General features: G+C 44.4%; 3 protein-coding genes across 3 annotated transcripts; all 3 read left to right on the top strand.

Annotated features, from left to right (window-relative positions):
- Positions 1-29,138: 29,138 nt before the first annotated feature.
- On the top strand, positions 29,139-72,546 carry ERCC6 (ERCC excision repair 6, chromatin remodeling factor). The gene is made up of 21 exons (XM_074154351.1): positions 29,139-29,199; positions 30,236-30,669; positions 32,910-33,030; positions 34,826-34,934; positions 37,606-38,332; positions 44,706-44,831; positions 48,796-48,954; positions 52,249-52,384; positions 56,020-56,190; positions 56,657-56,833; positions 58,189-58,305; positions 59,817-59,912; positions 62,164-62,382; positions 63,062-63,172; positions 63,634-63,753; positions 64,772-64,866; positions 66,942-67,087; positions 67,180-67,803; positions 68,423-68,624; positions 68,968-69,046; positions 70,077-72,546. Exons 2-21 carry the CDS (start codon positions 30,239-30,241, stop codon positions 70,503-70,505), a joined length of 4,395 nt encoding a protein of 1,464 aa, XP_074010452.1. The 5' UTR covers positions 29,139-29,199; positions 30,236-30,238; the 3' UTR covers positions 70,506-72,546.
- Positions 72,547-77,776: 5,230 nt separating this feature from the next.
- On the top strand, positions 77,777-82,475 carry LOC141469541 (bone morphogenetic protein 7-like). The gene is made up of 5 exons (XM_074155084.1): positions 77,777-78,062; positions 78,329-78,468; positions 79,204-79,320; positions 80,142-80,343; positions 82,027-82,475. The coding sequence occupies exons 1-5, from the start codon at positions 77,777-77,779 to the stop codon at positions 82,473-82,475; spliced, it is 1,194 nt and encodes a 397-aa protein (XP_074011185.1).
- Positions 82,476-98,336: 15,861 nt separating this feature from the next.
- On the top strand, positions 98,337-114,924 carry DRGX (dorsal root ganglia homeobox). Its single transcript, XM_074155131.1, has 6 exons — positions 98,337-98,370; positions 100,937-101,034; positions 101,311-101,412; positions 104,076-104,248; positions 104,749-104,861; positions 114,659-114,924. Exons 1-6 carry the CDS (start codon positions 98,337-98,339, stop codon positions 114,922-114,924), a joined length of 786 nt encoding a protein of 261 aa, XP_074011232.1.
- Positions 114,925-120,657: the final 5,733 nt, after the last annotated feature.

Consider the following 120,657-nt stretch of genomic DNA (forward strand, 5'->3'; position numbering starts at 1 on the left):
CCTAAATACCATAGGTTGGAAAGTTCATCTAGTACTCAAATGTTTATAGGGATCGTATTTTGCTCAAGAGGCTATAGAAAGAGAAACAGTGGAGGAGAAAATAAAACCCTGATGAAGAGAAATTAGGGCTGGTTAAAAACTCCCGACGAAGAAAAATTAGGGCTGGTTGAAAAATTTGTCAGAATTCTTTTTCTGGACAGAAGTCAGGTCCTTGAGTAAGTGAAATATTTAGAGTACATGAAAATGCGTGCTTTCTGTAGAAAATAGAGTCTTTGTCATAACCTTTTGACTGAAAAGAAAGTGATTCTGCCAGACGCTGTGGGCTAACCCTCTTTGGTTTGTAGGTGAAAAGTTGCCTTGTTTCCCAGGGAGATGGAGGAGGAAGAGGAAGGGTCAGGTAGGGAGGGGTCCAGTTGCAGTTCTACAAGAGAAGATTTTAAAATAAACTAGAGAATGCCCCACTACAAATGGGGCAGGAAGAAGGATCCTGAAAATGAGACGAGACAAGAAAGTGTAAAATTAAAGCCGAGGTTCAGATTTAACGAGGTGCATCAGAATGACAAAGTCTGTGCTCTTTTAATCTGGGAGTCAGAATAAGGTCTTTGGCCAAGACTAGGGCCTTTTCCAAACATCCACTGCCTTCTTTAATGACTAGATCACAATCCAGTTTTCCTACAGTGCTGTTCACTGCACATACCTTGTTATTATGCTCAGGCATATCAAACTACAACATGCACATGACACGTAAAAGGTGCAAGCCCAGCTAGCACAGATGGCTAGGTGATAGTCACGATGGGAAAAGGACAGTATTTTCCCTTAAACAAAGAGCCTTCAGGACATAAACACTGAAGTGTGACACGAGATTAAGCCGCAGCTCATCAGATTGGGTGCAGCTTTCCCTTAGACTCACTGAAATCCAATGTTCTGCTGCCGACTCCACCTCAGCCTCCGTTTGTTTCTTCAAATGAAGGCTGTGGATGCCACGGCTCCAAAGAAGGCATCATCTCTTCACCTGCTCTTTCCCTGCATGACAAGATGGGGAGGTGGCTGTATTTCTGACATTTCCCATTTAAAGCTAAAATACTTCTCCTGATGCTGCCAGGACCTATAAAGACCAAATCACGTTAGCTCTACTGATGCCAATACAGCGGGGCAAATTGACACCAATGGAACTCGTGACCCAACCGGACTCAGACCTCAGCAACTTTTTCTATGAGATAGACCCCAGAAATGCCAGTTTTATCTCCCAAGCTCAACAAAAGCAGCTTAAAGGCTTTCCCATCACACTCAAAGTGAGAGCTGATAAGGCTCAAAATCCAGAAATTGCTTACTTTACAACTCTAAGTCCCTTTCAAGCTGACCTTCTGCCCTGAAAGCCTAAAACCCCTCACCAACAACTATATTTAGGCAACAAAAGAACTGGAACATCTGGGAATAATAACAGCAGTCTCACTTGGAAATGGCATTTATATACCATTGCCTAGAAAGCATCATCATGCCGCAAAAGCTTTGCAAAATCCACTTTGTAGACTGGAAAATTACCTGCTAGACAATTTGTGGGTCACCAGAGGTGATGAGTGACAATCACATGTAGGATTAATCCACTTATTAAAAAAAAAAAAATCTTAAAACAAGTCTCAGAATGATTTGGGGCGAAAAAAGAAAAAACTGCCCTTTAAAAAGTGTCCAAAACTTTCTTCAACCAGAATGTTTTTCACAATCTTTTGAAGGTGTATTTCAACATTGCTCTTTCCAGCACTGAGAATGCAAAGCCGTCAACGATTGGCCGATGCCTGAGAAAGAGGAAATCAAACCGATGGGTATTTTCACCTCCCAAGCTGAGCAGCATGTGAAAAAACAAACAAGCGGCCTTCAGGATCCCACAGCACTTTCTTTTGATTGCTTCCTTTTCAAGGGGGCTGCAAAGCTAAATGGAGCTCTGGGTCAATATTAGCAGCATTAGTTGTTTGTCCAGCCTGCTCTTCATCACCGCTTGCCTAGGGCTGTGCATGTTTAACACATCAGTAAGCAAAATAACCGACCTCAGCTAAAAGTTCTTTGTAGATGTCCAGATTTCTGTTGGTCCACCCTCTGATTCCTTGAGAATCCCCAAATGCTTTGGTAGTGTTGAAAAATAACAACTAATGAGCCCACCTCATACAGCCAGGGGAGCAGGAGCAAATGTGGGATCTAGCTTGACCTAACCCTGGATGCTCAGGACCGTAAGATGGGGGCAAACACTGGCTGTTGGACCTCTAGATGTCCTCGGTAAAGATCTCTTTGCTGGACTGTCCTGTCCCAGCAGTAGGTGATAATCTGCTGAAGGCAGTGGCTGAGCTTGCAGTGAAGTGCAAAAATCGCAGGTTACAGTTACAGAGGATATCATCAGCTCTCTGATGTAACGAGATACTTCCCCAGGTGGGAGCTAATACCCGTAGGATGTAGGATATCAGCCCAAGAAGATCCACCTCACTCCCGCTCCCCCTACTCCCCACTTCCTCTTCCACCTCCCCATAAGTAGCAGTAAGTCTGCGAGGGGGGGTAGCAGACTTTTTTATGCAAGATTGCTTCCTCAAGCGGAACACTGAAAAAAACCTGAAACACATTTTTTCTGTGGAGCTTCAAAAACTACCAAAAAGCAGCAGCGTCTGGACAGCCCTGGTGGGAACTGCAAGGTCCCAAGCCTGCAGGGGAAGGGCAGCTCACGTACTACTTAGGTGATGGACCCGGGTCCGCTCAGGAGCCCTTGCTCCATCTGCGATGTCAATGTCCTCCTCAGCTCACCTTGGTGGCTGCGCATCGTCTACGGGCTCGTGACACGCTTGGCAAACGCTGAGGCCAAACTGAATTCCCACTCCCTCTCTGATTTCAGCTCTAAGCTCGCTTGGAAACCCAGGGCTGTATCATGTAGCACACGTTCTTTACTTTTAAAATGAACTTCTGTGGGGACAAAAGGTGAAATAAAGTGGGGAAGTAGGACAGGGAAAGGCAACGGAAATTGCTTTACTGGAACACATTTTATTAATTTTGGTACTGTCTCTTTTTCAGCTGGCCAAGGAATTGTCAAGGCTGTTTCAAATCCTGCAGAGGAGTTTGTGGAGACTGGAGTGATATGCACTTGTCATGACTCAGCCAGTCAACTTAAGGTTCCCAAGCATCAGCCTCTGAGCCAACAGAGGCTCATGACTCCACTAACAAAACCAATAATTAGAATTACAGAGAGCGACAGCTATGAAAAATAAACAGCAACAAAGATTAAAGACTCCAAAGTCACCCGACCAATGGGAGCTAAAGCTGCATATACTCAGTTTTAAAAAGGCCTCTTAGAGGTCCCCTGTGGTCTTTTGGCAATTTGATTTAATTTAGTCTATCTCTCCAACGAATAATTTTTAAATTAAAAGAAAAGAAAAGGGGAAAAAAAAAACCAACCCAAACACTGCTGTGCATTTGTCCAATGCTCAGAGTTGGTTGATTACAGCTTACTCGCTTCCAGGAAATCTTGGAAAGCTTTAAAAGCCAGATGACTGTTACTGGGTCCATGAATTCTTCTCTTTCGCAGATGGCTCTCCCTTTACTTACACCCCAACAGGGATACTAGGAAAAATTTTTACACTGAAAGGGTTATCAAGCATTGGAAGAAGCTGCCCAGGGAAGGGGTGGAGTCACCATCCCTGGAGGTATTTAAAAGACGGGTAGACGTGGTGCTTAGAGATATAGTTTAGTGCTGGTTTTTGTCAGTGTTAGCTTGATGGTTGGACTAGACCATCTGAAAGGTCCCTTCCAACCTGGGCAATTCTATGAGTCTATGATTCTATGACTTTGGTGTTTATATTGGCACCAAAGCAACTTCAGTAGCATAGTGACTGTAGAACTTTGCTGGGACGCTGATTTAATAAATAAAATATCTCAATAAACCAACACCATTTCCTGAAACACCTGCTCTTGTCTGCTTCCTATCCAAGGTTTGGCATGATTGACTCTTGCTTCACATTGAGATCTGATGAGATCATAGCCCAAAACAGTATGTTGAGAATTAAAGGGAGGAGTCAACCAACATCACCCGCAGCCCTAAGTTCTCATTCAGGTGAACACTGGTGGGCTGCATGCCCTTTGGAAGCAATTACTGTCTAGCTGTTGGCAAGGCACTTAAGAAATCGCCTTTTGTCCTTTAATTCTTTTTTATCAGGAAAATAACCAGACAAGGAACAAGTTTCAGTTGTTCCAAGTCACTTATCTTTTTCTAGATTAAAATGGAATAAAAAGTGAAAGAGGCATTTTTTCGCAGTACTTCGAAGGCTGCTCCGTGCAGCAAAAACCAATGCCAACATTTTGAGTCAATATTGCAACAATCAAGTCCCTCGCTGTCCTAATGACCTGCAAGCAAGTATCACTTTACATCCTCCTCCATATATTATCTCCCTTCCACCTAATCAATGCCATTGTGATCCCAATGCAATTTGTAGAATCCCTTATTATTTGTCGGTGGGAGGGGAGGGCCATAGTCTTTGGGGAGGGCTCCGTAAGCCATGAGAATATGCATCAATTGGTAACATTTAGGGACTATTGCAATCATTCTTTACAAATTCCACTCTAATTGCTGGGCTGCCATCCACCGTGGTGCGTGCCAGCGGTTCCCGGTAATAGGCTTCTTCACGTGGGGAGTGAAAGAGATCTGGCAGTAAGTGGTAGGTAGTGTCAGTGGCTTTCCTGAGTAATTTCCTGAGTTCCTACAGAAAATGAACCTGTAAGACAGCTGCCTGAAAGTTCAAGAGGCGTAATCAGACACAGATGTGAAGCGAGGGGCAGCTCTTCGGGCGCAGGGAGAGGAATACATCATTCTGAACCGCACTCCTCCATTGGCGGCTAATTAGTTCCAATAAAATTGGGTGTGCGCTGTTTGTCAGGGCTCTGAAAAGTCATTCGCTCCCAGGACGCAGATAACAAAACACTCTGCCTGACCCATTGAGGCGAAATTGCTCGTGTTGAGATTTTTTTTTTTAAAGGTGTCTTATCAAAACAACTATTTCATACTCTTTAGAAGTATTTCCACCAGCCTTTCTAACTACAGATATACACATATATGCTATACGCTGAGCATGACGTCTATGGTATGGAATATCTCATTGGCCATTCATTCCTTCTGTCTGTGCTTCTAGGGAAAGCTGAATAAAGTCCTTGAATAGTGTAAACATCACTTAGCAACAATAGGGGTATTATTGACATTCCTTTCACAGCAATCACTAGAAAGAAAATTAACTCTTTCCCAGCTGAAACCAGGAATTTACTAGAATATCCCAATCCTTGAATGACTACAGTGACTTTGTATTTGGAGAAGAGATGGATCTTACAAGTTTGCTCTTGTCCAGTGAGCACATTTTCCTGCAGCATTCCTCCTCCTCCTCCTCCTCCCCTTCACAAGGAAGCCTTTAAGTGCAGGCTGGGATTTTTTTTTTGCCAGGCTCTCCATTCACCAAGCCAAGGCTCCGGTCAAGCCCAGTACCCTGACAGTCTGATCTTCTCACTCTAGAGATAAATAAGAACAGAAGCTGCTGGCCTTCTCTTTAATCCATACCGCACTCCCCGAGGAGGCCAGAAGCCAGCCGGGATCAGAAGAGAGAAGCCGTGGTCATTGCAGGTCACGGCTTTATTTGCTTTCTGGCTTCCTTCCAAAGTAATACCTTTTCTTGGACCAGAGTTTATTTTGCATTCTGAAAATACTCTCAACAACACCATTTCCTTTTTCAAGTTATTTTTTGCCCAGCCCTTTGGGAAACACTGTACGGTGCCGGCCAGCGTGTGTGCGTGAGCCTGTGCACGCCTGGGTCTCGCCCCACCACCCAGGGCAGCCTCCGAGCTTTCCCAACGGCTTCTGACCTCTGCAGCCTCCGTTAAGTCTTGAGTGGTTGCCCAGAGCCTCGGCACCTGCAAACATAACTAGTGGCAACAGAAACAACCGCTGGTTTAGAAGACCTAGGCCTAAATGTTGTCTTGCCTTCTCACTCAAAACCATCTCTTTTTTTTTTTTTTTTTGTCAAACATCATATTGTGAAGTTAAACCATTCAGGAGACCCGTCCCAGTGGCGGAAAGGGAAGAAACCATACTACCAACACCCCACCACCATTTATGCCAGGCCTGCCAGGCCTTTCTGATGTTGTTCTATGTTCACACCTTAGCCAAGGTCCTCTCCCAGAGGTCAAACTGTAGACATCAAGAAGGCATTTGCAGAAAAGAGCTACGTTCCCATCCAGCACCCTCTGATCTAGGATCTCCAGTTCAGTTGTCTTAACTCTGCTCAAGCTTAACCCGAGAAGATCCAGTTTGCATCACATCCCTTTCACTCCCAGTTCCAACACCAGACTTAGTAAACATTTTCACATCTTCCAGATGACAATAACGTTGGGTCACAGCTGACCACTTCTCCGTGGAGGAAACGGAAGATTAAACACCGCTCTGGTTCCCCCAGCAACAAAAACACCAGGCATTTTCTTCAGCTTTAGTTTCCCAGAGGATATTTACCCACACGCTGCCAGAGCTAATGATGTACTGCAGGTTTGGGGACTTGTTGTGGACCAACTGTGGGATGAACTTGAGGAGCAGATTACAACCGCATGGTGTTTCTGAAGGTGAAGAATGGCTCAGCGAGTAGAAGCAAAGGGCGTTGATTAATCTTACTTAAAATTTACACGGCTTACTTGTCCCTACAGAGTATTGCTGCTGTACCAGAAAAACAGCAGTTTGAAACATATGAAACATCACATTCTGTACTTAAAAATGTCTCTCTACATTATTTCTTTCTCAGTCACAGTGGGGCTAGATCAGGCAACGCTTTCCGTGGGTGCTGCACTGAATATAGGTGGTCAGGGCTGGTGACGTAGCCACTGTCTCCTGAACAATGACCCGATTCCTTTTTAGAAAAGAAAAAGAAAAGCTGAGCTTGAGCCAAAAATTTCATAGTGATCCAACTCTGACTCTGGCTTTCAGGCCAAGGAGCAGGGTCAGCAGATCCACTGTGGTACCTATTCAGTATCCTACTGAATAAAGTTCTAGCAAGGCCATCCTTATCAGAATAGGCACGTCCCACCAACAGATTGAATTTCCTACGTCTGTGGGCAGCTTCTCAACAATATTACAAACTCTTTCCCAAAGAGTGGGTGGGCAAAGTGGGAAAAATATAATTTCAGGAAACAAATCTTCAGGACCGCTGCAGAATCTGTGATCCGTTAAGCTTTCTGAAAGGAACCACTTCTACAGCACGGATCATTCACCAGCCATTACCACACACTGCAGAAAAAGCGTCCCTCGCCACGCAGATTGTCCGTAGATTGCCGTGTCTGCTTTGCTTCCTACCTTCCCTGTCTCTGCATCCACAGAGATGTCCCTTGCTACACAGGGAGCAGGGGAAAGGGCCACTGCACAAGCAAAAAGATCACACTTCTACTCATGGCCTCACCTGGAGCAGCTGGGACTTCTCAGGATCTGAGGAACAATCAATTCCTCCTGCTTGATGCCTATTTCTTGAGCCACTGCTTTAACCAAGTGTAGAGTAGAAGGTGGCCTTACCATAAAAGTTGCTTTCCCACAGCACTACCTAGATTTATGTTCCTTCTGTTAAATAAACGTAATAGCCCGTACCTCTAATGACGACTAAGCCATGGTTGATTTGTGTTTCAGTAAAGGTTCAGCCCTTGACAAACGGAGATGGCCAGATTATTACGTATCTGAGGTGAACTGGAGAGTAATGCAACGCTAAACGGCTTAATGAGCTGGAAGAAAGCAAGCTCTGCTTCACCACTGGTCTTGCAGGCCTGCTAATATCTATAATTCACCCAAATAATTGGCAGATAGATGATCTATAGCAGCCACGTAATTCTGGCCATTCCCACCTGGATAGTAAAAAATCTTGATGATTAAACAAAATGCCTGAATCTGTTGGTGGCAATAAATCCTTGTGGGTTGACTCAGGATCTGAGCTGGCAGAGTCCGTGGAGACCAGGGATGATCTAGGCTGGCTAGATCTCACCAGGGCCAACTATAGTTGGGCTGGCAAGACAAGTAGCTACGACGTTACCCTTAATGAAGAGGAGATGGCAGAAAGCAAAATGCCGATCTTAAAGCATCTGCTGCTGTTGCTTATATTTATTTGCTACTTTCTGGAAGGTAGAGTTGTGTAGCCTCCTTGGCCTGACTGTGTGAGCCATCATGCAGAAGTTCTGTCAAGCCTGAGGTTTATGAAAAGATGGATGTGGCCCCATGCCTCACAACTATCTCCCAGTGAGAGGAGCTTTTAGACTCTGTTGAATAAGAGATGAGGAAGAAGCATGTCAGAGAAAAACAAAACCACCCTGCTTTTAGTGTAGCCTCTTTCTTATGGCTACCACCCACTCAGCCTCAGAGAAATAAACACTGCAAAGTGGATACACAGCCTCCAGGACTCAGATGCTGATGGGGTGTGCTCTGGGATGTATTAAGCTCTCTGACAAAGAACAGCAGCACCAGGGAACTTGTACGGTAACAGCAAAAATACACAGAGCTAAGCACTGGTCACATGTGCTGCGAAGACAACCAGAGCTGGGGTTCCCCTCCTGGCGCCGACCCGATACTTAGGAAAACGCTGCTGTTAGAGGCAACACCAAGTCAGCTGTCAACACCATCCAGCTTCTGGGTCTACGCGCGGTCGCTAACATCTGCCTCTGAGCAGATGATCTGTAAACTCTGTTGAATCTAGCGAATATCCTTGTGCCTCGGAGCAATCCGCAGCTACAGTCAACGGGACCATTAACGTGCGCTAAGAGCAGGGTTTGCCACCAGCAAGGCCCTGTGCTTGAGAGTCTTTCCGGACGTGTGACTGATGCTCCCTAACATGGAAATCATAATGCAAGCAAGACCTGACAGTGTAGACAATTCCCCTCTTCACCTCCATAAACTTGTATTCTTGGTCCTTGAATCATTCCAGTTACTTCTAGGACATCACCAGGGAATCAGGTGGATGCAAACCTTCTAGGCACGAAAACAAGTAGACAAGATCTTAGAGGAAAAAAAAACAACAACAAAAAAAAGCCAAGAGAAACATTTTGTTTTCATTTTAATCTATTACTTTTGCAGACAGATGGAAAGTAAGGTATAAATCCACGTGCCTCCTCTGAGTTTATCGGTTGACACAGGCCATAAGAACCAGAATCAATGTCTTGCAAAACCCAAGATAGTCTTGAGAACTTTCATCATTGGCCATTGAGGTAAAAAAAAATAATATAAAGCAACAATCTATTCTCATCTGGCACCTTCAAAATATCCACTAGAGAAGCCCGTTCCAGAGTTACGATGGTGCAACCCCACCATCTTCATTTGCTCCCACACATGCTGCTCAAAGCAGGGCTTTTCCCTGTTGTCAGCAGCAGGTAACTGCTTCCACGGTGGAAGGACAAAGCGCCATGGGTTCAGCCTGCACTCTCAACGTGTTATTATTCGTTTTGAAGAAAAATGTGCACAAGAAACCTCAAGCACTTCTTCAATAGACTGCAACTCTGTTCTCTCCGCATCTGCTTTACACTTGCTTTCATTCCAACTCATTTCAAGTTAAGCCTCCTGGTTATTAACCGGAACAAATTGCTCTCATGTTCCCTTCAGCTCGGTAATCAGGGGAAGATTTCATACCCATAAAAACGCATTAGATCGTTGTGATAACACTTTGGGGGGAAGGGGAGTTAATAAGAAACTCCTGCCAGCTTGAACACATTGGATGCTTTCTCTTGAGCTAACGAGGGAGGATGTGCTCCACACCTCCAACAGAGAGGCTCACACAAACCACCAACAAAGCATGAAGAGACATCCCGTCATACCTCCTAGCTTTGCATTAAACAGGTCCTGCTGACAAGGAAGAGCAAAGGAAGGAAGTTGCAGCTCACGTGCCCATGATTCTAAGTAAATCAAGAGACAGTTGGGAAGTTAATCTCAGCTGTAGCATTTATGGAGCATTGTCTTTGATGCAGCGCATCTCTCCCCGGTGATATACTGCCTCCCTGTAAGCAGCTGGAAGTCCTTTAGCATATTGCTTTCCTAAGGGTGACGTATGCAGGCAACAGGTAGCTATTTGAAGCACAGATTGGTACGCTGAACTCCAAGGAGGCACAAAACCTATGCCTGGGCCGTTCCGTATAACCACGTGCAAGAGCGGAGCCCGGAGGCTGCCCCTGCAGCATCCACATCAGGAGCAACTTTGCTGTCGACCTCAGCACAAGCCACATCAGGCTCCTGAAGGCTCCAGCTGCAGTTCCCTCAGCAAAATAAGCTGATCTCTGGGCTCACTGCTGCTGAAAGAAGGAAAGGGTCTTGCTGACCCTCTCCACTGATAATTTTCACCCACATCAGTGAACTGAATCAGGTCTCAGATGGACCCAAACAACAGCAGAGCTGGCGGAAGAAAGGGGATGGGTGACAGCCAGGAGCAAGAACAAGGAGACACACACGTTGCCTCTCAACAAAAGTGTGTTAACCAAAATTCTGTCAGAGAAGACTTCATAAAATGAGGTAAAACTGAGGAGCAGTTGCGTAAGAGCAGTGTAAGCCCGGGCTGCTGATGGAAAAAAAAAACCAGGAGAATACAGTAGCAAAAATACTCCTGTTTTCCTTAGGCCAGACAGCTGAGTGGCTGTGGGACAGACTGGACCGGCTTGATGATCTACCAAGTCTGCATTTACCTGATCCACCTCATCCAGCGGCCACAGTGGCCAAATACCCAGCGGCAGCAGAGAGGGGACACAACAGCCCCCTGTTGACCCACAGCACAGCTGCCAATTAGCTTAAATCAGCTGTGAACCTCCACCTCCAATACAGTGCCAGGAAGGACTGTTCTGCTCTGATTTACTTACCACCTGGTTGTATTCATTTGTCACAATCTGATTATTTAAGGCTTCAGGGAGTTTAAGAACATGCTCTGGTCCTACTTGATGGTATGTTTAAGAACATGCTCTGTTCCTATTTGGTACGAGGTCATTATTGTGCAACTTAAAGAGCCATAAGCTGTCCAGCTTCCAGCAGCACACTGTACATGGGGGACGACGGTTTTTGTTACTTAACCATTGTTTAGGTTAAAATAAAATCTTAATTGCAAATGGGAAAAAAAAAAAAAAAAAACCTCTGCCTAGTCAATTAGGCCAGGTCCACTCCGAAGAGAGTTTCATAATTGGGCAGTTCAACCCGGTCCAGAAAAAACTCACTGGAGTCAACAGTACAAAAGGGCTTCCTTCAAACTGTTACCAAACTCCCCCTCAAGACACAAAATCAGCCGGAGAGCACCATCTATTGGCCAGAAAAAATCACTGTATTGCTATTTTTTTCCTTTCTATAACTCAAACATACCACGGCTGAAGGCTGGACCTCCCACCGGCAGTTCCCCCAGCAATGCCCAGTAGGGCATGCCCAGTTGCCATACAGCCCTGCGGGGAGCGGGAGGACACCGGGACGACTCACTACACAACCAGAGACCCCACACAGGAGCAGCTCTTTTAGGGCAGAAATTTCTGGCTTGAACATACGTGATCCAAGAGCCAGCTCCTGAGGGGAGGACAGTCCAGGCGGTCCCAGTGCTTTATTTCAATGTCATTTTCCTCCCTGCCAACGACCTCTAGGTTTGGTGACTTCATGGCATAACCAAGCTACTGGTGTTTTCTGATCCCGAGTTTAGACAATCACCAACACCTCACCCTAAGGTCCATCCCGCAGAACAGCAGCATCCCAGGCCCGAGAAACCAATGTCAAACTGGCACCTGGCCATTGCGTCTGGATGGAGCTGAGAAAATGCATCAGCCTAAAGTTAAAGTACATCACACACAACAGCTTTTTCCCCTGTGTCTCGGTACAGAAGGGGCAGGAGAGGACCTGCCTACATCAGCACCCGTATTTTTGTGACACTCCATCAACAGCCCCACAGGTGGCTGGCTTGTCCAGAAACTGTGTATTTGACCGCAGAATTCTGTTTCTGAGGGTTCCTGCCCCAAGCTGCTCTTACCTTTAGGCTATCTCTATTTAGATGCCTAAATTTAGATTTCAAGGGTTGGCCTAAAAATCCTACTTTTAACTGCAAAACACAACTCCCTGGAGAAGACTTTTATTAGAGCTGGCTAATGCTTTTGGCCAGAGAAGCAGGAAAGAAATCTTAAGTAGCTTTTCACTACATTTTGCCTAATTGCAATTTACGTTCATTAGGAACACCATGGAGGCATAAAAATTAAGTTAACGCTGTCCTTGTCCCCAGGGAGGCTGGCCCAGGGCAGGTCCAACAACGCAGGTCACCACCATACTCCGTGGTTCTGGTGCTCTCCTGGAAGAGCTCCTTAGAAGTCAAATAGGTTGGAAGGTCTAGCTCGGTGTCCACCTCCAGCAAGGTCAGAAGGACCTGGCTGTGGTACAGAGCTAGGAGAGGAGCAGAGTCCTCCAGCAAAGGCACTGGGGCAGGTAACCTGAGTGACACCAGTGGTTCAGATCCTGCCTGGCCATCAGGAAGGCTCTGAACCGCCCCAGCGGTCACTCACAAGAGGGACCATCTCCATCACATGTGGGTCTCTGGAGCATTTACAGCTCCAGCAGTTTTCCAGAGACTTTATGCAGCAGCTGTACAGAGTAAAGTTGGATAAATAAAAGTTATCAGTGATAATTAAACTAAACTACCAGCGCTATCAGTGAATTAAACAGCCAGTATGGTCTGTGTTTCCTGAGAAACAGAAAAGCTGTTCCGGTCAAACAGGATACGTATTTTTTCTAGAAAGACATCTGTTAGTGGGGCTGGGGGTGGGTGGGAGGCAGTTCATAGCTAAATACTGAGTGGATACAAACATCAAACTTCAGAGCAACCAAAATCCCAATCCCAATCACAACATCTCCGCTCGAATCAAACACTGGCTGAGAAAGTAAACTTAAAAATGGCAACAACCGTAGCCCCAACATCTCTGGAAAGATCTGCCCACCATAGCAAATTTCCTGATCAAAAAGCGCAGGATGAAAGAATATAAATCTAACGACACTTCATGGGAGGGTCTTCTTTTGTCCCAGCTCTTCCCTTTCCATTCACACTGGCCCGGGACACAGCAACTGATGCGGCAGCACAGAAGTGGAAAGGAGGGCCCTGGTAAACGGCAACAAGTGCTCAAATAAATCAGCAGCGATAAGCTAAGCTCTACGGCAAAGTTCTGCTGCCGAGGAGAGAGGGGACAATTAAATCAGAAGCAAAGATTACGGCCGGCAAATAGCTTGATACAATGAGGAGAAAGATAAATCAGGCGGTGAGTGACTCCAGAAGAGGCAGGGGAGGGAAGCTCCAGCAGACAGCACCCTCTCTGAGCTGCCTAAGTGGAATTCCCTCGGGAGAAGGCCAGCAGGTCTGAGGTCTCACAGCCCCGGAGCACAAATTGGAAAATAATGAAGCTGGTCTGCTGTGATTGCCAGAGAGGTGACGGCGCTGGAAAACAAAGGGATTCTGGAGCCCGAAGGAGGGCGGTGGGAGAGATCAGCTTGCACATACGGCCAGGGGTTGGGTTTCATGTAATTGCTCCTGTGAAGAGTGGGTGGTTTGCAAGTGTTATGACAGCTGCAGAGCAGAGGATGACTCTGCCGTGAGACAATGCAAAGCTGGACCAGAAAGCAGGGAGGCACAAATCACCGAAGCTCTCTAACGCAGGGCGAGCGCTTTGTCCCAAGGCACTTGCTCTGTGCTGGGACTCCAGAAGCAGACAAGTTTATCGCCACTTAGGCTCATCCGTTCCTTCCCTCCCTGCATCCGAGGAGCACGCAGTGGCTCTACACAGACATAAAAGCTTTTTGTCTTTATGCCAAAGACATAAACTGCAGGACAGCTTAGCTGGAGGAGAGTGATTTTTCAAGCTAGGTCTGTCACCTTTATTGGGTTTTCATCCTCATCACTTGAAAGCAGAAAAAAGCTTTAATTGCACGTTCTTACCATGACAGATTGTCTTGCCACTGTAATCTGTATTCAGAAGTTCCTGGGACTGCACGGCTAATTACAACATGATTTTTAACCTTTAAATGACTGATACACAACCTCACCTTTAACTCCATCTTCACACCTTTTAGCCAGCAATGTATTTGGCCACCAGTCCCTCTTGTCTGCACTTTCTATTTAAGATACCTAATACAAAATCACCCAGCCCCGCTGCACCTCCCACCCATTCCCCGTCCCACAGAATCCCGTGGATGATGGCTTCTTCCCTGTTGGCATCAGCATCCACAGCCCTTTGGAAACACTTCACAACGGATGAGTTTGTGGCACAACCAGGGCACCTTTTCCCCTTCTGATCTTATTCTACTGAGTCCTATTTTGCCTGCGCAGCGGTTGATTTCCTAAACTGTATTCGGGTACCACTTGGTTTTCCTGTTCTGGGGAAACTGGAAAGTGAAAAAAGGACTTGAATAAAAGGGGAAAAAGTTGTCCTACAGAGCAGGACAGAATTTTTAACACAGAGAACAAGGCAAAATTCCAGCTTAACAGCTTCATTTCGACACTGTAGCAACAAATGCTTTTCCACAGGGCTTTCCGTACCAAGTCCTGCCATGGAAATGAAATGGGGACCTCAATTCATCCACCTTCCTGCCCTGGTGCCCAGGATTCCCACCAGTTGGCACCGGTGTGGCCCTTTCCTACAGGCCTCTTTGGCCAGTCTTTGTTCACCCCGCTCCTGAGCCCGGTGGTCATTTCCCCAAGGGTCTAAGTCCATTATAAACCTTAATTACAGAGCTCACTTTAGCTCAGCTTGGGCAGACCCAAGTGCTTTCAGCACAGGAGGTCTCTCGTTTCAGTCCTGGGGGAACCAGCTCAGACAACCAACATCACAAAACTGGTAGAGCCAGATTGTGCCTTGAAGGCTCTGGCCCTTGTGGGACCACCCCTGAGCTGCATGGCCTGGGCAGAGGCTGGAAATGTGATTCTCCAAGAGGAGGTGCAGTCCTTCCAACAACCAACACTCATCTCTGCTGTACTGAAAGCACTGCCCCCTTCCCTCGCTCATGGCGAGGGTGGCTTGTGCCTGACAGGTCCACCGAGCTTTGAAAGTAAGCACTGGGGAAGGGACCAGCAGGAAAAGAGCGCTAAACACATAAAGAGGGTTTGTGTCTGCCCCGCTTCAACGCACCCTTCTCTACAAAAGCAAGACCAGGTATCTCCAGTTCATGTCCTGAAAGAACAGCTCTTGGTTCTCCTGAGGTGCTTTCTCCTGGACCTGTCTTTGATGCAGAGCAAAACCATGCCCAATGCACCACAAACTTCAACCGTGCCAGGAAATCTAGGAGTAAAACTGAGAACAATGCTACAGAAACCCAGTAACTCTCCTTCCACACCTCCCTGTCCTCGCAGAAAGGGCAGACAGCCGGAAGACTGGTTTGCTGCAGAGGGAGGCAAAGCAGGACACACCAAGCCATCACTGCTGAGCGTGCAAGAGAGGAGAAGGCTGAGGTACTTAATGCCTTCTCTGCTTCAGTCTTTAGTAGTAGAATTGGTTGTTCCCTGGTGTGGCCAGTAGGACTAGAGAAGTGAGACTGGGCAGTGGTGAGGCCCCACCTCGAGAGCTGTGTCCAGTTTTGGGCCGCTCACAACAGGAAAGACATTGAGGTGCTGGAGCGTGTCCAGAGAAGGGCAACGGAGCTGGTGAGGGGTCTGGGGCACAAGTCTTGTGAGGAGCGGCTGAGGGAGCTGGGGGTGTTCAGCCTGGAGAAAAGGAGGCTGAGGGGAGACCTTCTCACTCTCTACAACTCCCTGAAAGGAGGGTGTAGCCAGGGGGGGTCAGTCTCTTCTCCCAAAGAACAGGCAATGGACAAGAGGAAACAGCCTCAAGTTGTGCCACGGAAGGTTTAGATTGGATATTAGGAAAAATTTTTACACTGAAAGGGTTATTAAGCCTTGGAATGGGCTGCCCAGGGAAGTGGTAGAGTCACCATCCCTGAAGGTATTTAAAAGCCAGGCAGACGTGGTGCTGAGGGACATGTTTTGGTGATGGTTTTTATCAGAGTTAGGTTGATGGTTGGACTGGGTGATCTGAAAGGTCCCTTCCAACCTGGGGCCACACCTGGACACTCTGGTGGGCCACTTCTTTCCTCCCTGTTCCCCATTATTCCATCGCTCTGTGGTAGCTCACCAAAATATAGGAAAAGCCTACTTGACCCTCACTGAGGAAATATTGCCCCAGTTAAATCAGATTTAACAGATCTGGCATTCTCAGCAGGGAGAATCAGGCTCTTTGGCCAGTTGTGACTCCCGCTTCGTTCTCTGAGAGTTTACCTGAGTAAAGTCTGAGGAATTCATCCCTTCCACAGCAACCCAGTATGCACAAACCCCGGGCAGAGCCACGGGAGCATTGTCACCGATTTTGCTCGGGCGACGATTCCACACTTGAGAGAAGAATTCACTATTGAGAGAAGAAAGAGAAGCCCCCCCTCTTTCTTCCCCTGCCCCCTTCTCACTAGTGCTTCCACGTTCCCCAAATCCATCGCACAATTTGCACAGCAGGTTCCCTGTTGTTTTTCCTTTCCTGTAGTAGCACAAATTTAACATGCAACAACCTTGGCCTTTTTGATGTCAGATATGACTCATGAGATAGACAATGGCTTTACTGATTAATCTTACTTATGCACATGTCTCATTTCTCCCCTCTGACTTGCCAAGAGCATTTATTTCTGCTACACTAGGAACAAAATCTCAGCGATGTCTCCGGAGCATTACATATTGCAGACTCCGTCTCTTTGGCCCTCTGCATTAATTTTCTTCAAATGACACCAAGGGGCCAATATGTTAAGTTTGCACTATTGGTCTGACAAAATTTTGGCTTCTATTTATAATCATTTGTGTAAAAAGCATTAGTTTGTGGAGGGAATTGCTCTCGCGCACACAGATCATTCCAAAATTGCTTTCACTTTCTGGACTTGCTGAGGTTTGTGTTTTTGACGCGGTGTAAATTGTACCGGGGGTCCTGACAACTCTCTGACGTGCAATCGGAGGTGTACACTGGAAGCCTCTATTAATGCTGCCTTTGGTCTCCTGTCCTTTTTAAGAGCTTTTCTTTATAGAATTAGGTTTTGATCCTACCCTAGTTACTGGAGTTGACTCACAGCTCATTCAGGACTCTACGGCCTGCTGGCATAAACCCTCTAAAATCAGACAAATATTACAAACAGCGATAAACAAGATGCTACAAGGGCAATACCAACCGCATACTAGGGACGGAGATTTCTGAGCCCCTCTGGGCCCCAATCTCTGACTATCCTTATGGTTCCTTTTCTTCATCATCCAGATACAAAAATCAAAGATTACTCCTCACGCAGTACTCTCCCAGGTTTGGTTATATGATAGTTGTACGTGTCCCATGCTACGGGGCTTCTGATGTTTCTTTGGGCTGCCTTAATTGTAATAAATGTAGCTATCATTAAGTTCTTTGATATTTAATCTGAACTTTGTTTTTAATGTTGTCATACTACTTCTGGGTATAAGTGAAAGCTGTCCCCAGCTTCTCTACAGGAAGAATGACCATGAAGCAGTGTATCTTCATCCAAAACATTCAGAGAACACAAAGCTTTTCATAACAGTGAGATGTCTAGGGTGGATCCCATGCAATCAGAGGAAAAACACCCTCTTCCCTACATGGCTATTCATGGATATGTTGAAAAAGTTCTTGCAAGCTTTTGATGCAGGAGCTCAGAGCTCAGCTGGATCAGCCTGCTCCTCTTGTGGACTTCTCTAGGACAATTCCTTAGGATCACTCCTTGGAGCAACTTGAAAGCAAACTGAACGCTGCCAAGTCACGTTGGTGTCAGCAGCCTGCCCCTGGACACCTTCTCCCCAGTCATTCCATCCAGTCCATCCAGCAGTTCTGGGAGCACTGTGTTCCCTACACATGCTGAACAGCAGTGATACTGAGGCACAGTAAACCAGGTAGTTCCAGGACTATCAACCAGGAAAAGCTGCACAATGCCACCATTCCCTTACGTAGAAAGGCTGCAAATAACCCATCAGATAAAAATATTGGGCTCTGTAAACCCATCCTGGAGCTACTTTATATTATTCTTGCAGCAAGATGTAGGAATGGGGAAGAGGTGTGCCAATGGACCGAGCAAACGGATATATTTTAATGCAGAACTTACTGGCTCACAGTTCCTACTATGTGCCCGGAAGGGAAACACCAGAAATACCTTTTATTTATACCTAAACAAAGGTGATGAGTAACTTGCCTAACCAAGTGGCAAAACACAAACCAGAGCTCTTACATCCTAGAATTATACACCGCGGACCCTACCATGTAGCAAGCATTAAACTGAGTAAAACAAGTTAAAAACATGGGATTATTCACTGAGGAATTTCGATCCGAAGTTTTGGCTTTTGATCACCTGGAATCATAGAATTGTCTCAGTTGGAAGGGACCTTTCAGATCATGGAGCTCAACAACTTCACAGGTAACTAAGAAAATAAACTAACGAAGTAACCGATTGACCCACATTTGGAAAAAAAATCTTGTGCTGCTGTATACACCCAGAGAATATAGCTATCCCAGAACTATCCCTCGCAAAACCAGACCAGAGCTGCAAACACCTCATCCCTTCCCCTTTCTAGCTACCTTGTCAGCGTATCTGACAGCTTCTGGAATTTAGGAAATGTAAGTTTTCACATGTGTGCTTACGAAAAGCCCAACAGATTTTTGCGACCTTAACGGCATCTCGCTGGAATGAAAAGCCTCTTAGCAGAGGCTCTACCCAGCCTGCGTCTGTTCCAGAGAAGCCTCTGGAAAGCTGCTTATGGATTCCAACCTTCGAGGCTCAAATCTAAAAAGATTCATTCGCACAAAGAGCCTCAGTGAAGCCAAATAACCGGGCTTAGCCTCGGCTGCCCCGAGATATTTTATTACAGATGAAACCAATTCCCTTTGAAGATAAGGGAATGCTTTGGTCGATGGACTCTGTTTCGCCTGGGGCTAGATCCGTGTAAATCTGGAGTCACGCCATGAGGTTCACAAGAACCTCGCCCCAGATTCACAGTGATGTCACCAGGAGCAGCAGACGAGCCCTGGCTGATTGGAAAAGAGGACCCAACGCTTTAATTGAAGCCGAGTCACAAAGTAACCAGTGGGAAGATATTTTCTCAATCACGCTTGTGATTATTTTTAATTCGCAGTTAATTATTAATGCAGCCATTAAAGTCTAAGAATTCACATAAATCAGTATAATTTATGTGAGGAATTGACCATACCTAATTAACTCCAATTATTGGTTATTAATTATTATTTTTTCTGGGTAACCAAGCCCCTAGTGCTGTAGGGTGAGCCAGAAAGTCTAGTCTGCTTTGAAAATGTATAGATATTTGGGATTTGTAGCATACTGAAAGGCCCACATTTTCTTCAGTATAACTTCCCCCAACTCAAACACATCCAAAATGAGGTCCAGGGAGAATTATGTTGTTTCTTAGGTAGATTCTCAATATTTTGCTTCCAAAATATTTGAATTTTTTGACCAAAATAAGCCAAAAACATACATGGAAACAGAAAACTTCAAGCATAAAACCTCCGTATTCTTCAAAAGTCTCTTCTTCTGAGAGAAAAGCATTTTTGAGACACCTTTTTTCCACACTATTCATAACACCGAAGCATTAACCCAACGGCAAATACATTAAGGTTATGCCATACTGTTAAACGCTATTTAATGTAACGTTAAGAAATCACTTGAGTTCCTGGCAAAGTCTACTCATTCCTTTATAAATGTTCAAGGCTCAGAGGGACCATTATTATAATCTAGTCTGATCTTCTGCAAAACAGACAGCCAAGCATTGAGAGGGAATATATTGTGGATATCGTTAGCAGTCCGGCTTTGTATATCCAGCCTGGACACGGAAGACTCCACGGTGCCATTTGGAAGTTGCACTGTTCTTCTGGTCTTAACCTACCAGGCTAAATGGGTGGAAATTCTCAAGGTAAATTTATTTATTCAACCATCTTAAGAAATCACATGATACAGAGCTGGGACTGTACAACAGAATAGCCACTTACCTCATCAATGATCTTCACCTTTTCACCCTACTCTAACTTGCATCCAATACTGCCTACCATTAGATCATGGCCTCCATCAAGTGTCTCTAGAGGCCATTACCTTTCCAACCTCCCAGCATGTGGAGTTAAACCCCTACGCTGAGTAAAGTCCCTCACTGAGGCTCACCTTGGGTCACTACGTCACCGAAAGCAGTCTGCGGGGCCAGTACTATTTCATCAATGATGTCAGTAGCCAGGACATTTATCCAGATCCCATTTCATCCTCCAACGGGCTCCTTGCCTCAGAAGATCTTACGGGGTCAGATCTGGGTGAAAGTCCAGAGCTGAGGAGAAGGAGAACTCCTGCCTCAGAATGGGTCACAGAGGGGTGGTGTCCAACACGTTGTGGCACAGAGAATAGCAAGAGGCTGTAAAGCAGCAAGATGGAAGATGTTTTCCTGTTGTTCCTAGATCTGATATTCTGGGCCTGATCTGTAATCTCAAATTTTACAACAGTCTGATCAGCCTCTTATAATAATCAATGCTTATAAATATCTAAAGGGCAGGTGTCATAAGGATGGGGCCAGGCTCTTCCCAGTGGTCCCTGGTGACAGGACAAGGGGCAACGGGCACAAGCTGGAACACGGGAAATTCTATCTGAACATGAGAAGGAACCTCGTCATTTTGAGGGTGGCAGAGCCCTGGACCAGGCTGCCCAGAGAGATGGTGAAGTATCCGTCTCTGGAGACATTCCAAACCCACCTGGGCATGTTCCTGTCCAGCCTGCTCTGGGTGACCCTGCTCTGGCAGGGGGTTGGACTAGATGATCTCCAGAGGTCCCTTCCAACCCCCTGTGATTCTTGACCTCATCTTTCTAACTCCCGCCTCGTGCCCTCTGGATCTATTTAAACAGTCAGGCTAAAATGATGTTCTTGGCCTGTTATTTGATCACGTCACATACATCAAACCTGAGCCAAAGGCAGATCCAGCTCAGGCTGCGGTTCAGGTTTGGGTTTAAATCAAAAGAACGCTTGTGCTTTGAGTAGATAGAACATTAACAAGTACCAACAATGTAATAGCCTGTAATAACAAGTTTACACTGCAAGAACACAGTCACAGATGAGTCAAAAGAAGAAACTAATCCCGTGGGTGATACGGGTTTAGAATTAATATAGAATGAACACAGTCAGATCCTCAGCCATACAAACCGATCCAAAATACAGCAGGGTTTGTTTGGCACCAGGCTTCCATCTTCAACTCCATCCTAATAAAAATCAACGTTTCATATATTTTTGTATCTTTCCCCTAACTTACATCAACCAATTTCAAGCAATTTAGAGAGCAAAACCTTCCCAAACTACCAAAGTTCAGGGGCCTCTATTTTTTGCAGCTCCAACATTTTTTTACTAAGACATCTCCTACTTTGTGACATTTTAATTATTCACAGCCCCAGCGCTCTGCAAGTGGAACATGCTGCGTATCCTCCGTTCACTCATTCATTAGTTTTAATTAAACCCTTTAATTTTATTTATGCTGTCATGGACTGATTAACAATTTGCAGCACAAACCAGGAAGTCTTAAACAGCACCTTGAGAAATCTTCCTTGCTCTAAACAGAGATCTGCCTCAATAACTACACATTCTGCAGGATTTTCTTCTGAAGGGCGAAAGGAACCACATCAGCAGCTTTCCCAATGCAATTTTCTTTTAGCTGTTAACAAAAGGCATCTCCAGGCCTTTGGTGGGAATCACAGATGATGAGGTGTCCAAGGGATACAACAGAATGAAGCCTCAGACAGACACTGTGGAAGTTGCTTTACGAGAAGCAGGATCCGGCTGAGCCAGAGCAGAATGATGCAACAGGAACAACGGACCAGGTCCCGCTTCAGCAGAGACTCAGAACATTTAAAGTGTTGCCAAAAGGACGAAAGGCACTGTCTGGAACTTGTTAAAGGATAAATTCAAGTGACTCTAAACAGGGTCTCGATAGGTGTAACTTACACATTTTATTATTCTTTTCAATCCCTGCCATCCATTTGAAGTGTCGGTAACTTGCACCTTCTGACAACAGACCTTCTGTCTCTCCAGACCTTCATCACAGTGATCTTAGAGCACCTGGGCCCATCACCACGTACGCTAGACCTCATTAAATCAAAGATTTAAGTCCACTCAAACCAGCCACCCGTACACCTCTGCACCGCTCTGCTCAGCAATTAATTCTGATTTCCCCAGATTTCATAACAGCCCTTCCCTCCCTCTTCACATCTGGTCTTTTCTCTACGATCCTCCTCTACACATTTCCCTCTGTCCCCATCCGCACACCTCAGCTCTGCTTCTCTTTCTCCTCCAGCAGTGTTCCATCCCTCCTCCCTGACTGGAAAAATAACTGCCTCAGAGAACTTTTTTCCTCCTTTCCCTGCTGTGCTCACCAGCTGAACCAAGGCAGACAGGTCTAGGAGAAGAATATCTCCACCGAACAGAGCTCCACCGAATATTGAAAGATTTGGGTAGGACACCCAGAGCTCCCAGGCTGTTTCTACAACCCACTCCCCTCCTCCATGAACCACCTCTACTTTATTGGGGAGGGACTCTGGATCAGGGAGGGGAGCCATAGGACGAGGGGGAACGGTTTTAAACTGAAAGAGGGGAGATTTAGATCAGATCTCAAGAAGAAATTTGCTGTGAGGGTGGTGAGACACTGGAACAGGCTGCCCAGAGAAGCTGTGGCTGCCCCATCCCTGGAGGGGTTCAAGGCCAGGCTGGATGGGGCTTGGAGCAACCTGGTCTGGCGGGAGGTGTCCCTGCCCAGGGCAGGGGGTGGGACTGGATTGTCTTTAAGGTCCCTTCCAACGCAAACCATTCTATGATTCTATACTCCTGACAAAAAAAAAGTGGGGGAAAGAAGAGGTAACTGTACTCGCTCTCCCACTTTGCTGGAATTAACTTGCAGGATTTTCAACTCCCTGGTCCCTGCTTTAGAAATGTCACTTCCAAGCCTCTGCTCAGTACAATATACGCCTTATACCACTCTGCTGCTCAACTGCTGGGGAGCCCTCAAATAACTATTCATATTTTTCTACGCTCTTTTTGTGCAGCCTAGAAAAATGCAGTTTACAGACATGGCATCAGTCCTCCCATGAACGAGGGAGCTGTGCATCATGTACCCCTGATACGGTACATGTAAGGATCTATATTGCGACAGGAGGAGCTAATGGGGTGAATGGGAAGAGAGGGAAAGCCTCCCCAGGGACCACAACCAGCCCTACAGAGCCACCATCATTAAGTCAATCCCTATTATTTCACCGATAGGCTCGCAATTAGGGAGAAATAAATACAGAGTGAGGCACTGATATTTCATCTTCCTGGCCTCTGCTTCGAGTACAAACTCAGGCCAAACAGGGAAATCTGAGTGTGTCAGTCTTAAAAGAGAACTAAAACAGCACAACTCTTTATCCTTTGGCCCAGCCTTCAGAATCTGCTCACAGAAGAATTCAGCAATGATCTATTTATAGCGGCTGAACCACCTCCAGGCCCTCTGCAGAAGGTTGTCCCAGGAGAGCCCCGCTAAGACAAAGCGGAGCAGCGCGAGCAGAATCTGCCTGCCTCATCAGGAAGGTTGAATTTCACCCCGGCCAAGAGCATTCTGGGCAACAAATGAGGCCTCCCATAATGTATTCCAATAAAAACAGAGGCTTTAAAAAAGAAATCTGTGTTTTGTTCCCTTCCAAGACACATAAATCGTTTTAAATGGTGCGATTTTAGAAGCCTCTGTGATTTTTTTTAGGTGATGCCTCCCTCTAGTGTTAAAGCAGGCGCTACCAGCTCTGGCTCTGTTGGGTTTTGAGGAGGTGAAAGATTTTTAAGTGCTTGAATATTTATATATAGAATAATAGAATGGTTTGGGTTAGAAGGGACCTTAAAGATAATGGAGTTCCAAGCCCCTGCCCTGGGCAGGGACATCTCCCACCACACCAGGTTGCTCCAAGCCCCATCCAGCCTGGCCTTGAACCCCTCCAGGGATGGGGCAGCCACAGCTTCTCTGGGCAACCTGGGCCAGGCTCTCACCACCCTCACAGCAAAGAATTTCTCCATAATATCTCATCTAAATGTCCCCTCTTTCAGTTTAAAACATTCTCTTCCTGGCACTACCGTCCAAACACGGTCTTAGTATGTCTCTGCCAAGGAGCTTTATGAACCATCATACCCTGCGAGGAGACCCAGCAGAGGTCGTCAGCACGTGGGACACATCCTGTTACACGCTTATTCAATACTTAAAACTAATATCTATTTGTGTGCTTTTTATTTGGGGCCTTAAAAAGCGCTGCACACATACAGCTACAAGAGACAGAAAGCAAAGAGACGTGTGAAGCGATGATCTGGCTACAGGCTCAGGAAGAGTCCTCTACGAGCTGCAGCACATTTGGCCAGAAAGTGACTTTTTTTCTTCCCCTGGAGAAACGCGCAGCCCAAATAAGCACAAACACGGTGCTTCCCTAAAAAAAAAATGTATTGTCAAGAGCTTCCTTATGTGTGAGCCTCGGTCCGGCAATATTGGTTGGAAACACGAAAGGTGAGCAAAAGGTGATACAGAAATCTACCCACAGTCAAATAGTGGGAGAATCCTTCACTTCTGGAATTTTTTCCCATTTTTCCAACCTAATAGCACATTAGGAGAAGATTTTTGCATTTAATTTTCTAAATGCACCGCAGCAGGGAGAGAGAGGGAGGGAAAAAAAAAACCAGTTTTATTTCTCTGCGATATAAAAAGTAAGAAGTATTGCTCGCCGCCAACTACACAATTGTTGTCAAAGAGCTCAGCATCTCTCTTGAGTTGATAGATCAGCTTTGTTACACTGGCCTGGCTCTGAGAGCTACTTGCCACTCACCTCCCTGGTACAGAGATACAGACGCTTTATTGCTGTGGGTGGAATTCCCATTTCTGCCAACGCTGCCGGCAATTCTGTGCCCTCCTGAGAAGGAACGCAGCCCCCTAAATCAGCCCTTATCTATTTTCATCCCGGCTTCACAGTTTTAGCGTTTTAACAGCCTCAGCGTGCCTCGGGGTACAGCATTTTCACCACCAGCACAGAAGCCTCCGAGGGGGTTGCCTCAGACCCAGAGCTGATAGTTCATCAGGAAAGGACAGAAAAATAGAGAAGTTAAACTGATCTGCACTAGAACCTGCCCCCACCATCTGGTTTTTAACAGAATAGTGCTGCCTGTGGGCACCAGGACACTCCACACCTCACTAAATGACTCCTTTAGCATAATCTTGGGATTTTCACATTCTAAAGTGGCCTCGGGCGGGAGAAGTGAACCCAGCTCATCAGCGCGGCCACAAAATCAGCGACTCCAGGAACAGCCATGGCAGAGGGAAGCGCACAACTCCTTTGGGAAGTTTGAGATGGAACCTGAGGTGTCCATCCCGCTGCAGACCTCTCAGCAGGTAAGGGAAAGTTTCTGCTCCTGAAATTCAGGCTCAAGATCTTACCAAGGTGGGTTTGAGGCTTCTTCCAAAATTCCATTGGAGTCTTTCCCTCCACCGTATTTAATAGGCCAGCCCCTTATTTAGGCACCTAGCATTTTTTTTTTTAAACTAGCGTGTTTCAGGCTACTTGAAACACGTTGTTTCATAGCATGGGGAATTCGTCCCTAGAACAATCTACGACGTCAGGTAGTGGATTTTCTACTGTTCAGTGTATTTAAATCAAAATGTGATGCCTTGCTAAGCCATCTGTGCTACCGCCGCTCCAAGGCACTGAGTAGGAGTTACTGAGTAAGAATCTTTGCTGTGCGTCACACGGGAGGTCAGGAAAAAAATGATCTAATGGTCCCGTCTGGCCTTAAGCTCTATGAATCTATGAATATATGAAAAATCTTAGGCCTGAGCACTTTGGGACAAGGAACGTCTTTAAATATTTAGCGAAGCACTGTGTCCACAGGGACTGTTCCATAAATAAGAGTAGCGGTCACACGCGTGAGGCTCAGCCATCTCAGGTCACCTTAATGCATGTAAATACTTGTATTTATGAGAGCTTGGAGAAGACGTCCAAATCCTGGCGTCACTTCACTCCGAAAATGTAGTGGTTCTCTGAAAATGTAGATCACTTTTTTCTTAGCTGGTCAGTCCGACCCTTTCTCTGTTGCCATCAGTCACAGTTCACGTAAAGGATTTCCTCCGAATGAGATCCATAAATATGCTCTGTCACAAAGTCCTTCCTTAGCCTCCAGTTTGGCAAAATACATACTAAAATCCGCGGAGGAAAAGCCTAATTGCAAAAGGAAGGCTGAAGATTTGGCCAACTGTCAGCAGGGCACACCCTTAACAGCACAACCAGGGCTGGAGAGGATCATCTCCTGCTAAGAAACAGGAAGACTTACACATGGCAGGTTATTCCTGGGTACACTGGGACATGTTTCTCAGAATTCCCAGCCGTGACTCTCAGGATCATTTTTTTAGAGTAGGATGGACTAAAAATTAAACCACTGCCCGCTTTCTCCCTCATCGCTGACAATAATTTACAGAACCTGCTTTTTCATTACCCAACTCGGAGACGCAGAAATAAACTGCTTCCTTTCCAAGCTGTTACTCCGTTTCAGCTTCCTTAGAAGCCCGTTTGGCGTTTCCTCACAGCCCTCCAGAACCGACAGTTAAGCTCGGAGCTGCTGCTTTCCACGCTCCGCCGGGATCCTTCTCAGTCATCCCACAAGGCTGGTTAGAAAGGGGAGATGCCCACCCAATTTAATTTCCCGGTCTTGCCAATTCAAGTAAAAAAGCATAATTACTGCTGTCAAAAGCTGCCAGGACCAGCTCCAGCAAGGATTTAGTGTCATCACTTGCATGTGAGGGGGTGAAGATTGTGGCTATGTTCCCAACATTAAAAAAAACACCAACCAAACCAGCAGAACTAGTCCTACCCAGGGAAACCACACGGATTCAGCAGAATAGCTGCACTGCAGCCAGCAGGCATCTACATGGAGAAAATAAAACCTGAAGAAAATTAAGGTAAATGCAATGAAATACAGCAATAAAATAGCGAGAAACATGGACTCATGGGACTCTGCCAGTGACTACACAAAAGGATCAGAAGCCACGTAGGAATGTAGCTGAGAGAGGACTTGAACTTTTGGTTCATCAGACGTTAATTTTCTCTGTGAAAATGACTGCCCTGAAAATAAATATAACTTCAAAGGCATTCTGGTTTTTAACATGGATTTTGCACTTTTACAGCCTTTTAATGGAGAGGGCCAGGCAATGGCTAAGGCTGCGAACAGATCGAAACCATAGATCATAGAATCACAGAATTGCCCAGGTTGGGAGGGACCTTTAAGATCATCGAGTCCAACCATCAACCCAACACTGATAAAAACCATCACTAAACCACATCACTAAGCACTATGTCAACCCGTCTTTTAAATACCTCCAGGGATGGTGCCTCGACCCCTTCCCTGGGCAGCCCATTCCAATGTGCAATAACCCTTACAGTGCAAAAATTTTTCCTAATATCCAATCTGAACCTCCCCTGGTGCAACTTGAGGCCGTTTCGTCTTGCCCCACTGCCTGTTCCTTGGGAGAAGAGACCACCCCCTGTCTCTCTACAACCTGCTTAAGCAAAACTGTCTTGAGGTAGACAAGGTGAAGAAGGGCATAGCATGGGAGATGCACCAAGGATGGGACCACCACGGAACTAGCTTTAAAGGCGCACAGAACCTATCCCTGCTGTGACTTTAATGAAGCCACATGGATTTTCAGCTGCTGGGAGAGGTGGTCTCAGCAGACTGTGGTCGAACTCCATCGACTCTCAGCAGACTGCGAGCCTCCATCCACCCCACCTGGGAGCCCGACCCAGTTTGCAAAACACCAGTTGCACAATAAACTGATTATTTATGCATCATTCCCAGCATATATGGTATTCCACAGACACTCCGCTAACACATAAGAAAATCTTCACTCATTTTCCTCTCGAGCTTGGAGAAAAAGCAGCCTTTCATTTGAAAACTCCTCTCCTAGCAAAGGATACAAAGTTCTTTTTTTTTCTTCCAGGACACCTTATCTTTTCCCCCTCATTAATCAGTTTCTGGATAACCGAGCTCACTGCTCACTTTAGTTTTGACAACACCTTGATGCTGCTTTGTCCTTAAATGCCCCCCGGTTGCTGCCTTTCTCACTCTGCCAAAAGGCTTTGCACTCCACATTTTCAATTGTTTCAGCAGTTACAGAGCATTGTACTCGGATTTAGAACACAAAGGTTAAAAATACGCCCCTCATTCCAGCCGGTAAATCCCAAGTAAAGGATATGTGAAGTAAGAGAATATTTCAAAGAAAAAGAAACAAGCATTTATCAACTAAGCACTGTTTTATTTTCCTGCTGACATTTTGGGTCCTGGCTTTACAGACCTTCGAGGATCAGTTCTGTGTTTTCTTGAGACTTCCAGACATTGGGGGCTGGAGGGAATAAGGGAGTAGAAGGAAGGGAATGGAACATCTTCAGTAAATGACCTTTAATTGTAGTTCAGAATAAAGGCAGGCCGCCAACAATTTTGAGTCATTCATTAATACTCACAGCAGCGGGTATTAAAGGAAATGGTATAGAAATGGAGAGCTGCCTGGCAGAAAAGGACCTGGGGGTGTTGGTCGACTGTCGGCTGAACATGAGCCAGCGGTGTGCCCAGGTTGCCAAGAAGGCCAACAGCACCTTGGCCTGTCTCAGGAACAGCGTGGGGAGTAGGACTCGGGAGGTGATCGTCCCCCTGTACTGAGCACCGGTAAGGCCCCACCTCGAGGGCTGTGTCCAGTTTTGGGCCTCTTACCATCCAAGCCTGAGGTGACCCCTGGGCCTCTGTGCAGGCAGCCCGAGGTGACCCGTGGGCCTGTGGGCAAGTGGCCCAAGCCGGGCCCATGCACTGCCAGGTAGCACCGCACTAAAGAGGCGGCCCGACGGTAAAAGCCAGCGGCCCCGGGGACACTGGCCACGGCAGCTCGCCCCAGGGCTACTCGCCACCTCACCGCAGCAGCCGGGAACCCGCCATTGACCCACCCGTCCCGCGCCCTCTCCCCGACGCACGACGCACGACGCGTGCGCGACTGTGACGCTCACGGACGCTAAGGAAGTGACGTAGCCGCGCACGGCGTGGGTGGGCGGAGCGTCAGGGCCGTGACGAGGAGAGGCCTCCCCGGCTCCCTGGCGGCCAGGTGAGTCCGGCTCCGGGTCCCGGGGGGCCGCCGGTGGCCCTTCCCGGCTCGGGCAGAGGCGGCTGCCCCCGGAGCCCCCTCACGTTTCCATCCCGGCCTTGGGGCGGCGGTCCATGTCCCGGCCTTGCTCGTTGAGAGCACGGGAAGGCGGGGAGCGGTGTAGGCGGGGGGCGGCCGGGGTCCCTGGAGGGGAGCCGGGCGGTGCGCGGCCTTGTCACGGTACCTGTTGCCTGATGCAGGGCCGGACCCGGTGCGTGCTCGGAGCTGATAGAAGAAAACCCTGAGCTGGGACTGGGATCCACGAGCTGCCATGGTGGGAGAGGCTGCTGAGGGAGCCCACCTGCCCTGTTAGTGTCTTCCGTCAAGTTTCTCCTCGAAGTTGATAAAAAAAATAGCTCCCTTCACAAGTCAGTCTCACCCTGAAGGCTCCAAACAGCACCAGCTCCAGCCTTGCCTTTGTAAGTCACTCCAGGGTTATTTTCGTAACAACTCAGCTGCTTTATGTTCTGCTTCAAAGCTGAATTGTCAAACTACACCCAGCTGTTCTCATCAGTACTTTCACTCGTGAGGTATAGCCTGTTTCAAAAACTTGTGGTTTTTGGTTTTGGATATGTTAAGTTGAACGTGTTTTTGTTATGTTATAGTCTTCTGGAGCATGACCATTTACGCACAGGACTGAGTGCACTGTCCTTGCCAGAGTGATTTTGAGAGGTGAAATTTGAAAGGAGGGTAATTCTTATAGGTTGATTTATTTGTCTCAATATCACTGTCTTCCAGGAGTATTCCATATAGTTGCCTTTAAGAAGTTTTGGCCACTTGTTCCTTTTGATTGTGGAAATTAGTGTGGAGAAGCCTTTGGGGAGAGGACTCGAGGAGTAGACTACTAGGTGTTTTGAATATGAGAAATGAAGAATTTCTCATAAAGAAACATGCTCGTAGATTTGCTTGCTTTTATTTGGGCTCAGTATCTATGAGGAACTCTGTGTTTGTGAATGTTTTTGTGGTGATGTGGTTCTTTTTTGTTGCCTTTGGGCAGAGGATGCCAACGGACAGCAGCCACCTGCCAGACAGTAGCCACGAACAAGACCCTGTTACTACTTCAAGCAATAATTCCCTGCATAATGCTGAGGAATCAGGAGCTGAACAAGAAAATGGCATTTGTGACAGTGACCTGGATAACAGTATTAGAGTTCCCGACTCTGCCAGCCAGTCATCGACTTCCATGGATGTTGCTTTGGAGGTGCCCAGAAGAGGACAACCCCTTTTACAGATCAACAGGCAGCAGATTCAGTCCATCTCAGACAGTGCACAGGCTGCTGAGCTCAAGGGTTTAGGAGTTGACGTCTATGACCAGGATGTGTTGGAGCAAGGAGTTCTCCAGCAAGTAGATAATGCAATTAATGAAGCTAATAAAGCAGCAAAAATAGCTGATGCAGAGAAGGAATATCAGTCAGTGCTGGATGACATCAGGTAAATTGTGTCCTTTCTTATTGTCCCTTTCTGTTACTGACTATCTAATGAGCCTTGGTATCTTGTGTTTTTAAAAGCCGGAAGATGAAAAGATGTTTTGGAAGCACTAGAGCACGCGGACTTTTCTGAGTCACCCACCTTTTTTAAAAGGACAAAATATTTTTCACATCAGAGCGATGCTTCATTGCTCTTATTTGACTAATGCAGTCATGCATCGAGGCAGTAGAGGAGAGCATATCTCCTTTCTCTGCTTTGTCTCCTGCCTTACCAAGCTGCGTGTCTGCTTTCTGGGCAGTGGAGAACGGCGTCATACTCTGTTGTTCAAAGTTATAGTCAGAAAAAGTGCTAGTTCTTCAATTCTGTGTGCTTCGTGGGGTTATCTGCTCCTGGTTACCTGCCTTCTGTAACTTGGGTGACTCCATATCACGAGCAGACTACAATCAGAAACCTTATCACACGTATGAAGTACTTAATGACACCTTAAAAGAATCAAATGCTTAATTAATGTGATATATGGACAGTAGAAGACTTTGAGGGATAGGAGCCACTGATCTCTTGAGTTTTGAGCTTGGATCTCCCTTTCTGTTTGTGGTCTCATTGCAGAGTTACTGTGTGAGCTGCTGCAGGTAAAAATTACTACCTGTGTGTCTTTCACTGCATTAATGTCGGTTTTTTTAGTGCTAAAGAGTTCTGTAGGCCTCCATCACCGATGTGAACTCTTGCATAGCTCTCTTCTTATGTGTGTTCTTCATTTTATGCACTTCATTAATTTTCCAGTTTGGGTGTGGAGATGTGAAACCGAGTAAGTTTGCAAAACTGGAACCTGATTTCAGATGTTATGTAGCAGAGGGACATAATAAGTAACATGGTCCTTGAGAGGAAGAACGGAGCAGCATAACCATCGCAATTAGATTCTGCGGTTAACGAGAGTGTGGTGCACGGCACTGGCAATTAGTTGATATTTTCCTCTTATTCTTTAAGAAGCCTCCTATGATTTTTCTTCCCACTCAATTTTCACCTTCTGCTTGAAGTTGTACCCCTCTCCCATAAATCTGATTTTACAGCTAGTTTCTGCAGACCTGCAGAACCCCTTCTGTATCAGGTGCGATGTACAAGTCTGAAAGTTGATTTTGGAGGAAAAATAGCAGAGATACAGCTGGCTTGTTGAGCAGAGGAATTAACACACGTAAAGATGTACGAGTAGAGCCTTGGTTAAAGTCCTGTAACACGGTGAATGCGTGTCTAGAGGTAAAGTCGGGCAAGAAGAGGGTTTTGAGTAGTTGGCACAGAGTTCGTGGTAGAAGCTCCTGGGAGAACATGGTAAAATTCAGATTAGAGCTGGAGAGAAACGTGCCCCAACAATTTCCTCCCTGACAATTGCAGAGACTTTAGTAGTGCTTTTCTTTGCACGTGAGGTGAATAACAGCCACTTCACAGGTGTTGTAAATAGTTTTCTTTGACATTTTTTCATCATGTCAGAGTGCAATTCGTGTATCCTTCTGACATTCTGCTGTTTGAATCAACAAAGCTGGATTTATTGCTTCTGGCAGTGGGGCAGTGCCTCCTTCCTTGCAAACAAATTCCGCAGCAGAAGCAGATGGTATTAGGTTATAGGATGTGGTTTAACCTGGATTTCATATTCTATCTGGATACAGGAAGAATGCTATCAGAGGAGGAAGGAGCGTTTAACGATGTGCTGTTAATTCTTGGAGCTAGTCTGTCTTCCTGAAACTGTATCTTTATTTTATAATCTGTTCTTTGTGTAAAAGAGACATTGTAAAGGGAAAAGAAATAGGCTTCCTTATAAACAGGCTTCCTTATATAATGGCATCAAACTATTAAGAGTTTTAGAAAATGAAAACATGGGATTTCCCATTTAGATTTTTGGTTTGCATTTTGTTTACCTTGAATAATAAAAGCAACCGCTATCACTTGCTTATCATCATCAGACTTGTAACTTTTGAGGACTAAATATTGCAGTGGTTTGTTCAGTTTCCTTGCCTCTGGAATTTTAGTATTAGCAAAATTTCGTTAAAAAATATTTCATGAAGTAGAACTTTTTAAAGTGTTTAGTATTTCCAGTGTTGTTTAAGTATGAGATTCTTACGTAGAAACTTACCTTTAGACCTTTTTCAATCTTACCTTAAATCTTCTGAGATTTCTAAATTGTCTGAGTCGAGATTTAGTATTTTTCTTTCTGGAGTTAACCAGCACATTGCAATCTTCTTGTTATTTTTCAGATCATGTACAACATCTCTGAAACAAATAGATAAAATTATTGAGCAACTTTCGCCTCAAGCTGCCGACAACAAAGATATAAACAGAAAACTCGATTCCGTAAAACGGCAAAAATATAACAAGGTGATGGGATTACATTCGTTTCCTGCTGACAATACTTAGCTTGTACTTTGGCTCAAGGTTTGGATTATGTGATATAATTCTTGCTTAATTATATACTTCAGAGTCGGTTTACGATTGATTTTCCTTCCCTTTTAAGTGGTTTAATTTTCTACCAAAAAATGTAAATAACCAAGTTAAAGATGAGAAAGTGAGAGCTGAATTATATTTTTATTTGTTTTTATTCAAAGTTCCAGGACCTGCTCCGAAGACTGATTTGCGTTACTTTAATTAAATCCTTCCCAGAAGTATTTTGAGAATTAACAAAGCATTGTGAGGGTATGATTCAATAGTGGACCTAAATCTCAGCTCCTGTGGTCTTCATTCCCTCCCTTCTTTTCCTTAACCCTCTTCTGTTGTCTGTATCTTTCTTGTACCGGTGCCCATCATTCTTTCCCGCGTAGCACTCGCTGTCCCTGATGGAAATTCACCTTAATATTTTCTCTAATGATAAACCTGACCAAAAAAACTTCTTGTCCTTTGCCCTCAGCTGCTTCTTCCTGGTCTCAGGCCCTTTGCCACGGACTCGTTCAGTTGTTTGGTTTTTAACCTTGATCATTTCAGCAACTTGGATAACGCTGTGCTTGTTGTTTGGCCAATTAAAAGGGTGAGGGGGGTGGCACTGACCAGTGGCATGGGACTAGGGACAAGGAGCTGGAAGTACTGGAACAAAATGCGTTAAATGGGACTTACCACCGAAGGGGCATCATTGAACACCGTATTTTTCCTGTTTTCGTATTACTTCAAGTTATTTACACAATTGTTACTTGCAGGGGAAGTTCCAACCTCGTTGCAAATTCATTGTTAGCTGTCTCTAACGGTCTTCAAAGTGTAAGAATAAATCCCTGTATGAAAAGTATAATCTGTAAAAGTGGTCCAAATAACCTCAAGAGCCTTCTGGAGGCTGTTTGGGGGCAGGCAGTGTATTTAAAGCTGGTCTTGAGCTACTTCTTGCTTGGAGAAGTGCCTTTTAGTACTCTTCTTTTTATAGTATTTAAAAAAAAAATGGTTGAAGACGGCTGAATTCTTCTGTCGCTGAGACAAATGGGAAGTTAATGAGTGGTACAAGACAGCTGTTTCCTTAGAGCTGTCACACAGGGAGTGTTTTATGATATAAAGTACTCCGGTAGTGAGGATAATAGTGCATACAGGGGAGATAATAGATTGTACCATACAATAATATACTTACCCCGTTCTTCACCAAAAAGAAAAAAAAATTAGTGTGATGGACTGATTTTACAATTTCAGTTCTTTTCTAACAAAACAGTCCAAAACTTCTGGGATGATAAATAAATCTTATTAAATCTTACAGCTGTTTTCAGTGGCTTATTAACCATTAACCCAGCCTTGCAAATCATGGACAAATCTTCTGGTGGTCTCTATGCATGTCACTAATCTGCTTGCTGGGCTTCCTTCGCTAGAATCAACACCTTTTGAGGTCATTTGATGAATGTGTATATAAAAATGCATTATTTGCTTGTGAAACTCGTGCGTATAAACAATCTGATCTTACTGTACACATATCGTAAGATGATTGTACACACAAAATTGTGTATCTCCTGTGGGTTGGAGCCCTACAGATTCTGTGGTGACCCTTTCCTGCACCTTTTTTTTTGTTTCAAATGTGATACTGTGAACGTTTGAATGTGAGATTCTGGTGGAAAATGCTGCAAATGTAGTCACTCAAGTCTTGTTTAAAAGGAGAGTGAGTTTATGAACCAATTTAAAAATTCAATTATGTATCTACTTGTCATTCAAGGAGCAACAGCTAAAGAAGATCAAAGCAAAACAAAAGCGTCTCCAAGCAATTCTTGGCGGAACAGAGATTCTTGATAAAGTAAATGAGATTGAATTTGGGGACGATGAAGGTACGGGAGAAAGCTGAAAGTTCTGTTTTACTTTGATATAATGCCTTATTTTTTGTTGGAAGCTACTTTGCAGGATCTTTGCCAATAAGGGAATAAATTTCCGTGGTTTGCTTTCAAAGCGAGAGTTAAGAACACTTATTCTCTGCACCTGCAGAATTGCAGATCTTGGCATATTCATGTGGGAAGTTTTAAAAAATGGCTGTTAATCCACGTTCAGCTCAGTAGGGATGGCTGAGGCACATTAGAGTATTGGGCTTAATAAATTGGAAATCCTAACATTTTTTTCCTAGCTAATTTGATAAAGATGACTAACATCATGATTGAATTACATTTTCTATGCTGGATGCTATCAATCAGCATTAACAAAATTGGTTTTTCTTACTGTGGGGAAGTATCAGTAGAAATGGAAGGGGGAAGTGCTGCTCTTTTTCAGGCTGTGCTGTGATTTTAAAAATAAAAATAAGATTTCTTCCAAAGGCAGGATATTTGTTCTCTCAGTGTTTCACTGGGTGTTCTTTCTCGCCGCTGTCTGCAAACTGAGCCTGGATTTTGTCACTCCAGCTTGGCCGTGCCTTTGCCACCACCTAATGAGGTTCAACAAGGGCAAGTGTAGGGTCCTGCACCTGGGGAGGAAGAACGCCAGGCACCAGTATAGGTTAGGGGTGGACCTGCTGGAAAGCACTTCTGAGGAGAAGGATATGGGGGTCCTGGTGGATAGTAAACTATCCATGAGCCAGCAATGTGCCCTTGTCGCCAAGAGGGCCAATGGGATCCTGGGCTGCCTAGGGAAGAGTGTGGCCAGTAGGTCGAGGGAGGTCATTCTCCCCCTCTACTCTGCACTGGTGGGACCACAACTGGAATACTGCGTCCAGTTCTGGGCTCCCCACTTCAAGAGAGACAGGGAACTACTGGAAAGAGTCCAGCGTAGGGCAACAAAGATGACTGAGGGATTGGAGCATCTCCCAGATGAGGAAAGGCTGAGAGAGCTGGGACCCTTTAGTCTGGAGAAGAGAAGGCTGAGGGGAGACTTTGTTATTGCTTACAAGTATCTAAAGGGTGGGTTGAAGGAGGATGGAGCCGGACTCTTTTCAGTGGCTCCCAGTGACAGGACGAGGGGCAACGGGCACAAGCTGGAACATAGGAAGTTCCATTCAAATATGAGGAAAAACTTCTTTCGGGTGAGGGTGGCAGAGCCCTGGAACAGGCTGCCCAGGGAGGGTGTGGAGTCCCCTTCTTTGGAGATTTTCAAGACCCGCCTGGATGCAGCCCTGAGTGATGTGCTCTGGGCAACCCTGCTTTAGCAGGGGAGTTGGACTAGATGATCTCTAGAGGCCCCTTCCAACTTTGATGATTCTGTGATTCCATGGTCACTAATTTGCAGTATTTAAGTTCGGAACCCGTTGACATCGACACATCGACACATCACCTTTGGGTTATATTGTTGTTTGTGGAGGTGTAAACTCTCGGTGCTATTGGTCCATTGTGGATGTGGCTGGAGTGGATTCCAGATCTCGCAGAGTTCAGGCTTCTCTCCTGATTCCCCAAATCTTACAGGAGTCAAAACCTCACTAAACTTTTCTTAGTTGAAAAGCAGCTTTAATCTTTTTTCTTTGAATGGGTTTATGCAGTAAAACTCCATCACCCAGCGTGATGAAATGTAACTGGGAAGCGAACAGAGCCCAAGACAGAGGAAATGGAGTTCAGCAGTTCCAGTAGTTTGAGAAGCTGAGAGGGTGGAGAGGGAGGAGTTTCATGCCATCGTTACTTGTTAAACATGTTTTGGTGATAAATACAGTGCTTTAAATGGGACCATAGACAGTAGCAGGCCCTGCTGGCAATTCTGCTACAGCTATTTTGAAATTTTGGACCCTAAAAATAGATTTCAGGCTGGAATTACCCTTCAGCTTCCTTAATTCAAGAGCTTTTCCACCTCTTTGGTTTCCAACATCAATTATACTGTGTGTTAATATGTGTATCTATGTGCAGTTGAACTGAAGTGCTCTTTTATGGCCGTGTGCTGTGCAGCCAATCTGACTTTCAAAGTCCTAATCCTAGTTAGTATTGTAGAGCATGAAGATGGGGATTGTTTTCTTTTTTTATTACTTTTTTTGAAGCATGTGGGAAGACAGTCTTTTGTGCATTTTGTCAGATTTATGTCTGTCCTGGATGGTAATGGAAATGTCGAATTTCAAGCTTATGAGTAGGACTCCAAAAATCAATAATAAAGTAGAAATGGACTATGTTACTTTCCAAAGCAGTGATTTCTCATGCTGAACGTGGTGGCCTGGGTCGAATTGAGTATATGGAGCACGTTACAGTCTCCCAGGGTGCATGAACTCCGATTTTTTGGTGGTTCTTGCTGCTGTGTGTTGTTTCAGAAATATTTGCGTTGTGATAGTACGTGTAATGTTTCCTATCTGAAGTTTGAGAAGTAAAAGTTTGAAGTAAAAGTTACCATCTGACTTTTTCAGTGTGTTGAGTTTTGCCTTTTTTGAGCTTCAAATATTATGGGTGACGATAATTTGGACTTCTAAGTTGTATATAAAAACTGACCTGAATGCATATAAAGCTGAGAGGGGACAGGGGGGAGGAACCAAACCACCTTTGCTCCTGTGTTTGAGTTGCTCAGAAGGTGTTAAAAACATGCTGGATGTCCTGATTTCTGTTGTAGAACCCGGTCCATCATGTCTTGGGAGCATGCTTATGCCTGTTCAGGAAACGGAGTGGGACGAGCTCATTCGTACTGGCCAGATGACCCCATTTGGAACTAAAATACCCCAGAAGCCAGAGAGGAAGCCACGACGATTGATGCTAAATGAAGCGTCTGATTTTGAGAAGTACTTAGCAGACCAAGATAAGCTGTTATCTGAAAGAAAGAAGTTAGCCCTTCACAAAGGAGCAAAAAAGAAAGCACAAGCCAAAAATGCTCAGTGCAGAGCTCTCCCCTCGGCTACGAAGGAAAAAAGGGGCAAAGCCCTGTCAAAAACAGATAAGCGCTTACGAAAACACCTGAGGAAACTTCAGAAGCATGCCCTCCAGATTCAGCCAAAAGCAGAGATTTCAAAACGGAAGAAATACCCCGAGGCCAAGAAGCTCAAGCGTGAAGAGGAGGATGGCAGCGGAGAGTCCGAGTACGTACCTGACGAGGAGCTCTTTGATCCAGAAGCAGCGGAAGAGGAGGAAGAGCAGGCGTCTTCTCCTGCTGAGAATGATTCCGATTATGAACTCAGGAACCTGTCAAGAAAAAGAAAATATTCGGCAAAGAGAGATTGTAAAGAAGATGCAGATGATGCTGACTTCTTCCCCAGCTCAGAGGAAGAAGAGTACACACTGGGGAAGCGCAAAGTGAAGAGGTGGAGAGATGATGGAGACGAAGATTATTATAAACAGAGACTAAGGTTAGTCCTAGACGTTTTTATTAGTAACATGAACAAATTCTGTTGAACATGCAAACGGCAAGGTGTGTAATACACCCCTGGGAACTGAAGTAAGGAAAATGAGACAGAATGATCATAACTTTCCAAAAGAAATCAGATGTACCTCGTAATTACAAGGACTTTACTGTTAGATTTTTCTGATTGTTATAGGTCCTTGAATAATATCAGGGGGTGTTTGTTGTTTTCAGAACTGGGAACGTGCCCAGGATGGAGTATCTATAACACAACATATTACTTGGCAGCTTTTATACTTAAGCACTGCCTTTGTCTCTAGATCATATAGCTACCTTTCAAGAAAAAAAAACCAAACAGATGGCACTTTTCCCCCAAGAGAGAAATCTTTGGTTTGGGATGGGCTGAGATGCTTAGTTTTTGGCTTTAAATAATTAACTGCCAGTCAAGAAGAAATCATTTGAATAAATTATAGTTACATACTATTTTTGTGGAGTTTGTTAAATCCGAGGCAATTACGTTTAGTTTCTATGGCTAACAGTTTTCTTTGAAAAGCATTATTAAAAGGATCTTTTGAATTTAAACTTGTAAAAAAATATACTGGAAATGACAATATCTATATTATTTGATTATTAGCACATGATATCTCTTGTGTAACTGATATTAGAGGACAGAAGTGATGAAGACTGGACATTCATACCGCTGTTGGTCAAGTCTAAAAAAAGCTGCTTTGTTTGACAGTGATTTTCCTCTCTTTGGTCTTGATGAGAGTGAGGGTAAAAACATCCTTGTCGTAAGAGAGAGTGACGGTGGTGGTGTTTTCTGTCGCTGTGATGACCTAAGGTTGTAAACTGAGGCAGGTTTCTCAGGAGAATCTAGTATGTGGCGGGGTGAAATACAGCCGAGAGCACAAGTTATTTTTGAAAACGGCAGCTGAAACACCTTGTGCTGATCTGTGATTTATGAAATTCAGTATCACCTGGGCGGTGCTGAGCTCTCCGTCGCTGCAGCGTGCTCCTGAGATGTTTTCTCTGCTGATGGCGTAGCTCTTGAGCAACTAAAAATAAGACTGAGCAATATTTCCATTTTCACAACTGCCTGGAAAACACTTTGAAGGGGCAAGGAAGTGCCATGTAATTTGTTAAGCTCTTAAAATGGGAACTAGACATGCCAATGAATTTAAGAGCCGTTTTTACGCATACTGGGAGTCAAAAGGTCAAGATCACTGAAATGGCTGTTTTGTTTTAGTTGTTCTCTAACCGCTGGCGTGTTGCCCCTTCAAGGGCTGAGCTTCATATAATGAACTTGAGCTTGTTGATAGCTCTGCTTGCTTCTAATTAATTCACCTTTAGTGAATGTCCTCCAGAAAACCATGGATTCCAACTTGAAAACGGCTGCTCCAGAGTGAAAGGAAGAATGTATATTAACTGTTGGTGAAGGGTGATTGATGTAGTGATAAGAAGACACTGGGAATTGCAAAGGAACTCAGTTAATGCTTGGGAGGCTCGAATTTGACACTTTTATAGAAATATAAAATCTTCCAGATTTAAATGAAGCTGTGTCAGAGAAGGGGGTCAAAAAGTCAAGGTGTAAACACCATCTTTCCCTGCGGTGAGAGGCTGGGTTGCTGTGGAGGAAGAGGGATCTCCTGAAAGCAGAGGGACTCCCAGTTGTAGAATGACTGGTACCAAAACCTCAGGTAGAAAGAGCCCAAATTCGCTTTCACATCCCAGGTCAGAAAGGCGGATCAGAAGCAATAGGTTTGCAATTCCAGGATGCTACTTCTCAAAGTTAAAGCATGGTTTATTGCTCTTGAATAGAAAATCTCAGTAAGAGGCTTAATCTGAGCGATGTCCAAAGGGTCATCAAGAAATATGTTTTTTTTTTTTTTATTGGCTGCATTAACAAAAATTAATTGTACTTAATTGGTAAAATATTTACTGTGCTACTGAATAAAACCATACTCTTCGCATTTAAATTAGACCAATATTAAATCATTTTTAATTCAGTGTTTTCATCAAGAGTAATTTATTTTGATTGAAAGTTTTAATATGACTTACAGTTTAAATTCGTTCAAACTCGTTTTTTAATAACGTTAAGATTGTGACAATTTATCCTTAGCAAAGTCATATCGTAGACTACATTTCTTTTTGGTTACTAAAGTTACAATAAAAGCCTAAATGAATTTTAGAAATATCAATAACTGTAATTGCTACCAAAACACTACATCTCTTAAAAATTTCATAGCTGCAGTTATTGTGGCTGTTAAGCTGCAGCTGTCCACGTTGACGGCTTTATGCTGACACCCCCAGGTAATCTTCATTATGGGAAACGCCATGAGAAAATAAAATGTAGCGAATTAAGGAACATATTAAGAATGCTATAGAAATGCTGTCATTTGCTTACATTTATGTCTTGTTTCGTGTCAGTTTTACTTTTGAATGCAAACGAATGGCTGAGATTATGGTGTATTTTACCCCTGAGAGAGGCAGGGGAAAATCCTTGCGGATTACTTTAGTCTTCTGAACATCTAGTCTTGTGCTTGGCGCCGAACGCAGTCCTACGCTCTTAAAGAGGGAAAATGAGTTTTCTTTACATTAAAACTTTTCAGAGATGGGACTTGAAGAGATTGGTCTGTGGCAAGGGGAAAAGACGACGATGTTGTTAAAGCACAATAATTAGCAGGACTGCAAAGCGTCTCGAGAAGAAGAGGCTGTTTTGCGAGGCGGGCGGGAGAGCACCCAGCTCTTTCCTTTCCTCCTAAAGTTTCCTCGCAGTGGTCGGTCTGGTCACTTGAGGCAAGGTGTCACCGGTGGAAGCTGAAAAGAGAATTCAGCTCCTGCTCTCAGTAATTTCACTTCTTTTCCCTTGCCTGGGTCTTGCCCCTTTCTCTAGTTACTGGAGCCACCTAAGCAGGGGAAAAATCTGTTCTGAAAAGGATTAAGGTCTAAGATGAATCATAACTCGCAGGAATATTGTAGAAAGGAACAGTGGGGTTATGGAGAGGAAGGTAAATAAGTGGGATACCATCAAGCAGCTGAAAGGTAAGGTTAAGATTCAGTGAAAAGTCGTGTATCATCATTCCCAACTGTCCCTCGCACTGATAATTACCAGCTGAACCCAGAGGATTGGGTAATTAGTCTCTAGGATGGTGCTGAAGGTCTCAGAGGCTTGATCCCCGTCACCAGGTACTCAACAGTGACCGTCTTGGTCCAGAAGTGTTCAGAATTGGGGCTGGTGGAATCTTAACCTCTTGCCTTCTGGAATGGTCAGGTCATGGCAGAGCCAGTTTCTTTGAAGACTATGGAATGAGTGAAAAAGCACCTGTTTTCAGCTTCTTTTACCTAGAAGCACAACATAAAAGTAACCTTGTGTGCAGATTAAATGCGCAGGAAATAAACCTTTTCCATGTTCTCGACAAGAAAACTGCTGAATGGTTTTCTTGTTTTATTCTCAAGACTTTGCAAATGTGGAAACTGCAACTTACAAGGATTTTTTTTTTTTTTTTTTTTGCATATTAATCAAAGTTTTCCTTTGCATGTATTAAAATGCAAAGCATAAGTATAACCAGGTAATTTTTGCTGCTTATAATATATGTAGTTAATGTTTTAGATTATTGACGTTGCTAATACGGTATCTGCATAAATTAAGAGCTTGAAGTCAAAACGAAACAAAAAATTAGTGGTTTTATGGTCATTATTCCCATTGCAGTTGTCAGTGTGTATTCCCCTGCTGCTTCAAGGAAGGAATTACACAGTGTTTTATGGGAGATAAGTGCCATATTGATGGTTTCTTGTATATTCTGTGTAGTTTATGGAGTACAGTTTGAATTCTTCCAGAGCTCAGAGGCCAGGCTGGGAAAGCTGCTTCTTTCCACGTGTCCCGAGTGGCACCCAAGCAGCTGAGGAGCTGGGAGTCGTGGCTATCGGTGCATAAAGCAGTTGATAGAGAGAATCAACCCCCCCCAAAATAAAATCTACTTAAAAATAAGTTGTTTTTCTCAGATCAGTTTTTGTGCGCTTGCTCTCTTGGAAGCATCTGAGTCACTGAATCCCTTGATGTTTCAGAGTTATAAATTAAAACAGGATTAAATATTACCTTTCCTGAAAGATACTTTCTTAGAGCATCCTAACTGCTCTTTAAAATGACAAAGCCGAGACACAAATGAAGATATATTTTGGCTCGCTCGCTGAGTACACCTTTCATTCTAAGCTCAAGTGTGTAATTGTCTCCATCAGTCTTAATTTACTTACGGAGAGTTGTGGTACTAACTGCGTGTATTTCATCTGTTAGGACGTACCAATTAAACCCACCCATATAGACCATAAAAAGTTAGATCCGAAAAGTGATGCTGAATGCTTCAATTTAGCAAATTAGAATAATCTGTAAGGGATTCTGAGCTGTCTAAAATAGAAAACGTATTGTGCTTCACAAACACAAACTATATTAAACACTCAGCTTGGTTCCTGATTGTGTTTTTTAACAAAAAAAAAAAAAAGTCAAATTGTGCTCATTACTGCTTGGGATGGAGAATTTCTTTCTAGGGGATTGCAGTAAGTGGGAAATGGGCTTAGTATCGGAATACATTCTTATATTCAGAAAGATTTAATTGCGTGATATATGGCTTTCATACTGCACTTTCCAGGATAGAATTGTATTTATGTCGGTGACCGTGGACAAGATAAAAGAGATTATTCAAAGGTCATGCTTTGATTTTCAAGAAACCTTGGTGATACAGTAAAACCTATATTTTCTGATTGTTGAGGTGCACTAATGATGTTTAGCTGAGGTGCAGAAGGAACGTATTGACCAAATGGTTAGTGAAGTCAAACATGAGCTGTTTCTCCCTCCAAAGTTTGATTTCTGGGGAAAGGTAAAGACCAGACTGAAGAACTGGCTCCTGCGGAGGAGCAAGTAGTGTTTGTCCTCCCATTGCTTCAGCCATTGAGATATTTACACTTTTTTTAATTAAAATAATGACGTTTTAGTGTAGAATATCTTAATGCAATGTCTTACATGAAATTCACAGCCTTTCAAAACCTGGATAGCTTCTTCAAACTTTGAAAGGTTTTAGGGGTAACAACAAATTGCTGCTTTTTCTTTAAACTGAGGGCAAAAGAGGGCAATTTCTTTAAATTGAGGGCAAAAAACCCTCCAGTCCTTTGGAAGAGATGTAGTACCAGAACCTTCAGGACTAGCGCTGGTGTAATGATGCACTTCAGTAAAGTAACAGATAGCGTGTGTGTAAAATAAAGTTTTCTTTAGGAAAATTAAGTATGGGATTTATTAGGTCAAATTCTAGACATAGGTGTTTTCTAGGCATCTAATAATTTCGAGAGAAATCCCAACATTAATCGTGCTTCTGGCAGGAAAACGTAGTAATTCTATGAAGAGGAAATGCCTGAATTCCTGGAGAGCTACAAATAATCGGAAATGTTTCTTCTTGGTTGTTTCTGGATCACTTTTTCTACTGTACACTAGAGGGCAATCTGCTTCTTCCCAGGGGGGACTGAAGCTCTGGTGTTGGTTCGTGGCGAGTTCTATTGGAATAGAGAATTGGAAGCAAAAGTCTTGTAGAGATTATTGCCCTGCTTTGAGTTTGATAGGGATGAGTTACCTGCTATTCCAGCAAACCCCAGACTGTCGGTGCAGTGCGATGGGTTAGTGCATCCCCGTACACTTTGCTGTTACACGTGGATGGTTTTGGGTCACTAAAACCCAAGTCCAGAGTTTCCTTGGGTGTTGAAAAATCCTTCTGTGCTTTTTCAAAAGAGGGGGAGAACCATGGGAGGGGAAAGGCAATTCTCTAACCTGCCTGGAATCCAAATAAGATCACAAATAAGACCACAAATCACTCTGTAATTTTAAAACCTCAGAAAACTCAATTGTCTTAATAACGACTGTTTAATAGATTTAGAGCACATCACCCCAAAGACGGTGACGTTTCCAGCGGAGTCCTCTGTGTAAGATCATACACCGCTGCACGTTCCTCTAGGTGAAGGAAGTTATTTAAGTATTTGGTTAAATTAATAAAATAGTTTTGGAATACCTAAGCTCTGTTGATTTTTTGTGGGGGTTTTTAATGGAGGTTTAGAATTGAACAGGTTTTTTTTTAGCCAGGTTTTTTTGATGATGTTGACTGTTGATTCCATTGAATTAGTTTTTCTGTCTACAGAAAATTGTAGCTAACTATACTATAGCTAATCTAATTAGCTATACTATTATTATGGTATTAGCTATACTAATGCCAAAGGATTACTACTTAAATCATGACATTAAAGAATGCATTTTTATTGGATTTTTACCTGGAAAATTCAGTGTAGTTTTCATACAGTATCTTTTCTATGCCATAATTGAATATTGACTCCTTGTGTTGCTCTAGGAGGTGGCGAAAAGAACGTTTGAAGGACAAAGAACATCAAGCAGCCGAGGAACTTTCTTCAGAAAGTGACACTGAATTTGAAGAGGGTTTCAAAGTACCAGGATTTCTCTTCAAAAAGCTTTTTAAGTATGTATTGTGTACTTCATTTTTATGTTATGATGCTCTATAATGTTAATAATAGTAGGAGAAGTCATGGTGATTTCTGGATGCCCTTTGCTGGAACTTATAATTCAGTGAACGATGCCTTAACTTCTATTTCAGTTGTTTCTGTAGGATTATTTCATTAAAAAAAGGCTCCAGGATCAAACCTCAAAGAAACTAATTTATTACAAGCACAAAATGTAGTTCCATGAAAATAACGATGAAACCTGGCTGATGCGAATATTGTGAATGTGTATTAGCTAAGCCACGAATGGAGCAGCTCTCCTTGTCTATTTTTATAACTGCTTTCTTTTATTGATAAATGCTTTCTTTTAATTCAAGCGTGGAGCAGTAGAATAACTTTGAAGACCAAGGTGTTGGCAAGTTGTGATAAATGAAAACAAGAAATGTAGGTGTTTCTGTGGGTGGAGTGAGGGAAATTATCTGCCAACAAAAAGTATAGACCACTCTTTCTTTAAATAACTACTCAAAGTCTACTCGAAGTAACTACTTACAAGTCATATTATAAAATAGTCTTGAACATTTTGCCCAGTAAAATTTTAAAATATGAAGAGTGTGTTCCTAATTCCTTTAGTAGGTGGAAAAGACTCTACAATTCATCCTTTAGTCACTGAATGCTGGGTTACAGATTTAGATGTCCCTGCTTTCTGTTTCGGTTTTTTGAGACCGTGGTGCCCAGTGACACTTTTAAATTAATCTCGAAAAGCTCTTTACAAAGGGCAGCCCAAACAAGCTGGCAGCTGATGAGTTCACTTCATCCATAATATCCCCCTTAACTTTCATCCATAATAGGCTAGAATTTGGTCTTGTTGGCAACATTTCGCACAGCAGGAAAAAAACACTTTCTCTTTCCAAAGCTAACTCTCTAAAATCTTGCAATTAGTGTAGTCAAAAGCCCTGGTTTATAACGGGTGTGTGTGGTATCCCTTCCAACAGAACCACTTAGTCTTAACCTCAAAGAAATTATCGCTGTTGTCCTGCAGTTGCTTGAGAAGGAAAGCGCAAGCTCTGAAATGGGATTGAATTAACGACTTGGTTGCCAATATGTGGTCTCCAGTTGTTTATGCAAAGGTACTGCCGAAGTAATCATCCTGAGAAGGGATGTGCGGGCTGAGCAACCCCAAGGGAATTGAAATAAAGCAAGACAACTAAAAATTAATCTTAAAGATATCAGCCTCGCTAATGAAGGGTATCCCTGCGAGCATGAGTCAGTTGGCAAAACTTCCTAAGTGGTTAGAAAGATCAATGGAGTTGAATGATTTGTCTGACTTAAATGCTGAAACCTCCGATGTAGGAAGGCCCAGAGTCAATAGGCATTAAACTTGGAGTTCTCAGCAAGCTGAGTACCGAACATGGAGGTCTATTGACCCAAGGAGGTATCCTCTAAGTGATCTTCCTCCATAGTTGAATTGAATTCCGAAAGAGTTAGCTTATACTAGAAATAGCAGAGCCTCCTTTGGTAAGCCTGGTAAAGTGGACTATCTGATTCTTATAGAATCATGGGATGGTTCAGGTTGGAAGGAACCTTAAAGATCATCAAGTTCCACTCCCCTGCCCTGAGCAGGGACACCTCCCACCAGACCAGGTTGCTCAAAGCCTCGTCCAGCCTGGTCTTCAACCTCTTGAAGGATGGGGCAGCCACAGCTTCTCTGGACAACCTGTTCCAGGGTCTCACCACCCTCACAGCAAAGAATTTCTTCCTGAGATCTCATCTAAATCTCCCCTCTTTCAGTTTAAAACCGTTCCCCCTCGTCCTATGGCTCCCCTCCCTGATCAAGAGTCCCTCCTCATATCTCCTGTGGGCCCCCTATATATTTCTTCCCTATATACTTGGTTTCTTCATCATTTGCTTTCAGTGTGTGATTTCCCTGATACCTCTGAAATGCAATTTTTGTCTTGGCAACGACGCAAGCTAAACTCTGCTAAAATTCCCTTCTGTGGTGAATGTTGAGGGATGCATCGCAGCACGATTGCTTGTGTGAAGTACAGCCCAAACACAACTATTTTGGAAGATCAGACAACATTTTTATCCTTTATTATTATACTTCTACAGTAGTTTTGGAGTAAAAGAACCCAAAATATTAAAATTGGTGCACTAAAAACATAATATGAAAGAGAATTTATTATCTCTTCACACAACCGTAAAAAATTATGGGGGGGGAGAGTTGACTTTAACTCTTGCACAGTTGCAATTATTACATGTTTATATGATTATGCAAAGAGAGCATCTCCATCTTTTCCATTTTTGAGATAACTTTGGAGTGGAATTTTTTACAAACTTAATTCTGTGAAACTTTCTCAGGAGGAAGGGGAGAGGGAGAAAGATGCTTGTAAATGCAGCTGGCTTTTGAGCACTGGATGTAATCCTGAGAAATAATACAAAATAGTATCAGGAAGCTCTTGGATGGTCTTCTGCTGAAGAGACGTGCTGGGCATTAGTCTGGGGGAGCAGCTTCTGACTGGAATTAGGGTTCTCTCCAATTCTTTAATATTTCCCTCGGAAAATGTTTTGTCTACATGAAATGTGGGAATGGTGGCGTCTTAACCCAATTATAGCTAATCCTGCCAGCCATTTCATAGTTGTTTTGAGATTGCTGCGTTTTTAAGGTAAATTAATTTCTAATTAAAGGGTCTTTTTTTTTTTTTTAAGGGCTTGCTGGTGTAATGCATTTGAGACACCAGCAGGTTGTGTGATGTCTGACCCATTAGATGTGTTCTTTGATCATCTTTTTCTAACTACTCTAGCCATTTGTTCGTCTCCGTTTCGCGTTCTTTAAATCCATACAGAACTCGTCATAAATTGATTTTTAATAGTACTTAGTAGGCACTAGTGTCATTAGCTGTCGGCAGTCCTAAATATTATTTGGTCAGAGAATGAAGGAGGATTTTGAAATGCACACAAGAAAATGACCTAAAATGAACAATCCCTATTTAAAAAATAAAGTGTTTTTCTCTTTGCTGTGCTCTGTGCTCCAGGAATCCGTGCCATCAAGAGAATCTTACCAGTAACCTTGTTCTTCTGCTTAAGTTACAAGACACACGAATGCTGAAACGTGTATTTTAATTGTAACTTAAATATCCTGTTTCTTAATTTCTTTCTGCCCTGTTTTCAATGTAACCCATACAGACAGTGCGTTATTCCTACTTGTCTCACTATTTCATATCGTTATAAAAATGCGTGTCCTAAAGTGATACTCAGCGTCTTAGTTCCACCTTTTTGGCTTCCCATTGTAAATCTTGCTTTCCAGTCTGTTTCTTTTAACTGGAATGTGTTTTATATTGTTGCTTATACAAGTCCCAGTGAGTGATTGGGACTGAAGCCGCCCTGGTGCTCTCACCTGATGATGCTCCGCTGCATCCCCTTCGCTGGAATAGTTTCTGTTGTTTTGCTTTCCAGAATATTTTGTCTTTCTGGCTTTTTTTGATTCGTTGGAAGAGACTAAATGTTGTTAAATGAATTTTGCTTAAAAAAAGCACGCTTTGGCAGGTGTGATGGGTTTTCCCAGTGGAGTACAAAGTCTCTACCCCTTACAAGTCAAGTTTTTCCTTCAGTTCAAGGTATATGTTCCAAATAAATAGAATTTGCTGCATCCTTATATGTCATCTTTTCTGAAAAGATAGTGCTTTGTTAGAGTAGTTGCTTTTAACACTTAAAATATACATGGAATAAAATACCCTCTAATTACCATGACTATCAGTTTAATTAGAAATGTTTCAGCGTTGCATAAAGAAGGAAAGTCGCGCGTCGTGTCTGAGCGCATCAAAAATGCATGACCTGGTAAATACAGCGCTGGTGTAAAACACACATCCAGCACGTTACTGTAACGAGTGTGAGAACCTAAAATGATTAATTGATGAGTACTTTCTGTTATGATTACCAAACATTTACCATCTTCTTTTTTTTTTTTTTGTTTTTTCCTCCTCATAGGTACCAGCAGACAGGTGTTAGGTGGCTCTGGGAATTGCACTGCCAGCAGGCGGGAGGAATCCTGGGAGATGAGATGGGATTGGGCAAAACCATCCAGATAATTGCCTTTTTGGCAGGTTTGAGCTACAGCAAGATCAGGACTCGCGGTTCAAATTACAGGCAAGTGCTTTCTCCGCAGACTGTCAGTCTGTGGAGCTCAATTAATATTTCATCAGCTGTATTGCTGGTGGAGGAGGGTCCTGTGAATTATTAATGACATTTCAATTACAATATTCCTTTAATTCTTTTAGTGGGGGACATCAAAGGAAAAATTTTACGAGACAATGGAGCTGTAGGGCAGGAAAAATTAAACATGTAACACTTTTAATGAATTCCAGGCATTGATGCTTCGTTCTGCAGATGAGCCGCGCTAGATATTTTGGGTCAATACAGTGTCTAAGGTTACCTTCCACAAATGGATTGTTTACAAACTCAATTACATTAATATCAATAGTTTACACAATATGGAATTTTAAATCAGATGTAATACCTTTAGTTCCATTTATTAAATTTTACATTAAAATAGTTGTCCTGGCGAGCCACCAGGTAAGTGCTTTACAGGAAGCAACGAGCTGATTTGCAATGAAAGTCAGAGTTTCTGATCAGCAGGGAATTATCCGTGCCAAAAAAAATAGTAGTAATAGTAAAAACACTAACTTCTACGGAGGAATTGCTATCTACTATGTTTTTTGTTGTTTTTCAAAACCCTGTTAGAGTGACTGGCCTTTCTTACAAGATCTCTTATGCTTTTTTGTTATGTGTGCTTTAAAATTTCTTTTTCATGGGTGAAATTACCAGAAAACATACTTGGTGGTGTCCTTGGATTTACAGATGCAGGCGTGAATAATACTTGATTTTTCTAGTTCTGTTGGCTTGTTTACCTGATGTAAATTGCTACGTGCAATTAAGCAAATATCGTAGTACTATACTAAACAAAAATAATTAACCTTATATAGAGCTATATTTAAATGACGTTCAGGATGTACGTGAATTGTAGAGTAATGCTTTAAAGAGGAAAGATTCCTGTCTTCTCTCCATTGCTTCCTACTGTAGCCTTTATGTAAGAAAAATCCATGTTCTCCATCACTCAGGCGAGTTGATTTCCTTTGGTATTACTTCTGGAAAAAGGAGATAATGCTGTCAGTTCCTGTGCAGAATTGCAAAGATGATCATGCCATCTTGCAGGCACTTGAGCATTAAGGCAACGGGGTTGCTTTTGTCGATACTCAAAATACTCAGCTTTGATTTTCTATCGGGGAAATTTTCTGCAAAAGTATTACAAATAAGGTGAGGAGACATCTCCTTTTGTAAACAGCTTCCGATTCCAGTGTCTTTCTGATTTCAAAGGAGCCCAAAGACTGGCTGAAGTAAGGAACTACTTGTTACATGGAGTATAACTATTACAGAAATGAAAATGTTGTCTCCCTTTTAGCAGTCATTGAGCTGTGTGGCTGGGTGAAGCCAAATGAAGTTTGCTTCTTCCCAAATATGTTATTTTGTTTAACAACCATGTTACCTTTCCCTACAGACTTATCATTTATATGGCAGAGTTTGTCATCGGATCTCTCAAAAAGTTTATACACTGATTATTTACTCATCTGCGCTCCTTGAGATACTGAGATATAATCATACACATGAAACATTAAGGCTCAGTCTGAGTGGCAGAGAGATTAATTTCAATGGTAATTACATGAATAAAAATCCATTGCCCAGAAAGCTTGTATTGCTCTTGCTGCCCTGTTCTTTTATTTTCACTAGGATTTAGCTGTCATTTCAGTTGCATGTTGTGCATGGCAGTGGAGTTTGGGTATAAAGCAACATGTTTTCCTCTGCTAATTTTTCAAGTACTTAAAGATTATAAATATAGTATGACTGCAGCTTCCTTTTTCTTGGTAGTAAGTTGCAGGAATAGATCTTCTTTGCAATTCTAATCACATCCAATTAAGTAAGAACTAATAAAGGATACTTGTTGTGAATCTGGATTTTATAAACCAAATGGAGAATGAAGGATGGCTGTCTCGAAGTGTAGTGTTTGGTTTTGTGCCTCAGCACAGATGGGAAGAAGTTAGGACAGCTCTTTTTATATAAATAAATAATAGCTTCCAAGAGAAGAGTAAAATGTTGGCCAGTGAGAATGAAGAATAAGAAACTCAGGTGTTCTGGGAAAGTTGACTTTTTTTGCTGTAGATATTCTTAAGAGCGGTTGGCTTTTTTGTATAGATATTTTTAAGAGCAGTAGCAGTGGTTATTTGGGGTCGTAGCATTAGTTTAAGCTATTTTTTGCATCTCCAACTTGTAACTTCAGCTTGAATTGGTGGGAGTTTTTTAATTCGACTATGTAAGGTTGGTTTTGTTTGTTTTTTTTTTTCATAATGAAAGAGAGAAGCAACGTCCAGGTTGTCATTCTGCGTATGTGTAAGCTTTTACTAAAGAACAGTATTTCTTAATGTCAGCAGTTTCTGAAGGCATTAACAGCTGTTTTTTAAAGCAGGGTATTGCTGGTGTCTGGCAAATCCTCCTTTATTGCTATATGTACGTGAATGTGAACGTATACTGTGATCTTTGGAACTGTTTATTTATTATCGCTTGCATAGTACGTAGTCGGCCACCCACAGATCAGTATGTGATAACTGTAGCCGTTGCCTTTGTTTGCAAAGGCATTTTGTGCTATTTTTTAAAGAGCAAATATGTTTGAAAAATAGCTCCTAGTAAGCACTCTGTAGGATATTTCCTCTAGGATTGTTGGTATTTGTGACGGAAATATTTCTTGTCTGGCTGTTGTGCGAGAGATTTTTCTCTTCTCAAGTTTAACACACGGCAAGACTTTGTTTCCAACATCTCAGTAATTCTCAGAAACAATCAGATGATTACGAATAAGAAATTTAGGAGTGTTTAAGCCCAGCTCAGACCTCAGCTTCCACCGATGATATATTCTGCTGCTTATCTGTGAATGATGCTGGTAATAGCACAGTACGTTACCAACGTGAAGCAGAACACCTGTGTGTAAGTCCATTTGTGACACTCCAGCTACACATTCTTTTTAATAGAAGCAATAAAATAGTTGTTTGTTACTGATTTCTTTTCTCTTATAGAAACAGCAGTCACCCAGACCTGATTTGTGTTACCACAGGAGGAAGTTCCCTCATGCCTTATTGTTTGGAGCTCTTCTATTTCTGTGTTTATCTTGATAGATGCATCCATTAACCGTTCAGTGGAGAAGTTCTTGCAGCAGGACCCCTTCCATCTCCCTTTAAAAAACAGCAAAACAAAGTGCCGATTAATTTCCATAGCTCTCATGTTCCACTTGAACTATAAAGTGTGTCATTTTAATATGTGTGTATTTTAAGGAGCCACTAAATATACAGTATTTATTTCAAGGTAAACGTGGGGTTTTTCTTGAATGCTTTATTTTAGGTACCAGGGATTGGGTCCAACGGTGATTGTTTGTCCAGCTACTGTGATGCATCAGTGGGTAAAAGAGCTCCACACTTGGTGGCCTCCATTTAGAGTCGCAATTCTCCATGAAACTGGTTCTTATACCGACAAAAAGGTAATTCCAGAAGCTTCTCTTGGATTTTCTTTCTTTTTTTTTTTTTTAACTTCGTGCTAACCAAAATAAAATAAACACTCCTGAACATTTCCGTGCAAGCTTGTGGGATTTCTCCAATTGTTTTAAAAGAAGAAAAAGTTCGCTGTGCTGTCTAGATTTGTTAGAAAACTGGACAAAAAGGGGATGACACGAAGTACATTTATATTACGATATAGACTAACTTCACCTGAATAAATTAAACGTAACAGGCTTCTCGCTTGAGAAGCCTTGCAGGAAGAAAACAAGGAAAACTTAGATTTTTGTTTTCCCATGGCCTCGTCTTTCAGATGCTCAAATGGATTATTTTTTTCAGAATTCAGCAAAGCGTTTTTAAATTTCTCGTGAAATATTTATTGAATTTCTTGTAATAACATTAAAATGATATGGTGCTTAATTGCACTTGATTAAACGTATTCTGAGGTAATTGATGCAGTTACAGTACATGGCCAAAAAAGAACAGCACACTCTAATGTGCTAATAGCTTCCTGTTCTTCAATTAACTTGGGATGTTTTCAAGCCCTAAAAATCCGTTGACCTCAATAACGTGCTCCCGTGTCTTCCTAAATTAAATTGCGTGCGCTTATTTGGGGGTGTTTGTTAATTAATCCATTTGACAGACTTGCTCAAATTTTTCCATCTGCAGGAATAGCCAGGTTTTTCAGGGCTTCACCTTCCTGTTGTCCTCCCACAAACGCTTACTCGAGAACGTAAAATTAGGGAATTTGTCTACAATATGATTGCTTTAGATTAGCTCGGATCTCTAATTCTGCCCTAACGCCCCATCGTCTGAGAGCTGCGACAGCGTGCGTTAAACAAGTGTCACTTCTTAATCAGAGAAGAGCAAGCTTATGACTAAAGTTAAGTTTAAAAAAACAAAACAAAACAAAACAAAAAAACCCAAATAAACAAACAAACCAACCAAAAAACCTCCATATCACATAAAATACAAGCCAGGTGATTTACTCCTGCCTAGAATTTCTTTCCAATATATGTTCTTTCTATGAATAAGTTAGTGCTGATCTGACCCTCGTGACAGTTACATCTTCTGATAGATGACCTGTGGCATTACAGGAGGCTGCTTTTGCATGTATCATCATCAGAGCCCATTCTTCCCTGATGCTCTGGCATAAGGCATAAACTTAAGTAAATTTAAGAAATAAGTAAGAAAATTGTGGCTAGACTGCATAAGAAGATAAATTTGTTCTTTGATAAAGATTAATTTTACATGGCCAAAAGCCGAGTTCTTATCTGCTTTGGAGTGAGAAAAGTCAGTTCATCCTCTGGGCTGACAGAGGTTAGAATGGTCTGGGCTGACAGAAGAACATAATTGTCCCTCAAATTAACTGGACATCGAACAGCGAAGATTTAATGGGTTTTGAGGAATGCGTCATCCTGTAGTAGTTGACCTGGAGGTGGTTCATGGTGAAACACAATATTGCAGTGTGTTCTGTGAAGGCCTGTGGAAGAGCCCTCGATCCCTCTGTCTATGTCACCAACAAAGATGTTGAACAGCACCGGTGCCAGTACTGATCCCTGAGGAACACCGCTCATCACTGGTTTCCACTTGGTCATTGAGATGTTGACCACAACCCTTTGGGTGCGACCATCCAGCCAGTTCCTGATCCCCCAACTGGTGCATCCGTCAAATCACTGTCTCTGCCATTTAGAGACTGGGGTGTTGTGTAGGACAGAGTCAAACGCTTTGCACAGTCCAGGTAGATGATGTCAGTTGAAATATTTAATGGAAGTGTTTTTTCTGAAGGGGGGGAGGAAACAATTAAACATGCCTGAATCTAATTGTGAATTAAAGAGTACACAATAAAATAGCATAAATTCTGCAATGCCACAGCCTCAAAACTGTTGTGTATCCAATATTAAATCTGTTATCATATTTTAAAATACTTACAATTATTCCAAAAGCTGCAACTAAAGCAAAGGCAACCTCTGCGAAAGCACCCAGTGCAGTAAAATGAGTTAATAAGAACGTTGTAACAGGAGTTGATAAAACTGTGGTGTTGTATTTCTTCATTGTCAGCACAAATCCTTGTTTATTAAAAATTTAGCTTGAAGGAAACTTTAATTAATTACAAGTTCAGTAAATCCTGACTAGGATTGTGCCGTGGTGTGTTTACAGGGAATGGCCTTCATGTGCCTGTGTTTCACTTCTGTTCTCTCCGCTACCTGACAACGTGATTTATGGCTCTTGTTTTCCACTAGTCCACTGGTTGCCCTCTAGGAGGGATTGGTCTCTTGAGCCTCCGTAATAACAGCAGCACTTTCACAAAACATCTTTTAATGACAACAGTGCAGCATTCTGTAAGTCGGGCTAATTGCAGACATACCCTATTAATTGCAAAAACTAGGAGAGGTTACATATTTTACAAGCTTTTAATTTGAAGTCGCCCGAGATGATTTGTCTTAAGTGTTTGGGTGGAGATAGCTACGATACTCCACGAGAGGCCGTTGCTGAGACTCTGGGACGCGGTTGCAGACCGAAGGCGATGTACCAGGTGGAATTCAGCTTTGGATGCCCTAAAAATCCTCCTCTGTCCCTAATCCAAATTAGGTTTGGGTATTCTCTTGAGTATCATGATGTCAACATTCAATAAAGTGTCGTGGCTTTATCGCGGGGTGATAATCGGAAAGTAGAAATTCTTGAATAGTTAAACACGGAATTGCTTTTTGAATCTTGGGCTAAGTCTGAGCGAGAAATTTAACAATAAGAGATTATGGATTTTTAACACCATCTGGTCTTTAAGATGGATTTCTCCCTTTTGATTTTTTGGTTTTGGTTTGATTTTTTTTTTTTTAATTTTTTTTTCTTAAAGGCATTTCTAGCAATAAGGGCTTTGTCTTTAGCAAATTCTGTGGTGGTTCCACTCTTCTTTTTCTGGGTGTGATGGTTTCATCCAGAATCGCCTCCCGGCCCATCAGCTTCTGTTCAAGTCGTCTAGATTTATATGTGGAGGATAAATGCAAGAAGGATGGGTCTTGGATACTGGGAATGCTGTGGAAGGTGATATAGACTGTCCTTACCCTACGTAATTACAGCTATAAAGGCCAGTAAAAACTTAGGGAAAGGATGTGTCTTAGAAGAGAGGCACAAAAATTGAAGATTAGTAACAAATATATTAATCCTATTGATGAGAAAGGTTGGAGAAGGATTTAGGATTAGCCAAGTAGATTGTTGTGGTGGTTTTTCACTTGTTTAATTTTCCTCTGATGTTCTAGGTCCCTCATGCAGCAGACAAAGCTGGGTCTGTGAGGTGAAGAGAGGAGAACTTGAGGAAGCCAGTTATTTAAATCAAATAACACGTTTGTGTTTTGGGCATTGCCTAAAAATTAAAAAAAATAATCAAATCAAGATCCAAATTCTGATGTGTTGTACCACGGTGCTTCATTTTCTCACAGATAAGCTAAGAATCATAGAATCAAAGTCTCGCCTATACTTATTTTCTTTATCTTCTTTGCAAAATAAATTATATATTTGCTTTTTCAAGACTTTGTGTCCGTGCCTCGCACAGCGAACCTGTAGTTCAGCGGCTCTGGGGTTTCTGTCTCGCTTTTACTGACAAAATGCCCCTTTTTGCTTCCAGGCGAAACTAATTCGTGACATCGCTTCGTGCCATGGAATTTTAATTACCTCGTATTCCTACATCCGGCTGATGCAGGACGTCATCCACAGCTACGACTGGCACTATGTCATCCTGGACGAGGGGCACAAAATCCGAAATCCAAACGCCGCTGTCACGCTTGCCTGCAAGCAGGTACTTCAGCAAAAACAAATAAAACATTTTTAGCATTGTTTGCAAGTTCCAAATCTAATAGTCTGTATTTATTCATGATAAAAATACACATTTGATCATTAATAAAGAAAAAAGTGTAAGTCACAATGGTCTACACTGGACTATTTAACTTACTTAACACTTTTAATGAATCTACATCAATAAATTTACAGAAATATGGTAGAGAAAAAAATCTGGAATGTTAAATTGTGTAGTAATTTACTGCTAGGGATAGAAATGAGATTCCTGGTGTTCATTGTGTTCATTTTCTGTTAACAGCTTATGGACAATATATGCAAAAAGCTCTTTATTTCAGGAATATGAGGCCAAATATTCTAAAATAAGAACTTATCCATGGTGAAACTGAATATCCCCTTGAGCCAGGAGACAGGTTACACCATGAATCAGGAGAATAACTTTCTTTTGGTGTTGTGTTTTTTATTAATAGTTCCGCACGCCCCATCGAATCATCCTGTCGGGGTCCCCCATGCAGAATAATCTGAAGGAGCTCTGGTCCCTCTTCGACTTCGTGTTCCCAGGGAAACTGGGGACGCTGCCCGTGTTCATGGAGCAATTTTCTGTTCCAATAACCATGGGAGGATATTCCAATGCTTCTCCTGTGCAGGTAAAGGCACCAAAAATATCACTTTGCTCGAAGGAAACTCTTCTGTTGTTTCAAAACTGACATTTAAATGTACTTTATGCTGTATGTTCTAGTCACTAACCCAAAAGAGAGTTGCACGCGTGTTTTACCACTGCAGGGGGGAAAAAACTGTGAGACTGTTTCATCTGTACAGGGCTATAGTTTATACACAAATAAAGTTAAATTATTAGAAGTATTATTTGATATAAACTAAAGATAAGGAGTTGGGGCGGGAGGTGACTGGTCTCATATTTTGATGTATTTAAATAGAACTTTCCTGTTTGATGTCAAGCTTTGGCAAATGACACAATAGAGGAATTCTTAAATCCAAACCGAAAACCATTTTAATTTTAAAAACACTAAAATAGGTATTAGAAGTCTGAAAGTAGATAAACTACTTAATTTTTAAAGCAAAAATTATTTGGAATGTTATTTTGAATAAGTCTATTAAAATCTGCAGTTGTGTTTCTCAGTATTTATGGCTTCTTTCACTTCAAATTAGCTGATAGATCAATTGTCTGCAAAATAATCTGCAGACTAAGTTTCATATAAACGCTAATAAACTTGTTTCCTTTTAAATATTGTCTGTAATGTTTTGCACGTACACATCTCTATGAAGTTTTATTTTCTTTTAGAGTTTAAGTGCTTCTCATGTCTAAAGCTTAGTAACTTACTAAATTGGGCAGCCAATTTGTTTTTTTTTTTACATATCAATAATTTATTATATTCTTTGTTTTGCTTTAAGAGAAATGAAGGTATTTTTAGCCATTACGTACAGTTAATACCCATCTCACACACCCATTACCCATTATAGAACCATATGCTCCATTTAAGGCCAGAGTGACCTTTCGTTTCTGTGATCGTGGGGATTTTCTTGTACTGATTTTTTCTTCTTTTTTTTTTTTTTTTAATAGTCTCAAGCGGGCACTAATCTTCACTTATTGTCTCGTAACCACCATTGCTGCAGGGTTCTTTTTTGATCTTCGGTGTATGTATTAGCAGTTTTTCACGAGGCTTTTGGTTTTGTGCAAGCTTAGATTTCCTACATAGATTGTTTCCTAAAAGAAATCTCTCATTTCTGTTCTCTCTTAAATTCTGCTAAATTAGGAAAGGTAAATTAGTGGTATCTGAGAAGACTTATTTATTCAATATTATTGTTACTACCATGAATTTTATTGCAATTCATGTTGTGGTGAATAAGTAAGTATAGATCCACATAAATCATAAACCATTTAATTTTACAAGGACTTTCCTATTACTAATTACAAAAATTGGCTTATTGATAAAATTAATACCAAGAACCAAAATAGAATTTTTGCTTTTACTACTTTTTTCAGGTAAAAACTGCTTACAAATGTGCCTGTGTGTTACGGGACACCATAAACCCCTACTTGCTGCGAAGAATGAAGGCTGATGTGAAAATGAGCCTTTCCCTCCCGGATAAAAATGAACAGGTTTGTTTATCTTTACTGTTAGATCCGAGCCCTCTTCCTCCCCAAAATACAGTCTTTCATGGACGTTTGGAAATAATTTCTGCTAAGAGCAGATGAAGTGCTGATTTAACTAAAGATAAGAGAGAGAGCTTTCAAGTTGTTTATGCTTTTCACCTGTTCTGTGAGTATTAAATGGTTGGAGTCTTGCAGGGTCTGCGCAAGTACACTCTCATCTGAAAAATAAAGGGGAGTGTGTGTGTGTGTGTGTGTATATATATATATATGTTTAATACTGTCCTCATAGGTCACAATTCTAATTCCTACAGATACTCACTTGTAGTAATTACTAGATTCTTCTGCCACTCAGGTTTCAGCTTTCTTGTCCTCGTTCTTTTCCTTCCTGTCTCCTCCCTCTAAAAGAGAAGCAGAGATGGTGGTCTTTGTGAGACAGGTACCTAATAAATGAGGCGGCCGTACTCAGTTTCTGCTCTGCAGCCTGATGATCTTTTTTTAATCACATTTGGAATTTCTATATGCTTTAAAGAGTCTGGGCTATTTACTCTAAAAAATGCAATCATAAACCCATCGAACAAATCAGATCTTTGTTCTTATCAATCACAGGGCTCTACGTGGGTTTGACTTAGAGCATCATGTTGGGTGCCTTGCGGGATGCGAGGAAGCGATATTGTTCTGTTTTAGCCCATGAGACCATGTGAAAATCATTATACACTCACACTCAAAGGCTAATGGCAGATTACATGTGCTAACCTAGTTTTCCCATGAGGTACTAAGAATTTGCAAGCTGTGAGGGACTTAACACACGCACAGTGGAAAGGATTCCTATAAACACGGCTTTGAGAGAATGCAAACGTTGCACAGTTGCCTCATTAAAACTGGAAAATGGCAGCACTTTGAAAACTAAAGCAATTTGAGGGGAAAACATAACAACTGGGAAAGGGGACAGAAAAATGCGTGAAACCCATAATAATCTTAGAATGGTTTGGGTTGGAAGGGACTTTAGAGATCATTGAGTTCCAAGTCCCCTGCCCTGGGCAGGGACACTTCCCACCAGACCAGGTTGCTCAAAGCCCTGACCAACCTGGCCTTGAACCCCTCCAGGGATGGGGCAGCCACAGCTTCTCTGGACAACCTGTTCCAGCGTCTCACCACCCTCACAGCAAAGAATTTCTTCCCAAGATCTAATCTAAATCTCTCCTCTTTCAGTTTAAAATCATTACCCCTCTTTCTGTCATGCCCCTCCCTGATCAATAGTCCTTCTCCTCTCTCCTGTAGGTCCCCTTCAGGTACTGGAAGGCTGTTATAAGGTCTCACCAGAGACCTTAATGAACATAATGATTACGTTCATTCTCTAAAAAATATATTTTTTTTATTTATTTCTAATGATTTCTATAGAGTATGTCCCATATCTGTGAAACTTCATTGTAGCACATCGTAAAACTTGAAAATTACTGCATTTGAAGTTTACAGGTTGGGCTTGAGGGGTTGGTTTGTTTGTTTGTTTGTTTTGGTAGGTCCTCTTTTGCCGTTTGACAGATGAGCAGCGTCAAGTCTATCAAGATTTCATCAACTCTAAAGAAGTTTACCAGATACTCAACGGAGACATGCAGGTTGGCATTAATTAAGGTTAATGACAGGTAGGGTTTGATATGTAAAGCCATGGACTGACCTGAGCAGAAAGGGAAGCAAACACAGTGATTTTTGGTTCTGTTTTTCACAGAATCACAGAATGAAATGGGGTTGGAAGGGACCTCTGGAGATCATCTAGTCCAACCCCCTGCCAGAGCAGGGTCACCCAGAGCAGGTTGCACAGGAACGGGTCCAGGCAGGTTTGAATGTCTCCAGAGGAGACTTCACCACCTCTCTGGGCAGCCTCTTCCAGGGCTCTGCCACCCTCAAAGGAAAGAAGTTCCTCCTCGTGCTTAGACAGAACTTCTTATGTTCCAATTTGTGCCATTTCCCTCTTGGCCTGTCCCTGGGCACCACTGAAAAAAGACTGGCCCCATCCTCCTGACCCCCACCCTTGAAGTATTTATAGGCGTTGATCAGATCCCCCCTCAGTCTTCTCCAGACTAAAAAGACCCAAGTCCCTCAGCCTTTCCTCAGCAGAGAGATGTTCTAGGCCCCTCATGATCTTTGTAGCCCTTTCCTGTACCCTCTCCAGCAGTTCCAAGTCCTTCTTGAATCCTTTTGTGGATGCCTGGTATTTTTTTTCTTGGAAATGTTCCATGGAATATATAGAGTTAGTGATCCCTGTGTAATGGCATGGCCAGAAGTAAGTAGGAACGGAATGGCCTTCACCATGTGTAATATGGGAACAAATTCTGGCTTGTTGGCTGAGCTGCTGTAGGTAACTGTGTGTGTCCTTTTAACCAACGGCAAAAGGGAAGCAAAGAAAAAGAATAATTTGTCCTGAAAGTACAGTTCAGGTGTGATAACTTCATGGTGCAACAGTTGATGATTTCACAGAGTCTTAATGCAGAGCAAACAGCAAACATCCTTGTTACTGGCTTATATTCATTTCAACGTCTTTTGCCTCCATCCTCCCAACATGAGTATCGAAATTCCCGTGGCCGGGATGACAGCAGTGATTGAAATACGGTTTCAAACGCCTCCTTCTGCCTGGATAAAAATTCCGGTCTTCCCTGTGACCCCCACATCGTGCACTTTGGCTTTTGTACACAGGCAGAGGACGTTTTCCAGTCCCATTTTAGCTGCGGGACGCAGATCTACTGTTCGTAAGAGATGACGTAACATGTCCTCCTTATAATGTGTGATTTACCACGTTTCTGTGCCTTGTCAACTGCAAAATCCCTTCTCCCCGCACCCTCAGTGTCTCCAGTTAGTTGTATGGTGAGTACAGCCATTATTTCACGGTGCAGATGGTGACCTTATCACTGTTCTGACTTTTTTTTATTTTTCCAGATCTCGCAAAGGTATAGTGGCCGATTTTTTTTTTTTTTCAAGTTTTTTTCATTTTAGTTATCCCAAGCTTGATCTCCAAGAGGTGGCTTGTACAAGGCCGTCTGCAGAAATTTCTCTTAAGATGTCACGGAATGAGCTACGAGATTCCAGCTCATATTTGCTGGAGCTCTGAAAATTTTGAACAGTAAATGTCAATGTTTTTATTAGATGTTTTGGGATGACAGCAGTGAATCCCAGCAGAAAAAAACCCCAAATGCCAGTGTACAAACAAACCATAAATTATGAGCAGGCTCGTCCAACTTGCAGTGATAGGAGATTGAGGGATTTGCTGTTTCGAGCTAGTTCATTTTTATGAGCGCCTGTTATATCAGAAGAATAAATAAACCTTGTAATATTGAATGAATAACTGAACAGAACCCTTCTACCATGGCATCAAAAGTAGTAATTTTCAGCTTCATATGTTTGTTCCAATATGTTTATTCATCCGTTCTTTGTCACCACGCGTTCTGTTGCGTATCCTCGCTATCCTCAAGCTCTCTCTTAAGTCACCTGCCTACGGTGGCAGGGATTGGGAGGAAGGACACAATAATTTCAAGTAACAAACTTGGTGGAATTTTCCCTTTTGAGTAAGAAAAATTTGCCTGTGAGTTACAGCTCGGGATTGCTTTTGCTAATGTGGAAATAGTTGCAGAATTCTCTTAATATTGTCACCAGAATAGGCTCCCAAGTACCTAAAGTTCCATTGACCTCCTCTCGCACTGATTTTTCCTAAAACTTTCCATGAATCCATGTCCAAAGAGCAAACCACTATTAAAAACAAACTTCTTGATGATGACTGGATTAATCCATTGCTGTTTATTTTTTCTCAACCGTAACCCATAGAGATAACAAACATTTGTCAAGAAAATAAAACTATTTTTCTCCTGTATTCTTTAGATTTTCTCAGGACTCGTAGCTTTGAGAAAGATTTGCAACCACCCGGACCTCTTCTCTGGTGGTCCCAGGATTCTGAAGGGGGTCCCAGATGCTGAAGTGGAGGAAGCGGATCAGTTTGGATACTGGAAACGTTCTGGAAAAATGATAGTGGTCGAATCCTTGCTGAAAATATGGCACAAGCAAGGTCACAGAGTGTTGTTTTTTACTCAGTCGAGACAGGTAAGATGAGCTGATTGGTTTTATTACTAAAACTAGAAAAATGCACCTCTGTGTCCCAACAAGATTTGTAATTAGAACCACATTTTGTAGTGTCTTTCTCAGAAAATCAACATCTTATTGAAAAATACTGTGGAATAATTGGTGACCGCTTCCCAAGCTCTGTAAGCTTTACCGGAGTGACACGGTACTGTGGCAGCGTTGCCCAAATTCACTGTACTGGGTCAAAGCTTGTATTGGTTATACCCATATAATACCAGGCTGAAGCGGTGGTGATGTATTTATTGTCCCTAATCCTTGGGATTTTGTGCTTTGGGCCAGCAACACAGTGACTTTTATTTATTTTCCCTGTGTATTCATAATTTTGTCTTGTTTCTGAGGATTCCCTTAGCGTGCTGCACCATTTACCTGCTTAATTGCCTTGAGACCGTGGCTCTGGACTTCCCAAACCAGACACGAACATTCCCCTCATGCATTCAGCAGTCAAATAACTACTTTTTTTTTTTTTCCCCCAAATAATTATATTTTCTGCTCGTTTAAGACTCACAAGTTCTTGGTCATCCTCCTGCCTGTTTGATTGGCGCTGCACTGTTAGGATCAGAAATTCTGATGACTTTGAGACAGTTGCTCAGCCTTCATGGCTGGATTTCACTAGATTATTATTTTTTTTCCATCACGACAGATGCTGCAGATACTGGAAGTCTTTGTGAGAGACAGAAACTATTCCTACCTCCGGATGGATGGCACCACGACAATAGCTTCCAGGCAGCCCCTTATAACAAGATACAACGAGGTGAGATGTTGCATCCCACCCCCTGATCTCTGTTAGTGAGCGTGGTTGAGTTCTTGCATTCCTTTTTGGTCTGGTTTTTAAATATACTTCAGGTTTGAGGCACAAAACTGGGGAGTTTGGTCAAATGAAATCACTTTCTTTGCGAGAGGCGGGGAAAGAAGTCATCGCTTTTTTCACGCTTAAGTTGGGTTTTCTGCTAAGAAAAAAAAGCCACAGTTGAAAAGGGGGAAAAGAAATTCTCTTGGACAATTAAATTGTAAATTTAAATTTAGTAAATTAAAATTAGTAAATTAAATTTAGATCAAACTGCTTTTATTTGTCAAACAAAGAAATGTATCCTTCTCTTGGCTCCCTTTGCAATAATGCTGATAATAAAAGAATCCAAGAAATAAAAAAAAAATAAAAAAATTATCTTGTACTTTGGTAATTCTTGCTTTAGTCAATTCTCTCGTGTGTTATAGGACAAATCCATATTTATTTTCCTTCTGACAACTCGTGTCGGTGGCATTGGAGTGAACTTGACTGGTGCTGACCGGGTTATTATTTATGATCCCGACTGGAATCCCAGTACAGACACACAGGTGAGTTCGGTTCATTGCAATCCATCTACAGGCTAAGTTGAAATAAAACTGAAGATGGGAGTGACATTTATCTCCTCCAATGACCTCAAATCAGCGTGTTGCTCTTCCCAGCGATGGTCGCGTAGGGTCCAGTTCCACGTTGTTGTGGCAAAGCCAATTTAAGTGGTTTCCACCACATCCCCTTTACGCTGTTACACCTCACTGCTCTTCAATATTGTCGATCCATGTAGTCCATTTAGAGTGGAGCCAAACAGGTAGAATGGCCTGGTTTTTTTAAATAAATAAACAAACGAGGTGTTTCTGATGGGAGAGTACAACGCTGCAAGCTCTGGAACAGGCACGACTGCTCGTGGTGGCAAAGCAGGGTAAGAAAAGAAGAACAAATTTTGCTTAAATTGGCTTTATCACTAAACAATGATACGTAGCTCTGCCCTTGGAAGCCGCTCTTAAGTCAGTTCCTTAAAGAAGTTGTTCTTTATCTGATGGTGTGATGAGACTCTGCTTTCTCAGATCCCTTAACGGTATAGGGGGCTTACACCTTTGAGAGGAAAAAAGCTGTTTTTAATGGAAATCCCACTTAGCTCTGAGATCTGCGAGTGTGTAGCGTGACCCGGAGAGGTCTGTTTTAGCGGTTGGTTCGAGATGAAAGCTTTCGGCTAAGAAAAAGAGGAAATGTTCGAAGGAAATGTGTATATTAAAGCTGTATTGGGAAATAGATCCCTTTTGGAATAAGCCTATAGAATTTGTATCTAGGATATGCAATTTATAATTTTAACATAATTGATTTTTTTAAGATTTTCTTGCATAGATTTCTTGGTACAATTGGAGACCTATCTTTTTACATCTTCTAAATTGTTTTCCTCCTGCTGAGTTCGTTGTTCTAATGCTGTAGAAACACCACAGGCCACGTAACTTCTTGAACTATTCGTTAAATATCCAAACCAGGTTTGAAACAAGCGGAATCGAGAGCTGTCTGTCAAAAATACGATGTCCGGTAACCAAACCTTTTGTGTTTCAGGCTCGGGAACGTGCCTGGAGGATTGGCCAAAAGAAGCAGGTGACGGTGTACAGGCTCCTCACTGCGGGTACCATCGAAGAGAAGATCTACCACAGGTCAGTCAGTCATTCCATTGAATTCCGTTGACTGATTTGGGAATAAAATCAAATTGTGTTTGCAGAAAAAAAAATCAGCCCCAAGAACCACCAGTCATTTTCACGTTATTTATTCCAAAAACATACCTAAAAGCCTTAAAGTGTTTGTATTTCCAAATGAATGGAATCAATTTGTTTCGCTTTCCCATTCAGCTTTCTCGGGAGTTAGCTTCACTCACGTGAATTCCACAGGAATGTACGTGGGAATCCCCTGTCCAGGCATTACTCTTTAAAACTGGAATATCCTCTTTGGAAATACAGATAAATGAAAAGCTCTAAATAATGAAATACCGGCAGTTACTGAGTGGTTTTTTTTTTTAATCTGTTTCACCACGTGGACACAAAGCATCCGCTGGTGGTTGGTTTACGTCCCTCTGGCATAATTCTATTTGACCACATCAAGGAAGTGGGCTCAGAGGGTCAGGATAACCACCAGAAATCAGTTTCATTTCCAGAACAGTGCTATGGACCTTGAACTTTAAGCAAATTATCTTTTCTCTTTGCCTATGTTTTCCCTCGTGCAAACGTGTGATCATCCTTGCAGAATCACAGAATGATATGGGGTTGGAAGGGACCTCTGGAGATCATCCAGTCCAACCCCCTGCCAGAGAAGGTCCACCTAGAGCAGGTTGCACAGGAACGTGTCCAGGCGGGTTTGGAATGTCTCCAGAGAAGGAGACTCCACCACCTCTATGGGCAGCCTCTTCCAGGGCTCTGCCACCCTCACAGGAAAGAAGTTCCCCGTCATGTTTAGGTGGAACTTCCTATGTTCCAGTTTGTGCCCGTTCCCTCTTGTCCTGTCCCTGGGCACCAATGAAAAAAGACTGGCCCCATCCTCTTGACACCCACCTTTAAGTATTTATAGGCGTTGATCAGATCACCCCCTCAGTCTTCTCTTCTCCAGACTAAAAAGACCCAAGTCCCTCTGCCGTTCCTCATCAGAGAGGTGTTCTAGGCCCCTCATGATCTTTGTAGCCCTTTCCTGTACCCTCTCCAGCAGTTCCCTGTCCTCGAACTGGGGAGCCCAGCACTGGTCCCAGTGCTCCAGATGAGGCCTCACCAGGGCAGAGCAGAGGGGGAGGATGACTTCCCTTGACCTGCTGGTCACACTCTTCCTGATGCACCCCAGGATGCCATTGGCCTTCTTGGCCACAAGGGCACATTGCTGGCTCATGGGCATCCTGTTGTCCACCAGGACTTGCGGGAAGCTTTGAAGCTCAGTTCATTCTTAAAAAACTTTAAAGATGGTTAAACTTAGAGTTTTGCCAGTTGGATTTAAAAAGGCTTTCCCTGCTTAATGCCAGGAGAGCCAAAATCGTGATAAAAACCACCTTCTTGATTTCCAGCTCTATTTGGAGATGTGCTTTTTGTACAGGAAAATAGTGCCTAGAACTTGCGATCAAAAGCTACGTAGGACAGGCATGACATAGATTTACCAAGAGTAGAGTTTTTGCAGCTGAATTCTCCCCAAAATTTGTTCCTTTCAGTCCTCTGTAAGAGGGTTCTTTATTATGTTTTTTCCCCTCCTCTCCACCATAAATCCAACTTCCCTCCTCAGTGGTTGTATCTGGGCATCGCCATTGATGCAAATCTGCTGCCTTTGGTTCCTCCAACCGATCGAACCAGTAAAATGGTGTCATTTTAACGAGCTCTTGTTTTTCTTTCAAGGAGCTTTCTGATAGTTTTATTATAATATACATGAGCTTTTCAGTTTTAATGGACAAAAAAAGTTCTAGCTGTGAAGTTATTTATTGCGTGGTTAAGGAATGCCTCGTAGGACATCTCAGGACGGCGGTTACCTGTTGTGTTATGGGCTTGTTGCGAAACAATAAATCCCCGTGTTTAACGATTTAGTTGATTGTTTGAAAGTTACTAACTCAAGATTGTCTTTTGGAAACTTAACGTCATCTTCCCACTGCTTAATTGTTCTGCCGGGTAACGTTTGCGCTTACAGAGTTTGCTGTTTAAGTACTGAATTCAGTACTTAAACGTAGCTAGACGTTTCATGCATAAAGTATTTATTTTTTCTTTTTTAGACAAATCTTCAAACAGTTTTTGACGAACAGAGTGCTGAAGGACCCCAAGCAGAGGCGCTTTTTCAAATCCAATGACCTTTATGAACTTTTTACTCTGAGCAGCCCAGACGTGTCTCAGGGCACAGAAACAAGTGCCATTTTTGCAGGTACATGTACTTTTCCCTATTTGTTTAAAAGAAAAAAAAAAAAAATTTTTGAAGTGTTTGATAAATGGGTACTAATTTCATTCATCCCTCAGGTACCGGTTCAGATGTTCAAGTCCCCAAACCCCAACTTAAACGGAAACTTGAAAAGCCACCTGATGATGACACTTCTAAAGGCGATTCCCGTCTTACGGAAGGCAGCTCACCAAAGTACAGCAGATCATCCAGTTCCTGCTCAGTCGCCCACGACACACATTCTTCTGAAGCAATAGAGGCAAGGGAGGAAAGCAAAGGAAATTTGGAAAAATTTGACCAAAATAGCTATGCAAAAGATAATGCAGGAGCTGCTGCTAATTCAGAGAACGCCGTGGCGGCTGATGAGGTCCGTGGGGCGGCAAACTCAAATATGAAGGGAGGTTTTAGCCTCCCATGTGGTGCAGCTGCCTCCTGGGAATCGCAGGTTGCTAAAACAGAAGATGGGCAGCTAGATAATAATCATTCTAAATGCACCTCAAAAACAAAGCACAGGGTGGATGTGCCGTCACACCAGAGCCACAAGGAGAAGCCGAAGAAGAAACAGCACAAAGACGCCAAGTTTGAAGGAGAGCGCATTCCTCATCTCGTGAAACAGAAGCGCTACAGAAAGAACAGTGAAGAGAAGGAGGAAGACGCAAAGAAAAACGATGATTACGTCTTGGAGAAACTTTTCAAAAAATCAGGTAACTGTGTTATTTGGCTGCTCAAAAGTATCGGGCTATTTAAACAGATGTATAAAACTTACGCAGGTGAGGGAAGGAGCAGTTCTGTTACTTTGAGGGTTAGAACTACAACAAAAACCTGGTTTATTTATTCTGTTGTTGTAGTAAACATTAAAACAGTCATCGTTGAAATGCTCTGGTTATGAACGCGCTAATTACCTTGACACAAACACTTCAGAGAGATCTGCAGCCTTCCAGAAATGCTTCTGGATATAGAAGTAACGCAGTGTTTCTTCTGGAAATAAGGATGTAACCCACCTTCATTTACATGAGGGTTTCGCTTCTGTCTGTCCTGTCCAGAACAATAGAAATGATGGATTTACCCACATAATTGCCTAGTCTGTGAATAATGACCTCATCAGCACACCAGAAGTGGTTTGCTGTCAAATTGATTGCTTAACTGATAGAAGGGGGTTCTCTTCTTTGAAATGACTGTACTGAAGCGCTGAATATAATCAACCTGAAAAAGGAAAAATGTGATTGTGGCATTCGCTTAAACGTTGAATATTTAATTTTACAGAGAACCGTGTAAATTAACACACGTTCTCCTTCCCCTTTTCTCCTATCTTCTGGTTTGTAGGGGTACACAGTGTTATGAAGCACGACGTCATCATGGAAGCTTCCAGTGCAGATCACGTGCTGGTGGAAGCAGAAGCGAGCAGGGTGGCCCAGGACGCCTTAAGAGCCTTAAAAGTCTCTCGACAACGATGTTTAGGAGCTGCTTCTGGTGTGCCAACGTGGACAGGCCTGAGCGGCCTTTCAGGGGCACCATCAGGAATCAAGTAAGTCCAGTTCTCACACTGCTTTCCCAAAAGTGGAAGAATTCCTTAGGATGCCATGGATTTAGCTTTTTTTTTTTTTTTTGCACTTGGGATTTGCAGTAATGTGTGTCAAAGTGGAGTTTCATGTTTTATATTTAATAAAGACATGAAGGCATATTACAGGCATAGAAAGTCCCTCCTGAAGTACAAAGAAGGCCTCATTGTTGCCCAGTAGAGACAAGAGAGTTCAGCAGAGGGCTCTTGAGAAACCTAAAACACAAACCCAGTCAGTGTCTTTGGCAAAACTCTCCTAATAATTTTGAGCAGGATGTTTTACGGAGTTAATTCTTCTGTGGGTTTTTAGGAGTCGGTTTGGTCAAAAAAGAAACTCCATGCTGCTCTCTTCACATTCCACTTGTGCGTCACCTGCGAAGAAGTGCAAGGTAAGAGACATGAGCTAACGTTTCTTTTTTAATAGCTGATGTGAAATGTTCTGATTTATGGAAAAAAAAAAAATCTGATTTATACTGTAGATGTGTCTCATACCCATTTGTTACACGATTAGGTAGAATTCTAGAATTTTTAGAGACCCATGAATTCAGTTTTCCATCTTTTGGTACAGCATCTTCATCACAGAATCACAGAATGGTTTGGGTTGGAAGGGACCTTAAAGATAATCGAGTTCCAACCCCCCTGCCCTGGGCAGGGACACCTCCTACTAGACCATGTTGCTCAAAGCCCCATCCAGCCTGGCCTTGAACCCCTCCAGGGATGGGGCAGCCACAGCTTCTCTGGGCAACCTGTTCCAGTGCCTCACCACCCTCACAGGAAAGAATTTCTTTCTAGTATCTAATCTAAATCTCTCCTTTTTCAGTTTAAAACCATTACTCCTCGTTCTATCGCTCCCCTCCCTGATCAAGAGTCCCTCCCCATCTCTCCTGGAGTCCCTTGAGGTACTGGAAGGCCGTTACAAGGTCTCCCCGGAGCCTTCTCTTCTCCAGGCTGAACAACCCCAATTCTCTCAGCCTGTCTTCATAGCAGAGGTGCTCCAGCCCTCTGAGCATTTTCATGGCCCTCCACTGCACCTGTTCCAACAGGTCCATGTTCTTCCTGTGTTGAGGACTCCAGAGCTGGACACGGTGCTCCAGGTGGGGTCTCACGAGAGCAGAGTAGAGGGGTATGATGAAATCTAATTAGATAGAGCAGTCACAGATTGCGACGTGATCTGGTTGTCTGTCTCAAGACCGTCAATACTTTTCTTTCACTTCCTAATTTCTAAAGTTGAGACCCGAATGTGTTACCTCTGTTGTGTATTTGACATGAGTCAAATAGTAGCTCACTCAGTAGCTACACTCAGTAGCTTCTGAGTGTTCACGTTTGTGGTTTAAGTCCAAACAGCAGGCAGATTTTGTCTAACAGATTCTGTGGATCTCAAAATCCAGCTTTCTCCATAGTCTCTGTGTTTATTTGCAGGATGCAGATATAATAAAGAAAGAAACCGTAAAGAAGTGTCGTTCCAATGGGCACTTCGATGGAAAATCTGGAGAATCGTCATCCAGCGCACTGGACTCTTCGTCTTTATTAGCCAAGATGAGGGCAAGAAACCACCTTATTTTACCCCAACGGATGGAGGATGAGGGAGACGAGAATCACCACCAAGCACCGGCCCCGGCCCCGCCTTCCACAGAATACGACGAGCTGCTGGTGGACGTGCGGAACTTCATCGCCTTCCAGGCCCGGGTGGACGGCGAGGCCAGCACTCAGGAGCTGCTGCACCACTTCGAATCCAAACTGCCCGTGGAACAGTCCTGCGTCTTCAGGGAGCTTCTCCGCAATCTCTGCACCTTCCACAGGAGCCCGAGCGGGGAAGGGGTCTGGAGGCTAAAGCCAGAATTCCAGTGACTTTCCAGTCTTTGTCCTTTCAAAGACTCACTGTTTACCTTTTTTAAATGAGGAATTATTTCATATTCACAATTTAATAATTGACTCAAGCAGTCAGTGGCTGCAGCGCTTGTTGCAGGCTCGGAGCTAACTTAATTTCTGATTGACACTATTTATATGCAAATGCCATCTACCTCATAGATGAAACAATACGAAATATCAGCACCTTTTCTTTAAAAGAAATCTTAGTGTAAATGGGGCGAGGAATACAGAAACTGACGTTTTATTGCAATAAGAACCATGGATGTTGCCGTGGGTTGTAAGATTTTTATTTGATTTCTGTGAAATTCCAAGAACAGCTTCCTTGATTTCCTGTATGTTACTTGAATGGTCGTGGGGCACAGAGTGTACCATCAAAAAAAAGAGAAAAGAAAATGATAGTGGTCAGCCTGAGAGACTCATTTGTACCAAAAAGTGCATAAAAATCACTGTACGGCACTTCCATCAGTAGGGAGAATTCTGGTTTAATGTTGGTGCTTTCAGTGGTGCCAGCATCGGGCAAGACAGGAAATAATTCCATTATTGGGAAATAATTCTACTGCCACAGAAGTTTAATCACAAAAACGGGAAGGCTGGCAGGGTATTGAGGTGACTGACAGTTGATAATTATGGAAAACTTGATCTATTATGGAAAACCCGTAGTCATCGATGCGGTTACAGTCCCATACGCCGCTGGCAGTTGCTTGGTACAATATTTCTTAGCACCGAGGTGACAGTAACTGTTGTGTTTGTCACAGGTTGGGGGCTGATAATTGAAATCCCATGGAACGTTCGTGGGTCTCACTGTGATTTATGTCAAAAACTTTCCAGTTCCCTGGTAGCACTTAAAAGCTTATACCTTGGCAAAGGCTGAGGTGTTAGTTGGTCAGAGGGGGAATGGTTTCACTGTATTTCACTAAATATAATCACTTTTGGCCAGAGATGTAACGAGAATATACAGAAGTTATGGGTCATACCCAGTCTGCAGATTGGGAAAAATCTCAGTCTTCCTGACAGTTGGAGAAATTCCAGTACCGGTTTCCTTCCAAGGAAAGGAAGGATTGGATTATTTGTAGCAAACCCGAGTACTACCCTGGCTCTGTCATGAGGAAATCTTAAGGAAGGGGAAAAAATTGGATAGATTTTGAGAAGAAAACCACATTCTTGCAGTATCATTAAGTTACTGTACGGCTTTAAACTAGGAACAGTTAAATACACCCAATATCCTTCCTGTCCCCAAGCGACTGAGCAGAGGGAAAGCTGAGCTACTTTTAGTTTTTTCTTCAGTGTGAAAGTATCTTGTTTACTTCAAGTGAAAGTCCAACTATGGAAAGACAAAGGGTGAAGCAAGAGCATAAACCATTACTTTGTTGTCGTAAAGAAAGTCTTTACGATATTTCCAACGGCTTTTCCTCTTGTTTTGTTCCATGCTGAGGGATCTGTAGAGATTTGTGGTGGTGCCTCACTGTTTTCCATCACTGCTCCGTTGGCTTTTCAGCTGGAGCTGGAGAGGGTAAAAGGTCCAAGAACCTGTTTCTTTTCCTTGTGGTATTTGGAGGTGGGACTCTTGCATTTGGAGGTGGGGCTCTTGCACCTTTTCCTGAAAAAAAAATGGTTTTTTTCTGATTTTCATTTATATTCACTTACATTCCCTCTTTCAGGAGAAAGATGAAACCAGGCATCCAGGCTGCAATTACAAAAAACTTCAAAAATTGCAGATCTGTTGATATGACTTAAAATGGATCGGTAAGAGAGTAAAAACAGACCAATTTTGCTCTTCTCTTCCAAGCTATAGAGAACTTTAATTGGGTTTGGGTGTTGCACCCCAGGAACAAACCAGGAATTCAGCTCTCGGCAAAGCTGCTGCTGTCCCTGTAGCTGTCACTCGTGGTGCCCTGTTTTACTTACTACTCCCAGTCCTAAAGATAGAGTTCCTGTACTCAGGAAGGTTTGCAGCTTCGCACTGATCTGTTGATGTAAATGGACTTGCATGTGCTTTTTATAAACCCTTGGCTTTTATGGACTTATTAAAAAAGCAAAAACAAATGTCTGTTCTGGAAATCTTTGGGGATGGGGCGGAAGAATGGGGTGGGGGAACCATCTCTTTCCTAAATGATTCATATCATTTTGGACCCCTTATCAGAAAAAAAGACATTGAGGGGCTGGATTGTGTCCAGAGAAGGGCAACGGAGCTGGTGAGGGGTCTGGAGCACAAGCCTTGTGAGGAGCGGCTGAGGGAGCTGGGGGTGTTCAGCCTGGAGAAAAGGAGGGTGAGGGGAGACCTTCTCGCTCTCTACAGCTCCCTGAAAGGAGGGTGTAGCCGGGGGGGGGTCGGTCTCTTCTCCCAAAGAACAGGTGATGGGACAAGAGGAAATGGCCTCGAGTTGTTCCAGGGGAGATTTAGGATGGATATTAGGAGAAATTTTTACACGGAAAGGGTTATTAAGCATTGGAATGGGCTGCCCAGGGAAGGGGTTGAGGCACCATCCCTGGAGGGATTTAAAAGCCGGGCAGACATGGTGCTTAGAGACATGGGTTAGTGATGGTTTTTATCAGAGTTAGGTCAATGGTTGGACTAGATGATCTGAAAGGTCCCTTCCAACCTGGGCAATTCTATGATTCTGCTAAAGGTCACAGGCATTTGACTTTTCTAATAATGACCTGCCCCACAAGAAACGTCAGCGAGATGCTGAATGGGTAGATCGGTAGAAATAGTGATTAAAAATGGGGACTATTTTTAAATCCATAACTTCATGCTGTGGCTCAGCCTCTTCTCAAAGGGCTGCACCACGTGGGGAATGGAGTCTGCTACAGCTAATAAATGACGTCCTCCCGAGTAAAGCTGTAGAGAATTGAGCTTTTATATCTGTAAGTTTTGGCTTCAGGTGATAGGTCACCTGTAGACAGTTGTACTCAAGTCACAGGACAACTTTGCTTTAGATTCCAAGGTTGCTAAACTTGGCTAATTTTGACTAATTTTGACTGTTTTCTAGTAGTGCCATTCTCTGCCTTAGAAGAAGCCACAACAGAAGGGACAAGACTTTCAAAAAGGACTTGATGGGATTTTTCTTGTTGTTCGTAAAATCCTGTAGCATTTTCCTTCTTTGAGCTACTGAGTCAGCAGGAGTAAAGCTTCCAGTTCCTCAGCAGAGCCCTTTGTGTCCTGATTCCCCGGTTAAATTGATGTCTGAAGTCCGTTTGGCTTATATTGATGTTAGTCTGCAATTCAATCAATTTTTTTCCCCCCCATCTACCAACTAACTCAGTTTGGTAATGAATGAATACGGCCAGGACTCGTGATGCCCCATCACTAGTATGTAAGGAAGAAGCTCTTCGCAGAGGGAGAATGTTTTGCCTTTGCTAAAACCAAGCAGGTACATAAAATCTGCTCATTAAATGATGACACTGGTGTGGAAATAAGAAGGGCAATCCTCAGAACAGCGTTGGTGGGGAGGGAGGGGGTTTTCTAGTAGATTTTAAAATGTTACTCTTGGAGATTTATCCAAAAAAAAAGTCCATATATCATTCTTGATATGCCATCAGTGACAAAGATATCCAGGATATCCAGGCAGGCATCACAGAACTTGAAAAAGCAGCGTGGAAGTTACTGTTACAGGATGTATCCTTCGGGGCAAGCTGCCCCAGGAAGCAGTAATTTAAGCGATTAATTTGACAAAACAGTCTGAGAGAAAACAGTAACTTGATTAAGGTTCTTTGGAAAAGGTAACGCTTTTCTCCAACGTAAAAATAATTTTATTTTTAGAAGAAGGAACTTGGGCCGCATAGTCACTGAGGTGGTTTAAAATGTGGAGTAATTTACCTGTTTGGTCTTTTAGGAGCAGGGAGACCTGGATTCTCCTGCCCTAAACCCCTGGGTGGCTCTGGATGCGGTACTATACTGCCTGCTGCATTGGTTTCCCCATCTGACGGATGCCATCTTCCAGGGAAGGCAAGAAATCCTTTAAGTCCTTTGGAAATGCTTCGGGAAACAACAGCACAGTCCGAAGAAGTCCTGGTTGGAAAAAGAGAGGTAATACGGCATCTTACTGTCCAGCTTGTTCATTCAGCAACTGTAGTTTACACAAAACTATCCTGCAAAACCGCCGAGAGTCCCGTTTTTGAATGGCTTGAGTAGGGCAGATGCCTCGGAGTCAGGATGTGCTGCTCTGGGGAATTTATCTCCTCTGGGAGAGGTATTTATATATTAGATACATGGTAAAAATGCTCTCAGCTACTTAGGGCCATTTATAATTTCCCCGTTCCAATATCCAGGCTAAATGCTCTATGTCTGCTTCCTATCACGGTGGCTCCCTCCATCTCCCCAGCCCTCCAGGGACAGCTATTCCGGGCGCTGGGGTGACGTCAAGGCTCCTGCTTCACGTGGGATCACCCATGTGGGACCGTCCCCTTCCATCAGCTGAGACTTAGATGCTGAAGCTCTTAATAATCCTTAAATTTTGCCGGTGACCCTGGTTTTGCTGCCCCTCCTGCCATTACAAAGAGAAGTGAGTGAAGTACCTTGTGCTCGTGCTCCCTGACTGCGAGGTGCAGACCGCAGTGCATCGTTGTTGTGTTCAGGGAGCAGAAAACTACTTTTTTTTCCCTCTTTTTTCACCAAAAAGGAGAGATCGGTTGTAAATCACTAAACTGGGAGCTACAGAACCTGCCCAGAGAGTGTACAAAGGGCCAGGCGGCCTCCAGCCTGCTCTGTCCGCTACTTCCTCGTTATTTGTGCTCACGTGAAATTAATGGGGAGAAGGGCGAGGACACGCTGAGCTCTTCCTTTCTGAACGGCGGGGTTGGACTCGCGCTTAAATCCGAACTTGCTGAGGCTCTGAAACGCACCGTGAAGGCTCCCAAGTCAACCTTGCTCTGCCCACTGATGATACCGTGTGACAAACAGGCTTTTTTCAATACCGCCGTATATTAATAGAATAAACGTATTAATTATAGTGTCATCAATGGCGTGAAACTCCACACCATGAATGAAACTCCACACCATTCTCACCCATAAGCCGTACCCAAAAGCCAGATGATTTTGAACCCTCCAAGCTGCTTATCCAGTCGTTTGAGAGAGGGAGAAGGAAAAGCACCGCCGATGCCGAATGCTTCAGAGAATCCACCTAAGATTTGAAGTCGTTAACTGTCTATCACAGCTCCCTACGGATTCCCAGCTTCTCCCGGGCTCCCAAAGCTGCGCTGCTCACAACGTGGAGGCTGAGAGAACCTGTTTTTATTGTGCTGATTGCAAACCCGTACGCAGTATCATCAGTGGAGCCATGACCAGCTCCTGCATAAGGCTTTACATAAGTCGGTGAGTCACGCCGTCTTACGAAAGAGTAGGGAGCGAGGCTTTCATTATGTCGTTTGCCTAATCAGAAATATGAAAATAAAAGAACACAGCACTCGGCGGGTTACGCTTGGCTAGCTGTCGGCTGGAATTCCTGCCGTAGCGCTCCTACGACGGAGGCATTTAGTTTGTTTGTGGTCCCAGCTTATATTAAACAGAGAGGATTTTTTCATAAATCTTCGCCTCTAGGGCAGAGTTACGGTTGTTTGGGAACCCTAGCTACGTGTTTCCAGACATTAATGTCTGGAAGCAGCACCATGGGAGCAGAAATGGAGGTATATGCCTAGGGAGGGTACCAGGAGTAAATGAAGAGGCCCAAGGGCAGGGTAGGGTTTGTGAGGATAAGCACACGAAGCAGCAGTGGAGTGGAAGCAAAGCTTTTAGGATGACTCAAAAACAGCCTAGTGATGATTCCTCCTATCTTACTAGTCTCTCTCCATGCTCTCAGGCAGGTAGTTGAGAGGATATCGCTTTATCCAGCGCTGCTGTTAGCCGTGGCTGAGATACCTACAGCCCTTAGAAGACAACGGGAGAGCCCGATGTGCAGGAACACTGCTCTTCACACCGGGCTGATTAACCCATCGCTGCTTCTCGTTTCCCTCCATCGGTCCTCTGAACCTCGTGTGGCAAACTGGACCAGCAAGCTTGTCTCCTGGTGAGAAAAACCACAGCAATAGTAACTATCCACCACTTTTTATTTTATTTTTTTTCTCCAAACGTGTGGCTATAATAGCTGGCGGCTGGAATGAGTGACAGTAAAGAGGGAGCCTGGAGCTTAAGAGCCAGGAGGCCAAGTGCCCGAAGAACTTCAGCTTTAGAGCAGCAAAAGGTGAGTGTCTCCTGGATCAGAGCCGTTTGAACAAGCCACATTAAACCCTTTCTTTTTTTTTTTTTTTTCCCTTTTTCCCTTCAAATGGCTAATTTGGGAGCCTGTGGAGCTGTATCCTCTTTGTCACCACCTCATTCCCCTGTGGGCCCACACGCTTGCTTGGTGGAAATACTGTCTTAATACAGTGTGCCTAAGAGAGGAGCCGGGGGACACTTCTACCTGCCCCATAACCCACCATAACCCACCTCCCTGCCCCATAACCCACCTTCTGCCCCATAACCCACCTTCTGCCCCATAACCCACCTCCCTTTGCTTTCCCACCTGGAAAAAAGGGGACATGGGGCCTTGTGGCACAAGCAGACCATCAGGAATTGTAGAATTGCTCCTCAATAAGCTGCCAGACTGCCTTAGAAAGGACTAGTATGTAGGATGCTTGGGGTTCAGGTTGCTTTGGTGTGGGCTTTTTCTGGGGGGGTGGAACTCCCTTCATCAACCAAAGAGGGGAGGGGGAAGAAGCAAATTACTGAGGGCCGGTTTGGGAATTATTTAAACCTTAAAATGGCTTTTCAGAACGGGAATGCCTCTCCCCCCATCCCTAATAACTTCGAATCCCGGCTGCCTTGCCATCGCAGGGACCCGGACTGCCCCTGAACCCCCCGGCAGAGACGGCGGTACCGGGGCCTGCACCGGGGGATCAGCAGTGCCCAAATCAAAGCCTTTTTTTTAAAAACAAAAACAAAAACAAAAACAAACATTTTTTTCATAAATGCGCTTTTCTTGGCAGAGACTGGGCTTCCCCCCGCCCCGACACCAAGTCCCCCCGGCCGATGTTTAAGGAGCGAGCGGCGATGCCCCCATTGAACCTTTATATGAGGCCTTAATGGCCCGGGCGAGGCGCGGCCGCCCCCCCCCCCCCCCCACCTCGCCCCGGGGGGGCAAGCGGCCACCAGGGCTGGGCTCCCTGCCCCTCTCACTCGCCTCGCCACCCTCAGCCTTGGCGGGCCGGGGCCGCGGAAGGGCTTCACCCCGGCTACGATCACCGGAGGCGGCCCGCCCGAGCCAGCGCCGCCGGCCATGGCGGCCCGCCGGCTGTGGCTGGGCCTGGCCTGGCTACTGAGCCTGCCGGTGGCCACCGGCCTGCCCTTAGCCCTCCCCGGCCCGCGGGACGAGGTGCTGGCGGCGGCCATGCAGCGGCTGAGGGAGGTCTTCGACATCGAGGAGCTGCCGCCCGACGTCCTGCCCCGCAAGAAGCCGCCTCAGTTCATGGTGGATCTCTTCAACAAGGTGGCCGACGCCAACGGCATCACCCGCGCCCCGGGGCTGCTGGAGGGCGACGTGGTCCGCAGTTTCGAGGACCGAGGTGGGCCCGGGGGTTGGGGCCGGAGCCGGGGGGGTGGCTGAGGCCGGGGGGCGATGGGGACCGGGACCGGCGGGCGACAGGGGCGAGGCCGGGGCCTGGGGGGTGACGGGGGCCGGGCCGGGCCCAGGCCCAGGCCTGCGGGGCAGCGAGACCCAGCCGTGAGGTGAATCCTCCTCTGTGGGGTCCCTTCACGCTTGGCCGGTTATTTTGCCGGGGGTGGGGGTTATTATTTTGTGGTTTGGTGCTAAGGAAGGCTCTCTTTCCAGTCGGCATGGACCAGTACCACTTCTCCTTCGACATCAGCGCCATGGAGAAGGGGGAGCAGATGCTGAAGGCCGAGTTCAGGGTCTTCAAGCTGAAGAGGACACGCATCTCTAGAAGGGCCGACCTGAAACACTTCTGCAAAGTAAGCGGGGAGATAATCTGTCCAGTTAAACCCTTATTTGTGCTTTCATTGCTATTAACGCCGAAAAAGAGGAGTGCAACCTCTCAGCGCATAAATCTGCTTTATATTTATTTTTATTTGATGGCCGCCCTCGCTTTTTCTTTGCCTCCAGCAGGCAAAGAAGTGGACGCAAGGTTGTGGCTGTCCTTTGTGTGCTATGGCAGTGAGCTATCCCTAAAGATACCCGTGTCAGACCTATCTCAAGCCATGCCCTACTTTTCTGGGGGTTGAAAAGTTTTGAAATTCAAATTTAGAGTGGCTCAAGCAGACGACTTTCAAATAAAGAAAAAAAAAATACTAGGGATCCATATTTGGGATCCATAGGAAATCTGGGCAGGCGAGGGCTCTGATGTTGATTGTACTTGTTCCTTTGGCAAAAGGCAGGGTCAGACGTTTTGCAAAGATGTGGAGGAGCGGAAGACTTTGACAGTATCAGGTGTTCCAAAGAGAAAGAAAAGGGATCGGGATCTTTTTCTATAGTGTCAGACAGTCTAGTGATAATATCCTGCTACTGAACACCTCTAAAAGTAGCTGTATATACTTGTTTTTCTGTTAATCCGTTTGCTTACTTCGGGATGATAGTACAGTTTTCCAGCCATGATGTGGCAGAAGTGTTCATAATCTCCATTCTCCTCGTTTTGCTAGAAGAAAAATTGTTTTCACTTCTCATTGTTTTGTTACATTGCTCTGATCAAGGTGGAAGTGTATGAGCTCCTGGAGGGTGGAAACAAGCCACGGAAAAAACATCTCATTGCGTCGAGATTGTTGTCCCTGTACACAGAAGGCTGGGAGGTGTTCAACGTCACGCAGACAGTAAGCAGAGGGTTCTGGCTTCATTTGAATTCTAAATCTTCATTTAACTTCCTCTGCAGACTTCTTTATTTGTTAGTTTCAAGATTTATCTTGTAGATATCCTTTAAGTATAAGAGTATAAGCAGGTTTTTTTGCTTTCCATAGTAAAAAAAAACAAGTATGGTTTAAAATGTACAGTTTCTTGGGTTTAAATCTGTTACTCTTGGACAGTGTTTTTTTGTTGGCAAACCTTTATGATCTGAAGAGGACACTTGGATGATTGGTCGAGTTCCATCTTAAGTCGTGATAGCCCTGCTAGAGAATGGCCTGACCTTATCTATCAGTCTGTAATTATAACAATTAGATAAAGTAAATTTGCTTGATTGTGAGTTAATTTCTTCAAATGCCGTGTTTGTTAGATTTGAATGAGTTTTAATGGAAAGTTATGGAAAGTCTGGAGAGTTCATAGTATTCTGTTATTAAGATTGCTAAGAAAAATAAATTCCTGGCTAAAATCAGAAGGATTTCTTTTCATGTTAATTTTAACTCCTAGGCTCATCTATTCACTAGTAGGTTCTCTGTAATTAATTATCTTCCTGTAAATGTGGCTTTGGGTAATGCATATGGTGTTTTGTATTTTTAAATGTTGAATTACTGGTTTAAATATTAAACTCGATTCAGTCTCAGCTACACAGTTACCTCACTTCTGTCATAATAAATGTTCTTACTCTCTCATAGCTTGTTGATTCTTCCATTTTCCTGATAAAAACATTGCTTAATCGTAACGCTGTAATAAGCATATTGAAATAATACTTTTTTTTTCAATTCCCTTTCATTGCCAGGTTTCCAAATGGGTTGGAAATAGAAGCTCCAACCATGGCTTTTTGATAACGACCACACACGTGTTCAACAACAGGATTGAGCACAACCTGGTGAAGTTTGCCAAGAGCCAGGGCGCTTTGCAGGAGAGCAGAAACGCTCTCCTTGTCCTCTTCACCAACAGCAACAAACGGAGGTCGTCCAGCTTCGTACCCTCTTCCACGAGTAAGTTCACGGGAGAGCGGCAGCTCAGTTTTGGAGTATGAACTCCCTGTTCATCTCCTGTCACTTTCTGCCGCCTCGTGTACACCTAATTTCTGCATTTACTTGTGGTGTTGAAAGGGTTTGAAGTTGGGCTTTGTCACTGATGAAAGTTTGATTTGATATTTCTTGCTCGTAGATCACCCAGCGTCTTAAATTTTCTCTTCCCTCAAAAAAACTATGTTTGCAGGAAATATTAATAAAGCCAAGGAGGGGGGGGGTTATTTTGTTTGTATAGGGGTGGGAGTTCTATTTTTTTAAAATCACTATTTATATTATTTTTGTGGTGGTGAAGTTTGTGTGAAAATTGTACAGTAGATTTAGGCTAAAAAAACCTCAACGACCTGGAAAACTTTATGAAGATGCTGGTAAAGCAACTGTAAGTAGAGTTATTAAGCACAGCTTTCAATAGTGGAAGGGGTTGTTAAATAAGCAATTTAAACCTCTCTGTCCTTGGCTTGGTTTTTAAGCACCTATTTAACTTCAGTGACTAATTAGCATTGTGACTAAAGGCTGCTTTCATCAGAGACAACACCCTCCGCCCTTAAATTACAAAACGCAGTGTTTTACCTCTCCCACTGGTCTCCCAGTAAAACCCACTAAGGCTGGATTTTAGAGCCTGATAAATGCAAAGAGCAAAAGCTGTGAGAGGGGGCAAAAATGATTCCCGTTTGGGTTTGCAGGGTTTTCTGGTAAGCGATTGCATTTGCATATTAGAAAGAAACTAAAGGTAGGACTTGCACCAATATGAAGAAGTAGGTGATGAAATTGCTTAATAACAAAAATAAGGCTGGCCTGTTTGTTTTTTGTTTTCCAAAGAAAATTTGTATGATGAAATCCTAGATCTCAATTTAATGAGTTCAAGCTCCGTATGGGATACTGTGTCAGGACTGAGAAATCGATACCCTTTTCCCAATAAAGAAACTCCCGTCACTGGTCTGTGAATCTGCACAGATTGTTCTTCTACCAGCTTCTATATCAGACCAGTAACGGGAGATCTTAAGGATCTTGAGGATCTGTGGATCTTGAGGTCTCCGTGGACATTTATCGAGTCTTCTCAGCAGCTGCTTTAAGAAAGCAAACCTGTTGTTAAAGCTTCATTCTCTAGCAGAGTTCCGTAAACCTGGTGGTAACTTTTTCAGATCCCAAAATTGAAAAATATTGTAAAAAAAATACTACTGTATAGGAACACCCTCTGTTTTGCAAAGTGTGTGGGGAGAGTTCCTGGGAGGAGAATGCTGGGGAGAGAAAAAGGCTGTGATCTCCACCCTCTGCTCAGCTTGATCTGTGTTGTAGGAGTGGCCATGTAATGATCGTTAATACCATTCTGACCAGATTCGGCCCTGAAAAGGGCCTGTGGAATTCACAGAATATATTTGGGATCTCATTGAGCTTTGCCTTTATGTTTTGGCTGAGTTTTGGGCCTTTCAGGCCACAAAGTGAAGCAGGAGATTTGACAGTTTTTGAAATACGGCTGAAACAGCAATTGGCTACACACTCCTTTTTGGTGCTTTCACAGTTAAACGTGATTTTTAAATCTACCTCAAAGACTTAGATGTCGGTTTATGGAATAGGCTTTCATGCAGAATACTCTATGTAGGAAATTTAATTTATTTTTTGAGAGATTAACACTCAGTTTGCTTTCAGAACCAGAGATGAACCCTTCCAGGAATGATGCTTCACGTGTGCCCCGTGAAACGCAGATGGTGGAGAGCAGCGAGTCAGGCTTGAGCAGGAGACCTCGAGCTGCTGCAGAACCTGCTGCCAAAAGCCAGGTAACGGCGTGTCATCGAAGGGAGCTCTACGTTGACTTCCGTGCCATCGGCTGGTCGGGATGGATTATTTACCCCAGTGGATACAACGCGTTTTATTGCCGAGGATCCTGTCTCTTCCCCTTGGGGGAAAGTCTAAACGCAACAAACCACGCCACGGTTCAGTCCATAGTCCATACCCTCAAACTGTCTCAGGACGTCAGCACGCCCTGCTGCGTGCCGGATGAACTCAAGTCCCTCAATCTTCTCTACTTTGATGACAAGGAGAATGTGGTCCTTAAAAATTACAAAGACATGGTGGCGACGAGGTGTGGTTGTCATTAGGAGGACCTTTTTTTGACACGTGCACCTGGATTCAGTTCCTCGTTTGCCATTACCAAGGGAAGCGGCATTTTAGATTCCAGGGTAGGAGAGCCGGAAACTCAGCTGTGCTTCAAATCCTTCTGCTCTCTCCGTGGCTGTGTGGAACGGTGTTTAAGGCTGGTCTTTTGAGGAGCCACGAGCTTCTGGAGGGTGTGCTGACTTCCACAGAGAGCTCTTTGAGTGCCTGTCCACCAGAGGAAACCATTAAAACCAGGAACTTGCAATGTGAAGGCGCTGAAACGCAGTAATTGAGGGTTCAAATTAAGGTCTTGTTCTGTGTATCGAGGAGAGGAATTTCCTGTGATTTATCAGGCCTGGTCTCCTACCTCAACCCAAGACGGGGTGCGGGTCTCTCAGTGACACAACCTCATCCAGTTTTAACTGCATGATCCAGCAGGGATGGGAACTCCTACACAGAGCTTTCAGAAATGTTTGCCCAGAGCTAATCAGCGGCCTCCACCCTCTGCAGCTCACGCATTGCCTGGAAATGCACTTCCCACACCTCTTCATGCAGCTCCACCAAATGCAGAGGCCTCCTTGTAAGTTCCCCCCTGGGACTTGCTGGCCAATCTGAGGGAACATGTAGGTCACTGTTTGTCTGGGAATCGACAAACTTGGCTTCCAACTCAGGGCTGCACCTCTGAGTGCAGTCGGCCAGTCCTCTTTGTAAAACCATTCTCTTCCACCGTGGACTACTGGGCTGTGGGGCAGCAGAGATTACCTTTGTGTATTTATACAGTGGCTGTTCCACAGGATCCCAAATTTGGATCAGAATCCCCATAATTTAGCAGGAAGAAAGATGACCACAAAGCTTTGGAGGTCCGTGAGAACATGCTGGATGGTGGCCTGGCCCTATATCTGAGGCAGGTTTGGTGGAAGGTAGTTGCTGATTCCAGGACATAGACTTGGAAGGGCCCCCCTGGCCCCCTTTAATGCACATCACCAGCCCATTGCAGGTCCTCAATCAACTCCTTGAGCTGTAACTCAAGCCTGGTTGGGTTTCTTGTCTCTGTTAATCCTGGAAGGAGACAGCCTTCTCACAGAACGTGACATCTCCCAGGGGTAGAACGGAGAATTTTTTTATTCCAATGAAATTAAAAAAAAAAAAACAAGAAAAAAGTTATTTATGTACATGTTTTTCTTTCTGTAAATACCAATGTCTGTAATAAATTTATTTTATTTAAAACACAAAGACTTGGGAGTATATTAACTTAATCTGTAAAAAAACCCTGTTAATTTTCAAATAAATGCAGTGTACCGTTGGTGTGGGGTTTTGTGTTGCATTTGAGCTTGTAACTCTGGCTTGAGTTAAACGCGGAGATTAAGGACCTTCAGGTTGGTCACGTGGTGCTTCTTAAAAAGTCCACCTCGTGGAGGTCCCGAACTTCACATACCCGAGATGGTCTCTGTTTTTTTGGTGTGTAAGGCCTTATTTTCCTGTGAGGTGGAAGTATCTTGGGATGCCTTCGTTGAAGTTGGAAAGCCAGGACAGGAGAAATACTGACAGATAGAATATATGGATGTGAAGGCTGGGCCCCATGGCTTGTGCTTGTTGGGACCACAGCCTGGGATGGGTGGAGCAGAGGGGACAGGTTTTAGAAGGAAAGGATGTGTCGGTGTGGGGAGACGGGTGTTCTCCTGCCTGGTTGTTTTTCTGTGTCCTGCTTTGAGGTGAAACAACCGATTTTCTGTTCAGTGATTTTACTTTGCAGCTGAACCTCCTCTAACGGAGCTCTCTCGAACTCTCTGCAATTAACAGTGAATTGTGGGGACACCGGTCGCTCTCCGAGTGAGAAGGTTTAATTGTTCTAATTTATGCCAGGGGATGGTTGGCAGAGAGGCTCTTGCCTGTACTTACTGCTACAACAACTGTGGTCTTTTGGTTGTTAATAAATAACTGTACTATTTGCCCTGTGCCAAAATTCCCTTTTACTTATTTCTCCTCTAATCTTGGTGCTTCCAGGTGGTTTTCTCGATTTCCTGACCAGGCCAACAGCTCATCGCTGTCTTTGAGAGGAATATCCCGCTTATCCACAAAGCTACATCCTCTAGGAGTTAGTTCCTTCATTTAATCTGAGATAAATCATGCCTAGTGACTATTTCTCTATAAATTATAAAATAGGACTGGGGCTATATAGAGCACTTTTAGCAGCTTTTGGCTGCTTCGATTTCATGATACGTTTAATTTTCACGTTATTTCCATCCAGCAGCCCCCCATGTTGAACTGGTGGCATGTGAGCCGTACGGTGGGGACTCCAGTAGGACCAAAATACTTCAAATTTGGCTGTACGTCCTTGGGATTCCCAGAGAAAAGGCCCAAATCTTCCTCTGCCCATATAAAACTACTGTGGAGGAGGAGGGGGAATAAAAAAAGGGTGGGTGTTTTGATCTTGGTATATGGTCAGCCCGGTAAAATGGAATATAAATCTGGTAGCAAAGTGCTGCTCCCAGCCCTTGGACCCAGCGCCACTGGCAAAGGGACCTTGGAAAGCATTAAGGGCCATAATCTCACTTCACTGGTTTATTTTCTGGTTTATTTATTTGCACTTTTCCCTGCAAAAATCTCTCTGTGTGGTATTTTAAGCCTGTAGGAACCACACCTTGGGAGTGGGGGAAATGTGTCTACAGCGAGAGTCCAGGCAAGGCCATGTCTCAGTGGTGACTTCAGCTGATGCTTCTTTGTGGTAGGGGCCCGAAGAACCGAAGCCAGAAGTTTTTCCTGCCAAATAATGTTGGAGAAGGATTGGATTTGGAACGAGCCGGTCCAGTTTTCTCCAGTCTGTGACATGACAAATACTCCTGGCACCACCAGCTGCGTATCACGGAATGGTTTGAGTTGGAAAGGGACCTTTAAAGGTCATCTCATCCAACGTCTTCAACTAGAATCATCTGCATCCTTCAGCTGCTCAACTCAGAGAATCATCCATTTGTTTTTTTTTTTTTTTCCAGGATCTCTTAATGGCTTTCTTTAGGGAAAAAAAAAAAAAAAAAGGAAAATTTTCAATTGAAAAGCAATTCTGATTAATAAATAAATGATGGGCGATTGGATATTAGCGACCGGAGTGCTGCCCCACAAGAGGTGCAATACGCGCAGCCGAGCTCGGAGCACTCAGTAGTTTCGCACACATTAAATTATATTTTATTTTTTTTCTGCGCCACTCAACATAGTCTCATTATGCCCCATTAAGCCCTGATAATTAAAACAAAATATATTGGAATTGTTTATCCTGGACTTTGTAAGGAAATTAGGTTCATAATAATGCCAAGGCAAAAAATTTACACTACACCAGGGCTTGTAATTAGAATAACAATTAAGCACAAGTATGCTCCTTCTTTTTTTTTTTTTTTTTTTAGGATAAAGGTATATTTCCTGGTTATTCTGAAATAAGTAAGAATTCCAAAATAAGAAATGCTACACTTTGGAGTCTTGGTTTAATCAGAACATTGTCAAAAAGTAACAGTTGGGGTTTTGGAGGGAATAGAGGTAAGTCTTCAGCATGGACAGTCTGGACAAGGACTGGTGACACAGATGATGCATTGTTATAAACCATGTTGCATTATGGATCTCTGGTGGCATCTCTCTCTGCGTCTTCTCCGTAGCACGGGATCAGTGGGATTCTCCTCTGGTGACTTACACCCCTGGCATTTTATACCCACAGGCACACGGAAAGCAGGATTTCAGAGGCAGAAAGACTCAGTGCCTGGGAAGAGAATCCAAACCCGTGTTGAAGCTGTTGGGTTGTGCTCGACCCCATGATGAAGAGTTTGGCCATGATGAAGAGTTTGGCCCTGAATTTGGAACCAGGAAAGGTCCAGGTATGTGCAATCACAATTTTGAAAGTAGGATAGAGCACTAGTGGGAGAGCACTAAACTTCACCCCAACAGCACTGCAGGGGGGTGGCAATGGGACCTGAGCGTGTCATAGAGGAGACCTAATGGTGAAGAGCACAAATCAGGCTTCCACGGCCTCTTGTTGGCAGAAATGTTTGGTTTAGGGGATTTCTGTGGTGCTCCTGTCCTGAGGTATGGATGACAGGAAGGTGCTTCTTGGCACTGAAGCAGGGGAGGGACGTGGTGTGGATGTCCCATATGGTTTAGTGATGGTTTTTTGTCAGTGTTGGGTCGATGGTTGGACTGGATGATCTGAAAGGTCCCTTCCAACCCAGGCAATTCTCTGATTCTATGTCCTAGGGCGGGTAAAGGCAGAAAGGATGGGTTTGGGGGATGGTTTCCTTTGTGAGGGGGGGAGATAAGTTCAATGTGCCTGCCCTGAGGAGGCTGGGGCACAGCAGGGCTGTAAGCAGCTGAAAAGCCTCTGCTCTGTTCTGTCGGCTCTTCACAAGCGATGTTCAGCAGGAGGCATCCAGGCAGAAACACCCCGAGTTGTTCCCAAACTGCCTGGGGTGGTTACTGCGGTTCCTCTTCTCCCTGTAGGAAATGGGACATTTATGTGCTTCACTTGAAAGACCCATAAGGGATAGTATTTGCTCCGTAGCTCCTGAAAAGAGAGGAGAAAAACTGGGTGCTGTCATAAATTCCAGGTCTTTCTTCAGTATCGGTTCCGGATACCGAACCCTCCAGATTGTCCCCAGTCCCTTTAAGGTCACACACACAAATATATACACGTAAAAGTGGGTATAGATGCGGGTTCTTTCCACCCATGGGCACATGGATTCATTCTCAGAGGCATCCTCCCCCCTGGTTCATCCCAAACTGCTTCCCAAAGGATGGTCCTACTTACCCGCAAGGGAGGTGGGGAGCTCGGGGGCGGATCTGGGGACATTGCCACATCCAGAGGGGGCGTTCCGATGGCTTTGTGACAAAGGGTGTCACACCTAAGGCATTCCTCCCCTTCTGGCCTTGAGCGCAGCTCACCTCCGAGGAGAGCAGTTAGTAGGTGTGAATGGACCTTTGGTGAACGAGACAATTGTGCCTGAAAGCGGCTAATTAAACGTGTTCTGGGTTTATTGCCAGAAGCCATTCTAGCAATAAACACAATGAGAGGGACCGCTAACTTTCTGTTGTCGCAAGGATGTGCGGGGCTGTAGATTCCGGCAGGTACTAACTGCCCTGATTCAGAGCTAGATCACAGCTTCTCCCGGTTCTGGGAAACAAAAAGCCCTAAGTTTTGCCTGGAAGTGGGAAAATGGCCTGTCATTGATTTGGTACCACCATTTGGTGATGCTGCACATCCAGGCCTCGTGGCACAAAGTGGCCCTATGGCATAAATCCCAGTGGGCCGGTTCGGATCGGCTCACAGAAGTCCTGCTTGGTTAACTGCCAGGTTAAACAGAGTTGTGGGGCAGCGTGAAACTCGTGTGTGAACTTAAAAAGCGGGATAGACTCTAAAAATGAGTATATACCGTGATCAACTGTTTGTCCGTGTCAAATATTCCGCTGAACGTGCTGAGCCAGTGTCGGTGGCCAGGGAACCGTGTCCTCAAAAGCCATATGGAAAAAAAAAAAAATTAAGTATAAAATCCCCAGGAAATTAAGTATAGAATTCCCTGGGGTTAAATTAAACTAAGCGTCGGGCCGGCTTTCCTGACAGTCAAAGTCCAAAGTGCTCCCGGGAATAAATGATCTCAATTTTCAGAGAAAAACCGGTGAATTCTGGGTCTCTACTGCTCCTCCCGGAGTTCCCTTCTCCCTGCTGGGGTACAGGCTGCGAGGGGGAGGCGTCAAGGGTTTAGTGGTTCAAAATCCGAATTGGAACAGATTGCAAGAAAAAGCATTGAGCGATGGGAGCTAAAACTCCTGATTTCTTGGCTGGAGAGACAGATATTTGCTGTTGGAGCTATGACATCATCTCTGTTTAAAAAAGCACCCAAATATAAGCATGTCGATACTCCACTGGATATCTAACTCCAGTAGATTAACCAACACCTTCTGCAAGTTGCTTCCGTTTATTTAGTAAGATTTATGCTTTCTGTAGCACAAAAAGGACCGTGCAGCATGTTGGGGGAATGGAAGAAATGATATAGTTTGCCATTCGTAAAATACTCCTGCGCTTAATTGACCGAAACTATTCAAGAATAGAATCACAGAAGAAAAATAGGCTGGAAAGGATCTCTGGATGTCATCTTTGTCCAACTTTCTGGTCAAAGCAGAGTTGACTTCAAAGTCAGAGCAGGGTGCTCAGGGCCATGGGTTTTGACAGATTTTTTCTGCTTTTGTCACAAAGATATTTGTCTTGGTAAAAAAAAAAAAAAAAAAAAAAAAAAAATTCAAAACCTCACATTTATTTTAAGATTATGACAAAGCATTTCTAAATTCTCCAATGTTTCTCTGGAAATTCATAGTTCCTGAGTGAACTTGTTTACATTTACATGTTACCCTGGAAAGTTCACACAATTGAGGTTGGCTCCATAATTGCATTTGCTGCAAAATGAAAGTAGTTGATTTATTTCCATATGGGATTGTAAAACTACGCCAAACTTTGCTTTCTAGTTTCCTGGTGGAAAATGGGTCAGCAGGTAACTAGTATGGACTTATCATTTCTGAGATGTCTCCTAGGATTGCTTCTCCTAAATTATAATAAGCTCCTGTTTCCAAATGCAATTTATAATTATTATTGCAGTATTTCCGATTCACAAGAGCATATGTATCTATATCTGCTGCATTTTCAGCCCTTGTTTTACGGCCTGAAGTCCTGTTACTAACTGTAGCTGGTGACTTCTACCAAGATGAGGTTTTGACCTGGACATTTGGCTGCTTCTCACGTGAATGGGCTGGTCGGTACCTGAGACCCAGAGAAAACGGGGCTGGGATTCGCTTCACCCAGCTTCAGATACCGACAATACGGACACCAACGTGGGATCGTATTAATCCCACCCTGAGTGGGAATTACCTGGAGTCCTACAAGAGCCTTGGAGCCTTAGAGCTGGACCACAAGATTAAATTCCTGCTGTCAGAACTGTGATGACTGGAGGTCACCAAGTGACAATTTCAAACTGGCCAGAGAGCTTCGGAAGCCAAAAAAATGCTGTAGAGGTTGATGGGAGTCAGAGGCTGCAGAGCACTTGCCATTTCCAGCTGCCCACCAGCTCCCTCCCCTGGGGGCTGCTGCCACCGCTGATGTGGTGAGCTGGAGGTGGGTCCACGGCCAGTAAAGTCACCATCTGGCTCCTCATACTGGTTTATAAATGCGACAGCTCACGGAATCACAGACTGGTAGGGGTTGGAAGGGACCTCTGGAGATCATCTAGTCCAACCCCCTGCCAGAGCAGGGTCACCCAGAGCAGGTTGCACAGGAACGCATCCGGGCAGGTTTTGAATGTCTCCAGAGAAGGAGACTCCACCACCTCTCTGGGCAGCCTCTTCCAGGGCTCTGCCACGCTCACAGGAAAGAAGTTCCTCCTCGTGTTTAGATGGAACTTCCCATGTTCCAGTTTGTGCCCTTTCCCTCTTGTCCTAAAACAGTTTGGAAGCTGTTTCAAAGGTGACTGTCTTTGGTTCATGGGCAGGACAGACCATGGTCACGCACCAGGACACCAACGGCCTCTGAAGCTCAACACCTTTCAGCCTTGGTGCTTTCCTGCAGCACGTCCTGGGCGGGAATGGGCAGAAATATTTTTCCCCACTGCATGAGAATTTTCAGGCTCAAGCGGTCAAATCAACTTTCAAATTTTTGCATGCCTAAAAGAAAATTTTGCTAATTTTTTTTTCGGAGTCCCATAGTCCTATATTCTAATTTCAACAACACAATTTTACATTTGTAATTTGAAATTATTTTAGGTTTTTCTTCATTTGGAAATTTTGAAGACTTCTATTATTTTTCAAACAAAATGGGATTTTTTTTTCTGTGAACAGCTTCAGTGTTCAAAGCTCAAAATATAATCTTTAAAAACAAAAGAATTAAAATATTCTGAAAAATTCTCATTCTGGGCAGAAAGAGATATGTGTTCTGAGACTTCTGATTGCAACTCAAATGCACACGGAAAATGTGAATGTAGACTTCAAAAGCATAAACGTTAACTCGCCTGAGGACAGGCTAAGAAAATAAACCTAATTTAAAAAAAAAAAAAAAGGAAGGTTTGAACATTACGAACCCTAAATAAATTCCAGAGAATACCAGCAGGATTCTCCGCTCCCATCCAGACAGGAAGCATAAACAAACTGATGACCAGCAGGCCTGTGACCATTCCACTTCTGTGGTTTCTTGGATGACAGGTCAGGAATGTATCACTTGCCTCTTGAGCAAGGCCAACCTTAGGTGCAAGAAGTCCATCAGCTTCCCAGAGCTTTTGTGCTCCTCAGCACCATCCAGCCTTTTCTTCTTCACCACAGACCATCATGAGATCAGCACTTTATGGCAATTCCCATCTGTCTACACAGAAGCCCACAAGGTGGATGATGCCTCTTACTTAATGGATAAGTGGCCTTGCAAGTTCCATGATGTGTGATAACCTGGTCCTCTTCCAAGTCTTGTCTCAAGCCTTCCAGACTTACTTCACCAAATGCTCCAAGGTGCTCGAGACAGTGATAGAACCTGTATTTTAAGGCAAGAAAATGGAACGGAGAGCATAGGAAAGGGTGGAGGAAGGGCTTAGTGGTCCTGCTTTAAGAAAATATGTTGGAAAAGATCAGGTTCACAAAGCTGGAGGTGAAAGGCTGAAAGGCTCTGTGGATGATCTCTCTTTTTTTTTTTTTTTTTTTTTTTTTAGAATGCTTTAAGACTCTGCCTCTAAATTTTGCATGACCTTGCACTGCCCAAAGAATGAATTGCGATTTCCTCCTTTCCTTCATTCATGTAATATTCAGTTTGTTTAAATGGTTCCATCTCATCCTCTGAATCAACAAATCTCTCAACATCAGTGAACACCATTATCAGTGTTTCAGTAATGCCTTTCATTAGCACAGAGCATCCAGATCCTTGGAAACAACTCTCGTGGGATTTGGATGGAGAAAGGCCTAGTCCTGGTTTCCCATTGAATCAGGTATTAAGAGGTGGAGCAGGAATGGGCTTGAACTTAAACATGGTTAGAAGGGTGGGCTGAAGGAATGAAGAGCTGTTACACATAAACTATGTCACCGCCCCTTGTGAGAAGAAAAAGGGGGAAAGGAAAGTTTAAATCCTTTCTTGGTGCTATTTCATGGAGCAAGCTCAAGGATTTGCCTTGTTGATACTAAAAGATTTGATTTCACCTGACTTGGAAAAGACCAAAAAAGTCAAGGGAGCACGTCTCTGGAAAAGGTGAGCTGTGTTCAGGATTCATACAGCCAGAGTGGATAGTCAACATCTTCAAAAATCAGATCATTGTTTTAGTGGCTCTACATGGACCAAGAACCTAAACCTGGGCAGCTGTTTTTGAGAATATTATATTGGTCCCAAATATGTTTTGTCAGAACAAAGGAATAAAAATAGTTCAACTGATGTATATTTTAAGGTCCAGTTCCTGCAGACTTCCAAGCATCTGAAAAATTCAAAATAAACTGGTAAGTCTATGGGAGAAAAAGGTCCACCCAAAGAAAGTGAAAACCTAAACTTGAGATATCATGTGTCTTTCAGTTTTTAACTTTGACCTCCACAGCTCTCAATCTTCTGGTGGCTCTGGGTACCTTTTAGGCAAGAGGTAATCACTTTTCTGCCTTTGACCAGGGTACGCGATGTCAATAATCATATCCATGTTTATGTGAGATCTGTTCAATTTTCAAAAACATTGGATTCTGGTAAGCCAGAGCAGCTGCTTCTGGAAAAAAAACTTACCTCCAAAGGTAAGGTCAAGTGGTTAAAATATTAACTTACGCACTCAGAGTTTACTGCTCTCTTCTGCAGTACTTGTCCATTATGGACAACTTGAGTAAATCGATTAGTCTTTCTGTATCTCATTTTCCTGCCTTCAAGTAACGCTACTACTTCTTTTTTTTTTTTTTTTTTTCCACTCTTACAGACCCCTGGAAGTCTTTTCTCACAAATCTTGGTTAGAAGACTCATCTCAATGGGAAAGAGCACATCTGGGAAGAAACATCTTTATACATCGTCTTCATTACAAGTCCCAGACAATCCCCTGAACACCAGTGTTGTTTTGCCTCAACAGATCCTGGTTCAGTCCCTTCAAACGGTGAGCAGCGTGGGGACCGGGCATGGGTTTGGTAAAGGCATAGCTCCACGTGGAGAACTGTTGCTGTTGAATAAGGCACCTGGCAGACACATCCTCTGTGCCACTAGAGATGCTACAGGATATGACCTTCTTGGTCTCCATGGAGAGGGAAGGCAAAGTGTGGTTTATGGGCTGGGTCTTCTGCATGTTTAAACAGTTCTGGCCATAGAACTGTGGTCCTGGACTGTAGGACTATAGTCCTCTGAAAGAAAACACAGTGTTCTCTGAGACACTATACTGTACAGCAGATGGAGGAGAAGATGTGCGTGTATCTACTTGAAGCTTGGTGTGACCTGGATTGAATGAGTATAGTACCTGTGGGGACATAAACCCCAGAGGTCATGAGATCAGGCTTGGGGCAATGAATGTCTTCTCAGTAGTAAGTAATTCAAGCTAATATTCTTCCCCTCCCAAGCACTTCCTCTGCCATGTCCTGTAATTTCTGTCCAAATCCATTGGTCGTTCAGCCCTGGCCCAGGCTTTGACTGCACATTTTCCTCTTCTGTGTTGCATGTTCCCATATCTAAGGATCATGTAATTTCGATCCAGACAGCAGCTCTCAAATGAGAAAAAAAATATACCCAGTATATGCAGTCCCCATTAGAGAAAAGGAAAAAAAATAAAAAATGCGAAGAGAAGACTTACTTTCATTATAAGTGGGACCAGGAATGTAAAAGTTCAATTACCAGAATGCATTTGCTTTGTACATTTTAAACCTGCTGTAGCCAGTGTAACCGGCACATGCAGTTGGGTCTAATTGCTGCTTTCCAGCCTGGCCTAATTGATGCTCTGATTTGCAGTCACCCACCTCTAGGAGCCCACGTTTCATTACATTTTACCCTTGCTCCCTAAATCCTAAAACCCCCACAGGGAGAAATAGATTACAGCAATCCGGAACTGACAATTCTTTCTCCCTTCTACTTTTCTCTGTCTACACGTGAACAATGAAGGTACAGTAGGTTGACAAAGAGAGGTATTATTTACCCTAAAATACTTCTTATTTAGGCAGGCATAACTCCTTTGGAACTCACTAAGAGTTTTACTTAAACTCTGAATGAAAAATGCCGCAGTATAAAATCAGCTCAGAGGTATTTTCATAACTTAATTGGGATGTTTATATTACAAAACTGTGTTATTCTCAAGTCTCTGCTCACAATTACAAAGAAAAAGTTCTTTCCTGAAGAATATCAGTATTTTCCATAGAAAATGATTTGCATAAAAGCTTCTGAAATATGGAAACTTCATGTTTTTGGCTTTAAATAAGCATTTCAGTCATCATAAAAAAAAATAATCCCTCTAATGCCTCCTGCAGCTTTGATTTCAAACACGTCACATTCTTCATTAAAGCAATCATTGTTAAAACAGAGGGACATAAAGCAACATAGGATTTATTCCTTCATTAAACTGATGATCCGTATATGAAGCCAATTAACATTATGAGTCTGGTGAACATCAAGTGTAAAGAGGTTACAGAAAATTAAAAGCAGTCACCTTGGTCTTTAGATAAAGAAAGAACACTTTTACATTATAAATTATAAGAGTGTCCAAGCGGGACAAATCGGCAAATTTGGTTAATTGGAAAATACATTTTACTGCACATGAATTAGGGTAAAATAACCTTTTAGCTGCTAGTCTTTTTTGTGTGGTCAGGTATTGGGAATCATGGGAAAGGAAGTGTTTGGACATGGGAAGACAAGAGAGCCATTTCATCAAACTTGAGCCATTCAGGCTTGCCTGAGTTTTACAAATGATCCCCTCAAAGCTGGGCACTCTCAAGGAAAACGTCCATTCAGTGATTTTGTTCAGTCAGTTCAGTCCTGGGTTTTATTGTCATGGGAGAAAAAAAATGAGAAGAGGTGTGCCTGTGTGCACAGCACAGGAACAGTTCCACTTTAAGACAGGCAAAATCTGGGAAACATCCATCCAGAATTGTATTTACTTGGACTTTTCCTTGCAGACTTAGTAACTAGTATTGATGTAAGGAGAGTAACAGTAGTAATAATAATAATAAAATTGTATGGGAGAGAGACTTTAAGGACTTTGCATAAAAAGGGATTTTTTTACTGCAATATTGTAGCCTTTCCCCCCCCCCCCCCCCCCCCCCCGGTATATTATTTCATGCTTTAGCTTGGTTTTAGTGCTTGCCTTTGGAGGAACCGCCAAGAGAAATACTAACCACGATCCCAAGCAATTTACTCTTTGGGTGTTTTTTTTCCTATGGTCCCAGCTTCGCAGGGAAGTGCCTATAGAAGGGGGTGGGGGGGGTTCCGGAGAGACCCCGAAACAGCCCCGACAGCAGCCTTTCCCCCGGGGAAGGGGCTGAGCCCCGTGGAGGGGGGGGGTAGCGCGGAGCAGCGGGCGCTCTCCGCGGTGCTGAAAAGCGCCTCCGCCGCCCCCCGGGGGGGGGGCGCGGGGCGGCGGGCGCTCTCCACGGTGCTGAAAGCCGCCGCCCCGGGGCCGCGGCCGCCCGCGAACGCCGACGAAGACTCCCGAGCGCTAACTTAATTATGTCAACCCCACGTTTCGTGCATTAAAATTAAACAGGCACCGAACTGGCGAGGGGTAAGGGGAGGGTGAGGTGGACGAGAGGGGGATTATATATTGCTTAGTTATCTCCTTGTTTTGCAGCTGCTGCTCCTTGGGAGAAAGTTGAGCCTCGCCCGGGCTCAGGGTCCTTCTGCTTCTATTTTAAAAAGCAGCGAGTTGGAGCACTTCCCCGTGCTCCATTTCACCCTCTCCGCCTCCTGCAATACGCTGAACTTGCAGGCTTCAAACTGCTGGGGAAAGTGAGTCCTGGAGCCAAAACGGCAATGCAGCCCCCTGACTAGAGCAAGGCCTGAGAGCGCCATAATGAAGTTATTATTATTTTATTAGGGGTTCTTATGATAAAACGCTCTCTCTCACTCTCACTCTCTTCCCGACGTCAGAGAAGAAGGAAAAGGCACATCTGTCTCTGTGCGAAGGGATCCTGCAGCGCTGGCCCTGCGTGGATTTTAAAGCTCGGGGCAGAGAGGCTGGCAAGGGAGATCCAGACAGTACCCTCTGGGTTATGTTCTTCTTTTTAAGGTTAATTGACCTAAAGCTTGTGCTGCTATTTTAAGGAGTGCAGTCGGATTCAGAACACTGGTCTTGCGTCTCGCACAGTGCTGTAAAAGCCGTCTCATTTCATAGTACACTTTGCTGTTCGGAGGCTTGCCTGGATGGTAAGTCAGCGTCTGTTATCAAACAGCGATATCCCTAACAGCCTTTATGTATGTATATACATGTGTATATGTATATGTCTGTGTATATATATATATATAACATGTCTGAATGCAGCTTTCTAAATCTCACACTAGTATGCTAAAATTATAGGTAAATGGGTAAGATCAGATCAAATTAATTTGGGTCTCGGGTACAATTAATTTTTGCCTTGCTTTGCTAAAATAATGCCTCACAGGACTGAAATGTAACTTCAGCTTGAATATACATTAGGGGAATTTCCGCATCTACGCCTAGAGTGAAAGGCAGATAGAGCAGGAGATATTTCTCAGGCTTATTAGTCTTTATTTAATGACATCATATATGCAGGATAACTTTCCAAAGACATCGTCTTTTCGAAGTCTCTATTTCTGCACCTGTGTCGTCTGTATCCATCTCCATTGCTCTGGTATGAACGTGCTATGTCTTTAAACTCCCATCAGATCTAAGAGAGCCTGTGTAGATTTGCTCGCCCTTCCTGCACAGAACATTACAATGTTTATAAAATATTAAATTTGTGTAGTCTGCCGGAGAAGCAATTGTTCCAAAATAAAATCAACAGTCTAGACGAAACATAGACACCAGAACTTATCAACAGTTGTCTGACTTACATCTTCTGATGCATCTTGAGTGGGTCATAATACCAACTTTATTTTCAGTGGTGCATAAATTAATTACACGCATTTAATAACCAAAATATCATTATATTCCCCCTTTAATATCATAAAGGCTTTACGCCAGGGAAGCACTTAATGTGCAGGGGGCCATAACAGGCTATTATCCTTGTGTAATGCTATTACAGAACCAATTATGCGCCATTATACTTGCTTTTTTTGCAGTTTATGTGATTTGATCCAATCCCGCGTCCCTGACTTGAAAATTTCATCTGGGTACTTTAAAGTCTAATTTTCACCCGGGCTGAGGCAAGGGCCATCTCTCTCCGCTGAGCCTGTGTCTCGGATGCATTTTAAAAGTAATTGCGAAGGGTCCCGCCGCATATCATTTGCAGACGGGAAGCGAGCATAAATCCAGAGACCCCTCGCTGTGAACAAAATCAAACTTTGCCGCGGTACGAGCGCTTGGAAAGGCAAAGCGTGTGCAGAGCGGCCCCCCAAAACCCAGCCGGGGCGGCGATTACCGGGGCTTTGGCAGCGCCGGGGAGCGGGCGGCGGCGGGGCAGGGCTGGCCCCGGCGGGGGTACCCCGGGCTTTGGGGGGGGGGGCGTCGCCGAGCCCCGGAGCTCCAGCGCTCAGAAGATAAAGGGATTTTGGTGCTGCTGTTCACATTCCTGGTGTTTGCTGAGAAATGACGGGGGTTTTTTTCTTTTCATCTTTTTTTTTTTCTCATCTTCCCCCCCCCCCCCGCCCGTGCTCTGCACACCACGTGGGCCATTTGTAGGGCCCAATAGACCTATCCAAGTTACTCACTGTAGACAGCGCTGGAAATAATCAGATTAAGGCCAATTATGCGTGAGATTATAAAGGCAAGTGCTGAGAGGCAGAGCATGCTGTAGACAGATATAAAGACATCTGGCCACTTCCAGAACTCCACAGAGCCCTTCTGTCTCTGCAGCCAACAACTCCCAGCGCCTTATTCCAGTGCAAAATACCCCCAAACCTTACTGGTGATTTTTTACTTCGGTTTAGGTATGGATTACTATTTCTATTTGCCTTCTGGATTTTTTTTTTTTTTTTATGTGACTGCATCTAAATTTGAGTAGTTTTTGGTGGTTTTTTTTTCTTGCCGAGGACTTTGGTTTCCAACCCGAACACAGCTCCCGGTGCGCTGGATGCTTTAAAAGGAAGACAGTTTTTAGGTTTTATTGCTGTTTCATTTAGGCAGAGAAATTTAGATTTTTTTTTTTTTTTTAAACAAAACAAAACAAAACAAACCTGGTTCATTCTTCGCTATAAATAATTTTTTTTCTTTGTACAATTATTTGCGCCGGTAAGGAATAATTGAGGTAATTAGATAGACAGAGAGATAAATAGATAGATGGATAGATAGATGGATAGATAGGGAGAGAGAGAGCTAGAAGGAAGACCAAGAGATAGATACCCTGCTATTCGGGGGTGGGGAAAAAAAGAAAGAAAAAAGAAAACCAAAGAAAAGCAACAAAGTTTTACTGATTTGATTACTGTGCACCTACCCTGGAGTTTTCCGCCTTTGGCTTTTTCGTTTCTTTGCGCGGGGTCAGACACTACTTTCTCTGCTTCCTCTGGGATGGGATCTCGGATTATCAGTGAGTTTCTCCGCGTGTTTTCTTCTGGTTATTCACCTATTCTGTTCTTTCCTTCTCTCTGTGCCTTCAGGTCGACGGGAGACACCTCGGCGGTGCCCGGCCGGGGAGCTGGTGCCGGTGCGTGGGTGCGGGGGAAGCGCGGAAGCCCCGCGCCCCGCGGGCTGGCCCCGGCCCCGTCCCCGGCAGCCGGCGGGCTCGCAGGGGCGGGCGGCGGTCGCCCGCCCAGCCGCAGGGCCATGTTCTACTTCCACTGCCCCCCGCAGCTAGAAGGTGAGTGTTGTCACACGGAGACGTGTAAGCGCAAGAGCTGAACTTCGGCGGGGTGTGTGTGTGTGTGTGCGCTGGGGACAGAGGGACAAACTGTGTTTTGACTTGCTCCAAGGCCGCCGGGGCACAGATTTGTGCTGAGATCAGACACAGATCTATACAGACAGCTTCAATATAAAAGCGCATCATCTATTTGCCCGGAGAGAACACAACGCTCCCCCCCCTCCCCGCGCCCAGCTCTCCCCTCTTGTCACAGGATGGAAAGAAGGATTGCACGATGTTTTTTTTTTTTTTTTTTCCCCCCTTCTTTTAATTCGATTCCTGTTGGAAAGGCCTCGTTTTTACACCCCCCACCCCTGTCGTTTTGCCACCTGCCTCCCCTCTGCGGATAGCGATCCCGCGGTTGAGCCTCAGGCTAGGAGAGAGATGCTTTTCTCCCCTCCCAGCACAGATGTTGGTGTCATGGCTGTAATCGGGACACTTTCAGGACGCGGTCACGCCTCCTCCCTCCAGCCAAAGGGACCGCATAAATCTTTAATGCTATTTTACAAACATTCTGCGGGAGGATGGGGAAAGACGGGGCACGACTGAGAAGGGAAAAAAAAAAAAAAAAAAAGCGGAACCTAAATATTTGGGAGGATTTTTTTCTTTGTGTTATCAACCGGAGGGTTTTGTTTTGTTTGGTTGGTTGGTTGGTTGTTTTTTTTTTGTTGTTGTTGTTGTTTAGTTGTTTCCTTTTTTTTTATAAAATACGGCAGCCTTCGGGATTTCCCCGTGTCACCCCCGCACCCGCTCCCGCCGGCCGGAGCTTCGGCCGCGCAACTTAAGCTCCGGGCGGACTGTCCCGCCGTGCCCGGGCACTGCCTGGGGAGGGGGGGGGCAAGCGACCCGTCCCCGTCAAATCCCCCTTCCCCTCTGCTCGCATGGGCATCACCCGGCGAGCAAGGGGCTTTCCCCGCTGTAGCGCTGCCAGGAAGAGGTGGTCCAGCGGCTTCATCCTCCTCCGGGGAAGGGTCACACACACACACCCCCACACCCCCCCCCCACACCCCCGCTTTAAACTCCCGGGGCCGGCGGACTCAAGCCGGCTGGAAAATTCGCTCCCCAAAGTTGTCGCCGGCGCGGCCGGCTTTGTGCCTTGTTTTTTTGTTTTGTTTTTTTTTTTTTGTTTTTGTTTTTTTTGGCAGACAGCTTTGGGAAGGTGCTTTTGGCTGGTTGTGTGTTTGTTTCTCCGGTGGCAGTTTTGGGGCCGGTGCCCGGTTTTGGTGGCCCGAGCCGGGGAGCGGTCCCCGCGGGCTGCAGCCTCTGCCGGCGGCGGGGGGGGGGGGTGGGGGGTTGGCTGCGGGCGGAGGGGCCGCTCCGGTAAGCCCTGCTATAGGGCGAAAACAGCGCAGAGCATCCCAAGTGAAACAAAAAATAAATAAATTCCCCCCCTATAAAAAAAAAAAAACCCAAATCACCGAAACGATGAAGTGGCAACAGAAAAGCCCCTTTGGGCACCCGAGGAGGCCCGGCGGTTCCGGAGGGAAGTGAGGGGGCTCCGGGGGTCACCAGGACAGTATTTTATAGTATTTTATTCTCTGCTGAGCATCTCCCGGGGCCGCAGCGAGTTCTGTCCGTCCGCGTTTACCTTCAAAAGGATGCTGCAAGAGGAGCGGCAGCTCTGCCAGCCGCTTCTGTGGGTTTGGGCACTTTTCAGTTCCAGGGTGTGGGGGGGTGTGGGGGGGGGGAGTTTGGTTTAGGTTTTGGGGTTTTATTTGTTTTGTTTTGGTGTTTGTTTTTTTTTTTGTTTGTTTGTTTGTTTTGTTTTTACCCAGTTTTGTCAGCGTACGGGAGGGGAGCGGAGCGTTTCAGCCCGGGCGGTGTGTGACCGGGGCAGCCGCCAAGGCCGGGCTCTGCCCCACGGAAGGTGGTTTGCATCCCGCCGAGCTGCCTCCCCTCTCCCTGCCTCCCGCCGGGGACAAACTCCCTGGGCCCCAATCTACCCCCTGGGGTCCCTCGAGCCCCCCCAACCCCCCGTCGGGGAAGGGCAAGGGGTTCCCTCCTCCAGCCCCCTTCCCGCCGCCCCCGGTGCTCGGCGCTGTACGAAGCCCCGGGCCCGTGTTCGCCCCCGGGGGGGGGGGCTCGGCCGCTGCTGGGAGGGCGAAAACTGCCAGCGGCCCCAAGTCCTGCTCCTTCCAGGCACGGGGGGGCTTCCCTTTTTACGAGCTCGAGCTGCCGTCGCCCCGCCTGGGTCAAAGCCTCGTCTCTTCGTCCTTTTAAAACACAAAAGGTCCGAAAATGACCCATTTCCCGGGGCGGGCTGCCTTTCACCCGCCGCGGGGGTGAGCTCAGGTCGTCAGGACCCCCCCAGGTGCCGGCAGGACACACACACATCCCCCCCCCCCCCCCCAGCCGGCCGAGCTGCTAGGGGGCTCCGCGGCGACGGGGCAGCGCTCCCCGCCCGCTCCCTCCCGCTCCCGAACGGCCCCGAGCCGGTTCCCGGCCCTTTGCCCCCCCCCCCCCCCGCTCCCCGCAACGCCCCGGGGGGGCTGCGGGTCCCTAACGCCGTTCTCCCCCCGACCCCCAGGCGCAGCCCCCTTCGGAGGTCACTCGGCCGGCGACTTCGACGACGGGTTCCTGCGAAGGAAGCAGCGCCGCAACCGCACCACCTTCACCCTGCAGCAGGTAAGGAGCCCGCTCTGCCCCCCGGCCTGTGTGCGGCCCCCCCCCAACATTGTCCCTTGCCTGCTCCCTGCCTGCTCCTGCCTGCACCGCCCGGCTCCCTGCCCGACCCGCTGCCCCGGGCCGCCCCGCTTTCCCCATCCCTCTCTGAAGCCTCCCTGGAGGAGGGTGGGGAGCTGGATGGACGCCCCCCACCCCCAGAGGGCAGCCCCCCGGCCCGACCCGCGTTCCAGCTGTGCCTTGCCCCTGACAGATGTTTGCTCTCCTCCCTTCCACTAGCTCGAGGCCCTGGAAGCGGTTTTTGCCCAAACCCACTACCCTGATGTGTTCACCAGGGAGGAGCTGGCTATGAAAATCAACCTCACGGAAGCCAGGGTGCAGGTAAATATTCTGGGGAATTATTTAACTCTCAGGGATTCAAACTGGGAAACTTTTTTTTCTTTTTTCTTTTTTCTTTTCTTTTTTTTTTCTTTTTCTTTTTTTTTTTTTTTTTTTGACATCATGACTGCAGAGTGCACATTTGGCCAAAGAACGCAAATGAAGACGATCTGTCATTTTCATGATGCACTTTAATAACATCAACATAATGTGGAATATTAGATTAGGTTGATTAATCGGTCATTCATAATTAACTAGTGATAATGTTCTACACTAATTTGTCCGCGTCTCCAAGGTACTAAATTACATCAATGCACATCCATTTCCTTGCTTTTGGAGGGGGGTGTGTGTGTGGAGAAAAGAGCTGAGACGTGATTCTCCAAAGCAAGGATGACCACTGTCAGGCCATGGGGTTTGGCAGCTGCAGGGGGCCCGGCTGCCAGGAAGAAATCTCCTGCACCTCCTCAACTTTTCTCCCTCAACGCTTAATTGAGACAGCTAAAGAGCCTGCAGAGCAATCCCCACACCCTTCAGATGTTCCAAAAAACACCATTGGCCGCGATTATCGTCTTTACGCCCCAACTGGTTTCCACCCCTTCCTTCCTTCTCCCCACTTTTTCCTCCCTCTTTTTTTTTTTTTTTTTTGATCCAGGTGTTTATTTTTCCATACCCAGGGGTTAACTTTGTGCCTGTACGTGCTCTGCTAAGGAGAGCAGTCCTGCAGTTGTCAGAGATGGATCCCTCTAACTCTGCAGGCATCCACCCCAGAGTTACAAGCCATTTTTTGAATACGATTATGTATTAATTTTATTTATGGGGCTTTTCTGCACGCTGTTTTTGTATTTTATTTTTTTTATTTTATTTTATTTAGGTGCTCGGGGTTAAGACTATGCAAAGATCTAATTGTAGGAAATATAATAGCTTGCCTTTTGTTCCCTAGGGTCATGTTAGTATCTCTTAAAACCCAATGGCTGAAGAGAGATAATGGAATTCACCGCAGTAAATTGGGGATTGTAAACAAATTATTTCTCCTATAATCAGATTATGCGATCCTGATTATTAAATCTGAACATGAATCATTGGTCATATGCGGACAAATTAAACTGATTATTATTTGGAAATGAAAATCTCCTTTTGCCACTGCATTGTAGGTACTGGTGTTTTAAAAAAAAAAAAAATTAAAAAAAAATGTCATTTTGGCTATTGGCGCCTAAAGACTGAACTGCAAATTGAGATAAATGGGACAATTATTGAGCATTCAGAAGTGGGAGATCATAACTTCTTCCTGAAAGGTGCAAGGGTGAGATAGGGGTGGTGACAATGAGATTGCTGAGGACTGGGGTTTAGCCTTGTTGTTGGTTATTATGCAAACAGACAATAGATGCAAGCGTTTGTTTAGCCTGCCTTCGTGCAGGGACACGGGGAAACACAGAGGATGGGAGATATGTTTACATTTATACCCCTTGCTCATTCAAATATGATTAATGTGCTATAAAGCGGAGTCTTAATCGAAGATGATGTTGTCAAACAATAACTAAATAGGGAAATAAACGACTTCATCATGCTCTTTCCTCAGAAGCAGGCGAACTGTCAGTGCAAAGTCATTAAAATATGATAATGAAAAATAGCTCAATTAAATGTTGTTATAGCTGTGACCTTCATTCAATTAAGACGCAAGAAAGTGTCTGCATTTTGCTTTGCATTTAACTGCTCTAAATTTAGAATATAGATAAAATCATTATTCAACGTTTGCTGATACATGCAATTAAAAGGCAGCTAACTAAAATGGAGTTGTAGGAGGAGAATAATAATAATAACAATCTCGCCTGTACTTGAAGTCATGTATTAAAATGTGGATTTCCTGACCTCAAGAGAGGCTTGGCATTTTCCACCTCAAAAAAAAGGCGCTTTCAGAGCATCAGCTCCAAGGTAAATTAAAAAAAAAAAAAAAAAGTGTTTGGACTAAAAGTCAGGGGATAAAATTGAGAACGTGAATATTTGTCTTGCATTACAGGGAAAAAATAAGTTTTGGAAACTGGTGTGTATTAAACTGCAGAATGATCTTCCAAAATTAGCATCTACCACCCTTTTGAGGCCTCTAAATGCAGACTGGGCAAATACATCATAGAAATAACAGCAAGGATCAGTCGGCTCCGGGAAACGGGCTGGATAAGATGGCCTGGTACATACCTTTTCATTTCTGACCTGTTCGATTCCAGCAGCAGCTCATTTAAAGACTTATATATGGTTTCATCAGAATGCTTAGATATCTTAGATACTTATAGGTACTTATATTTAAGTCCATCCCTATACAAACATGTTAAAACACAGAAATCAGTGAGAATTAAACCTGTGCCTAAAGGCAAGCGCACGTTTAAATATTTTGCTAACTGGCACAGTAACATTAAACCTCTTTCTTTTGGTTGGTTGTTTTATTTTTATTATGCCTTTTGAATATCTTTAGACATTCCTGGCCTGTTTTCCAGGCACAGAAATATTCCATATACAAATGTAATGCTCAGGCTCAACCAGAATAACAACAGGGACACAAAATAAGAGGAAGTTTTAGCCACGCTTCTAAATGTCTGCTTTCACGAGAGTAACAATTCCCTTGCGTCGCCTCGGGCTAAACACGCTATTGAGACCAGGTTGTTCTCCTGCTCCAGGTGTGGTTCCAAAATCGAAGAGCTAAATGGAGGAAAACAGAGAGGGGCGCTTCCGACCAAGAGGGCTCCAAGGAAACCATGGCTGAGGTGGCGCCTCCCGCAAGGAATTTGAATTCCCCTTCTCCAGCAGATCAAACCAGGAATAAAAAAGAGGGCCTGGAGATCCAGCAGAGGTAAGAGTAGTACGTGTTATCAACTGCTTCTCCTTGGGGCACGCAGGCATCGTACGTGTCAATACCTACAGATATGCCTGCTGCCAAGCCTTGCCATACACAGTGTCATCTTCAAAAGTCCAAATAATTTGAAGAGGAGTTGTCTCTTGTGCAACCCACTGCTCCCAGTGGAGATGCTGGTGGCTGTGGGATGATAATGTTCACAGAATCATAGAATGCTTAGAGTTGGAAGGGACCTTAAAGATCATCCAGTTCCTGGGCAGGGACATCTCCCACCAGACCAGGTTGCTCAAAACCCCATCCAGCCTGGCTTTGAACACCTCCAGGGATGGGGCATCCACAGCTTCCCTGGGCAACCTGGGCCAGTGCCTCACCACCCTCAATGTTATCCAGGCTTGGTCCCATCTAGTTGGAGGCTAAGACACCAAAATGTTTGTGTGCTGCCTTTGGAATCAGCTAGTTCTGCTTTTATAAGGAAGCTGTTTTCTCTTCTCCGTCAGCCTGAGTCGAGCAGTGGGTCCCACAGGACCTTTCTTCCCTTCCTGCCTGCCGGGGACTCTTCTCAACACAGCCACCTACGCACAGGCTTTATCCCATGTCGCCTCTCTAAAAGGTAAGTGACTTTGTTTAACTTCGGGGATAAACTCAAAGAGTGGCTCTTTCACACTAAAAGACTGCTCTTCCGGCACGGTCCCACTCGGGGCAGTGGGAAATGATGAGAAACGATGGGAAATGGTGGATCCTTCTTTCTGTTCCTGGCAGCAGTTGCCCTGACCGATGCTGTGGGTACAGGAGCGAGTCTCCTCTTGTAACTTGTAGCATCATTTGCGGCAACGCTCCTTCCTTTTACCCAGACAGTTAGTTTTGGTGAGGTCAGGGTTTATCTCAAGGAGGAAGGCAGGTAGGGCTTGCTCCTTTAGAGTTTTCTTGGCATATACCTTTTTTTTTTTAGTCAAATTTATACTAATAAATTAGTTATACACATCCTTTTGCATTATACATTACCTGGCACCGGTACCGATGCCTCATCCGCTCTTTGCCGGCGGTTTCCTTTGCAGCACATCTCCACACAATGCCAGACTTTTCTCTTCTTGGGCAGCGGGTCCCCTTTGAGAACTTGAACCAAGCCTGTGCATGGGGACAGGAGGGGGTTACAAAGTGATTCCTGGGACCCAGGCTCCAGGAAAGGGTACACCCAGCACCCCCATCCCTTTTTCTCTTCCCAAAAAGCAGCAGTTTGCGTCTTTTAAAAATAAATCACCAGCCGATCCATTAGCCGCTCCTAGCCTAACAATTTATAAGACTGAGGGTGTAAGCAGGATGAATTCAATTTATAGATTTATAGGATGTAAAGCCCGATAGCACTGCCAAGCACAAAGTGGCGCGTACATTTACTCTGTGCCCCAGTGGGGTGCATTTGCGAGGAGCCTTTCCCAGTCTGAGACCCCCCGCTACGACCACAAATGTCCTCTTAATACCTCTGGCCATGTTCTCTGGCGTACCTCATACTCTTTCTGAGGATTTCCAGTTAAACCAGCATCGCCAAGGTATATTCCTGAAAGAAACGCTCGAAACAGCTGAGTTTTGCATTAAGTCCTGCCCCTTCTTCTCTCTTCCCTCCTGTCTTTCCAAAAAGCAGCTGAAGCCAGACACACCACACAGCTCCGGCTATTTTGATGGCTGCGGCACTTGGGATTTTGAAATAAGAAAAGCCATACAGGTGTGACCTGAACCCTAAAACTGGTGGAAACGGGTTGTGTTCAATGAATAATTTTGGATGGAAGGTTTTTGTCTTTTTTTTCCCCTTAAAATTTATGTTTAACCATTTTCAAAATCAAATGCATCAGTACATTGTTCTCACCCGTTTCATGCTGAAATGTAGCTACATTTTAGGAAAAATGACCCCATTAAACAAATGCCAAACAAAATGAAATAAAAATGAACAAAAAAAAGTCATGTGGGTTTTTTTTTAAGTTTTATTTATTTGGAAGAATTCCAGATATTCTTTGCTGTGATTTTACAGCTCAGCCACTAAATTGAGAAATTAATATTTTGCTCCTTTTTGCTTGATTGCAGTTTTACAACTTAAGGGCAGGAAAAATCCTATTCCTGAGCTTCTTGTAAAGATACTTATTAGACAGTCGGTTGCCCAGGCTGAGACGCAGTGTCCCTGAAAAATCGGTCAAAAAATGTAAATATTGGGGTTTTTTATAATTTGTATAGGGATGGTGAGTTATCAGATCCATGCATGTTATCTCAATGAATGTTGTCAGCTACACAGTTGAGTGCAGAGATGCCCGGTTTGTATCTCCCACCTGACACTAGAAATCTCCAGGTACGTCCAAGGGGAATGGGATAAAGTAGTATGTTTTGATTTTAAGAAATCCTATTCCAGATTTGCGTATCTGCGTGTCCCCCTGCCAGGAGCTCTGTGGAGCTGCCTGTGCCTCTCAGCACATTATTATACTTGTAAGGAACTGGGAGACTGAGCTGTTGCTTCGAGAGAAGATCGTTTTCTTCTGCAGCAAGGTCTCGGCAATGTCAAATTTTGGCTTTGAGGTTAAGGGAGAAGAATTTGCTGTTCTATAAGGTGGCAAATTTCATTTATACAAGCAGAGAACAATTGTAGCATCTTTCTTGTGGCATTTATACATGGAGTGTTGTCTCCTCTTTGCTTGGCTCATCTCCACAAGTTCCTCTTTCCCTGTTTCTTCAAGAGCAATTCCCTTGGGCTGGAGTAGGGGCTGCACACAGCAGACCTTGAGCTTCAGTCTCGTTAATTGGCAATGACCAACAGGATGATCTCTAGAGGTTCAGAGTGGACCAGAAGTATCACAAGCCTGATCCGCATTTTGTTTTTCTTTGCTATGGGAACACCGGGTGAACGATGGTTCATCTAAACCAATGTATTTGAGAGCACAACCAAGCTCACATCAGTCCGGAGGAGGAGACCATGGTTGTGGGAAGGAAGGAAAGGACAGGGAGAGCCACACTGTTCACAAAACTGTCATATGACATTCTCCGTCTTGCTCAATTCAGGTTGTTTGACTCTCCCTTCTCATCCCTCTCTTTGAGCTTGGAGCCGATTTGTATGTTTCAGACCCATCAAAGGAGAACTAACCCTACATTTGGGTGGACATTAGTCTGTGTCCTTATGCTGACAGGACTCTGACACAGTGATTCTGGGAAAACAGAACTTTATGCCACATGAAATCCCATCAAACTTGGCACAGGGTGTAAAATTCTGAGCTGTTTGGGTTTTGGATTGCTTGGATAAGGAGAAATTCAGCAAATAGTAAGGTTTTCCAAGTCCTATTGAAGAGTGACACAGTCAAGAGGTCTTCCTGGGATGTCTCTTGTGCCAACCATGCTTTGAAACTGCCAGGAACTTTTTGTGCTTTTGAAGGCAAAATAGTTGCTCCAGAATCACAGCACCATTTTACTACCAGTGGATGCGTGACCCTGCTTTTCCCACCATTGGGAGGATAATTCTGGATAATTTGGGCCAATAAAGGGAGTCACATTCTTCAGTAAGGCTGTGCAAGCTGCCTGCAGACAGATGGGCACTCTCAGCACATCAGATACTACTGGGAAGTCTTGGTTGTTTTCTTGTTCTCTTGAGGAGACGAGACGTGCTTTGTTGGGCTTGTGAGCCAACACTTTGTTGGTGTCAGTGAGTAATATTTGACTGATGCTTTGGAAGGAGACAATTAAAATCAATAATCAATGCGGTGAATAACAAGTGATGATGGTGATGTAACTAATTAATAATTATTTTATACTCTCAGGGACCATTTTCATTCTGCCACTTGAGAGTTCTCTGTCTTCTGTAAAGAAACTAATACCTCCCTTTCGCCTTCTCTGATGTTGATTGCTTGGCTCCAGACCCAGATTTCCAAGGCTGCATAAAGAGTCTGGGACATATGGTTCCTGGGTCTAATTTGTAGGGTAAGGATATAATAGTTGATGATGGGGTTGGTCTAGTAGAGACAAGAGGCCTCAGGACGGTCTAGAATGGGGCAGGGATGTCTGCAACTTTGTTTTTGGAAGGACTGTGGAGTGCCCTGTGGTCTTTGCCTTGTGCTTTGTATGCCTCAACAGGCAGTGCTCATCTGAACCCCACTTCTAGGTAAACAGGGGATGTTGTTGGAGCACGAGACTAGGTGTGTTCTGGTGAATGAGAAGAAAGCTGTTCTCCCTAAGCACGATGCCCCGTGCACCCTGCTGTCTCTGAAACTGAGATATTTTATTTTTCCTCAGAGGGAAAAAAAGGGTTATTTACCACCTCAGGGTGTTGTGAAGGAAGCAGGCTGGCTACACAATAGCAATCAGAACTGTAATTCAGAGCGTAGACTGTTCCAGAGAAGAGTGTATTACCACTGGACAGTTTTTTTCTCTTTCTATGAAATATGGTCTATTCAGTCGTACAACAGACCTTTTCCCTTCCTTAGGTGAGTCCTCTCCCTCTCTGAAGTTTAGCTCTTCAGGAGGCTGTACTTGGTAGCAAGCATCTGTTAGCTGCCATATCACCTCACTACATACTATTCTTTCAGGAAAGAAAATTTCTCATTTGAAAAATTAGGATCAGATCATAATTTCCATGGTATACAGGGTTTCCTACTGCAGGTTTTTAGTTCTTCACTGTTGGCCATAGTCAGGAAGAAGGTTGGCTCGCACAGGTGAAATTTCTGGTGTTTATTACTCTCTGAAATTGTCCTAATTTGACAACTATGCTACTTCATTGTGGTGACTTCGACATTTCCATGATCTTCCAAGATGAATCACTTACTGTAAACCATGCATCTGCAGTCCATTTAGTAGATTTAATTGCAGACCTCAAATATGAAGGGAAAATACTTGTTTTATTTATGGGCTGTATAACAATAGAGTCATCGGGAGAAGCTAGTGTTCTGCACAGAGAGAGACCTCAAAGTACCTTCTTAATGGATGACAGCATGAATGCAATTCATTAATGTAGAAGATGTTATTAATGGGTGTAAACAAGAATCTCCGGTTTTTAGCGGAAGCCTTGTACCATTCTGGTGGCTGAGGCCAAGAGTGGGTCTGTTACATTCCACTGAAATTTCCCCAGACCCTGTGATGAGCGCAGCGTACGAGGAGAGAAATAATTACACTTGCCGGGGAATTACTTTCATAATTCACCCGCAGCTCTGCTCTGTGCAAGTTATAGCCCAGTTGGTTTTTCATGGCACCTCCGCACCACCGATAGAGAGGCAGGATTGCATTATGCACATCAAAGTGGATATTCCAGGGCCCCATTGATTAGGCTCTTTTATGGTTTGTTGCTGCTCTTCATATTAGGGAGGCTTAATTGCAGCATCCAGGAAAAAAATCCACAGCAACTAGAACTGCCCATCCATTACGTTTCAATTTCTGTTATGGAAAGATGAGGAGAATTTTGCCTGATTCTATCAGGCAATTCCCGTTGCCAAGGCTGAGAAGGAAGTGTTCAAGGACCTAACTTACCCTTGAACTGGTGTTTACTGGATTGAGGCACCGCTGCTCACCATGAGACCGGAGAACAGGAATCAAAACTCTTGGGGTCCTTTATTTTTTTTCTGTCAATCTTGATTATGGACTTACTGACTTTCCTCATGCTTTTCTCACATGCTTTTCTCAGAGCAAATAGATCAAGCGGGTTCTGTTTGGCATCTTTCCTAGTTTACCTGTGACTTTAGAGAATTTAAAACATTTCTTTAGTTTGCTACAGACACACAGACCTTGAGCAAATTACTTTGATTCCCATACCGCAAGTCCCTGACTCCAGCACTGCTCTACATTGCAGGTAGACTTTTTTGGGAGTCTTTATCACAAATATTAGGGAATATGCAGCTATTAGGAGCCCTGAGAGCCACGGGAAGGAAATCGGTGCTGGATTGTTCCTCCAGGTCAAATCTTGATTAGGTTAGTGGATCTTAGCTGGGCAGGGATTCCTATTGACCCCTCTTGGGGTGGCACATGGCAGCAGGATTTGGGGTGAGATCATGTGTTTGATGTGAAAGGGAAGAGCAGTAAACACTTGCTGAGCTGACAGTATTTGAAGGACCGGTTGTGTTCTCCCAGATTTTGTGGGCTTTGCTGCCGGCTTTCATGTCCAAATGGGCAAGGTTCTGGCTTCTGAGTTATCATTTTGGAACTGTACTAATGGCACAAATAAAGGAGGATGAAATCCTTCTGTCCAGTGTTGAGTTATTTACACAAAAAGGCTCCTGCTACAGCAACCGAGCCAGATCATCAGCTCTTTGTTGTTTGCGTTGGGCACAGAGCCAAGGAGGTGTGAAATTATAACATTTAGACTCTTCTCTCAGCACTGAAGTGCTCTCCCAGCCTCTGGGCAGCACAGGGTGCCTTCCACATTTAACCAGCTTAGGCACTAGAGGAGGAACCATCTAGCACAACTGCAGCAGCCCTAAGTTATACTGGGAGCATCTGGTGCCTCCTTGTTTCAGGCTTTAAGGTCATGCCTCTCTTAGTCTTTGGAGCTCCTGATTAAGAGTTCAAAAAGGTTTGGATAAAGCCACTTTTGTTTCTCCTGCTTGTGCCCTCAGACTTTAATAGACTCAGTGTTGGCATCATATATGAAGAGCAAGAGGGAGCTCCCTTTGAATCAGCCCTTGCTGGGAAATGACACCACAAACTTGAGGTTGGTGTTGACTCTCCAGCCCCTGGAGGGGCTGGAGACTTCAGGGTTGATGAGGATTTAGAGCTCAAGCAAACCAATGTGACTACTATCAGAAAAAAATGATACTTAATTCAAGCATGATGTTTTCGCTGCAAACGAAAGAGGTGAAGATTTTAAATGGGAATTTTTCCTTTCTTCCCTCTGTGTCAGGTTGCTGTTCAGCTGTTCACATCAAATGCTGATACACACAAACACTGCGAGAGGAAGGCAACTGGGGTTTTGCCTTTTAGGAGGCATATCTATTTAATTCTTTGAACTGTTGAGTTAAAATACAAAATATGTATTTTAAATACTTATTTACCTATATGGGCCCCACTCCCACCCCACTCTTCTCAGCTGAAACTGAACCTTGGAACTGTACAAAAGGGTCCGCAACCAAAATTGTAGATCAAACATCATTACAATTGAAATGTGATGTTGGCAGAGACAAGACAGAACTAATTTAATTTTTCCTGTCAGTCTCTGTAGTAGATCAATTAAACTGCCAAGTGGATCAAATATTTCAGACTGTATTTATTACATTAAGTATTTATGTTCAGGCTGAGCATTTAAAGTATGATCTCATATAGGAATACAAGGAGGTTCAGATCAATTCAGAAGAATTTGCTGTAAGTTAATGGAAATCTAATTGTGTATTTTAATTTTGTGTACAGGAGTCAGTAAGTTCCTGAAAGAAAGAAAATGGTACCCTGTCCATATTGTATCAACCTGATCCAAATCCCATTAAAGTAATATCATTAAAGTCATAGAAGTTAGTGGAACCTGGATCAAGCTTTAGGGTTAATGGCTTAACTCTCACTGATTTTTGATGGGAGCTGGGTGCCTAAACTCCTCAGAGGATCCCAAATAAGTAGGAACGATCCCTTCCTTCTCCACCTCGGACTCAGGGTTACTACAATAAGACGTTAAAAAAGCCCTTGGTGTCTGCTATATGTGGATGCCTCTTTCTCGGTGAAGGTCACCTGCCTGTCCATCGTGGGCTGACTGACGGGCAGGTGGAGACCTTGAGCTCCTGAGACTCCCATTGTTTGTCTTGGCTTTTGTGCCAGCAGAGTCCGATATTACCCGCAGACACAGGCAATTGCAGGTAGATTCAACCTTCCTTACAACCTACAAACAGAGCTAAATCCTGCTCTCCTGTCTTCCATCTAGACCCTGGAGCAAATGACATTCATTACTTTAAAATTTTTCACGTGAGCTGTTGTTTGCAGGTGTTTTAAGCTCAGTGAAAATGAAAGGCATGGTTTATGGGTGCGTTATTGCTAGAGACAGCCTAGTTTCCACCACAGGTACCTGCACCCTCAGGTTGCAGAGCCACGAGGTAATATCAGGTCTAATTATTAAGCCAAGAGCTTAGATTGGTACCGAAGGCTGATAAATATTTTATCCCTTCCTAACAATGGAATGAAAATTATTCTTAGGGGCTGAAGAGGATTCTTTTCCACTTCTCCCTGCCTCCTACTGAGCAGACACTGTCTGTGCTCGGTCCTGTGTTGAGTACCACACATAGCCCTCACCCTGGGACCCAAACACCCATGTGGGAAAGTCTCACTCAGTTTGCATTAGAAAACATCAGTGCAAAGAGAGAGCTGATGCACAGGCAGCCTCCGTGCTCCCCCGTTTCAGATCCGAACCTTTAAATAGTGGGGCTTAATAGTAGAGAAAAACCAGAGCTCTGTATGGCTTCTGCAGGTAAAGACCTGCTGAAAACTGCAAGGATGCTGAAGTGCCCATCGTCCTCTCCACCTTCTTGTTAAAACAGTGGCCACCCAGCACCCCCAAAGTGGCTGTGATTCAACAGGGCAAAAAAAATGGCTTTATGAGTGGGGCTGGTGGTGGCGAAAAATTGTAAGTTGTGTTACTGAGGGGATTTTGTGATAAACCTTCCTTCTGATCTGCAAAAAGCAGCTGCAGAATTCAGGATTGATTGCTGCAAGTGAAAAATGGAGGATGTTGGTCAAGTGCAGAGACTTCCTTGGGCAATCCAATTGAATGCCTGGACCCATGGAAATGTTGGACTGCTGTCGTCTGCTCTCTCAGAGGAGTATGACAAGAGAAAACAAGACTTTCCAGTTACATTAATAACTTGTCCCTTGTAGATTCTGTTTTTCATAATGCAAAGGGCGCTTTTTCCTGAATGTTACCTGCAAAGTGCTAATCTCCGATAATTGCTGTGGAGAAGTCTTGCCAACACCCTAAAAGCAAACAACTGCCTGCCTTCATCCCTAGCAGCTGGGTGCTGACCCGTTGCTACCAAGAGCAGAAGTGTAAAAGAAAGACTACCTGCTCCCTGCAGGTTATTAGTTCCATCACTTAGTCATGAGCCATTTAACTCAAATATTAACTGCAGAAATTAAAGCAAGTCCTTGGCCTGGAAAGATCAGAGGAAGACATTGCATCATGTCAGGATGTGCGTGGCCGGGCTGTTTCTTGTTGGAGGCAGCGTGTCAGCGAAGGACAGGCTTTTGCCAGGGGCATAGAAGAGGACGTGGAGTTTGTGTGGTCTCTGAGACCCCCTGGAAAAATGGTGTCACCCAAGGTTTCTCATCAGAGAATAAATTGAAGTGGTAGCTCATCCATCCCACCCTGCCTCCCCTCCCTACCCCTCTGACACATTCTCCTTCATTCAATAGATTCATTTAAGATAGGTACTATGGTGGTTTTTGGATAGACCACATGTCCTGCCTGGTGGTCAACCCACACTTCCATGTGTGTTTGTTTGAGAACTGGCCCAAGTCCCAGCATTATCAAAGATGAGCCAGAGGAAGAGCCTGCAGAGGTCCAGCTCAGGAAGACAGCTGGTGGAGTGAGGACTGCCTCTTGTCAGTGGGTTGCAGGGGAGCCTTTTGGCTCAAAGGGAGAGGAATATCCATTTCACCCTCTCTCCAGAGTTTTATTTCCTGCCTGGAACAGCCAATGTTTCTCAGGCGACAGGGTAGAGATGGTCTGGCCCGTCTCTTCTGGTGGGACTCTTAAGCTGTGTCATCATCATCAGCTTTAGGTGGCCTTGGCTCGCTTCTGGAGGCTATTCTCTTTGAGGTGTTGTCCTTAAGCAGCAGAGACATTGGGTGGGTGAAGGTGTAACAGATTCCTGCAGGTAGACATGATGCCAATAGTTGACAGGGCCAAGGAAAAGCCTATCTCATCTTACAGTGGGGTAGAAGAAAGTCATTAGTTTCTGCCTAATAACCAGGATATTTTCACCATTCTCTCTGGGGTGATCTTTGAGGTGTAAATAAGTGATGTCAACCCCACACTCACCCAACAAATCGATCAGGCTTCAGTGTGCAGGTGGAGGGCAGGGGACACTTCCTGCATGGGGCTGACGGTGGCCATGGAGCAGCAGCTTGGGAGGGGAAGAGGGGAAGAGCTCAGCTTCACTTTTGGGGAAATCTCATGTGAGACCTGAACTTCGCTGCTTGCTTCTGACTCCGCTTGCTCTCACTTACTCTGTTTGTTACCCTGGATGACTCACAGTGGAAGGTCCTTCACAGCGGGCCTCAGCAGAATGGGACCTAGCTTTTCTAGCCCTGATCCAGAGAACATCTAAGTACCCACTAAAGGTCAATAGGGGAGGGGTTTGTTGGCATTCGAGACTCCAACCCCACCTCTACCCTCTCCAGACTGACCACGGAGGGAACAGCCAGACAGTCCCCATGACCTTCCCTTCCCCATCAGTGATGGTGCCTTGTCTCCTTCCTCCCCAGGGAGCCCGCTGTGCTCGTGCTGCGTCCCAGACCCCATGGGCCTCTCCTTCCTGCCCACCTATGGCTGCCAAAGCAACCGCACGGCCAGCGTGGCCGCCCTGCGCATGAAGGCCCGGGAGCACTCGGAGGCCGTGCTCCAGTCTGCCAACCTCCTGCCCACCACCAGCAGCAGCCCCACTCCTCCTGCCAAACCAGGCCCCGAGGGCAGCCAGGACAAACAGCCCTCTCCGGCCAAGGAGCACATGGAAGGAGAGAAGAATGTATGAGGCCAGACTGACCGCCGGACCTCCCCCGGCTCAGGGCAGGAACTGTGCCATGCCCCAGGACAGGACGTCATGGGGCCACCAGGGACCCGGCACATCCAAGTGGCCTCTTTGGCTACCCCTTTTCACTCGTCCTTGCTTTTCTTGCACCTCTGTAGGTTCATTCCCCTGATTTATTGGCACTATCTGTGTTTGGAAACATTCGTGAAACTGTTTTTAGCCCCCATTCTCCGCATCCCAGGGACATCGAAACGATCCTGGCTTGCTCCTGCACACCTCAGGTCCCCATCCTGTGTGGGATGGAGGGCTGGCAGCCCTGCAGCGCATCCAGACGTGAGGTCCAGGGGCAGGAGAAGCATCCAGGCATCATTTACCCCATCGCACACAGCAGAGGTGAAGGAATACGCGGGTATAAACCAGCCTGGTCCCCTTCTTTCTAACGGCATTTGACCTCAACCAAGGCTATCCCAGGCAAGGTGTAAGAGAAGCAGAAAATAGAACAAAACTCTTCATGATTTTTTTCCTTCTCCCTTCTTTTCTCCAAAAGCAAAACTTTCCATGGAGTAGATGACTGGGAAATTGCCGAGATCAGTGTGCCTGTGAATAAAATCCTTGCACTAGTCCCTGCGTGACCATGGGTCTGTAACTCTGGCCGTTGCCTGGGTTAGACATGAAAGACACGTGGCTCCAGAGCGGCGCTCAGAGCTTCAAACGGTAATGCTGGTATTTAATGGAGAGTGCAGTTGTGTCTAGATCTGCACAAAGCGGAAGTATTTAGCATCATTCTCTTGGAAAGAAAGACTATAAAACACAATAACCCTGCATTGCAACACTGCAAATATGTCCTTGCGTGTTGTGTTTTAATAAACAGGAAATAAAGCTCGGAAGGGTATTCCTTTATGCCATCCAATATCAGACTGTTCCACTCACTGAAGGCTTCTTGTAATGAACCTGGACATGAAAATGTCTTAATTATTACAGAGTGGCTACAGTGCAAAGGAGAAATCGATGCCTCAGGCAATATAGTCTTATCTCTGACCCAAAACTCCCCAAAGCAAAGCAGACTAAGATCTGATGCTCTAGAGCAGGCATTTTAACTGGGGGTGCCCCACATTTTTTCCCATGGGAAATGCGGATTCAGATTTATACTGAGCGATGTGGACTCGCTTTTCTTAGGGACATTTTGCAGACTCTTTTGGCTTGTCCACAGACGTCCCTGGAGAACAGGCTGAAACCACTGCTCTGAGACTTGACCAAGTAAGCATGGAGGACAGTGGAAAGATTCCTGTCAGCTCTGAATGTCTTCAGAGCAGGTTCTTTGAGAGAATGATGCTAAGGTCCTTCCTGCTGCCAACGAGAGGTTCTCCATTGCAACCCTAGAAGTGGTTTGACCCACGGGCTGATTTTGGCACATAATCTTGACTCACCTGTAGGTTTCCATTTACCAGTGGAAGGTGCTTTTCTGCCCCTCCTCTGGCAGGGCTGATGCTGCATGTTGTGCTGAGCACCTCCTGCAATGTGCTGAGCACAGGCTTTTGCACTGGCTTCTCACAGGATCTGAGCCTGAGGAAGTGCTTGGAAAGGCAGTCCCAAGTAAGGTTGGCAGCAAAAATTTCTCCACCTTAACCCGGCTGATCTCAGCCTCTGAATTTCACAGAACCTGGGACTTCTCTGGGGCTCACAGGACCCTCCTGTAACCCCAGTACACACCTTGGACACAGCTTGGTATTGGTGCCCATTCAAAGCGTGGAAGCCCTGGTCTTCAGGGAGCGGCTGGCAGAGCTGGGTCTGTCCTTGGATCCGAGTACATAGAAAAGTCCGACAGGGCTTATATTCATCAAATGGAGACATTTTGCTTTACCATTAGTTCTCTTTGGCAATGCTGAGTGTGCACTAGTCTGTGACCCACCTTTGTGTTCCAGCTTCAGGAGCTCCTCTGCTGAACCGTAGCTGGAGGTGGCTTCCCCAGCTGCAAATTATGGCTTAGTTTAAACAACAGCAGCAACCTTTTCTTCCCCCGAAAAAAAACAGATTGCTGTGTGCTTTGTTGTGGGGAGCAGTCGGAGAAGAGAGAATCACTGTTTTCTTTGTGATCTTCCCAATCATAATTTTTTTTTTTGTGGCCACCCCCAAAAAACAAGACTAAAATAAAATTTCCACTCCAAAGAGGCAGGCCCAACTTCATTTCAACATAATTACCTTGCATTCAGTTGAACTTCAGCCCTTCTGTACACTAACTCTTCAATCTAATTGTTTGATTAAACTCGTATTTCCTCCAGAAAGGTACATAAATAAGTGAATTGTTGAGCAAATTAAGAATACTTAACAGCATTGCATCTGAAAAGTAGTTACGCTGATTAAATTTTCTGTCCTTGAGGATTTTCAGGAAATTACTTTTGATCGTCAATAACACAATTAAGTAAACTACACGCACATTAGCATGAATAATTGATAAGAAATTATGTATTACCACGAAGCACTGATTTAATAATTCATGATGCGACACTCTAGTGACTGTGCAAAACTGGATAACATCGACAAGTCTGCCTGATGTTGCTGGAAATGCTGCAATTACAAACAAGTCCATAGTTTTGTTGTACAGTAAAGAAAAAGCATCCGCTGCATGCTGTAGTTTCTGTTTGTTTAATACTTGAATAAATTTAGAAAGAAGATCCTGAAAAGTTCCTGTGCTGTTTTCATTCAGATCAATTTCTCCATCCAAGCATCTGCTCTCACACTGGTGACTCTCCAGTCCTGCTTAGACCACAGGGATGGAATCATGGAATGGCTTGTGTTGGAAGGGACCTTAAAGACCATCTAGTTTCAACCCCCCCTGCCCTGGGCAGGGACACCTCCCACCAGACCAGGTTGCTCAAAGCCCCATCCAGCCTGGCCTTGAACCCCTCCAGGGATGGGGCAGCCACAGCTTCTCTGGGCAACCTGTTCCAGTGCCTCACCACCCTCACAGGAAAGAATTTCTTCCTAATACCTCACCTAAATCTCCCCCTTTCAGTTTAAATGCTGATGGATTGTTGTGGAGTCTTGAGGAGGTTCTCAGATTCACAGCTGGAATTCTTCTTTGTGTCTCACAACTTGCAAAATTTAGGGGCTCAAAAGTTTTGCAGAGCCTCCTGTTAGGAGCAAAAGTGCCATTAGCACCCCCCCCTTAAGCCTGAGCCCAAAGTCTTTTAGACTCTTCAGTGTCTGATATGTCTGTGATTACAGTTATTCAGTATAATTTTGTGGGTGGTTGCTCTAATAAGGCTTTCAGATTTGCATGTTTTGAGTCTGCACAACGCCACGTTAAGCCCTAGGCCAATAGATATCTGCATTCTCGTTAGCGTGTCGGGGCCACATTTTCCTGTCAGGTTTTGGCCTGAGACTTGTCTGCTCCGGGCGGCGCAGCCCCAGGGAATGTGCTCGAGGTCACCGAGCAGAAGGACAAGGGCAAGAGCAAAACCCAAGAGATCTGTGTCCCGGTCGTGCCTGCTTCAAGCCACCAGACCCCCAAACAGACTGCCCACTGTGGATCAGCCACCTACCTCCTTCCTTTCCGTGCCCCCATATATCAGGGCTCTGCCACTTAAACCACTCCGGTAATGGCCATCTCAGTAGCTCTGATTAAGTCTGGCATTTAAAAGTTTATAACTCGGCTGTAAAAAGTCACTCAGGCTGAACCCCAGCGGGAGAGGCCCAGGCCCAAGGGGATGATTTACACGCGAAATCAGCCGGCGTGATATTTTTTCAGTTCTGTGAAGGAAAAAAAATGGAAGGCCAAGGTTTGAGGGACGGATGTAAGACAAAGATGTTTTGTTTTAACGGCTTTCTGCCTTGTCACTAGATCCCATGCAGTAATTCCCTGTGAATTTCCACACTAGCATGAGCCAAGCGCAGCACGAACAGCCTCTGTGCAGATGCCACTTGCATGATTCTGGGAAAGTATCTCCAGGCGTGGGCTCTTTTCTCAAGAAGTCACAGATGTTTGCAATGCCCGGATTTCCCCTCAGCCCCCACCTTTGCTGCAGGGGCCATCACTTGCCATCCCCAGCTGGGGAAATGGGTGCACGCCTTGGGCTGGGGTTTGTTGATGGGGGGGTTGATGAAAGATGCCGGGCAATGGGACCTTCTTTGTAAGGTCCTCTCAGCTCTCCATGCTTTTCCTCTCTTCCACATCTATATGGGCCTCCTTATGCCTACACACATTATTGCAGGAAATGTGAGTGCACCTTTGCTCAGTTACGCCGTAGGCTAGTGCTTCCCACACTGCATGCTGGATAGTAATGAGATTGTTAGGCTAATTGGCTCTTTATTAAGGGTATTATTTACAATGACGCTGAAGGCCATGTGCATGCAGAAAAAGATCTTGGTATACCATTAAGACAGGCTGAGAGAGCTGGGGTTGTTCAGCCTGGAGAAGAGAAGGCTCCAGGGAGACCTTAGAGCCCCTTCCAGTCCCTAAAGGGGCTCCAGGAGAGATGGGGAGGGACGCTTGATCAGGGAGGGGCGTGATAGAAAGAGGGGTAATGGTTTTAAACTGAAAGAGGGGTGATTTAGATTAGATATTAGGAAGAAATTCTTTGTTGTGAGGGTGGTGAGACACTGGAACAGGTTGCCCAGAGAAGCTGTGGCTGCCCCATCCCTGGAGGGGTTCAAGGCCAGGTTGGATGGGGCTTTGAGCAACCTGGTCTGGTGGGAGGTGTCCCTGCCCAGGGCAGGGGGGGGTGGAACTAGATGTGCTTTAAGGTCCCTTCCAACCCAGACCATTCCACGATTCTGTGATTAACCTCTTCCCTCTTGCAGTCGGTGTCCTCCCCTCTGTGTTCCCCACAGGTTGCTGCCCTTGGCAAGTTTGGGTTGACCTTCTCCACACCTCTCAGAGGACTCCCCCCCAACCTGTGTCAGGGCCAGGGAGAAAACCGTGCTGTTAGGGCTCTGGCTCTGAGAAGTTTGCACTTCTGCTGCGCTCTTCAGCTTTCTGCTTCCCTGCAGCAGAGAGAAGCCAGCTCAGCGTGGAAGGAAGTCGTTTGCCGCCGGGGCGGACCACGAGGGAGCAGGGATGGAGATGAAATGCTTGTGGTGTGCTGCTGTGGCACGTTCTCCCTCTAAAAGAGCTGTTACTCGATAAAGATCCTGTTCTGCCCAGCTGTTTGTGCGGTGGGAGCAGTGTGTGAAGCAGGGGAGGAAGTGAGAAGCCCTGAATTGAGCTCCAAGTACATAATTCAGACCGCTCCACTGAAGAGTTTGACACCCCTGCCATAAATAAAAGAGCGGTAGAGTACAATAAACAATGCTTTAGTCTTTCCAGTTAAAAACTTCCTTTGCACTGTAGTAAAATATTGACTTCAGGTGACCATATTACCGCAAAATATGATCTTTTCCTGATGCTAACCAAGGAAGCCTTTACATAGATTTGGCCAGTGAGAATGAGAATTTCCTTGGTATATAGGAAATCCAACCATATTTGAGAGTGATGTGTCAACAATCTTTTAATAATCCATCCACAACGTCCTTGTTGCCTGCCCTTAGCTCTCTGCCATGAGACAAGTAGGTGCTGGTCTGCTGTCTCAGAAGACTGAGCATAGTTTGTTGGAGCTGTGACAAGTCTCCTCTGGTAAACTTGTGACAGTTAAAACTCGCCAGGATTTAAAGTATTGGCCTGTGTAGCTTTTTCAGTAGTTAACCTTGATGGCTTCTTCTGCAGTCAATGCTTTTGCGATTCTGCTCTAGCATCCACGA

This window comes from Numenius arquata, chromosome 10 (genome assembly GCF_964106895.1).
Source record: "Numenius arquata chromosome 10, bNumArq3.hap1.1, whole genome shotgun sequence".
Taxonomy (NCBI): Eukaryota; Metazoa; Chordata; class Aves; order Charadriiformes; family Scolopacidae; genus Numenius; species Numenius arquata.

Bases quoted from the DNA above. Each gene is read 5' to 3' on its own strand.
- ERCC6 (XM_074154351.1), top strand. From the start codon at position 30,239: ATGCCAACGGACAGCAGCCACCTGCCAGACAGTAGCCACGAACAAGAC. The intron at 48,955-52,248 runs GCAAGTGCTTTC...GCTTTATTTTAG, and splicing joins ACTCGCGGTTCAAATTACAG to GTACCAGGGATTGGGTCCAA. The intron at 63,173-63,633 runs GTGAGATGTTGC...CGTGTGTTATAG, and splicing joins TTATAACAAGATACAACGAG to GACAAATCCATATTTATTTT.
- LOC141469541 (XM_074155084.1), top strand. From the start codon at position 77,777: ATGGCGGCCCGCCGGCTGTGGCTGGGCCTGGCCTGGCTACTGAGCCTG. The intron at 78,063-78,328 runs GTGGGCCCGGGG...CTCTCTTTCCAG, and splicing joins CCGCAGTTTCGAGGACCGAG to TCGGCATGGACCAGTACCAC. The intron at 78,469-79,203 runs GTAAGCGGGGAG...GCTCTGATCAAG, and splicing joins ACCTGAAACACTTCTGCAAA to GTGGAAGTGTATGAGCTCCT.
- DRGX (XM_074155131.1), top strand. From the start codon at position 98,337: ATGTTCTACTTCCACTGCCCCCCGCAGCTAGAAG. The intron at 98,371-100,936 runs GTGAGTGTTGTC...CCCGACCCCCAG, and splicing joins CTGCCCCCCGCAGCTAGAAG to GCGCAGCCCCCTTCGGAGGT. The intron at 104,862-114,658 runs GTAAGTGACTTT...CTTCCTCCCCAG, and splicing joins CCATGTCGCCTCTCTAAAAG to GGAGCCCGCTGTGCTCGTGC.